The 133,893-nt window shown below is 57.7% G+C and overlaps 9 protein-coding genes and 1 non-coding gene across 18 annotated transcripts in view; 5 read left to right on the top strand and 5 right to left on the bottom strand.

The window, feature by feature from the left end:
* Positions 1–1,984: 1,984 nt before the first annotated feature.
* PLXNB2 (plexin B2) lies at positions 1,985–26,713 on the bottom strand. Its single transcript, XM_049771536.1, has 40 exons — positions 26,642–26,713; positions 19,753–19,805; positions 19,176–19,411; positions 15,638–16,734; positions 15,304–15,486; positions 15,090–15,215; positions 13,767–13,867; positions 13,567–13,693; positions 13,301–13,454; positions 12,734–12,848; positions 12,332–12,440; positions 12,156–12,257; positions 11,881–11,973; positions 11,532–11,613; positions 11,298–11,458; positions 11,055–11,203; positions 10,838–10,946; positions 10,615–10,751; positions 10,333–10,503; positions 10,078–10,204; positions 9,109–9,336; positions 8,847–9,023; positions 8,243–8,382; positions 8,057–8,157; positions 7,746–7,975; positions 7,069–7,250; positions 6,852–6,918; positions 6,594–6,740; positions 6,299–6,455; positions 6,093–6,193; positions 5,472–5,556; positions 5,212–5,366; positions 4,711–4,871; positions 4,475–4,622; positions 3,433–3,497; positions 3,263–3,338; positions 3,004–3,078; positions 2,770–2,910; positions 2,386–2,659; positions 1,985–2,352 (listed from the first exon to the last, which is right to left on the bottom strand). Exons 4-38 carry the CDS (start codon positions 16,718–16,720, stop codon positions 2,806–2,808), a joined length of 5,529 nt encoding a protein of 1,842 aa, XP_049627493.1. The 5' UTR covers positions 16,721–16,734; positions 19,176–19,411; positions 19,753–19,805; positions 26,642–26,713; the 3' UTR covers positions 1,985–2,352; positions 2,386–2,659; positions 2,770–2,805.
* On the bottom strand, positions 9,793–9,896 carry LOC126008467 (U6 spliceosomal RNA). Its single transcript, XR_007495796.1, has one exon. It is a non-coding gene; the product is annotated as a U6 spliceosomal RNA (small nuclear RNA).
* On the top strand, positions 19,811–21,824 carry LOC126006168 (proline-rich proteoglycan 2-like). Its single transcript, XM_049771499.1, has 3 exons — positions 19,811–20,003; positions 20,077–20,191; positions 21,002–21,824. The coding sequence occupies exons 1-3, from the start codon at positions 19,811–19,813 to the stop codon at positions 21,822–21,824; spliced, it is 1,131 nt and encodes a 376-aa protein (XP_049627456.1).
* A 601-nt stretch (positions 26,714–27,314) lies between the features above and the next one.
* On the bottom strand, positions 27,315–37,613 carry DENND6B (DENN domain containing 6B). The gene is made up of 20 exons (XM_049771648.1): positions 37,452–37,613; positions 33,666–33,704; positions 33,547–33,589; positions 32,951–33,063; positions 32,533–32,613; positions 31,467–31,572; positions 31,306–31,385; positions 31,159–31,221; positions 30,609–30,664; positions 30,394–30,516; positions 30,220–30,315; positions 30,021–30,115; positions 29,758–29,823; positions 29,603–29,667; positions 29,431–29,520; positions 29,303–29,356; positions 29,114–29,223; positions 28,926–29,028; positions 28,759–28,833; positions 27,315–28,443 (listed from the first exon to the last, which is right to left on the bottom strand). The coding sequence occupies exons 1-20, from the start codon at positions 37,611–37,613 to the stop codon at positions 28,321–28,323; spliced, it is 1,743 nt and encodes a 580-aa protein (XP_049627605.1). The 3' UTR covers positions 27,315–28,320.
* Positions 37,614–48,173: 10,560 nt separating this feature from the next.
* On the top strand, positions 48,174–80,780 carry PPP6R2 (protein phosphatase 6 regulatory subunit 2). 6 transcript variants are annotated; one of them, XM_049771547.1, is made up of 24 exons: positions 48,174–48,221; positions 53,808–53,933; positions 61,590–61,835; positions 65,162–65,348; positions 66,670–66,807; positions 67,412–67,477; positions 69,606–69,718; positions 69,915–70,028; positions 70,669–70,798; positions 71,321–71,473; positions 75,251–75,445; positions 76,117–76,181; positions 76,681–76,796; positions 77,261–77,346; positions 77,497–77,577; positions 77,743–77,840; positions 78,180–78,237; positions 78,362–78,483; positions 78,580–78,719; positions 78,837–78,999; positions 79,077–79,165; positions 79,362–79,521; positions 80,304–80,519; positions 80,620–80,780. In XM_049771547.1, exons 3-24 carry the CDS (start codon positions 61,609–61,611, stop codon positions 80,669–80,671), a joined length of 2,769 nt encoding a protein of 922 aa, XP_049627504.1. In that variant the 5' UTR covers positions 48,174–48,221; positions 53,808–53,933; positions 61,590–61,608; the 3' UTR covers positions 80,672–80,780. The 6 variants fall into 6 exon arrangements, with proteins under 6 accessions (XP_049627504.1, XP_049627506.1, XP_049627505.1 ...); XM_049771549.1 differs by having other exon boundaries at positions 48,180–48,221; positions 79,410–79,521; XM_049771548.1 differs by having other exon boundaries at positions 48,180–48,221; positions 53,808–53,936.
* Positions 80,718–96,429, bottom strand: SBF1 (SET binding factor 1). Of its 4 annotated transcripts, XM_049771531.1 has the most exons (42): positions 96,270–96,429; positions 93,907–93,992; positions 93,624–93,761; positions 93,369–93,521; positions 93,172–93,282; positions 93,012–93,035; positions 92,748–92,853; positions 92,014–92,146; positions 91,818–91,926; positions 91,619–91,732; positions 91,453–91,530; positions 91,207–91,320; positions 90,956–91,084; positions 90,771–90,869; positions 90,464–90,668; positions 90,128–90,240; positions 89,554–89,703; positions 89,206–89,274; positions 88,967–89,125; positions 88,632–88,894; positions 88,123–88,295; positions 87,962–88,035; positions 87,676–87,871; positions 87,468–87,595; positions 87,194–87,372; positions 86,958–87,094; positions 86,659–86,866; positions 86,372–86,568; positions 86,150–86,287; positions 84,976–85,053; positions 84,629–84,810; positions 84,372–84,551; positions 84,170–84,271; positions 83,881–84,066; positions 83,670–83,796; positions 83,433–83,563; positions 83,127–83,357; positions 82,722–82,829; positions 82,419–82,630; positions 82,244–82,331; positions 82,050–82,181; positions 80,718–81,962 (listed from the first exon to the last, which is right to left on the bottom strand). In XM_049771531.1, exons 1-42 carry the CDS (start codon positions 96,322–96,324, stop codon positions 81,864–81,866), a joined length of 5,694 nt encoding a protein of 1,897 aa, XP_049627488.1. In that variant the 5' UTR covers positions 96,325–96,429; the 3' UTR covers positions 80,718–81,863. The 4 variants fall into 4 exon arrangements, with proteins under 4 accessions (XP_049627488.1, XP_049627490.1, XP_049627489.1 ...); XM_049771533.1 differs by lacking the exon at positions 84,976–85,053; XM_049771532.1 differs by lacking the exon at positions 93,012–93,035.
* Positions 96,430–101,718: 5,289 nt separating this feature from the next.
* On the top strand, positions 101,719–111,166 carry ADM2 (adrenomedullin 2). Its single transcript, XM_049771724.1, has 2 exons — positions 101,719–101,819; positions 110,656–111,166. Exons 1-2 carry the CDS (start codon positions 101,719–101,721, stop codon positions 110,981–110,983), a joined length of 429 nt encoding a protein of 142 aa, XP_049627681.1. The 3' UTR covers positions 110,984–111,166.
* A 5,447-nt stretch (positions 111,167–116,613) lies between these two features.
* On the top strand, positions 116,614–118,719 carry MIOX (myo-inositol oxygenase). The gene is made up of 10 exons (XM_049771700.1): positions 116,614–116,628; positions 117,049–117,129; positions 117,246–117,326; positions 117,421–117,583; positions 117,697–117,764; positions 117,862–117,971; positions 118,055–118,122; positions 118,196–118,245; positions 118,348–118,460; positions 118,611–118,719. Exons 1-10 carry the CDS (start codon positions 116,614–116,616, stop codon positions 118,717–118,719), a joined length of 858 nt encoding a protein of 285 aa, XP_049627657.1.
* A 3,355-nt stretch (positions 118,720–122,074) lies between these two features.
* LMF2 (lipase maturation factor 2) lies at positions 122,075–126,198 on the bottom strand. Its single transcript, XM_049771567.1, has 14 exons — positions 126,105–126,198; positions 125,747–126,000; positions 125,638–125,666; positions 125,333–125,541; positions 125,069–125,247; positions 124,686–124,818; positions 124,226–124,360; positions 124,050–124,155; positions 123,890–123,986; positions 123,621–123,803; positions 123,376–123,544; positions 122,949–123,060; positions 122,765–122,861; positions 122,075–122,679 (listed from the first exon to the last, which is right to left on the bottom strand). Exons 1-14 carry the CDS (start codon positions 126,196–126,198, stop codon positions 122,374–122,376), a joined length of 2,103 nt encoding a protein of 700 aa, XP_049627524.1. The 3' UTR covers positions 122,075–122,373.
* A 691-nt stretch (positions 126,199–126,889) lies between these two features.
* The window catches only part of NCAPH2 (non-SMC condensin II complex subunit H2), a 7,635-nt gene continuing 631 nt past the window's right edge, over positions 126,890–133,893 (top strand). Inside the window, exons 1-16 of the mRNA XM_049771763.1 lie at positions 126,890–127,011; positions 130,013–130,114; positions 131,101–131,156; positions 131,243–131,324; positions 131,453–131,521; positions 131,609–131,688; positions 131,762–132,024; positions 132,124–132,254; positions 132,560–132,628; positions 132,777–132,840; positions 132,967–133,074; positions 133,196–133,249; positions 133,335–133,405; positions 133,484–133,580; positions 133,667–133,732; positions 133,804–133,859. Coding sequence (XP_049627720.1) covers positions 126,904–127,011; positions 130,013–130,114; positions 131,101–131,156; positions 131,243–131,324; positions 131,453–131,521; positions 131,609–131,688; positions 131,762–132,024; positions 132,124–132,254; positions 132,560–132,628; positions 132,777–132,840; positions 132,967–133,074; positions 133,196–133,249; positions 133,335–133,405; positions 133,484–133,580; positions 133,667–133,732; positions 133,804–133,859 — 1,476 coding nt within the window. The 5' untranslated portion in view covers positions 126,890–126,903. The remainder of the gene's footprint in view (positions 127,012–130,012; positions 130,115–131,100; positions 131,157–131,242; positions 131,325–131,452; positions 131,522–131,608; positions 131,689–131,761; positions 132,025–132,123; positions 132,255–132,559; positions 132,629–132,776; positions 132,841–132,966; positions 133,075–133,195; positions 133,250–133,334; positions 133,406–133,483; positions 133,581–133,666; positions 133,733–133,803; positions 133,860–133,893) is intronic.

Here is a 133,893-nt window from a genome sequence, read left to right as displayed (position 1 = left end):
GCACTGATCCCGGCGCTCCTCAAGCCTGGAACACTGGATTGGTTGGACAATGGCCAAGCATCCCCTGGACTGAGGAGAGTCCTGAGCACCACTTGGGAGGCCCCAAAACACACATGAAACACAGAAGCTCCGAGGCCATCGCAGTGTGTGGGCATGGGCCGGGAACCGCACCCAGGATCCTTGTCTGTGAGGGGTGGGCCCTAGATCCCCTGGCGACAGGCTCCACCCCCAGACCGTATCCCCATGACAACAGGCCATGCCCACCCCTCATCCCCATGGACACAGACCACGCCCACTCAGACTGCAGCTGACAGACCACGCCCCCAGGCTGCGTCGCCATGGCAACAGACCCTGTTTTTGTGCGAAGCCCTTACCCTGGGGCCTGTGTTCTTTGCACCCTGGCAGCGGTGCCCAATGGGCTGGGCGGTAGGAGGTTGGGCAGATGCCAGACGCGCTGGGGCAGCCCCCAGGTCTGGCAGGCTATGAAGGGAGTGCCGCAGGGCCCTTTCTTCTGAGCAGAAGGCACAGGGGGTGCCCGCAGGGAACAGGGAGCAGTGCTCGCAGCCATCCCTGTGCCGTGGGGCTGAGCAGAGGGCGGGGTGGGGCACCTCCCCCCAGAAATTGTCTGCCCCTTCCTCACCCTCTACTGCAGATCATTCACCCAGAATATTACCCAACCCAACCCCCAGTCTCCCCTTTAGCCAGTTAGGGGCACCTGCCTTTATTGAGAAGAGGGTGCCTGGAAACAGCTGGGAGGTGCTACGGCTGCTCCAGCCTCAGAACTCCCCTTCTCCCAGAAGTTTGGGAGGGGCTGGAGCAATGGCACAGCCGGGAGGGCTTTGTTGACGCGGTTTGATCCCCAGCATCACATATGGTCCACCGAACACTGCCAGGAGTGATCTCAGAGCGCCACTGGGTGTGCCCCACACACACGAAAAAGAAGTTTGGGGAGAAAAGGGGGAAGCAGAAGCAGAGACAGCGGAACGGGCGGGCACCCTTGGTCCATCAGCACCCGGCCACTCCTTTCACTCCAATACCATTGCTCATTTCCTTTTTTCTTTGGGTCACACCCAGGGGTGCTCAGGGGTCACTGCTGACAGTGCTCAGGGACTGTATGTGGAGCCGGGGATTAAAAGTTGGGTTTCTGGGCCGGGCGGTGGCGCTAAAGGTAAGGTGCCTGCCTTGCCTGCGCTAGCCTTGGACGGACCGCGGTTCGATCCCCCCGGTGTCCCATAGGGTCCCCCGAGCCAGGAGCGACTTCTGAGCACATAGCCAGGAGTAACCCCTGAGCGTTACCGGGTGTGGCCCCAAAACCAAAACAAACAAACAAACAAACAAAAAAAAAAAAAGTTGGGTTTCTGGGGCCGGGCGGTGGCGCTGGAGGTAAGGTGCCTGCCTTGCCTGCGCTAGCCTAGGACGGACCGCGGTTCGATCCCCCGGCGTCCCATAGGGTCCCCCGAGCCAGGAGCGACTTCTGAGCGCATAGCCAGGAGTAACCCCTGAGCGTCACCGGGTGTGGCCCAAAAACCAAAAAAAAAAAAAAAAAAAAAGTTGGGTCTGTACAAGGCAAGTGCCTGAACCCCTGTACTATCTCCCCGCACTCTAACTCCTACTTTTTAACCTACCCATAGAAGAAAAACTCCCAAAGCCCACTATGGGGGGATCAAATCACAAGCCTGGGGGTGTCGGCCAGCTTTCATGGGGTCTTCCTGCCCGTGGGGAAACGCCACTGGGCGTTCTCAGCATGCCCAGCAGGTGGCGCCCAAACACCTGGTTCGCCGGACAAAGCCCGAGAGGGGCGGGGCGGAGAAGGTTGGCACCAGGCTGGCTGATCCCGAAGGCTGTGGTGCCTGCTGCCTCCCCACCCATCTCCATCCACCAACCGTCCGAGGCCACAGAGCGGGATGCAGGTAAAGCCACCTGGGCGTGGGGCCCGGGCAGGGTGAGCGGCGGAGCAACGCAGGAGGAGCACTGCACAGGCCGGTAGCAGAGTGAAAAAGACAGCTGTATTTGATTCACGTTAAAACTTACAAAAGGGAGGGAGGGACGGACGGACGGACGGACGGGGATGGATCCTGGAGCTGTGCGAGGCTCCCCAGACCTGGCAGGGGCCTCGGAGCGCCTGTTTGACAGGCCGGGAGGGGGCTCCCCCAGTCTGGCCGCTCGGGCCTCGACGTCTGACGTCTAGCTGGACCTTGGAGGTGGGGCCCGGGGCCAGGAGTGAGCGGGGCGGCGAGGCGGTGCCCGGCGAGGCGGGCCAGGCGAGGTGGGGAGGCTTCGTACCGCATTTTCTCCGCCTTGCCTTCGCGGAGGGGGCAGGCCGGACCATCGGACCCCGGGGGGCTGTGGGCACTGACTGACCACCCCCCCCACCCCCCGACAGACACACACACACACACACACACACACACACACACAAAGTGGCAAACCCAGGCCTGTGAGATGGCTGCTGGTGCTGGGAGGGGCTTCGGCCCCCAGGACCCGCCTAAGGCACATCTGCGAACGAGGGGCTCGCGCTGGAGACTGACTGGACAAGACGCCGCTGCCGCCGGACGGACGCTGGTTCTGCAGGAGGGAGTTGGTGCTGGTGTAGTCCTTGAACGGGTTCTCCCTGCTGGGTGCACACTCAGACGCCTGCCCACCAGGGGCTATTCCTCTACTGGGAGAGAGAATGAGAGAATGAGAGAGAGACAGAGAGAGACTGAACCTAGCAAGCCCAACTTCGTCCCATGAATCACCCCAAGCAAATAGCCCCGGGCCACCACACACCTGTGTCCACAACCATCCATGGGGACAAGGTGAGGGTCAGAGGTCTGTGACCTTGTTCTCAAGGGCAGCCGCGATCTGGTGGAGGCGGAAGGCCAGCTGCATCTTCTGGGCCGCAGGGTCCGCCTCCAGGGCACTGATGATCTGAGGAGGGGTGAGTCACATCAGAGCACCAGCTGGGGGCGGGCGGCACCTAGCCCCATCCCCAGAGCCAGGTATCGAGTGGCAAGTACCTACCTCGTCATAGTACTTCTGTGTGTACTGGTAGAGCTGGTGCAGAGCCACAAGGGTGTTCAGGGAGTCCGTGTGGGCCTGGGGAAGGGAGGGGGCAGGGTGAGCTACAGACAGGAGAGACAGGGAGGGGGGCAAACACAGAGGGACAGAGGCGCACCCCCCGAGTCCCAGCACATCCTTGACTCTCCCCTGGCCTACCCGCTGGCATCTCCCTACTCAATCTTAGGAAGGGGCAGAGGTCACGCACCCCCCGCCCCCTTACCCGAGAAATCTCTGCCAAGTGCGTGTTCATGTCCTGGTCGCTGACCTGCACCATCTGTCGGACCCCTTTGTAGTAGCTGCGGGGACAGGCGTGGAGTGAGGGGGGGTCACACAGGGTGGGCGGGGGGGGGGCAGGGGGCAGTGTGGAGGTCTAGGGGCGTCATCACTCACTCCTCCACCATCTTCTTGTAGGTGGAAATCTCCTTGGCGTAGAGAAGTTTGTTGCTGGGGGAGTCCTGAGGATGAGAGTGCAGATTAGAGTGAGGTGGAGGCCCCCATGCCAACCTGGATGCCCACTAATGGCCACTAATGGCCCCTTTCCCTGTCCATAGGGGGAAAGGGTTGTAGACTTTCTTTTTTTTATTTATACATACATGTTTGTTTAGAACATTTTACAAATTATTTTGTTTTTCATAAAGGACAGAGAATTTTATGTTCCCTCCAAAAGTATTAAAGGGTTTCTTTTCTTCACACAATTATAAGCACTTGTTTCTTGCCTTGATGTAGATCATTCCCATAGGCATGAGGTCATTTTGATTTGCTTTTATCATATAAGTGTAATGAGATTTTTTTCATTTAATTTAATATATTGGAAGTATATAAATGTATTTCCAATATTAGTCAACATATTAATATATTCAAAATCAAACATGTTTAAATTTCAATATACTCAAAATATTAATGTCATATTTGCATATATAACTTGAATAACTTTCATTATTATCCAATTAAATATATTTAAAATTTTAACATATTCCACTTATTTAAATATTTAAATTTAAGTAAGTTTTGAGGGTTGTAGACTTTCTGCAAGTACCAGATTCAATTTTAGGCATCTTGGAAGCCCTGCCTACCTGCCTCCCCTACCCCCAGGGCTATCTATGTCAAAGGCCAGCTCTATCACTCTGGAGATACCCACCCAAGATGCCCCACCCAAACAGACCCATCCCAGAATGTCACACCTATACTCGTCCACCTAGGCATGCTCACCCAGGATGTTACACCCATACAGACCCAGCCAGGATGCCCCACTCACCCAGGATACACCACTATAGAGACCCACCCACCCAGGATGCCAGGATGTCCCACCCATAGAACTGCCCACCTGGGATGCCCCACCCACCCAGGATGATGCCCCACCCAGACAGACCCACTCAGAAATCCACATCCACAAGGTCCCACCCTCGACCCTGTCCCCAGGCCCCCCACTCACCCTGCTCAGCTTGTGCTCGGTGCGCGTGCAGGCGTCCATGAAGGTCTGCGCGATGACCGACAGGGAGGCGTCCACCACCTCGTGCACGTGCACGTCGAAGATGAAGTGCGGGTTCTTGAGGATGTTCACCCAGAACCGCAGCGGTAAACTGAGGCAGAATGACAGGGAAGTGAGGGGAGGGGGAGGCTGAACGGGGTGGGCTGGGGGCGCAGCGGCCTGCGCGCGGTCAGTCCCACCTGTTGGTCTTCCAGATGTGGATCGTGTCCTCGTCCCGCATGTCGTGCTTCTCCGCTTGCTCGTCCAAGAAATCGAAGAAGTACTTGACGGCGGGCGGCACAGCGTGACCCGGTGCCAGCACGCTCTGGAAGAAGTTGTCCACGAACTGCTGCAGTGTGCCCTGGGGATGGAAGGGGTTAGAGCCTGGGGGGAAGGGTCTTAGGGGAGGACTCGGCCTGAGGGGAGGGGTCTTGGGGGCAAGGGGAGAGAAAAGGGCCAAGGAGATGGGAGAGGGTTGTGGCTAGGGGAGGGGTCCTAGAGGAAGACTCAGAGGTTGGGAAGGGGCCCTAAAAGAAGACTCAGAGGCTGGCAGAGGAGGAGTCCTAGGGAGGACTCAAGCTGGGAGTGGGTCCTGGGGGAGGGATCGTAGCCTCGGACAAAGGGAGGGGTCCTGAGGAGCAGGGGGAAGGCTCAGATCCTGGGGACAGAGGGCCCAGCACCCTGCCGGCCCCCAAGGCCACCTTGACGGAGAGCAGCCGCGTCAGGTAGATCTCCGTGATGGCCTTGGTGCGCTCCTTCTCCTTCATGCTGCCCCGCTTGGACTTGCCCTCGTCCACCTCATCCGTGGGCCGCACCAGGTGCCACACGCGGTTCTCGTCCTCCAGAAGGGCGTGACCTGTGGGATCGGAGAAACTAAGGACCGAGGGCGGGGCAAAGCAGGGGGCTCCCCCACCCTACCCTGGTCTAGCACCAGAGTCCAGGGCAAGAGGAGGCGACTCACGCTCCCCGGGCAGGTCCTGCTGGCTGTCTTCAGGCTGCTGCGAGACCCCCACTTTGGAGAGGATGAGGGTGGCTCCATCCCTGACCTGGGGAGCGCGCACGGAGGTGAGCTTAGGCTGGGAAGGGATCGGGTACAGCCCAGGACTGGGCGGGGCCTGTTCGGGGGAGTGGCCAGAGAGCAGGCGGGGCTTATGGTTGGGGCGTGTCTCTGAACTGGGCGGGGCTTAAGGTAGGGCAGGGCTCCGTAGGTTGGGATGGGGCTGAGGGCCAGGCAGGGCCTGGGCCTAGCTCAGGACTGGGCGGGGCCTGCATTGGGGCGTGGCCGACTAACAAGTCGGGTTCCGGACTGGGGCGTGGCTAATGATTGGGGTGTGGTCCTGAAGTGGGCAGAGCTCAGGGTAGGCAGGCCTGACCCGCAGCGCAGTGCTAGGGAGTTTGCCTTGCACTTGGCTGACCGTGACAGACCTGGGTTTGATCCCCAACGTCCCATATGGTCCCCCAAGCCAGGAGCCATTTCTGAGCCCTACTGGATAGGGCCCCCAAAACGAAACAGAACAAAGCAAGACTGGGTGGAGCCTGGGTTGGGGCAGGGCTGGGGATCCGGGGCAGGGCAGGGTCTCACATTGTAGTGCATCAGCGTGTTGATGCGTCTCCAGCGGCCCTCCCGTTGAGAGGTTAAGTCCAGGTCCGACAGGATCTGCGCAGTGGAGCCTGGACGCCACTCTAGGAGGACACAGCCCAACTGCCTTCACTGTAGCCGCGCCCCACCCGGCCCCGGGACAGGAAGCCCCCACCCCACATCAGGCAGAGCGCTGTCCCGGATCTCACCTAGAACCACACTGTCTACCTTGGGCCAGCGGGAACAGGGCTGAGTGCGGTACACCTGGTCAATGATCTTCTCCTTGACCTGGGAGATGGTGTCACAGTTCAGGACCTTGACCGGGATGGCGTCGAGTCCTTCGTCCTGGACGATGACGCTCACTGTCTGTGGAAGGGGCGATGCTCTTGAGCACCCCCAGTGCCGCTGCCTCTGCCTCACCAACTCAGTTGACATGCTCTCCACGTGCCACGAGCTCAGCAGACAAGCCCGGGGCCCCGCACGCACTCGGGGCACAGTGCTCACCAGAGGCGCGTACTCCACATCGTCCCCCAGCAGCCCCGTGTCATTGAGCGTGTACTTGGCTTTCTTCTGCACGGCGTCCACTGGGCCCTTCTCTACCTGGTGCTTGATGGCCTTGAAGAGTTTGTATAGGGGCTCCCCAGCACTGTCCTGGAAGGAAGAGGGACCCAGCCTCAGACACTGCACCGAGGTGGCGGTGGGGACCACCGAGTGGGTGCACTGCCGGCCTCTCCTCCCCCAGTCACCGGCAGAGGGGCCCACCTTGAGGTACTGGTATAGGCAGACAGACATCCAGTTGGACAGCATCCGCTCCACCACCGTCTCAGACCTGGGGGCGCAGAGGTCTCACCCATGTGTGACTCTCCATCCCTCCTCACCCAGCCCCCAGCCCGAAAGATGCCTCTGCAGGGAGACCCCGTGGGCATCGACCGACCTAACGCCCGGTCCCCACCTGTCGTCCCCCCACGCCCCCACATACCTTCTCAGCATCAGTTTGGGGTTCTTGGACTCCACATACTGCTCCATGAGCTCGAGGAAGAGGGTGCGCATGATGTCCGTGTAGTACTCAAGCTTGCCGTGCAGGGCCACGGTCAGCAGCGACGCGAAGTAGACCTTGGCGCGGGCTGAGAACTCGCGCTGGTTCTCCAGGGTGTGAATGAACTGTGGGGTGGGCGGGGTCAGCCGGAAAGGACACGCCCCACCCGCCCACAGGTCCCAGCTACCACGTAAGCCCTGTCTACCGGCCAACTCGTCCCCTAGGAGCAGCCCCAGCCACCTTGCAGGCCACGCCCCACACCCCCAAGGTGCCAGCTACCATGTAAGCCCCACGCACCGACCATCTATCCCTTGCAGGACACGCCCACATGCTCAGGCCTCTTCCCCACCCCAAAGGTGCCAGCTACCATGTAAGCTCTGCCCACCGATCACATTTTCCCTGCAGGACATGCCCACATATTCAGGCCCTGCACTCCATGCCCATACGTGCCCCGCCCATCTGCAGATCATACCCACTTGCCTAAACAGGCCCCGCCCACGCACCTGCACACCACGCCCACCATCCCTACCTGCCTACCCTACAGACCATGCCCGCCATTTAGACATCCCTACACCCACCCGTCTTATAGGTCCAGCCCCATCCACCCCTGAGGCGCTCACGTTGATCAGGAAGGACTTGCTGTTGAGCAGGTTGGAGAACTGGTACAGCGCCTGCTCCACAGCTGGTCGCCGAGACTCAGGGATGTCCAGCTTGCCCGTGATCATCACGTCCTTGTCGCCGTCCTTGGAGGGCAGGAAGAAGACGCGGTCGGTGTAGGTCTTATAGTCTAGCACTGGGATGCCAGCCTCGTGCACGTCGTTGGTGTGGTCCTCCATCTCGATCATCAGGTCTGTGGGTCGGCAGGTGTGAGGCCCGGAACCCTCACTGCCGGCTCGCCCTCGTGCCCCCGTGGCCGGGCTCCCAGACTCACCCGTGAACTCCTTCTTGCAGCGGTCCCGCACGCTCTCCTCCAGGCCTTCCAGCTGGGACTTGATTTTCTCATATTCGCGTTCTGCCTGCTGGCTCTTTCTCCTGGGGGACACAGGGAGGGGTTTGCTGGGACCTGGCCAGAGGGGCTGGCCCTGGGGCTGGGCCTCTGCCTGGTGGGGGCACTCACCAGTAGCAATAGACGGACACTGCAATGACCAGCACCATAGGCACGATGACCAGAGGCAAGATGAGGCTGAGAGGCACGTCACTGACCCGAGCGTCATATTCCACGCGGCCCAGCACCCACTCCCGAGAGCCAAACTTCACCTGTGTGTAGGGCAAAGTGGGCTTAGCATGGACGGGTGTGCCCAGGAGAGCCAATCGCCCGCTTCTAACCCCAGGTGGACAGTCCCAGGTCCTACAGCCAGAGGGCAGTGGCTCAGTTCCCGGCCTGGAATCAGCCACCTAGACCCGCCCTCCAATCTACTCAGCTAACAGTACTTTTTTGTTTTTTCAGGGGTTACTCCTGGCAGGATCGGGGGACCATATGAGATGCCAGGCAGAGCAAATGCTTTACCGCTCTGCTATCTCTCCAGCGCCATCAGCTAATAGTCTTGACTCCAGTATAATGTCACTTAGTTTTGCCCCCACTATGATCAGCTAGCTTCCAAGTCCTGTTTCTAGCTCATAGCCGAACCCCAACACACTGGGCTCCCAGGGCCTGCCCCACCCAGCACTCAGGTCCCCAATCAGCCCTCCTTAGCCCTCCAAAGCAGGCCTGTCCCACGCACAATGAATTCCGGCAGGTTGTGGGCAGTGTCCCGCTTCTGCCGCCGCTTGGGCGGGGGCTGCACCTCGGGGGGCTCGCAGTACAGGTCCGTCTCTGTCAGCGTCTTCATGATGCAGCGTTCGGCACCCACGAAGGCCTCGGCCTCCTCCAGCGTCATGGCCTTGTTCAGGTTGGTGCCCTGGAAAGGAGGTGGGTGGGCTGTGCCCATGCCTGCCCAACCCCCACAGCCCACAGGGAGACACCCTGACCCCACGGGGCCTCACCCGAGCGTGGATGAGCTTCTTGACCTGCTTCTTGACGCCGCCTGTGAAGTTCTCGAAGGTAGGGTCGGCCACATACTCGAAGGTGCCCGCCTCGCTCCGGAGCAGGGCCTGATGCCCATCCATCTGGACAAGGGCGGTGAGGTTGTAGGCCTCGGGCTCCTCGGGCACCGCAGGGGACAGGAACACGACCTTGGAGTCATTGTAGAACACGTACTCTGTGCCCGTCACCTGTGGGGGAGGCTAGTGAGAACCTGCACCCTACCCGTGCCACCGAGGGCCAGACCCCCACTGTGGGCAGCACCAGGACTGACCACGGCATCCGTGGGTGTCCGGCCCCCGCAGTGACCCCAGTATGATCCTGTGGGTTGCAGGGTCCCTAGACTGAGTGACCCCAGCACTGACTATGGTGGGTGGGTTACAGGGGTTCCCCCCAATGATTCTAGCACTGATCCTGGTGTTTTAATTTTTTTTCCTAAAAATATGGAACGCTAGGGGCCGGGCGGTGGCGCTGGAGGTAAGGTGCCTGCCTTGCCTGCGGTAGCCTAGGACGGACCGCGGTTCGATCCCCCGGCATCCCATATGGTCCCCCCAAGAAGCCAGGAGCAACTTCTGAGCGCATAGCCAGGAGTAACCCCTGAGCATCACAGGGTGTGGCCCAAAAACCAAAAAAAAAAACAAACAAAAAAAAATATGGAACGCTTCACGAATTTGCGTGTCATCCTTGTGCAGGGGCTATGCTAATCTCTGTATCGTTCCAATTTTAGTATATGTGCTGCGGAAGCGAGCACGACCCTGGTGGTTTTAAGGGATCCCCCCACACTGACCCTGGTGGGACATAGGGGTCGGTCTCGAACTCTGAGGAACCCCAGGACTGACCCGGTGGTTCAAAGGGGTCCCCACTCTGAGTGACCCAGAACTAACCCTGGTTGGATACAGGGATCCCCTCCTCTGAACGATTCCAGCACTGACCGTGGTCTGCTGGGGTCCAGCCTCCCGCCGCTGCCGCCAGGTTTGCAGGGGGTCCACCAAGACCACCATGGCGAACTTCTGAATGAGGGCGAAGCCCTGCCCGGTCACAGTGATGTTCCGGCCGCCACTGGGAGCAGGAACAGGGTCTGAGTGGGCCTGCTCCCACGGGCCCCTCAGCCACCCCCGGGCGAGGCTCCATGGGAAGCTCTGGGCCCCTTGCCAGTAGGTGGGAGGCAGCGGGGATGCAGGGCACACCTCACAAAGCTCTGTAGGGGCTTAAAGGCCCACAGCACGGGGTTCTCGCGGTAGGTGAAGGTGACGTTGGGGTTGGACACCAGGCTGCCCCCGTAGGAGATTTCCAGGGGCATCTCCCCCAGGGTGGTCTGCGGGCCGGTGACGCACTGCAGCTCAGGCCCAAACTGTGTCCTGTAGGGCAGGGGCACGTGTCAGGGGGCCTAGGCCTCTTTCCCCAGGTCCCGCCGTCCCCAGACAACACCTCTGTCCCCCGCCATTCCCTGCAGGGTGGGCGGCACCTACACTTTGCAGGGGATGCCTCTGATGGCCACGTCCACATCCTCTTGAGAGCCCGTGTCCAGGTCGATGCCAGTGATGGTCAGTGTGGTGCCCCCCGCCTGTGGGCCTTGTTTAGGCTCCACGCTGAGGGGCTGCGGCTGCTGTTGGAAGAGGGACAACAATGGGTCAGGCCAAGGCCAGAGGGTCCCCCTGCCCCCTCCACCCCTACCCATGGCCAAGCACTAACTTGGTACGTGAACTGGACGTGTGGCGGCGAGTGGCCAAGTTTCCCATTGACGTCTACCTCGACGCCCCCCGTGAGGGATGTTTCTATGGCCTCGACGACGCATACAATGCTGAAAATAAGAAGGCACAGTTCTGAGATGCTCCATGGAATGCCAAAACCGTGCTCCCCGCCACCCCCACCCCCGCCCAGCCCCTGCCCGCCTCGCACAGCCGCTCACCGGGTAGACACGGAATAATGTTCGGGTTCAAAGGCACAGCTGCGGCCGGCCACGGTCACCCTCTGCACATCGTCCGCCGTCACACCCAGGTTGGACCCGAAGATGGTGACCCGAATGCCCCCGCCCAGTGGGCCCGTCTTGGGCTCGATCTGCAAAGGCAGAGTCCAGCTAGCTCAGTGACGTGTTCTGGTGGGGACCCAAGTCCTCTCGAGGTCTGGGCAGCTCGGTGGGGGACAAGCTCACCCTGGTGATGACAGGCGGCGGGCACTCGGAGGTGGCGTTGTTGCACTGGGCTTCGTACAGGCATCGGTTCTGCCCGCCGCACCACACACAGTGGTAGGCGGGATCCGCCGCCAGACACAGGCTGCAGTCGCTTCGGTTGAAGGAGCAGTTGTAGAGCGTGACTGCAGAGAGAGCACGGTCAGATCTGGGCCTGTGACACTGGCCCCGCCACAGGCCATCCGGGCCGACGCCTACCTTGGAGTTTGCTGTCGATGTTCTTGCCATGGGATTTGACGTACAGGTGCAAGGCTAGTGTCTCATTAGTGTCGTAGGACAGCTGGGGACACAGGGGACAGACAGGCTGTATCTGCTGTTTCCCCCCAAGTCCCCGAAAGCAACCCCAGAGTCCATGGGACTCAGGAACACTCAGTCACATGTTCGTGGAGTGCACAGATCACAGGACAGTCACTCACGTACAGATATAAACACATATTCACTCATGAGACACACAAACACACACACACACACACACACACACACACACACACACACCCCTCTTCAAGCTGTGAAGGTCACAGCAGTGCCCACCCCAGGTGGTAGGTACCTTTGGGGTCCTGAAGGAGAAGACTCCGGGCTCCTGCATGCTCACTGGGACCTCGAACCCGAGCAGCTCGCTGCCCACATACAGGGAGGAGCCCTATAGACAGCCAGTTAGGGCCCTTGCGGGCTGGCCTACCAATAGCCCCCACCACCACCCGCAGCACCCACAGGGACCTCGCCCGTTTCCTCCCCCCCTCCACGGCATGGACAGCTCTGGTGGGCGACTGATCCAGGTGGGGGGACCCGAGCAGAACCTCAGCCTGAGCCCGCAGCCCCCACCTTTATGCTGTCCAGGTTTTGGCCCTGGAAGGTCACGTCCGTCTCGTGGTTCATGGGGATGACCAGCGGGCTGGGGTCCAGAAACTGGGGGCAGTCGTGTTCCTGGAGGGGAAGACCAGTCAGTGGCAAAGCCCTCGGGAACCTGGCCCGGGGTGCTGTGGAGGACGTGCCCTCACCATGTGGGCACGGATGACACCTTCCTCAGGGTTGAGGGAGGCCTCCCGGCACTCGTGGTAGCGCAGGTCCCACTGGCAAGTCCACTGGTTGCTGGCACAGGAGATGCACCTGAAGGAGAGGGCGAGGGGCCAGAGAGATAGCATGGAGGTAAGGCATTTGCCTTGCATGCAGAAGGACGGTGGTTCAAATCCCGGCATCCCATTTGGTCCCCTGAGCATGCCAGGAGCCTTTTCTGAGCGTAGAGCCAGGAGGAACCCCTGAGCGCTGCCTGGTGTGACCCCCAAAAAACAGACAAAAAGGGCAAGAGGTGCATAGGGGAGTGGGTGTGGCCTGTCCGATGGGCGTGGCCAGCGGAGCGTGGTCAAGAAGTATGGACACGGCTACACTCCATGCACACTCACGGCAGGTTCTTCTCCAGGCTCATGGCCTCCCGGCAGTCGTAGAAGGGGTACAGGTGGGAAGTGAGGAAGACGTTGCCGTTCTTGAAGAGGAGCTGGATGCTCACGTCCACGTGGTCTGTGGAGTGCAGGTGGGGACGTGTCACCCAGAGGCGGGGAAGGAAGCCTGGCATCGCTACCCCCCCCAACAGAGCCCTAACCCTCTGGCCCAGGGCGTCCCCATGGCCTGCAGAGGCTGGAGGTGGAAAGGCTGCTCAGGACCGGGCAGGGAGGGCATGAGGGCTTAGGAGCTGGTCCTGGCTAAACTGTGGCCTCACACCGGCAGCCACCAAGGTCATGCTTCCTCAGCATGGGGCACCATGGCTGCCAGGTGCCTGGCGCACGAGCGCGCTTCCTCCACCGGCCTCAGTGCACCACAGGCGGGGCACCCGCAGACTCGCCCCGCCCCGTGTGTCCCATGGCACAGGGCAGGGGTGGGGGCAGGGCTACCGCCTGGCACCCGAAAGGTGCTGAGCGGAAAGGAACGAAGCAGCAGGAAGGAAGGTGCCACAGGAGGAGGGTGGGGCTCACCCTGGCCGGGAGGTGTGGCTGGAATGCTGTTTGGGGAGTAGCAGGCCACTGTGTCCCCCTCCACGTGGGCAGCCTGCAGCGGCGAGTCCCCAAAGTGGCAGAGGAGCGCATCGTCCTCACTCAGGGCCGGAAGGGGGCTGATGGTCAGCAGCACCTGGGTGGGTGAGGCAGGAGGCTGTCCTGGCCTGTGTGTGCCCAGACCAGAGGCGCCCCGCCCCCCCGCCCCCCCCCCCCCCCGCCCGGCCGGCCCCCTGCAGAGGGCGCACCTCGCCCTGAGCTCGCCTGCTCATGTTCTGTGGCTGCGCTCTGGTGATGGCCACGCAGGACTCCTCACGGCTCCAGAGCCAGTGTCCAGGCTCGGCGGCCCGCGGGCACTCAGCCCTCCTGGTGCATCTATAGGGCAGGGGGGGCTTCAGCGTGGGCATCATCAACTCGGGCAGCTGTCCTGGTCCCGCCCGGCACTCACCGTCCATCAGCGACACACCAGCCGCAGTAGGGGTCCTGTGAGCTGTGGCACTGAGCGCAGGTGACGTAGCTCAGGCACTCCTGCACGGGGAGCCGGAACACCTGGGGACAGGCAGCTGTCAGTCGGCACCTTCCCGACGAGCCACCGAGACCAGCTGGGAAGCTGCAAGGGCAGGACCCCTGGGCCCAGCCCACGATCGCATGGGCGGGTGGTCACGGCTGAAACTGGGCAAACAGCAGCCCCCGGGTTCCCAAGCATGTCTTGGGGGTAGGGCTGAGGGGTGAGAGCAGCCCTCAAAAGAGGCTCCGAGGGGCTGGAATTGTAGCCCCGTGGGGAAGGCCGACCTGGGTTCAATCCCCGGCATCCTATAGGAATAGCCCCTGAAAGCAGAGCCAGGAGTAACTCCTGAGCACCACCAGGTGTGGCCCTCCCAAAACACACACACACACACACACACACACACACACACACACACACACACACACACACAAATAAAAACAAAACATCCGGCCAGAGAGAAAGCACAGCAGTAGGGCGTTTGCCTTGCAAGCAGCCGACCTGGAGGGACCCAGTTTGATTCCTGGCATCCCATAGGAGCTCCCAACCTGTGGGGGAAGATTACTGAGCACAGAGCCAGGAGTAACCAATGGGCAAAAAACCAATCCATCAATAAAGTTTAAAAATAATATGGGCAGAGAGATAGCATGGAGGTAAGGCATTTGCCTTTCATGCAGAAGGTTATTGGTTCAAATCCTGGCATCCCATAGGGTCCCCCGAGCCTGCCAGGAGTGATTTCTGAGCAAAGAACCAGGAGGAACCCCTGAGCACTGCTGGGTGTGACCCAAAAACCAAAATTAATTAATTAATTAAGACATCCTGGGCCAGGCGGTGGCGCTGAAGGTAAGGTGCCTGCCTTGCCTGCGCTAGCCTAGGACGGACCGCGGTTCGATCCCCCGGCGTCCCATATGGTCCCCCAAGAAGCCAGGAGCAACTTCTGAGCGCATAGCCAGGAGTAACCCCTGAGCGTCACAGGGTGTGGCCCAAAAACCAAAAAAAAAAAAAAAAAAAAGACATCCTCAGACATGAACAGGCTGCCAGCCCCCACCTGTAGGGCGAAATCCATGGTGTCAGGCTGGCTTCGTTCTCTCCAATACTGCCCCATCACCACCACAAGATTCTGGGTACTGCTCTGGCCCCTTGAGGGGCTCCAGAACCAGCTCCCACAAGCCATGTCAAGCTGGCTCATGGAGCCCTGGAGACCCGATGCGTGTAGGGCATACAGAGGAGGCATGCCCATCCCTACTGCTCCCCAGAGCTGCCCACCTTGTCCTGGCTCATGGCGTACAGGCTGGCACCATCCGCAGACAGCACCAGGTCCTGCTTGATCCGTTTGTTCATCACCAGGATAGAGCCATACTGGGTGGCATTGCCATCGGGAGCCATGTACACCTGCAGGCAGGCAGGCATAAGAGCTGGTCCAAAGGGGGCACTCGGCCTCCTCCCCCCCAGGCTTCCCATGAGTGCCCGCCTGCCTCACCTTGAGGATCCGCCCATCCGACGTGCCCAAGAAAGCCACAGCATGGCCGTTTTCCTCGGTCACCATCACCGCCGTCAGGTTGAGGCTTCCGCGCTCCAGCACGGATGTGGAGGTGAGTCCTTCCCGGCTCCCCAGTGGGTAGGGTAGGTGCTCCGAGCCGCATGGGAAGTTCTCACTGGCCTCCTGGGGACCAAGAGGTCAGCAGGTGCCAATGCCCAGACCCCTGAGCCAGTGCCCCATGCCCGTGTGCATCTGTATCCTCACACCTGGGACCACAGGTGCCCCACCTGCCCACACCACCCCCGGCCTGTGCCTGGAACCCTACGAGCCCCACCTGCCCATGGCCGCCGCACTGAATGTCGCCGTGGAAAGGCTTATAGAAGACGTCCCGGGCGGCCTCCCGCTGGTTCGTGTAGCAGTAGTTGCGGCTGAACTCCATCTTCTGGTGAACTTCTTTCAGCGGGAACAAGCAGAGGCCGGCCCGGGGCCCTCCGCCATTACGGCCCTCACGAGTGAAGAGCGCGTACAGCACCGGCTCGGCTCCGGCGGCAGCCACGGAGGCGGCCAGGCAGGTGGAGAAGGCGGCGTCAGGGCCGGGGCCAGAACCGGCATCCAGGCAGCGCAGGTCCATCTCCAGGTAGGAGTAGTAGAAGGGGTCGTGCTTGCACATCCGTGCCAGGAGCGTCCGGTTGCGCGGCGGGTGCTTGTCCTGCTGGTTGAAGACGAAGAAGACGTAGTCGTGGTCCTCGAAGGCCGCGACGAAGTGCTGCGTGTTGCTGGACATGTAGCCGGCCTTGAAGGTGGCGTGGTCCGTGTAGGCCTCGAAGGCCTCCCGGCCATCCGCCCGGTCGAGCAGGCGGGTGCTCACGATGATGCCATTGTCGTGCGGGCCATTGCCCTTGCCCACGAACAGCACGCGCCTGTTGCCGTCCTCCTTCATGGTGGCCACCAGCCCCACGGTGGCCACGGTCTCGTCGTTGCTGGCCACGAAGGATTTCTCTCCGCTGCCATCCTCGTAGAAGAGGCGCGTGGAGATGTTGCTGAGCGCCCGCAGGGCACAGATGCCCTTGAAGAGGCTGCCGCACTCCACCAGCCGCTGCCCGTCCGGGTCGAGCAGGAGCAGCTGGTTGACGTTGTCCGTCTCCACCGCCTCGTGGCACTGGCTGGGCTCGATAGGGGGCGTGCACTTCTTATTGTCCCTCTTGGGGCCCGTGCTGACGCGCTGCTCCAGCTGCAGGTCGGCGCTCAGCTGGTACAGCGCGTTCACGGCACCCAGGTACACCACGCCCGTGTCACGGTCCACCGCCAGGTGGTTCAGCTCCGTCTCGCTGCGGAAGAACAGCGGCTTCCGGGACCGCAGGCCCGCACCAGGGCATGCCAGGCCCAGGAGCATCAGGGTCCAGAGCAGCAGAGCCATGGCCCCCTGGGACCCTGTGGGGATGGGGGCGGAGAGGGCGGAAGAAGCATCAGAGAACAGAACCTTGTTTAAACCCCCTCAGCCAGAACACAACCACCCAGCTCAAAGCACATCTCCCTGGCTGGCATGGCATGGCAATGCCCATCCTGGCAAGCTCTGGGTTCTGGGGTAAGGGAAGAGTTCCCCAGCCCTCAGTCCAGGCTGTCTGACAACCCTGCTTTAATCAATTTTTTTTGTTGTTTTTTGTTTTTTTGGGGGCCACACCGTTTGATGCTCAGGGGTTACTCCTGGCTAAGCGCTCAGAAATTGCCCCTGGCTTGGGAGGACCCTATGGGACGCCGGGGGATCGAACCACAGTCCTTCCTTGGCTAGCGCTTGCAAGGCAGACACCTTACCTCTAGCGCCACCTCACCGGCCCCTGCTTTAATCAATTTTTAAGGGGGGGGGTCACACCCATCGGTGCTCAGGGGTTACTCCTGGCTCTGCACTCAGAAATTGCACCTGGCAGGCTCAGGGGACCCTATGGGATGCTCGGGTTCGAACCACCATCCATCCGTCCTGGGTTGGCTGTGTGCAAGGCAAATGCCCTACTGCCATGCTATCTCTCAGTCTATCTCTCCCAGTCTGACAACCCTGGGACATACAAACAGCAGGATCCCAGGGCTACAGGAGAAAGAGGGCTAAGAGCTGCAGGCTGCTGGCTACAGGCGCCTGGGTACTATTAATAGCCTTCGCACGCCCTTCGGGGACCCTCCCTGGAGGATGACAGAAGAGGCCCGCTGCCCCCAGGCACGAAGGAGTGAGGACAGACAGACAGATGGACAGACTGGAGGGGGCTTGGCTTGTCACCCTCGGGGCTGAGCTGGGCTCCAGCAGCACACACTGAGCTGAGCTGTGGGGCAGGGCCGGGTGAGAGGGACTCAGAACATGATCCTGGAGGGTTGTTTGCAGGAAGCGGTTCTTTGCCCTCTCCTGGCCCTTGCTCCAAGGACCTTGATCCCTCTGGCTCGAGTCCCTGTCCCCACCCCGGATGCTGTGTGGGTGACTCTGAGGACAGCACTGGCCCTGCCTGCTGCAAGCCCACCCCTAGCGAGTCCTCCCTGGGGTGTGCTGGGTAGCAGAAGTTGCGGCTGAACTCCATCTTCTGGTGAACTTCTTTCAGCGGGAACAAGCAGAGACCCCCACACAGCTGGCTACCGCCACTGGGCAAAGAATTCCCCAAGAGCCCTCATCTGTCTGTCTGTCATTCTTGGTCCTCTAGGCTTTGTACTGGCGTGGCCCCTCGGCCCCGAGCCCGCCTCCGGCTGCATCACCACCCACAGGGAACAGCAGTGGCAAAAAAGAATTCCAGGTGTCCAGCCTGGGCAAAGACGGTGCTTCTCTCAGAGGCAGGGAGAGGCCGCAAGCCCCCTCGTGGATGGGCAGAGTCTGGGCAACACAGGAGGCTGTGTTGTGGGGGGCCAGGACCCAGAGGAGTGAGGGACCCAGTCCAGGTGGACTGGGACTCCCACACAGCTAGCTCAGCAGAGGGCCCGCCCCTGGGCCTCCCCATCGGACCCTTCCAAGGCCCAAAGTCCACAGCACAGAGTTGCCGGAGTGGGGAGGGGCCCTGGCCACCGAGATCAGCTCTGCTCACCATTATCCATCCAGTGCCGCCTGCCTGCCTGCCTGCCTGCCTGCTTGCTCGCTCTGGCCCAGCTTGGAGTCAAGCTGCGGCCACCGAGGGACCCGGGAATGAATGGAATGTTCCCAGAGCAGGGAGGGAGGGAGGCAGGCAGCAGGGCGGTGCAGAGGAGGGGCTCGGGGGTGGCAAGGGGGGTACGGTCAGGGCAGGGCGGGGGAGTCGGTCCCAGGTGACCATGAGCTGGAACTTGAGGCGAGCGAGTGTGTGTGTGGGTAACTGTACAGGAAATGTGCACCCCCCCCATGCCTGGCTTTTGCCAAGACCAGCCCGAGAAATCCCTCTGCGCCTCTTCCGGCTTGAGGGGGCCTCAGGATCCCTCAAATTCGGGAGGACTACGGGCCCGAGCCAAGCTTCCTGGACCGGCCTGCCCCGACCAGGAGCACTGACTGGATCCCCCACCTGACCCGCGTGGCGCCTGGTACGGTCACAAAGGGTCATGAAGTTTCCTGCCCTAACAGTTCCTGGAACGGAGCTTCCTGTTTTGAAGGCAGCCAGGGACCCCCCTTGCTCATTGCAGGGGATTTCCTCAAGGGCATCAGCCAGCTTCTTCCTGGCTCAAGCCAGGAGCACACTTCCAAGAAGTTACCCGGAGCGCAGACACTCAGGCGGGCTGGGAAAGTGCACGGGCACCCGCCCTCTCCCGCCCACCCCAGCAAACTGACTTCCCTGGCACGGGCCAGGGCCGGGTCGAGAGCATGTCAGTGAGGGGCGCACCAACACTGATGGAGTGTGTCCACTGTCTCTTCCCCAGGGGACCGGGTCCCCACTCACCGAGGCTCCAGGTGTGTGGCTTAGTCTCTGCTCTGGGCCCGCATGGAGGTCCTCGAGGAAACAGGCCAGACGCTATCACGCTGCCCGTGACCCCCCACGTAGCTGTAGCCCGTGCCGCCACTCAGCCAGACCCTCAGAGGCAGGTACTTCACTGCGGTGGCCAGAGCAGAGGAGCAGCTGTTTCCGTTTTCGAAGTGGACCGAAGCACCTGCTGCTTTGAAAGCCAGGTTAGCTTCCTTAAAGGAAAAAGGAAGAAGTGCACCGCTGAGAGGAGGGAGCTTGGCACAAAAAGCACAATGCAGGGGTTGAGGGATAGCGCAGCGGGAGGAGGAATGTTTGCCCTGCACACAGCTGACCTGACCCGGGTTCTACGTCCAGTATCTGCCATAGGATCTCTCCAGCCAGCCAGGAGTAACCTGAGTGCTGCTGGGTGTGGCACCAAAACAAACACCAACTACCACACACACACACACACACACACACACACACATGCAATGCAGGAGGCCCTGCCCACCCCCTTCCGCAGCCCAGGTAAAACTCCTCTGAACCCATGATGACCCACCCGGGTGCTACTTACTAGCTGTGTGACCTTGGGCGAGTTACTGAACTGCGCGGAGCCTCATTCCCGAACTGAAATGGAAATCAGGTGGAGTGAGCTGCCCGCCTCGGGAAGGACCATCATATCCCTGGGACCCGTGGCTGGGACCCGGGGCTGGAGCCGCGGCTACACTGTCGTGTTGGGGACCCTGGACACTGTAGCTCGTTCAGGGAAGCGAGGCAGGAGCCGCTACATTTTATATCTGGGGACCGGGCAGGGGCTGCTACATGGTAGCGAGAAGACCTGCCGGCCAGCTACAAGGTATCCGCTCACCCCACAACGCCCCAGGCCCTCCTCTGCCAGTTCCGGTCAAGGGGACTCGGCAGCCCACCCCGGCCTTGGGGAGTCACCCCGGAGTCGCCGAGAGGGCAGCCCAGGAGAGGGACCAGAATGACCGGGGCACAGGCCTCCGTCGTGGGTGTGTGTGTGCGCGTGCGGAGGCACTTTAATTGCTGATTTCCTCCTAATCTGCCAGGATTCGGCGGGGGCGGCATAAAAACTGCGTTGGTGGGGGCCTGAGCGATAGCCCAGGGAGGAGTGTTTGCCTTGCACGCACAGGGTCCCCGGAGCTTGCCTGGGGTGACTTCTGAGCGTGGAGCCAGGAGCGCCACCGGATGTGACCCAAAAAGCAAAAGAAAAACAAAAACTGGGGCCCGGAGAGAGAGCACAGTGGCGTTTATCTTGCAAGCAGCCGATCCAGGACCTAAGGTGGTTGGTTCGAATCCCGGTGTCCCATAGGGTCCCCCGTGCCTGCCAGGAGCTATTTCTGAGCAGACAGCCAGGAGTAACCCCTGAGCGCCGCCGGGTGTGGCCCAAAAACCAAAAAGAAAAAGAAAACAAAACTCCAAAAACTTTGCTCATTAAAACAACACAAAACCAGAGCACCCCTCATCACAGGCTGAACACCAGTAATGAGAGAGTCCGGTGCCACTCTGCCTCGACGACCGTGAGTCGCCTCTCCTGGTCTACCCGGCTCCTCCCACGGCCTGGCTGTGCCCTCCAGCCCCGCACCCCTGCAAAAACTGGGGGTGAAACCCAGGGTCCTCCCAAGGGGCACCAGGGTCTCACACCTGGTGGAGAGGAAGTGCCAGGAAGGGTTAACCCGAGAGAGACCTGCTGGCCGGGTGCATCAAGGCGGCCTTTGTGGAGGGGGCAAAGGTCAGTCCACAGGCAGACTCAGGGCCAGGCCCAAGTGCCCATGAGAAAGTGGGGACCCTCCTGCCTCCAGGCCCCAGCGGCACAAGGGGGGGCCTGATGCAGACCCACGCCCCGAGGACCCCTCTCACATGCCCCAGGACCCTTCGCACGCCTCCGGCGCCCTCACTCCGCAGCCCTGCCATCACACGCGTGCGAGCACTGTCCCTCAGACACTTCCTGAGCTCACAGCCCAGACCCCCCCCCCCCGCCAGGGAACTCGCTGTCCTGCCCACCCGCCCACCCTCCATGCTCAGAAGACCTGCGGCACCCCAAGCTGTGGGGCCACACCCGGCCACCCTCTAGCTAGCCATGCCATGCCATGCGGCTGTACTCGGGGCACCCGTGACTCAGTTCCTCCACTGACATGCCAGCAGGAGGGCAGGAGTCACAGGGTCTCAGGTGCCCCAAGCCCTGGAGAAGTCCTTATCCCTGCCAGCCTGCCTGGAGCGCCGCAGGAGCAGCTTCAGACACCGACTCCAAAGAGGAGGGTCCCCGCCAAGCCAGCCACCGCGGGAACAGAGTGGGTGGGAGAATCCGGCGCGGTGTGGGGCGCAGGTGACCGCTCCCCAACCTTCCCTGCCCCAGGGCAGCGGAAGATGCCAAGGTGCAATTTGTGGGCCCTCGGCGTGGCCGGCGACGGGGCTGGCCGGGCCAGCGAGCGCCAGGGAGGGGCGGATGGGGCGAGGGGCGGTTACCTGGGACCCCGGGGCTCCTGGCTGCCCGGCCCGGCCCGGCCCGTCCGCCGACGGCAGCTGCCCCGTGCCCCGCCCGCGGCTCGGACCGGGCGTCCCCGCGCCTCACCTGGCCCGACTCACCTGGAAGGCGCCGCGCAGGGGCGGGGCGGGACACTCTGACGCGGGGGCCTTGCGTCAGCGCCTCCCCGGGGACCGCCCGCCTCCCGGTGCCGCCGCCCCCATCCGAGGCCTGGCCCGTCTCAGGGCCGCCCCAGACACCGGGGGCTCCCGAGGCGCCCCGGCCGGGCAGCCCCGCTTCCCCGCGCCCAGGTCAGCCGGCCCCTCCTCCGCCCCCCAGGCCGCTCGCTCTGGCCAGTTGCCCCTGTCCCTCCCCAGCACGGCCTGCACAGGCACCCGAGGGCAGTTTGGGTGGCCCACGAGGGGCCCAGGGCAAGGTAGGGCAGGGCACCGCCAACCACCACACGCATACACGAACACACACACCCACGCACAGACTCACGCCCGCACAAGCAGGCATACACGAGCACAGAGACAACTCACACGCAGCCCCTCAGCTCCCTCTCCCACAGGTCCCAGGAGCCCTGGGCCACCCCATCAGCCCCCACCGTGAAGCAGGGAGCAGCTGGTGCTGTGGCGGGCCCCTCTTTTGGGGTGGGAGGTCGGGGCTCCTCAGCCTGGGGACCCCTGGGAGGGGCCAGCGCAACCTCTGTCCCCTGGGCCCCCCTCCGAGGGAACCCCTGAGAGCCCCCCAGCTGGTCCAGGCAGCCAGAGGCAGGGGTTGGGGTGGGGAGCCCTGGAGATGAGGAGCGAAGCCTGTAATCGCCCCATCACTGTCACCCCGGCCTGCCTCCTCCCGGGGAAGAACCCCACAATTATCGAGGGGCGCCCTGCCAGCTGCAGCGCACACATGTGACCACACATGTGTAGGGACACGTGTGGCACATGAGCAGACACCATGACAGCAGCACATGTACGAGCATGCGTGGCTGCAGAGTGCAGCAATCACATGCACACAAAACTGTAATGTGAGGGTGCATGACAACACATGTGTGGACACATGGTGACGTGTGTGAGCACAGTAGAACACGATTGCATGTGCTCATACAAAACACGTGCGACCATATCCTGAGGACGCATGACAGCATGTGTGTGAACATATGACATATGACATAGCACACATGCACAGGGTCACAAGTGCTAACACACAACACATGCGACCGTATCAGGAGGGTGCATGACAGCACACATGTGAATGCATGCAAGAGCATGTGTGTGGTGATCGCACACGCTAACATGTAACATATGCACGCTGCCACAGGGTGACGATGCTTGGAAACCAACCCACATGATTCACTACACACGGCAGCACGTGTGTGGGTGTGGGTGTGCCGGTACACAGGTACACACATATTACACCACACATGTCAGCACATGTACAGAATCACAGGACATGTGAGCGATGCTGATGGATCCTGACGCAGCGTGAGCATCTCTACCACGTGGGTGCATAACTCCAGCACTCGGGCAGTGGGCAGCAGGAGAGACCCCAGCCAGAGTGCCAGTGCGTGCAGAGCAGGGAGGGCTGCAGGAAGGAGGCAGCCCATGAGTGGGCACAGCAGGGTGGGGTGGGGCGGGGAGATCTGATCAGAGGCTGCAGTGGGTGTGACCGAGACTGGAGAGGGGCGTGGGGTACTGGGCAGAGAAGGGAGGCCAGGCAGAGTGAAACTGGGGGGGGGGAGGGCAGAGAGCCAGGGAGGTGCAGTGAGTGTGGCCAGACCTCGCCCTTGTCCTGCTTGGTCAGGGGCCTCTGTCTGGGCCCTGATGGGTCTGTTTTTGTTTTTGTTTTTGGGCCACACCCAGCGGTACTCAGGGCTTCCTCCTGCTCTGCACTCAGAAGTGGCTCCTGGCAGGTTCAGGGACTCTCAGGGATGCTGGGATTGAACCTGGGTCCCTCCTGGGTGGACTGCATGCAAGGCAAACACTCTGCTGCAGTGCTCTCTCTCCGGGCCCCCTGAGGGGTCTTAGAGTGGCCCCTGGGTGGCCCATCTGCCCACCCAAGGCTCCTGTATTCCTGCCCAAGGATGGCGGATGGATGGATGAACAGCACAGCCAGGGGTCCGGGTCTCAGGCAGGCCGGAAGTGTCCCAGCCGTCCAGGCCAGGCCGTGTTGACACAGGTGCCCATGGGAGGCCAGAGCGAACTGGCCTCCTTCCTGCTGCCCAGAGAGCCCTGCCCAGCCCTGGGGCTGCATTCTGGCACATCAGGGTTTCTCCAGGCTCCACCCGGGAACTGCAGGCAGTGTGGCAAGGGTCCTCCCACCCCGCCCCGGGGGCAGCCATCTCCGGAAGTGTCAGGTCCAGGGCAGAACCTGGACAGGCTGGAGGACCCAGGTGGGCTCCCCACACCCGGCCTCAGCCCAGGGTTCACAGGAGCGGAGCTCCTGGGGAAGTGGCACTTTTGGAATATGTGGCTCTAGGCCCAGCACGGGCATATGCTTCCTTGCGCCAGGGGCACAGGGGGCTCTGAGCCCGAGGGCCACAAACGGAATAGGGAAGGCTTTAAAGGGGCCTCTATCTCTGCATGGTCGTCCCCCCCCCACACCATCCCAAGGCCTGGGAGAGGTGGCAGAAGCCCCACCGCAGAGCCAGGCATGCTCAGCAGGGCCAAGCTGGTGAGGGGAAGGATGGGAGCAGAAAGCAGAAAGGGGAAGCAAGGAGCAGCGGGTACCCCAGCGGGCAGCAGCCCCACCCAAAGAGCCGCGAGCCTGCCCCCACCCCCCAAGTTCTTCCTCACCCGCACCCAGTCTCCCTCTCCTCCCTGTCTACCCCCAAGGCAGAAAGTGCCCCCCCACCACCCTGTGCCTGCAGGGTGAGAAGGGACAGCGTGACTGCCTGTGGGGGCCGACAGGACGTTAGAGAAGGACAGAAGGAAGGACGGGGAGCTGAGCTCGGGCCCCCAAGAGCCCCTGCAGGTTGGGCAGGGGGGGTTGCCATATGGCCCCTACCCGGCGCCTTCCAGGACAATCTCTTCCGCTCCACTCCCCTGGGCCAGGGCCAGGCCCCGGGGCATCCTGGGCAGAGACAGCTGCCAGCCCCGGGGCAGGGGGCCCTTCAGGGGTTTGGGGCTCCTGCCACCCAAGCCGGAGCCTGTGGCTGTGCAGAGGCTAAGAAGGATGGTGGGATGTGGGAGGACGCTGGGTGGACGCTGGGGTGGGTAGTGGGGATGGGGGTTGAGGTGGACAGTGAGATGGAGACTGGGTGGAGGCTGGCGTGGAGGTTGGGATGGAGGCTAGAACAGAGGCTGGGATGGAAGCTGGAGGCTTGGCAGTCAGGCAGAGGCTCAGGCTGGGCCCTCTCTGGCACTCTCACTCCGGGGCAATGCTGCGTGGCCAAAGTCAAGGGGGACGGGGTTGGGCTGCCGAGGGGCATGTGTCTGGGCAGCCGAGCCCCGGGGACAGGCGGGCAGCATGAGGTCCACCTGGATGGCATCCCCTGTCCCACCCTGGGCAGTGCCAGCCACCTGTCGGCTCACAGGACTTCATGAAGCCGCAGTGAGTCACAGGGGTGCGCCTCCGTGAGAGGCTGGGCGAGCTGGGTGTGCAAGCTCCGGGGTACGCGGGGGTCCCCTGCCGATCCCGTGGCCCCCCCCCCCCGGCTGTGGCCGTGTGCCATCTCTGAGCAGAGCCACCACTCGCAGGACACCCCCCATCTCCCGGCGGTGCCCACTGGGGCCAAGTCAGGCTCAGCACAGGGTGCCCAGCGCCTGGCAGACCGGTGGAGCAGGAGCGAGGGGGAAGGAGCAGCAGCCTTGCCCGGACTTGTCCGCCCCCCAGCTCCCCACCCACGGCCCCGGAAGTGGATCCTTCCCACGCCGCGGCCCCCCTTCGGTAGCTGGACATGGCTGGATAATCCAAAATAATTCCTCCTGGCAGGCGGCCGGCGGGAGGGACTCACATTCCTCACCCTGTTTTTCTCAGACGCCCCTCGCCCTCGGCCCCTGCTCCTCCCTCTGCTCGGGTCCTTCGGTCCTTCTCCCGGCCCCTCACCCTCTCTGGGGCCAGTTGCAGCGGCGAGGGAGGGGAGCCCACCTGCAGCTGCCCTCGGGACCCTGCACGGAGCCACCGCGCCCCCACAATGGAGAGGGGGCTCTCGGTTCGAGCCAGCTGCTGGAGGGTCCCGGGCAAGGAGTGAGCCGCGGCGGGGGCTCATGCCGTGGAGGAAGCAGGCACTGCGCGAGAGCCCCCGGCGCCCAAAACATCCTGCTAGCTAGCTTGGGGTCCAGATTCACCCCCAGGTCGTTGTGACTCCAACTCAGCCTCGGCGGGTCCTTCCTCTCCCAAGTTGCTGGGAGACATGGGGGTGGGGAACCCATCGACGTGGCAGGAAACTTCGGGGCCCTGGAGCTCGGCAGACCCCCCAACCTGTCCAGGACCCCTGAGTCTAGCCGAGAAGGCCCGCTCGGGAGGGCTTCCTGCAGGAGGAGACGTTCGGGGGTGCGGAGCCAGAGGGTGCGGGGCAGAGCCCAAGCGCTGGGCGCTCAGTCCGGCTCCGGGACTTCCGGGGACTCGGGCTGAACCCCCAAACGCACTCGCACGCCAACACGAGCAGAACAGCCTCGCTCCGGCGGCGGCAGGCCCGGCCGGCCCACCGGGGGAGCAGGCCGGGCCGCGGGGCGTCGGGGCCCCCTCCAAGCGCAGCGAGCGTGCGCCCACCTCCGGGGCCGGGGGAGCGGCCGGGCTCAGGCCCGCCCCGCAGGGACCCCGAGGCTCGCGGGGCGCCCGTGCCCGCCCCGAGCGCGCCTGGGCCGCGGGGGCACCGGGAGGCGCGAGCGCGGAGGGCCCGAGCGCGCAGAGCGAGCGCCGCGCGCCCCGGTTCCCCGCGGGGCCCCGGCCGGCCGCGCCCCGGCCCCGCGGCCCCGCCACGACACGCCACGCCACGACACGGCGGCCCCGGGCCCCCGCGCCCCCCCCGCGGTACCTGCACGTCCGCCGCCGAGGCTCGATGGCGCCCGGGCCGCGATCGGCGCTGCGCTCCGGCCCGCGCCGCTGCCATGGAGACCGGCCTTTGTGTGGCCGAGGAGGGGCCGGAGCGCGCGGGAGCAGCCGGCCCCGCCCCCGCCGGCGGGGGAGAGGGGGGCGAGGCGAGGGGAGGGGAGGGGGCCCGCGGGGGCGGGGCGCGGGGAGGAGGGAGGGGACAGGGGCGAGGCCCGTCCCGGCTGGGCTGTGGGCGCGGGGCCCTGTTCCCGCAGTGCTGGGACCGGACCGGGCGAGCCCCGCCAGGTGCCCCTCGGCCACCCAAGCGCGGCTCCTCCCGGGCGTCTAGACCCCCCAGATGCGGAAAGGAGGATGCTGGGGCCCCTTTGCCACGGCATCTGGAGAGCAGTGGGTTAGTGGGCCCGGGCTGGGCCTTCAGGGACGTAGGCCCAGAAAGACCCCAACATGCCCAAGCCCAACCGGCAGCTCCGTGCTGGGTCCCCTCTCGGCCCCTGCCCTTGCTGCGTCTCTCCCCTGCCCCTGGCACCCCCCAAACCAACCTCCCACCGACACCTCGGCCCCCAACCACGGCCACATCCATCCGCCCTCATACACCCCAGGATGCGCCTCGGATGCACCCCGCCACTGGCTATCGGAAAGGAAGTGCAGAGACAGCGGAGGCCCACGGAGTGTTTAATGCGCGGCTGTGGAAAGGTCCGTCCATCCGTCCAGCTGAGGCGTCTCGGCTCAGCACAGGAAGCCTGGGCCGGGTTGTCCTTCCTGTCCCCCGAATCTCCCCGCTCCAGCTGTCCCTGCATGTCCAGCTGCCCCCCACAGGCCGCAAGGTCCCTCCCGGCGTGCCCACGGGGTCGGGAATTAGAAGGGACTCTCAGCAGCTCCTTCTTGGTTAAAGTGCCAGGCCCGAGCTCGCCCCCAGCACAAGGAACAGGTGGTGGGAAGGACCCCCCAAATTGGCGAGGGGTCCTTCCAGGCTGTCCTGCAGGTACTTCTTGGAGACCCTCCACTGCCCCTCCCAGCAGTGCTGCGCTCACAGATGGGGCCCCCGAAAGCTAGCGGGTGGCCCTGAATCCCGCGCATAGGGGCATCTGGTTCCTCAGTCCCTGTGACACTGGCCTGGCAGGGAGGCCGCCTCCCACCCCACAGCCCAGACCAGACGCAGGGCAGGCTGCCAGGGGGCACGCAGTCCAGGATCAGGCGCCACCATCGGCCCTCCCAGTTCTGTGGTGGGAAGACGGACAGTGCATGGGAGGGACCCTCCGCCAGGTGGGGACCAGCAGGCCAAGGCGGGCACTGCCCAATGGGGGAGACACCTGGGTGCCCTCCGGCAGAGCAGCAGCAGAGACAGAACTGTCCTGCCCAGAAACCAGTGGGTGGGGTGGCAGGAGTGGACTTCAAGGCTGGGCTCACGCCGCCCCCTAGTGGCCCCGGACACACCAGCAGGGAGTGGCTGTGGCCAGGTGGGTAGGAGGTGCAGGGGCAGCCGCTGGGTGAGTCCAACTGGGACCTACTAGGCCCGCTGAGGCGGGCAGGAGGGATGAAGCTCAGGGTAGCACATCGGCCTGATGCCACCTTTATGCTGAGACGATGTCAGGCTGGGGTGGTGAGACATCTGGGGATGGTTCAGCCTGAGCTGCCCAGAGGGAAGCCACGGGAACCAGGGACCTAGGTGGGGCACAGGACGGCCTGCAGGTCCTTGGGCAGAGATCTGACTGCCGTCTCGATGTACAGCCTTGCCCGCTGCAGTGTGGCCGCCTTCACGGGGACCTGGTGGCCTTGTGCACGCACCTGTGGGACGGTGGTGGAGGTGGGGCAGAGACCCCGGACAGGAGGGCACAGGGACAGGAAGGGGGGCCGGAGAGATAGCACAGCGGTAAGGCGTTTGCCTTGCACATGACAGATTTGGGATGGACCCAGGTTTGATTCCTGGCATTCCATATGGTTCTCTGAGCTTGCCAGGATTGATTTGAGTGCAGAGCCAGGAGGAACCCTGAGCATCGCCAGATGTGGCCCAAAAACCAATCAATTAGTAAATAAATTAATTAACTGTTTTTAAAAAATGGAAAGACAGGGAAGGGAGGGGCCGGAGACGCCGACACTCACCAGCTTCTCTCGAAGCTTCAGCACCAAGTCGACAATCTCTACCTCGGACTTGTCCTTCATCCAGCTCTCCAGATTCTGCTGGGACAAGCGCTGTGGGTGGACCCTTGTCCACAGACCTTCCCCATGCCCCACAGTGTCCCAGGCCCTGTGCCCTGCTGTGCCCTCACTGCCTCGCAGATGGCTTCCAGGTGCCAGGCTTCCAGCTTCTGGGCCATTTCCTTGTGCCGCTGCCGGAACCAGCCGTCAAAGTGGGGGGACTTGAAGAAGCGCCTGGGGGACGGGGCAGGGGGCGGCAGCTGGGAGCAGATCCCTCTGGGAAAGACAGCCTTCCCTAGCCCCACGCCCCATCACCCACCTGTAGAGGCCCCGCCAGTCGCCCCTGAGGACGCAGCTGAGCCGGGGCCCCGCCTGCTCCAGGCTGCACAGAAAGTGGTCCTGGCGGAAGGGCCCAACCTGTGGGGGCGTCTGGGGCGAAGGGTGCGGGGTGAGTGGGTGAGGGGGGACAGGGCGGGCAGTACCCCACCGGTGCCCCTCCATGGCCCACCTTCCAGGGCAGGACACTCTTCTGCAGGGGCATGAGGCTGGCCATGTAGTGCTCCTGGGAAGGAGGGCACGGGAGTCAGCCCGGAGAAGCCCCCACGTCCCCTGCCCGGCAGCCCCCTAGGACCTCACCAGAGGGACGATAAAATTCTGCGTGAGCTCCAGCAGGTGGCGCCGCAGCAGTGCCGACAGCATCTCCGAAGGCCTCTTTTTCTGCACGCCCTGCAGCAGGGGCGATGCTGAGCCCAAGGCCCACCCTGCCCACAGGCCCACCTGCCCACCTTTGCTCCCATCACTGCCCTACCTTGAGCAGCCGCCGCAGCAGCGCTTTGTCGCGGTGCAGATGTGCGGTGTGTGCCGTGTACAGGCCTGCAGGAGGGCAGAACTGATGGGGCTACCACCCCGAGCCCCCCTCTGGAACCCCCTACCTCGGGTGGGTGGCGTCCGGGACACACCAACCTGGCTTAGTGTCCAGGGCCTTCAGCCTTGACGGCTTCTTCAGCTTAACCTGCTTGGGAAGGTCCCCTAGGAGGTGCGAGGCAGGACCCGGAAGGCTGACCCCAAGTGTCCTCCCTGCAGGGCCGGGGGCACTCACAAACCCTCGGGGGATCCTTCAAGCTCCGCTCCCTGGCCTTCCCAAGCCCCTCCATATCTCTCCCTTTTCACTCCCTCTCTACTCCTCAACCCTCTCCAACCTCCTGCCCCTCTCTGGCCCATCTCACCTGACATCTTGGGTTCCCCAATACGGAGAATGTGAGGCCAGTGCTGGAGTGTTTTGATAAAGAAAGGGTTTGTGACCCCCAGGACCACGTTTGGTCTAGAGAGAGAGAGAGCGATGGAGGGCAGGAGGGAGGGAGGGAGGGAGGGAGAGGAGGCCAGGGCGGGCCGGGGTGGACGGCAGGTGGGCACAGGGCAGCGTACGGGGCCTGAGTGCGCGTGGCGAACTCCTTGAACTCGCTGTCGTGGATGGTGAAGTAGGGCCTGAAGTCGCAGCAGAACTTGAGCGGCTGCAGGCAGCTGAGGGGAGCATGGGCAGGGCGCATGAGGGAGCAGGGCTGGCCGCAGCCCCGCGCCCCCACCCTGTGACTCTCCTACCTGGTGAGGGCCAGCACCATCTCGGAGGACGCGGCAGGGGATGGCGCCAACACCAGCAGGGGCTCCCCGAGCAGCAGAAGCTCCCACAGGGTCTGTACATGGGTCAGCACCGGCTGGAAGCACCTGGGTGTACGCGGGCAGGGCATCTGGTGGGCAGGTCCTGCCACACACCTACCCCATGCTTCCTCCAGCTTCCTCCCTCCCGCATGGCTCACCTGAACAGGTCCAGCTCGTGGACGCTGGCAAGGATCACTGGGGCGGGCAGCAGGCTCTGAGGAGGGGGACGGCGGGGGGGGGGGTCAGCCTGAGGACAAGGCTAGTGCTCAGGAAGCCCCAGGAGCGCCCCAAGGTCACAGAAGGATAAGGGCCTCCCTTCCCCCAGCCCTGCACAGAGACCAGGCCCCTTCCCAGCAGGCAGGAGGGAGGGAGGGGTGAGGCCAAAAGAGCCAGTAGAGAGCAAGGAGGAGTGAGATTGCCAGAACCCAGCAGGCAGGAGGAGGGTGAGGCCTGGAAGAGGGGTGAGATAATGAGAACCTAGTGGGCAGCAGAAGGGGTGAGGCTGGGAGAGCCCAGCAGGCAGGAGAGAAGGGTGGGATGAGGCCAGAGAGCTCAACAGACTGGAGAAAGGGGTGAGGCCCTAAGAGCTCAGCAGGCAGGAGGAGGGGTGAGATTGTGAGAATGCAGTAGGCAGGGGGAGGGGGGAGGCTGGGAGAGCCCAGCAGGCAGGGGGAGGGGCGAGGCTCCTAGCACCTAGCTGCTGCTCACCTCCTGGTCCTGCTGCTCCCCTGGGCTGCAGTCAGGCTTGTCCACCCTGGCTGGGATGTGAACCTGCGAGGCCAAGGATGTGCTGAGGCGAGTGAGGGTCGGCCAGCCGTCACTGGGACCTGCGGCCACCATCCGCCAGCACCTCACCTGCAGCACCACTCCCAGCACCGGCAGGTTCAGTGTCTGCCCGGGAACGGGCGCCGGCCACTGGTCGATCTCATTGCACACTGCGGACAGGGGCAGGCGGTCAGGCCCAGGGAGGCAACGGGTTGGCCACAACGAAGGCCCCCCAGGCCTAGGCCCCTCACCTGCTTCCAGGCAGGGCACCAGCTTGTCGAAGTACTCGGGGGCCATGAGGCCCAGCAGTGCCTGGAACAGCCGCACCAGGGGCAGGCGGGAGAGCAGCACCAGAGACTGTGGGCGCGGGCAGTGAGACGCTGCGGGCCTTGGGCGCCGACAGGGGCAGGGACGCCCCACAGTGGAGGAGGTCGGTCCGGCACAGGACAGGGACAGTGCCCGGGTGGGGGGCCAGGGAACAACAAACCCCCAGCTATAGGAACCGGACGTGAGACAGCTGGATCCTGGGCTCCCGAGGGAAATATAGTGGCCAAGCTTCTGGCAGTGACCCCACCCCAACCCAGGGCCAAGCACTCTGTCATACTTCTACTTTAATTTTTCTTTTTTTGGTATTTGGGTTACACCCAGCAGTGTGTTACTCCTGGCTCTGCACTTAGGGGTCATTCCAGCAGGGCTTTTTTCGGGGATGGGGGTCACACCCAGCAGCGGTGGCGGCACTGAGCTCAGAAATCACCCCTGGCAGGCTCGAGGGGACCTTATGGAATGCCAGGAATTGAACCACCGTCTCCTGGGTTGGCTGTGTGCAAGGCAAACATCTTGCCCCTGTGCTATCTCTCTGGCCCCTTGAAGGACCCTATGGGATGCTGGGGATTGACCTGGGTCAGCACATGCAGACAAATGCCCCACCCGTTGTGCTATCTCTCAGGCCCCTCATTACTTTTGTTTTGGGTCACACCCAGCAGTGCTCTGGGTTTATCCTGGCTCTGAACACTCAGGGATCTACACTCCCAGCAAAGTTCAGAGGACCCTACGTGGTGCTGGGGAACAGACCAGGGAGGACTGCGGGTGCGGGAGCCGCCCTCCTGCTGTACTGGGGCTCTGGCTGATTCTGGACTGCAGTGAGAGTGTGACCAAAGAGGGGAGTGACCGGGCCAGCAATGTATGGGTCAGCAGAGGGGTGGGCCCTATTTTCTACAAAGCAGGACACATGTACCCCCCCCACAGGCCAGGCCTTGTTCCTAGAGAGGGAGCTCCACTTGGTGCTGAGCGGTTGGGGGTGTCTGGCCCGGTCCCTACCTTTTGGAAGTAGCCCCTTTGCACGGAGCTGTCCCGCACCTGCCGGAAGTACACATAGCCGAAATAGTGCGCTGGCTCCCTCTAGGGGAAGGTACAGGTGAGGTGCTGGTCCCTTCTCCCTACGTCCTGTCCCCCACTCCTCTTCCCTCCTGACAGGGCCAGGTGCCACAGAAGCGAGACAGGGTGCCGGGACCAGGAGAGCCCAGGAGGTCCCATAGCGACTGACTATGGGCCTTGGTGTGGACGTCAGCAGGTGCTGGGTCGGGCGAGCTATTCTGTCTGCAGGGGCTGAGCCAGGCCCACTGGGGACCGGAGTGTCCCTGGGGGAGCCCCCTCCACCCTCCGTGTCCGTCTAAGGAACCCTCCAGCTCACAGCTGTGGGCGTCCAGCTGTTGTCCTCTGGCTGGGAAATACTCACCTGCAACCACGGGGGGACCCCGCTGTCATAGAGCCGGTCCTCACTGTGCCATGCGGTCCTGGGCCCTCCACACTGGCGAATGCGGAAGCTGAACTGGGTGTCCCCAAGGCAGCCTGGGGTAAAGCGGACGACTCCTAGCGTCATGGCTGGGGCCACCCCTGACAGCATTTAGGGGCCTAGCAGTGAGCTGGGACGAGTGGCAAGGCCTAGGGAAAGGCCCAGCCCTTGGCCGCCTCTACTTGGTGCCCACTCCTGGCACCTGGCAGCCTCTCCTGGTGCCCACTGGTCTCAGGACCAACCATACACCCAGCTCAGTGGTAGCAGTGGACTCTGGTCTTGGCCACAGGCCCCACCCGCACCTTCCCATCAGGTCCGGCCTCACCTCCTCCAGCCCCACTGCCTCCAGGCTACACTTCTGCCAGGCCCTGCCCATCACATTCAGACCCCACTTCAGCATCTCCTCCAGGCCCTGCCCACCCACTCCAGGCCACGCCCGCTTCCTTCAGGTCCCACCCCTCGTCCTAATAAGACATGCCCACTCCCCAGGCCACTCCCACCTCCAGTCATTCAGGCCCCGCCCACCCAGTGGCCCCTACCTGAGTGGGAGTCCGGGAAGGACAGGTAGCAGATGCTGCTCTTCTGAAATACACGCAAGGCAGTGAGAGCCGGCCCACCCCTGGGGTACGCCTGCTCCTGAGGGGGGCCGGAGACTCACCTCCTTGTCCGTCAGGCGGCAGTTGCTGGGGTACACGAGCTGCAGGACAGACGAGAGCACAGGCTGAGAGGGCAGCCCACAGGGAGGGCATCTGGAGGCTTCAAGTCTGCCCCCGCCCTGGCGCTGGCTTGTGGTGTGTGTCCAGGGCAGGACTTAGCCCGTCCCTGCTCGCCCCCAGCCGTGTGATGTTTGCAGGGAGGGAAAGGCTGCCTCAGGGGCCATAGCACGCTCCTAGAACGGGGCCAATCACCTAGCGCGGAACCAAACAGACATGGCTGTTTTCTGGGGCCTGAGTTTGTACCCAAATAAGTCGGGCTTGGAGCAAGATGGGGTGACCCTGGCTGTGGCCAGCTCCTGGACGGCCTAGCGGTGGCAGGCTGGGGGGAAGGGACTCTGACCAGTCAGTCGTCAGCCTAGGTCCCAGATAGGCTGGGATTTGGGGGGGCCCCAGCAGCTGAGATGGGGAAGCCAGAACCCTCCCTAGCCCCCTTCAGCCTGGTTTCTGCCTGACACGCAGGCTTCCAAGTGCCTTCCGCAGAGATCCCCAATCCCTTCTTCGTGGGGTCCCCATGGAGCAGAGGGCAAGCTACATGCAAAGGTCTGATCCCCGTCATGCTGGGAAGGGGCCAGGAATTGTCGCCTCTTGGGAGGAGCGAGGGTCAGCAGCAGGGCTCCTGCTCTATGCCCTAGGAGGGCTCTGTGACACAGTGCTCTCTCCCATTGTTTTTGTGTCATACCTAGTGGTGCTCAGGGGTTACTCCTGGCTCTGCGCTCAGAAGTCGCTCCTGAAGGATCAGGGGACCATATGGGATGCCGGGATTGGAACCACCATCTGTCCTGGATCAGCTGCGTGCAAAGCAAATGCCCTACCACTGGGCTATCACTGTGATCCTTATCAGCACTTTCTTTTAGGGGGGATTGTGCGGGTGACGCACAAGGACCATGCAGGGCCAAAAATCAACTCAGGTTTGGCTTCGTGGAAGGACTCCTAGACTATCTGGGCCAACCCCCCCTTTTTTTTCATATCTAGTGAAATTCTGGAACAACACCTAACTCCACTAAGGTACCAGCGGTCACTCCCAGGAAGCATACGGGTGAAGGGAGGTGGCAAAAATGAAGATTAAACCCAGGACTGAAGAATGCAAAGCGGAAACCTCAACCCTCAACTTTTAGCATCTTATCAAACTGCCTTTCTTCCTCTGCATTTGACTATGATGTCTCTGTTACTCATAAGCTCTGGCTCTGGGGTTCCCCCAACAAGCCCCTACATAAGCTGCCAAGTCTCAGCAAAGACTTAGACATCCACACACACAGAGATTCTTTTTTTTTTTTTTTTGGTTTTTGGGTCACACCCGGCGATGCTCAGGGGTTACTCCTGGCTGTCTGCTCAGAAATAGCTCCTGGCAGGCACGGGGGACCATATGGGACACCGGGATTCGAACCAACCACCTTTGGTCCTGGATCGGCTGCTTGCAAGGCAAACGCCGCTGTGCTATCTCACCGGGCCCACACACAGAGATTCTTAACAGGCTTGCTTAGAATTCACTTTCTGGGGGCCCAGAGAGATAGCACAGCGGCGGTTGCCTTGCAAGCAGCCGATCCAGGACCAAAGGTGGTTGGTTCGAATCCCGGTGTCCCATATGGTCCCCCGTGCTTGCCAGGAGCTATTTCTGAGCAGACAGCCAGGAGTAACCCCTGAGCACCGCTGGGTGTGACCCCCCCCCAAGAAAAAGTGATCTAAAAAAATACATTCTTTCTGAATGGTTGTATCATTCAGAAAATTACATATGTGAATGAATTCCTTAAGAAACAACTTTTTCTTTTCTTTCTTTTTTGTTGGGTTTTGGGCCATATTCAGTGGAGCTCAGGGGTTACTCCTGACTCTGCTCACAAATCACTCCTAGCAGGCTCGGGGGACCAGATGGGATGCCAGGGATCAAACCCGGGTCTGTCCCGGATTGGCTGCATGCAACACAATTGCCCTACTGCTGTGCTATCTCTCTGGCCCCCAAGAAACAACTTTTTGAGATAGTACTTGCCTTGCACGACATGGCTCACCTCCCCCTCACCATCTCGATTTTTGTTTTGTTTTGTTTTGTTTTGTTTTTTTGGGTCACACCCGGCTATGCTCAGGGGTTACTCCTGACTCTACGCTCAGTACAGAAATCGTTCCTGGCAGGCTCAAGGGACCATATGGAATGCCAGGATTCAAACCAGGGTCGATCCCAGTTGACAGCTTGCTAGGCAAACGCTCTACTGCTCTGGCCCCAGCATCTCTTGATGGAGCCAGAAAGGTAGTATAGTGACTTGTCCTGCATACAATTGACCTAGGTTTGATCCCCAGCATCATCTTTGGTTCCCCAGTACTCACAGGAGTGACCCCTGAGAACAGAAGCAAATGCCTTACCTCCTGTCCTAATCCCTCTAGTCCACCGACCCTGGTTTGATTCTCAGCACTGCATGGGCCCCGAGCACAAACACTGCTGGGTGTTGAGGAATGACCAAGCACCACCTGGTGTGAGCTCCCCAAATAAAATATGTAAAGAAAAGAATCTCCTAACCTTTTGAGACTGAATGACGAAAAAGTTGGGTAACAGTAACAATGTCAGCTCTGTCACCAGAGCAAGCCTGTGGGACTGCTGCAGGGCAGAGGACCCCCAAGAGCCAAGTCGCCTCCAACCAGCCTGTGGGTCCGGGGCTCACGAGGCACACCGGCAACCCCAGGGGTTCGCGAACGTGCTGACGCCCATTCCAGCCCCTGGTCAGCCCAGGTCCCTCAGGACAGACTCCCTCTCAGCCTCTTCTATACCTGGTGCTAGGGGAACAGGTATTGGACGCACCCCAGGTGGGATCGTCAATGAACAACAGGGTCCCGGTGAGGTAGCTGGGGGCACGGACAGGAAAGAGATGGTTTGCAAACTTGAGGTGCCACTTGGTTCTCGCTGCTCTGTGCTGGGGGAGTGGTTCCCAGTTGGCTGCATGCGAGGCCGGTGCCTTCCTCCGTACCCACTATCGCCTCAAAACCTTAGCATCACTTCCCGTTGCGCGGTGTGTTTGGGGCTCTCCGTGGCAGCGCCGGGGATCACGCCTGGCTGGGCTCCGCGGGGGAACGGTCTGTGCCGGGGACTGAACCCATCCCGGGGAGGTGGGCCCGCGAAAGACAGCCACCGAAGCCCTGCGAGCTCCTTCCAGCCAATGGAGAATCAAAGTGCTCTCCCCCGCCCTCCCCGTGGGAAGCCATGGCAACCTTCCCTACTGCTGGCGAGGGACACGCGAGGGCACAGACTGAGCCCTGGGAAGCCCGCGCGGGCTCCGGACCGCCCCTTGGCTCCGCCGCCCCCGCCGGACCCGCCCCTCTCTCGGCCTCCGGGCTCGGCCCGCCCACCGCAGACCGCACGCGACTTCCGGTTCCGCCCACACAGAGCAGCGGCCTCACCTTGCCCTTCGCCGGGCCCCGCCCCGACTTCCGGTCCCGCCCACGCTGGGGCCCGCCCCTCGGTCGCACGCCCCGCCCCTCGAGGCCCCGCCCCTCTATTGACCTCCTGGCTCGGCCCGCCCACCGCAGGCCGCACGCGACTTCCGGTCCCGCCCACACGCAGCGGCCGGCCTCACCGGGTCCTTCGCCGGGCCCCGCCCAGACTTCCGGTCCCGCCCCATTTGCATCAGTTTCGCCCTACCTATTGCAGCTGCGCCCTGGCTTCCGGTCTCGCCCACGCCGGGGCCCGCCCCTCGGCCTGCCCCGCCCACCGCACGCCCCGCCCCTCGAGGCCCCGCCCCGTCCCTCACCTCCAGCGCTTGGCCCAGCTCCAGGTCGAAGGTGACGACGCACACGCACTCCAGCCAGGCCGAGAAGCGCGCCCAGGGCGCCGCCGGGTCCCGCGCCTCCGCGGAGGCCGTGTCGACCCGGCCGCGGGCCCGCGGAGGCTCGGCGCCGCACGGCGCGTCCATGGCAGCCGCGCAGAGGCCGGCAGTCCGTTGCCGCGGGAGACGGCCTGGGCGAGCGCGGCCCCAGCGCCGCGAGCAGTCGAGTGCCGGCCGGGCGGGCCAGAGCGGCCGCGGAGCAGCACCCCTGGCGGCCGGAGGAGCGCGCTGCGCCACTCGCCGCGCTCTGCTCGGCTCGGCTCGTCTCGGCTCACCACCGGGGGACCTCCGCGGGCTAGAGCGGCCCGGCGGGGCGGGACTTCCGGGGCGGTGGGCGCCGGCGTGCAGGTGCGCGCAGGTGCCGGCGCGGGAGGCGCAGCTCCTCTGCGATCGGGGACCTCGGGGCCGCCCCCACTTCAAGAACCTGGCTGCGACTCGAGTCACATGGACGGCGGCCCTGGTTCCCGGTGTAGCTTCTGCTGAGTCCCCTCCAGTGTCGCAGAGCAGAAATGATAATGCAGTGCCTATGGAGGGTTTGGGGGTTTTTTGTTTGTTTTGGGGTCACACCGGCCAGCGCTTAGGGGTTCCTCCTGGCACAGGGTACCATATAAGATGCTGGGGATTGAATCCAGGTTTATCCTGGGCAGCTGTGTGCAAGGCAAACACTCCACCACTGTGTTATCACTCCAGCCCAAAGGACTCCCATTAATTTAATTAATTCTACATACTGGCGCCCATCTACAAGTTTTAAGATGCATTCTGATTTGTGAAGTTAAATTGTGAAGGAAAGAAAAAGTGCACCTTGGGTTCACAGAGTTAGTACAGAGGATAGGGCATTTGCCTAGCATTTGGCCAACCTGGGTTATCCCTGTCCCCTCAGCTCAGTCCCTGGTCATCCATGTGTACGTGGAGGAGATTTTGGCATTCCTGGAGAGGGACCAAGGAGAGGGCCTCGCCTGTCTAAGGGCCACTGTTGTGTATGTAAACATTTTATGGGATTATTATGTTACTGACCCTACCCTGATCGGTGATTTTGCCCTACCCTAGGGTGTGACCTGGCATTCTGCCCCCACCCTAGGGTCATACCTGATTCTGCTCCCACCATTGGGTGGTACCTGATTCTGGGGGATAAAAACAAGGGTCTGTGGAAGGCAGGGGGCTTTTGCCTGGAACTGATGCTGAGGCTTTGGGTTTCAGCCTTGTCCACCGAATAAAGCTAATATTTCCACAAGCCTCACTGTCTGCGAGCTGTTTACCTGCCATTTCACCTCAGAACCATCGGCTAGACAGGGTGGCAGACGCGTGCTTCGAGCTGAAGGGGAAAGACCTCATCCTCCATCCCTCCATCAGTCAACCTATATAATTTGGCTTTTTATGCCTTCTGACTAGTACATTTCCCATTCAGTTTGCTGTTTAGACGACAGGCATATTTCAGCGAGTCTTTTAAAATCATACAAAGTCCAAGATGAGGGCCCGGAGAGATAGCACAGCGGTGTTTGCCTTGCAAGCAGCCGATCCAGGACCAAAGGTGGCTGGTTCGAATCCCAGTGTCCCATATGGTCCCCCGTGCCTGCCAGGAGCTATTTCTGAGCAGACAGCCAGGAGTAAGCCCTGAGCATAGCCGGGTGTGACCTCAAAACAAACGGATTTGCTATCTTTGACTCTTATCACACTAAATTACTTAAACTTACCCCAAGGGGAAAGTTACACTGCAGCGGAAAGACTTTTTAAAGAAGATATTCAGAGACAAGAAACAACCCATAAACCTATTTGGATCAAGGAGGATGAAAAATGGATAGCTGGATATCTTCTCCTAAGAGGAAGGGGTTATGCCTACGTTTCTACAAATGACAACCCTCCCAAGAAATTTTGGGTTCCATTACGCCTTGTTAGAAATCGGGCTAGCACAAATGATCAGGTTCAGACTATAAACTCCCCTTCAGAGCAAAAACAGAATGCTCCGGACACTAACAGCAGTATTGCTGAGGTCTCTGGGGCAGAGAACAAGGATTTAGCTGTCACACACCATACAATGAGTGAGACTGATGGTAGTGATAAACCCTTACACTCCGAGATGCAAAAGGAAAGACAGGAACCTGTCTTAACTGGGCTCCAAAATATAGGAAACTCTTGCTACATAAACTCAATATTGCAATGCTTGTATAATATTTCAGACTTAACTCATTATTTTCATCAAGATCATTAAAAAAGGATATTAACAAGAAAAATCCGATGGGGCATGAAGGTAAATTAGCCGAAGAATTTGGTCGGCTCATCAAAACCATGGGAAATGGATTTCATAGATATATTAACCCTGAAAGCTTCAAAGTAACAATTGGTTTACTTAATGACCAGTTTGCTGGACACAATCAGCAAGATCCACACGAACTACTGATGTTCCTAATAGAGGGACTACATCAGGACTTGCTTACTGTAAATCTAATGACAGACAAAACTACACATCTTATGGAAAATGAAAATTATGAACAATTTAGTTCAGAACAATTCAAATCTATACTACAGTGTCTCACATGCCACAAAAAGTCTGAGGTTTATGAGACATTTGTTCATTTGTCTCTGGCTGTTACATCTACAGATAAATGTACATTACAGGAATGCCTCTCTGAATATTTTTTTTTTTTGAGCCACAACTGGCGGTGATCAGGGATTACTCCTCGCTGTCTGCTCAGAAATAGCTCCTGGCAGGCACGGGGGACCATATGGGACACCGGGATTCGAACCAACCACCTTTGGTCCTGGATCGGCTGCTTGCAAGGCAAATGCCGCTGTGCTATCTCTCCGGGCCCCTCTCTGAATTTTTTAAAGAAGAGTTAAGGGATGACAACAAAGTTCTGTGCAACAGCTGCAAAACTAGAAGGAATTTTTTAAAGAAAACCTACTTATGGAAACTGCCACCAGTACTTATAATACACTTGAAACGTTTTGCTTTTGATGGCAAATAAAAAAAAATTGCACACTTACGTAAATTTTCCTTTAGAAGACCTCAATTTAGTAGAATTTACTTCAGAGAATAAAAGCAAGACTAAGAAATACAACTTATCAGCAGTGTCAAACCATTATGGTAAAGTTCACTATGGACACTGTACTTCATACTGTAAAATTGCTGCAAAACAACACTGGATCAATTTTGATGACAAGAAGATCAAAAAAGTCCCTAATACATTGGTGAAATCCACAGCAGCATACATTCTGTTTTATACTTCTTAAAGATCTACAATGAGGGGCCGGAGAAATAGCATGGAGGTAAGGCGTTTGCCTTTCATGCAGGAGGTCATCAGTTCTAATCCCAGCGCCCCATATGGTCCCCTGTGCCTGCCAGGAGCAATTTCTGAGCCTGGAGCCAGGAATAACCCCTGAGCATTGCCGGGTGTGACCCAAAAACCAAAAAAAAAAAAAAAAAAAAAGATCTACAATGAACACCAGATAATCATTTCACTTCCTTATCGGTTGCAATTAATGCTCTAGGATTCTTTCCACAGGCATGATCAATGAATATGGATTGAAAATCATGGACCCCCTTGGGGCTGCAGAGATAGCATGGAGGTAAGGCATTTGCCTTTCATGCAGGAGGTCATCCGTTCGAATCCCGGAGTCCCATATGGTCCCCCCATGCCTGCCAGGAGCAATTTCTGAGCCTGGAGCCAGGAATAACCCCTGAGCACTGCCGGGTGTGACCCAAAACCGCAAAAAAAAAAAAAAAAAAAAAAAAAGAAAATATGTACCCCCAATGTATTTCCTTGTATGATGGATTTCTGTTTTAATTTCATTATTGCTCTAGGTCTCAGTTAATCATGAAATCTTTTTTTTTCTTTTTTTTTTTTTTTTTTTTTTTTGGTTTTTCGGGCCACACCCATTTGATGCTCAGGGGTTACTCCTGGCTATGCGCTCAGAAATTGCCCCTGGCTTGGGGGGACCATATGGGACACCGGGGATTGAACTGCGGTCCTTCCTCGGCTAGCGTTTGCAAGGCAGATACCTTACCTCTAGCGCCACCTCACCTGCCCCGTAATCATGAAATCTTACAATTTAATTTAGTCAAGGTTCACCTGAAAGAAAAATTTCTCATCATATTAATGTTGTTTTTCTTTCTAGGTATACTCATTTAACGACTTTCACTCTTTTTATTTTAACATCATTGCTTTATTTACCTCAATTTAGGTTTTGTTTTTTTGTGTTTTTTTTTTTTTTTCGGTTTTTGGGCCACACCCGGCAGTGCTCAGGGGTCACTCCTGGCTGTCTGCTCAGAAATAGCTCCTGGCAGGCACAGGGGACCATATGGGATGCCGGGATTCAAACCAACCACCTTTGGTCCTGGATTGGCTGCTTGCAAGGCAAACACCGCTGTGCTATCTCTCCGGCCCCGTCAATTTAGGTTTTCAGACGCTGACATAATGATAATTTTTAGGTGGACTTTCTTCACAGTGCTTCTCGCCTATGATTGACTATCATAGAGTTACTGTTACACAATAACTTTGTATATATACTGTTATACACTTATAGTAGAGTTTTCCATGTTTGTATTATGCATGAAATTCTCTTTCAGATCTGCTCTGCTCTGCCATAAAATTTTTTTTTGAATTTGAAATGATTCATCTAAACAGTTGCTGGCTATTACATTTTAAAGCGCTTTTATTTTTATTTATTTATTTATTTTTGGTTTTTGGGCCACACCCAGTAACGCTCAGGGGTTACTCCTGGCTATGCACTCAGAAGTTGCTCCTGGCTTGGGGGACCATATGGGACACCGGGGGATCGAACCGCGGTCCGTCCAAGGCTAGCGCAGGCAAGGCAGGCACCTTACCTTTAGCGCCACCGCCCGGCCCCATTAAAGCACTTTTAATAATTCAGCTGAATTATTTTTTCTTTTGCTCTATTTTGGATCCTTTCCAACAGATATTTTTTGGTATGAGTGTGTGTTATGGCCATATTTTTTGTGAGGTCTGTATGTGTCTGTCTTGTTCAGTGTCTGTCTGTTTTGCATATTTTGTATATAGTTCCCTTTTCCCTAACTTTATCTTCCCCAATTTAGTCTTTCTTATCCTTCCTTTTTTCTTCCTATTCCTTAACATTTAATTTTCCGGATTCCCTTCACATGTGCAACTCATCTTTTTCACCCACAACTACAAGCCTCCTGATCTCGGCCTGAGGAAGAAATCCATAACTGTTGGAGTTTTGTACCATGTTTGATGCAAATTTGTTGGAAATGAAGCCATCTGGAATTTGTGTCACAATATAACCCCAGAGAAAAGATCCGTGGATAAGACCCACTGTCTCTGAATCCCAGTTAAACTGTGCTATCTAAATTTCTGGTTTTCCATCCACATACACAGTGCTATTGTTGACCATTTCTACAATGACTACCCCAAGATTGCACTGATCCCAAAGGAAATGGAGAAGCCCAACCAACTCATGATGGTAATGATGTAACGCTTGGGGATACCCCAACACATGGATGACTGTACTGGCCTTCCTTCTTCATTCAGCTTGATGTTATCTCCTGTACAAGGCTTTAACCCACTTTTCCAGACCCATCAAGTGTCTTTTGCCGGTCTTTTTGGAGTTCCAGACCCCTCATTTTTACAGATTGGTATTGGATTCTGTAGAAATTTCACCTTTTGTATTTTTCTTTTCTTTTTTTTTTTTTTTTTTTTGGTTTTTGGGTCATACCCGGCGATGCTCAGGGGTTACTCCTGGCTGTCTGCTCAGAAATAGCTCCTGGCAGGCACGGGGGACCGTATGGGACACCGGGATTCGAACCAACTACCTTTGGTCCTGGATCAGCTGCTTGCAAGGCAAACACCGCTGTGCTATCTCTCTGGGCCCATTGTATTTTTCTTATAATTGTTATCCTTTGAATTTATATTTGGTACTACACCTCTTTTGACTATTGTAATTAATGTTTTTCTATTTTAGTTTTTAATCTTAGGAATTGATGTTGTATTACGTTAGGGTTTTGCTTTCTTGACTATAGATTAGTGGGTTAGATATTGTTGTCTATAATTTCCTAAATGTTATTTTTGTCTGTTCTCAGGGATTTTTGCGTGGGCGCATCATAGGCAAAATACTAGGTTTATAGGAGGTCCCATCCATTTTGGATGGATCCTCAAGTTGTTTATTTACACAGGGAGGGTCTCTGTCTTAAATATTTTGTTTGGTTTGTGACTTAAGCTCCCATCTATAAATAATCGACCGTATTGGTACATCAATTTCGTGCATCATATGGACTTCAGCCTGGATTAAGAACTTGGATTAAGTTCAGAAGCCTATTGATCATCATTGCAGTGGCCAGGGGGTAGGTATATGCTTCTTCCTCCAAAATAGGGCCTAATTCAATGACTTCAAAGATGGGCTTTCTGGTCTACCTGGACTTGAATGAAAATGGGTTCGGAGAGATAGCATGAAGATAAGGCGTTTGCCTTTCATGCAGAAGGTCATTGGTTAGAATCCCAGTATCTGTCAGGAGCGATTTCTGAGCGTGGAGTCAGGAGTAACTCCTGAGTGCTGCCAGGTGTGACCCAAAAACCAAATACCAAAATCAACAACAACAAATAAAGAAAAGGTGCTGCTTCTCGCCTGCTACACAACCTTTCTGGTGTCTCTACGAAGGATCTATGTACATCTTAGATTTATTTTCTCAGGAGCTTGTAGTTGATTCCTTGATACATGTTTCTGGTTTTAGACACCCTGTGTTTAGGTTAGAAGTTTTTCTTTACATTTTCCTGTGGTGCCCTTATGCAAACAGCTGCTCTTTTATTATTGACTAGTTTTTCCTTTAATAATTGTAGACAATTTGTTTACTAAAAACAAACTTGTGAATTGTTGTGTATGTAAACATTTTATGGGATTATTATGTTACTGACCCTTCCCTGATCGGTGATTGTGCCCTACCCTAGGATGTGACCTGGCATTCTGCCCCTACCCTCGTGTGGTAACTTATTCTGCTTCCACCATTGGGTGGTATCTGATCCCACCATTGGGTGGTACCTGATTCTGGGGGATAAAAACAAGGGTCTCTGGTGCCGGAGAGATAGCATGGAGGTAAGGCGTTTGCCTTTCATGCAGGAGGTCATCGGTTCGAATCCCAGCGTCCCATATGGTCTCCCGTGCCTGCCAGGAGCAATTTCTGAGCCTGGAGCCAGGAATAACCCCTGAGCACTGCCGGGTGTGACCCAAAAACCAAAAACAAACAAACAAACAAAAAAAAAAACAAGGGTCTGTGGAAGGTGATGAGCTTTTTGGCTGGAACTGATGCTGAGGCTTTGGATTTCAGTCTTGCCCACCGAATAAAACTAATATTTCCACAAGCCTGAATGTCTGTGAGCTGTTTACCCGACGCTTCACCTCAGAACCGCGGGCTGAACAGGGTGGCAGATGCGTGCTCCAAGCTGGAGGGGAAAGACCTCATCCTCCATCCCTCTATCAGTCAACCTCTTCAGGGGCTGACTTGCAACAGGCCACGTTTTACCTGTTTTACCTGTTGTCACCTTCCACCCCTATACTGACTGGAGATCTTTTATGAGGGTGGGTTTGGATTGGTTTTTGGTTTGTTTTGAGGCCACAGCCAGCAGTACTCAGGGCTTTCTCCTGACTGCACTCAGGAATTACTCCTAGGTGACTCCAAGGACCATATGGGATGCCAGGGATCAAAAGTGGGCTGGCCACAGGCAAGCAAATTCCCTGCCAGCTGTACCACCCCTCTAACTTCTGGGGTGAGATTTCTTTTTAGTTTTGGTTTTTGGGTCACACCCAGCAGCGCTCAGGGGTTACTCCTGGCTCTGCACTTAGAAATTGCTCATGGCTCATGGCTCATGGCTCAGGGGACCCTATGGGATGCCAGATTCGAACCATCTGTCCGCCCAGAGTCTGCTGCTCTCGCTGGGCCCCTGGGGTGAGATTTTTAAATGGCCAATTAAAACTAACTAGCTCACCCGGTACTCCACCATTCTACTCCACCCTTTCTATCCGAGTGCATTATAATCCCACTAGGAATTATTCCTGCGCTCAGCCAGAAATATCCCTGAGCACTACAGGGTGTGAGCACCCCCTCCCCCCTAAAAGAGACGGAACATGTGTCCCATTCGTGGTAGCTATTGCCTTTCACCTCCAAATTCAATGAGGTTATTTTGGCAGCATGAATCTGGTTCCCTGTCGGGGCTCCACAGGGTCAGCTCTGCGATTCTGCATTCCAGCTCCTATTTGCCTATAACCCAGGCTCTGCAGTGTCCTCTCAAGGGCCTTTATGGAAGAATGCCTCCGAGGGTGTCTCTAGAGCAGACGGCTCTCTTCTCAGAAGAAAGCCTCTTTGTACAATTGTATTTTTGGTTTTGAGGCCACAGCCAGCTGTGCTCGGGGCTTACTCCTGGCTCTGTGCTCTGAGCTCCTGGAGATCTCTAGGACTAATGTTAGTCTTTGAGATGCTCATGGGATAAGAAAGCGCAGGTTCGGCCTCAGAATCGAACCTAAGTCTGCCACCCACCGCAAGGCAAGGCAAGCCCCCCACCCGCTGTGCTAGCTAGCACTCACGCACACCTCTCTTTCTAGTAGGCATCAAAGCAGTCTAGCATAATTCGCCTAAAAAGATGCCTGTGACAGGCTGAGACCATGTCCACTAACACCCTCAGCAGAGTTCAGGAGACTGTCGCCCATTCTGTTGTTCAGAGTCTGGAAGTGGCCCAACCACGCTCTTCCTGGGCTGAGCAGGATTATTTTAATAGAAAAATTTGCTAACAGTCCTAGAGACCGAGGAGCTCGGAGCACAGAGCCAGGAGTAACACAGAGCCCGAGCACAGCTGGCTGGGGCCTCAAAACCAAACCACAATTTTTTTTTTTTTTTTTTTTTTTTTTTTTTTTTTTTGGTTTTTGGGCCACACCCAGTAACGCTCAGGGGTTACTCCTGGCTATGTGCTCAGAAGTTGCTCCTGGCTTGGGGGACCATATGGGACACCGGGGGATCGAACCGCGGTCCGTCCAAGGTTAGCGCAGGCAAGGCAGGCACCTTACCTTTAGCGCCACCACCCGGGCCTCAAACCACAATTTTTACGAAGAGGTGTTCTGCTGTGAAGAGAGCCGTCTGCTCTGAGGCATCCTTGGAGGCGTTCTTCCATAGAGCCCCTGAGAGGGGGCTGTCCAGCCACACTGGTCATAGAGCAGCAAGCCAAGGGGCCCCAGGGGGTGGACATGAGGCAAGAACCTTGGCCCTTGGGCTGTCTCCAGAGCCCAGCGTTAGGTTTCTTTTCCAACACTTTCCCCTGGCTCACGTTGATCGGCACAGGAAACCACTTGGCACCTGCTCCAACGAATGTCGAAGGACAAACTCTGTTGGAACTTGGAAAAGCAGCGAGTCTCTTGGCTTTAAGAAACAGGGCCGGGGCCGGAGCGGTCGCAGAGTGGGCAGGGCAGGGCGTCTGCCTCGCACAAGGCCGACCCGGTTTGATCCAAGGAATCCCACAGGGCCTCCTAGGCCTGCCGGAGCGACTTCTGAGCGCCGGGACTACCTGAACGCTGCCAGCTAGGGCCCCAAGTCTCTTCCCCCACCAAAGAGAAGCAGGACCAGGGGCCGGCGCGATAGCACCGTGGGCAGGGGTTTGCCTCGCACGCGGCCGACCCGGGCTCAATCCCCGGCGTCCCATAGGGCCCGCCGAGCCGAGCCGAGCCGAGCCTGGCGGGGGCGGTGAGCACGGAGCCAGGAGTAGCGCCGCGGGTGCCCCGAAACATCAACCACGGCGAAATCGGCAACAGGACCGGGTGGGGCGCTGACTTTGTCTGAGTCCATCCCGAGGCGCGGAGAAGGGCCCGCGGCACCCCTGCTCTGTGTGCAAGGGCCACAGGTCCATCCCGTGCTGGCACGGCATCAGAAGCCTCATCGCCTCACAGTAAGTGGCTCCCGCTTAATTCAGCCGGACGCTGGGCTAAGACCTTTGTCTCTCCTAGGACGCGGCCCAGTCTGCGCCGCAGCTCGAGCTCAGACCCGGGGCACCTCCGCACCCCGGCCCCGAACGCCAGCCACGCCCACCGACCGCGTCACTGGCTCCAGACCACGCCCACTCCGAGCCCCGCGGCTCTGGGCCCCGCCCCGGCCCGGCCGCCCCAACTTTGAGCCCCGCCCGTCCCTTCCGAGCAGACCCTCTAGATCACGCCCCTCGCCCGCCCCTCAGCTCCAGGCCACGCCTCCCTCCCCTCGGGTCACCGCAGCGCTAGGCCCCGCCCCACCCTCCCGCCGCAGCTCCAGGCCACGCCCCAACCCCTCTCGCAGCTCCAGAAGCTCTAGGCCCCGCCCTCCGCGGCCTTAGACCACGCCCTCTCCGGCGCTCTCAGCCCAGGCCCCGCCCTCGCCCGCTCAGCGCAGCTCCAGGCCCCGCCCGCCGCGGCGCCGCCCACCGCCCTGCGCCCCGCCCTCCGCTCCCCGCCCCCGGCGCGCGTGCGCGCGGCCCCGCCGCCGCCATTTTGGAGCGACCCGAGCGAGCGCCGCCGCGGCCCGGTCGGGGCCCGAGCCGGAGCCTGCAGGTCCGAGCCGGTGCCCGCCGGCCCGCGCCCCCGGCCGGCCCGCGCGTGTCCCGGACGCCGCGCCCGGCCGGCCCATGTGCGTGCGCCCGGCCCCGCCGCCCGGCCCCCGCCCGGCCGCCGACCCGCCCGCGCGCCCGCGCCGCCGCCGCCGCCGCCCGGCCCCGGGGCCAGGTGAGTGGGGTGCGGCGGGGCGCCGGCCGCCCGCCCTCCGCGCCCGTCGCCGGCCCCGCTCCGGCCTGCCCGCGCCTCCCCTCGCCGCTCGCCCTCCCGCCGGCGTCGGCGGCCCGGCCTTCCTGTCAGCACCTCGGCCCTGGCCCTCCTGTCGGCCTCGCGTCCGTCTCGGCCCTGCCTGTCACTGCCCCGGCTCCGGCCCTCCTGTCAGCGCCGCGCGGCTCCAGTGTCAGTCGCCCCAGCACTGTCCCGCTCGTCGGCGTCCCCGTCCTCCTGCCCCCAGCACTGTCCCGCTCGTCGGCGTCCCCGTCCTCCTGCCCCCAGCACTGTCCCGCTCGTCGGCGTCCCCGTCCTCCTGCCCCCAGCACTGTCCCGCTCGTCGGCGTCCCCGTCCTCCTGCCCCCAGCACTGTCCCGCTCGTCGGCGTCCCCGTCCTCCTGCCCCCAGCACTGTCCCGCTCGTCGGCGTCCCCGTCCCTCCTGCCCCCCCCCAGCCCCCGTCACTGCCTGCCTGTCACGGACCCCAGGTCCTCCCATCATTGTCCCCCACGTCCGTGTCCACATCCCTGTCACTCTCCCCTGGATCAGTCCATGTCACTGCCTGCCCGTCGCCGACCCGGGGTCAGTCTCCCCTTCGTCGTCTGCTGCAGCAAAGTCCCATGTCAGAGTCACTCACTGTCCACCATGCCGGGGCCCTCGTCCCTGTGTCAGTGTCCTTGTCTCACTGTTCATGTCATCTCCCTCATGTCGGCGTCCCATCACTTCCTGTCTCATGTCAGTGTCCCCTGTCACTGCCCCCTTGTTATGGTCCCCCTGTACCACCATCTCTAGCGACACTCCCCAGAGTCCCCCGTGTTCTATATTCTGGTTCCCTGAGTCACTGTCCCCTCATCGTCACTCATGTCGCTCACAGTTCCTTATGTCAGTCATTCTCCACAGGTCACTGCTTGGCAGCATCCTCATTCGTGCCCACATGTTGATGTCTCAGGCAGTGTCCCTCCACCTTGTGGTGGCCATCTGGTGCCCAGTGCTTGATGGCCCTGCTGTCAGGGCCCCTGTCTTGTCCAGCCAGTGGTGTTCCCTCCTGCCCTTTCTCTGAGCCACCCCCTTTCAGCTCTTACCCCACTGTGCCTCTCTTGACCTCATCTCCTCCCTAGCACCTTTCTGTCCCCTCTATTCACTCAGCCCCCCTTCTGTCCCCAATCTGAACTGAGGGCCTAGGAGTGGGCCAGTGGCCGGTTGTTGCCTCTGGAAGCAGGATCCCAGGACTGAGATGACAGGAGGTTGCCAGGGACAGAGAGCAGTGCCCAGTGATGTCTCCTGGCTACATCGAGCCCAGCTCGCGGAGACAGAGATTGAGCCGGGGACCCAACACAGCTGGATGTGGGGAGCTGGTCCTCCCCATCCCGACATGGTTGTGGAAGGGGGTGACCGTCCAGGTGGTGAGAAGGAGCTGAGGAAGGTCGGGGGTGTCTGCCTGCTGTGCTGATTTTGGAGCTTCTCGGGCCGAGGCATTGGACGCCAGTCATTTTTCCTGTCCGGTCACACTTGACTGTCGTGTTATTGAGGTGGTAGAGTACCTTCAGGGATCCCAGGCCTTCCCTCCTGCATGCTTGTGCTGCAGTCCCTGCTCTGGCCACTTCTGCCTTTCATGACTTCGGGTTTGTTTGTTTGTTTGGGGCCACACCAGTGATGCTTAGGGCTTACTCCTGATCTTGCTGGGGAACCATATGCAATATCAGGGATCGAACCCAGATCACTCTTCCAGTTCCAACTTTGGGTTGTTGTTTTGTTTTTGTTTTTGGACCACCACTTAGTGGTGCTCAGGGCTTCCCCTTTTTTTTTGGGGGGGGGGGTCATACCCGGCAGCGCTCAGGGGTTACTCCTGGCTCTATGCTCAGAAATCGCCCCTGGCAGGCACAGGGGACCATATGGGATGCTGGGATTCAAACCACTGTCCTTCTGCAAACGCCTTACCTCCATGCTATCTCTCCGGCCCCAGGGCTTACTCCTGCCAGGCTTGGGGAACCATATGGGATGCTGGGGATTGAACCTGGGTCAACACACGCACGCACGGCAGTCGCCCTCCCGCTGTGTTGTCTTTCCAGTCCTCCAGCTTGGTGCTTTAGAGGCCATGCAGGGATGGCATCTGACACAAATGTGCTCTACTCATCAAGCTTTCTCTCAGCCCAAGAGTAGTTTCCTTTCCTTGTCCCATTCCCTTTTCATTTCCCTTTACTTTCCCTTTGTCTTTGGACCACATGTGGTATTGGGAGGGGGCTAGGGGTGTGTGCTTCCAGTGGTGCTGAGGATCCAAACTAGTATTCCAACCCATTGAGTCTCCTCTTTTTTTTTTTTTTTTTTTTTGGTTTTTGGTTTTTGGTTTCTGGGTCACACCCAGCAGTGCTCAAGGGTTACTCCTGGCTCTATGCTCAGAAATTGCCCCTGGCAGGCACAGGGGACCATATGGCATGCCGGCATTCGAACCACTGTCCTTCTGCATGAAAGGCATGCTATCTCTCCGGCCCGTGAGTCTCCTCTTACAGTCCTCCTACAGTGGTCCTCCCTCTTTTTACCATCGCTCCACCTCTCCCTCTCCCTGCGTCCTCCCAACTTCCACCTCCTCCTACTTCATTCCTTTTACCTTCATTCTCCACATTCTTAGAGCCACACACCTCTGGCCCCCTATTTATTTATTTTTTTTTTTATTTTATTTTTTATTTTTTTATTTTTAGGGTTTGGGGCCACAATCTGGCATTGCTCAAAATGAACTCCTGACTATGTGCTCAGGAATCACTCTTGGCAGCCTCAGGGAACCGTATGGGATGCTGGGGATTGAACCCTAGACGGCCATGTGCAAGGCAAACACCCTACCCGCTCGCTGTACCATCGCTCTGGCCCTGGCCCCCTATTTTAAAATAATTTTATTTCTTTGGTTTGGGGGTCCACACAGAGTAGTGCTCAGAGGTTACTTCTGGCTCTACACTTGGGATCACTTCTGGCAGCGTTTGGGGGGGATCAGTGGAGCAGGGTGGAATGTTTGGCCCAGCCCCCAGAGTGCTGCAGGCACTCCCTTCTTCTCTGCCTCCCTGTGGATTCAGCCTGCTCTGCAGTGCTGTTGGGTCTCTGTCTCATTGTCTCCACTCAGCGCATCTAATACTGTTAGGTTTTGTTTGTGGCCTAACCCAATGGTCCAGGCGCTTTTTTTTTTTTTTTTTTTTTTTTTTTGTTTTTGGGTCACACCTGGCAGTGCTCAGGGGTTATTCCTGGCTCCAGGCTCAGAAATTGCTCCTGGCAGGCACAGGGGACCATATGGGGCGCCGGGATTCGAACCGATGACCTCCTGCATGAAAGGCAAACGCCTTACCTCCATGCTATCTCTCCGGCCCCGGTCCAGGCGCTTTTTGTGGCTGGGGGTTACCGCCCGAAGGGTTTGTGCTGTGCCTGGGGTCAAGCCTGTTCCCCCCCCCCCCCAGCCCTTGCACGCAGCACGTGCTTAGTGTAGTACTGTGCTGTCTCTTGGCCTCTTAACAGGCTGAATCTTTATTTTAAGTCTGAAAATGTCGAGTGCAATTGTGAACAACTGTTTAAATCGCCCTTCCTGCTGATTTAATCATTTGTCATGTCTGGAATAGTTTTGCTTGATTTTTCTCATCGCTCTGGTGCATACTTTCTTGATTGCAAGCACGCCTGGTAATTTTTGATTGGATGCCAAGACATTGTGAGTTTTATCTCGTTGGATGTTGGCTATCTTTGTGTTGCTATAAATAGGTTTAACCTTTGTTCAGGGATGGGTTCCATTACTTGGAAGTAGTCTGACTCTGGTAGATCTTCAAGCCCCAGTACGTTGAGTCTTGGGCTGCTTTGTTTCTGGACTACACCTGGCAGCAGTGCTCAGGGTTTACTCCTGGCTCAGCAGCCAAGGATCACTCTTTTTTTTTTTTTTTTTTTTCTTTTTTTGTGATTTTTGGGTCACCCGGCAGTGCTCAGGGTTTACTCCTGGCTCCATGCTCAGAAATCGCTCCTGGCAGGCACAGGAACCATATGGTACACTGGGATTCCAACCGATGACCTTCTGCATGAAAGGCAAAATGCCTTACCTCCATGCTATCTCTCCGGCCCCTCAAGGAACACTCTTGTTAAAACAATAAAAATTGGGCCGGAGAGATAGCATGGAGGTAAGGCGTTTGCCTTTCATGCAGAAGGTCATCGGTTCGAATCCTGGGTTCCCATATGGTCCCCTGTGCCTGCCAGGAGCGATTTCTGAGCATGGAGCCAGGAGTAACCCCTGAGCACTGCCGGGTGTGACCCAAAAACCACACACACACAGAAAAAAACAATAAAAATTATTTTGGCCACATCCAACTATGTCCAGATTTAACTCCTGGCTCTGCACTCAGGAATCACTCCTGGTGGGCTTGGACCACGTGGGGTTCCAGGGATGAAACCTAGGTTGGCTGCATGCAAGGCAAATGCCCTCCCCACTAGACTTGACTCTGTATCTCTAACCATTCAGAATCATTTTGTCTCTCTAAAGTCTTGAGCACTGTGCTCAGAGCTACGAGGCTTCGAGGTGGTTCTTTCATTTCAGGTGATGCCTGTCCACACACCACCACCACCGCCCCTCTCCGCACTCAGACACCCGTTTCCAGCTGCCCCGGGACAACACACTCTGTGGCTGAGTGCCTGGGTCTAATGCAAACAGAGCCTTTGAGCTGCTCCCTGGTATCTGTCCCCGCCGTCATGCCATCATGTGTTTATCTCTCTCGGCTGTCTGGGGCTGGATGTGTGGGGCAGGGCTCCGCACCTGAGCCACCTCCCTGGCCCCCACTTGAACGTTCTGGTCCTTGCTGCAAGAAACCCATCGTCTTGTTGAAACTGGTCTGTAGAGGTCACTGTCCTTATGGGAATCGCCATGGATTAAATGAAAAGCGCAAGCCTTTCATGTTGGTGATAGTGAGGACAACACAGAGACCCTTCTATCTGCTTTCCCATTCATGGGCCAGAGAGCCAGTTACAGAATGCTATCAGTCTCTCGGGAACAAACCGAGATAGGGGTTTTCAGTCCTTTAAACTGGAAACTCTCAGGTAATTTGAATACTAAGCAGAGCTACTGGTTTTTTTGTTTGTTTGTTTGTTTGTTTTTGTTTTTATTTTTTGACTCATGCTGGCTCTGCTCTCAAAGATCATTCCTGATAGGGGTGGGGAGGGATTGTATGCGGTTTCAGGTCCACTATGTGCAAGGCAAATGCCCTGATCCTGACACTATCTCTCCAGCTCCAGCTCCAGCTATTGCTTTCTGTTGTTGTTGTTTTCTTTTTCCCTACTACTTTGGTAAATTAATTTTATAAAGACAACATTTTGGGCTGGAGAGAGAGCATGGAGGTAAGGCATTTGCCTTGCATGCAGAAGGATGGTGGTTCGAATCCCGGCATCCCACATGGTCCCCCGAGCCTGCCGGGGGCAATTTCTGAGTATAGAGCTAGGAGTAGCCCTGAGCACTGCCAGGTGTGACCCAAAAACCCAAAAATAAATAAATAAAAAGACAGCATTTTAAATTAGAATTTCTTCTTTTTTTTTTTTTTAGGTGAAGAGACTCCAAATCTTCAACTGAATGAAAATAACTTTTTCCAAGTTGCATTTATCCAAGAAGGAGCCCCAAATGTGCTATTTTGCCTGAATCCAAAGTTTCAACAAGAAGTTGCCATAGAAGGTGGTGAGAAGCTTTCCTCTGTGTCTGCTCTGTCATGTGTTTGTGTGAATGTGCTGTGTCAGTGGGCGTGTGAAGATGGACCAGAGTAGAGCACTTGGCTTTCAGGATGGACCTTCTATCTCTTGTCTTATGGTGGATTTTTGGGTCTGGTTTTGAGGTGCTGTGTGGTAGACAAGTCACTTGGTCTGTCCCAGACAGTGCAGATTCCAAAGCAGCGAGGGACAGCCACCTGGTGGCTGTGAGGTGGAGGGACGAGGCCACACTTGCCTGCAGGAGCTGCTCCTGCGTGTGCTGTATGTCCTGCTCCGTGTATGCGGTGCTGTGACCGTGACACTGTGTGCTCCTGTCAGAGGAAGGGACATCCATACTCTGAGCAGTGACAGGTTCTCCTCAAGTCAGTGAGACATGCTGGAAAATACCAGTGTTTGTGGGGCCAGTGCTCAGGGGCCTCCAGGATTGTACCTGTAGGAGATAATACCTGTGTGGTGTGCAGTGTGCATATGGTTATGTGGTGTGTGGTGTGTATGCAGGGTGTGCGGCACACATGTGGTTGTGTGAGGTGTGTGGGGTGTGTGTCTGCAGTACTCTGTGTGTGGAGGGTGTGCAGTGATGCGTGTGGTTGTGTGGTGTGTATGGTACGTGACGTGGGAGGGGTATGGCGTCATTCTCCCAACTACACTGTTCAGGACTAAGGGATGCCATGACTGATGGTAGAGTGTCTCTTCTCTCTTGGGTATTGTCAGGAAGGTGTTGCAGGGGTCACAGAGTGATAGTGCAGTGGTAGGGCATTCGGCTTGCATACAGCCAACCTGGGTTTGATCCCAGGTATCTCATAGTATCCCCCAAACACCTGACAGGAATAATTCCTGAGCTCACAGCCAGGAGTAACCCTGAGCATTGCCACATATTGCCCCAACACAAGAGAAAAAGGGAAGGTGTTGTAGGTGGCTGAGGGGGTAACCGTTGCAGGACTGCCTGAGAGGACTGGATTTGGGCCATACCAGCAGCGCTCAGAGGCTGTGTCTGGCTCTGTGCTCAGGAGTGACACCTAACGTCCCCGGATGGACCCAGGGACGGTAGGGTACAACATAAGCACCGTCCTTCCCCTCTGTGCTCTCTCTACTGCCTTACTCTTGCTTTGTTCCGAAGGGGCTTCAGGAGAGACCAGAAGTCTCAGCTGCTCAGTGTTAGGGTGCGGGGTCTAGGGCAACACTTGGTGATCGTGTATCTTGACCCTGTGCTCTCCCAGCCACCCTTGTGAGGCTCTGAACCACGCAGACCACCGAGTTTCTCATGGTTGGCAAGTGGAGGTTGTCTCTCTTTTTATACTTTATTGATTGATTGATTGGTTTTGGGGCCAAGCCCAGCGGCACTCAGGGGTTATCTAGCTCTGTGCTCAGAAATCGCCTCTGCCAGGCTGGGGGACCATATGGGATGCCAGGAATCGAATCAGTCCCTCTGGGGTCGGCTGCATGCAAGCTACCGCTGTGCTCTCTCTCCAGCTCCGAGGTCGTCTCTCTCTCTTTTTTTTTTTTTTTTTGGTTTTTGGGCCACACCCAGCAGTGCTCAGGGGTTACTCCTGGCTGTCTGCTCAGAAATAGCTCCTGGCAGGCACGGGGGACCATATGGGAGGTCGTCTCTCTTAATCTCTAAGCACTGGCCACCTGCTTGGGCTTTACTCGTTGCCCAGTGACTCCATGAGGAAGCCACGGTCACATGGGAGAGGTTAGCCAGCGAGTCCGGTACTGATGATGCCTAGAAGAGCCCACCCACTGGGAGAGGAAGCACCTCGGATTCTGGATTTCTCCTGGCAACAGAACAGAACGTGCCTTTCTGCAGGGCTCTCTGTTCACGGAACTCTGAACATTTGCCATTCTCTGGCCCACTGGAGGTTCTGTTAACCCAAGACCATAAATAAAGAAGCCGTTTCAAGCGTGTGCCAAACTTTCCTTTGGCTGTTGAATAAGACCTAGAAGATGTTGGGAATACTTGGCTTGCTGCCCACCACCAGGTGGCAGTAGAGACAGTGGAGGGCCGAGGGGTCCTTGAGCTGTTGGGTCAGAACTCCAGGTAATCCCAGAGGTGGCTCAGTTAAAGGTCAGCTCATGCGCTGGGGATCTTTTGTGAAGACGCTGTCAGCCACAGGCCACTGGTCATTGGGAAGGGATAGCACGGCCTTCGCCTGTGCAGCTGGGCAGATGTTTGCACAGCAGTGGGGGCCAGCGTCTGGTTGTTGGGTGTGAGCAGTGACTGGAAAAGAAATCTGAGCCAACTCCAGAGTCGGTGCCTCCCACCACACTTTTAATAATGGCATTAGCTGCAGCTAGGCTAGTGCCAGTGTGGCATTTCCTGAGGTGCCCATGCACCCTTCAGGAGGGGTCAAATTTATGGCAAAGTCAAATGTACAGGGGCCAGGGAAGCAAATGGTTCATATAAAATAAAGATTTTAGAGAGTAACCTTGTTTTATTTCAAATATCAGTCGTGAATTGAGATGTGAATTGAGATTCTCAACAGCTGTTCAGTAATGGTGAAAAGAACAAAATAAGTGTGATGAGGTGAGTTTTTCTTAGAAGTGTTTCTCTTTTTTTTTTTTTTTTCACTTGGGACTGGGGAGATGGTTCAAGGGAGTACATACAGGATGAGAGAGAGAGCGCTTGGCTTGCACACAGTTGACCTAGGTTTGATCCCCAATATCACACAGGATTCTCTCAAGCCCCTCTAGGAGTAATCCTTGAGCACAGCCAGGAATAAGCCCTGAGCACCACTGTATGGCTCACAAACAAAAACACAGGGAACAAAAAAGGCTGTGAAATTCCAGGACACTGAACCAGCCACTGGAGTTGATTCTGTGCTTTAGTTTGTATGTTGATTCTGTAGATCATTTTCTTTTCTTTTCTTTTCTTTTCTTTTCTTTTCTTTTCTTTTCTTTTCTTTTCTTTTCTTTTCTTTTCTTTTCTTTTCTTTTTTTTTTTGGTTTGGTTTTTAGGTCACACTCACAGCGCTCAGGGGTTCCTCCTGGCTCTATGCTCAGAAATCACTCCTGGCAGGCTCAGGGGACCATATGGGATGCCGGGAATTGAACCGCCGACTTTTTTTTTTTTTGGTTTTTCGGGCCACACCCATTTGATGCTCAGGGGTTACTCCTGGCTAAGCGCTCAGAAATTGTCCCTGGCTTGGGGGGGACACTATGGGACGTCAGGGGATCGAACCACGGTCCTTCCTTGGCTAGCGCTTGCAAGGCAGACACTTTACCTCTAGCACCACCTCGCCGGCCCCTAACCGACTTTCTGCATGCAAGGTAAACACCTTACCTCTATGCTATGTCTCCGGCCCCAGATGAGCATTTTCAGTATCAGTCGAGATATCCTTACTGAGCTCTCTCCTAACTCGGGAGAGAGCTCAATGGTAACCTACTTGACTGACTGTAGGCTCCTGGTAGCTGGAGGCTTTCAAAGAGAAGTCCTTGCTTGGACGTTCATCCATTTCTCTTGGGGCATATCTGGGAGTTGAATTGCTGGTCATGTGGGCAAGTGTGTGCCGAACTGGTAAGAAACTGGCAACGTTTTCCAACGTGAATGGACCACTTATATCCTTTCACAGTATATGAGGCTTTTCAGCTCCATGCATATCAGTCCTAGGGCAGATAGTTTTTATTTATTTTAATCTGGGACACTTTGAGGACCACTCCTGGCTCTGTGTTTAGGGGTGACCCCTGGCAGTGCTGAAGAGACCGTATGCTGTGGGTAGAATCTGGGCCTCCTGGTGTACATCTTGTGCCCAGCCTACGTGGTGTCCAGCCTGCTCTTCTTTGCTCAGTGGGGGCTCCTAGGTGGGGCTGAGAAGTCTTAGGGAATCCCCAGAGTTTCTCAGAGAGTCAAATCTGACAGCACCCTACTGCTTGAGCCTTTCAGTACTGGTGTCATAGGACCACCCCATGTTTTTTCCCAGCCTCCATTTGGCCCTTTGCTGGCAGGTCCTTGAGCATGACTGAAATGTGCTGTTCCATGGGACGTCTGTCTGGATCCTTGCCCACTCTGTTGCTATACAGAGCTGGGCCTGAGCTTAGGGCCTGAGACACAGTCTTCTCGTTCTTTTGCCCATTTTCAACTTTTTCTTTTTCCTTTTTCTGGTTTTTGGGTCACACCCAGCAGTGCTCAGGGGTTATTTCTGGCTCTACACTTAGAAACTGCTCCTGGCAGGCTCGGGGGACCATATGAAATGCTGGGATTCGAACCACTGTCCTTCTGCATGCAAGGCAAACACCCTACCGCCATGCTATCTCTCCGGCCCCATTTTCAACTTTTATATTTAAGATTTGTTTGGGGTTGGGAGCCAGAGCGATAGCACATCGGTAGGGTGTTTGCCTTTTACGTGGCCAACACAGGACTGACGGTGGTTCAAATCCCGGCATCCCATATGGTCTCCTGAGTCTGCTAGGAGCAATTTTTGAGCACAGAGCCTGGAGTAACCCCTGAGCACCGCCAGGTGTGACTCAAAAACAAAAACAAAACAAAAAAAGATTTGTTTTGGGGGGGCCATACCCACTGGTGTTCAAGGGCTATTCTGGGCTACTCCAAGGTCACTCCTGCTGGTGCTCAGGGGACCAGGTGGTGCTGGGGATCAAACTGACCTATGACCTCCTCCATGCAGAGCAGGTGCCAACAAACTATGCTCCCTCTTGGTCTTCTCTTGCCCACTTCGTTCTTTTGTGATCAGGTGGCTCGGGGGCCATTGCCAGTGACTCTGGGCCAGAGGGCGTGGTGCTGCTCAGGCCCTGCACATGGTCCAGGGGCCTCCAGAACCACACTCAGACGTGCGGGAGACCAGGTGGTGCTGGGGATTGGGCCAGAGTTTCCCACATGGAAGACCGGCACCCCGACTCCTGTACTTCCTTCCTAACCCCTTCAAAGTCTCTGTGCTTGGATCAGCCGGGTTCTGTATTTTAAGTAGTTTTCTTTTGCACATACTTGATTAAATTATCTTTACGTATTTGGATTTTGAGATGTTATTGAAAGCTTTTTGAATTTTCATTTTCCTTTTTTTTTTTTTTTTTTTTTTTGGTTTTTGGGTCACACCTGGCAGCGCTCAGGGGTTACTCTTGGGTCTGTACTCAGAAATCGCTCTGGCAAGCTCAGGGGACCATATGGGATGCCAGGAATTGAACCACCGTCCGTCCTGGATCGGCTGTGTACAAGGCAAATGCCCTATTGCTGAGCTATCTGGCCCTTGAATTTTCATTTTCCAATTTTCATCACAAATATGTAGAAGTGCAGTCAATTTTTGTTTATTGACATAGCAAGGTTGCCACATCTGCTCTAGAGATTTCATAGTCATTTGTTTGCACAATTATGTCACCTGCAAGCAAAGACAGTCTTACTTACTCCTTTCTAATCTGTTTCATTTTCTTTTCTCACCCTATGGTATCCCCTAGGAATTTCTCTGCAACCTTGAGTAGAGGTGGCTAGACGTCTCTTGTTCCAGTCCCGAAAGGAAAGCACTCGTTGTGTCATCATTAGTGTATACAGAGAGCACTAGGATTTTTGCAAGATGCCTTTCACCAGGTTCAGAAGTTCTATTTTCCACTTTATTGAGTGTTTTTCTCATGAAAAGGGTGTTGAATTTTTTTTCAAGTTTCTTAAACTCAAGTGTATTAAATTGTAAATTATCTCAATGCTTCATTTAAAAACAAAGGATAACAGACCCAATAACAGATCAAGGCTCCATTAGTCATTCACTGTTTACAAAAAAAGAAAGGAAACTGAGGATAACTGCAGAGCTTCTGCAACATGTTTTATTTGTTGCTGAGAGAGAGAGAGGAGAGAGAGAGAGAGAGGAGAGAGAGAGAGAGAGGGGAGAGAGAGAGAGAGGGAGGAGAGAGAGAGAGGGGAGAGAGAGAGGGAGGAGAGAGAGAGAGAGAGAGAGAGGGGAGAGAGAGGGGGAGAGGGAGAGGGAGAGAGAGAGGGAGAGAGAGAGAGAGAGAGAGAGAGAGAGAGAGAGAGAGAGAGAGAGAGAGAGAGAATGTGTAGGGCCACACATGTGTGGGCATGCTCAGGACTTCCTCCTGACTCTGCATTCAGGGAGTCCTCCTAGCAGGACTCTATGGGACGTTGGAGCTCAAGCATCCTACCCACGGTACTACTTGTCCAGTCCAGTTTTTGTAACTGCAAGTCAGAGCCTCTAACACTGAGTGTGGCCAGGCTGGTGTGCTCAGCTGTGTCTGCAGGTTATGTGTGCAGGTGTGTGGTTGTGTGTGTGTGTGTGTGTTGATATGCAGGAGGGTGCACGTCCTTGTCCCTGTGCCTGTGTGTGGTGTGTGTGTGTGTGCAGGGTAGGGTTGTACACTCCAAGGCTGTGTATGGTACAGGTGTGTGACGCTGTGCGTCATCCCAGGAAGCCTCACCACCGCACACTTTGGGGTCCCTGATGAGGGAGGACAGGGAGCATGAAGAACAGTAGAGGTGTGTTTGCCCTTGTAACCTGGCTGGGGAGTGCAGGGAACAGTGGGCAGTGCCTGAGGGGTCTTGCACAGAGGAGCCTGGTGAGTGGTGGGAGCTGGAGTCAGTGGGTGTTGGTGACAGTGACAGAGAGAGGCAGGGGCAAGAGGCAGATTTGGAAAGTAATCTTGGTTCAGCAGCTCTCAAGGGTGACTGGCCCTGAGGACTCTGAGGCCCCGGCACACAGACCGAGGCGTGCCACTTGATGTCCTAGAAAAGACAGATCCTGGCTGTTTCCATCCTCTTGCAAGTAATGGTCCCTGTAAGGTCGAAAGCAGAGGTTTTGCTTTGTGAAAGAAGCAGGCGCTGTGCTGCTCGTTCTGCAGAAGGAAGGGGCTGGGTGGCAGAGAAGAGGCTGATCGAACCCATGTCCTGGCTGGTGCCCAGAGTGGGGAGGTGACTGAACTCGGTGTTTTCTAGGTGGAGGCCCGATAGGGGTGTCAGAGCTTCAGGGTCTCGCTTGCAACCCTCTCGGGAGGGTTCGTCGTGGCCTCTAGTGAGACAGGAGAAAAAGAAGTGTGAGGTGTGCTCCAGGCTGAGAACAGGGCCCCGGGCGCAGCCTCAGAGGGCCCTGCCTGTGAGCTGCTAGCAGGGTCAGAGGGCCCTGCCTGTGAGCTGCTAGCAGGGATGACCCTGGCAGTGGGCAGCAGGTAGGAGGGGTCTTGACAGTGAACGGGCAGATGGGTGTGGGCTGCGCTTGGCCGAGGGCTCATCAGTGAAACACGGCTGCTGCTCGGGTTAGTGCTCTGACATCCTTTTGGGTCGTGGCTGTCGCTGCCTGCCTGGCCCCAGCCCTGGGGTGCGGAACCCCTGAGGAGGGTGTTCCTGGGGCCCCTTGTTTTCAGGACTGGCGAGCCCGAGGCAGTCCTCCTGCTAGCCTGGGATTCAGTGAGTAAGCGGAGTCTGGGAGGGTTGCCCAGACCTGGACTAGGGTGTGACCTGTGAGTCACTAACCTACTAGGGATGAGGCTGCCCCCACTGCTGACTTGTGGGGGACGTGTTGGCCGAGAGGAGACTTTTGGGCCACACAGACGCTGGCCCGGGTCTGCCCAGGGCTACCTCGAGGGCGGCAGAGGCCCTGGGAGGTGCCCATTGACGGGGACGCTCTCTGGCCGCTTGGGTGCGCCGTCACAAGACATGTGACTCTGTCTTTGCCTGCAGTTGCTCCGCGGTCACCACCATGTTCTGGAAGTTCGACCTGAATGCCACGTCCCATGTGGACAAGCTGCTGGAGAAGGAGGATGTGACCCTGCATGAGCTGATGGACGAGGACGACGTCCTGCAGGAGTGCAAGGCTCAGAACCGGAAGCTGCTGGACTTCCTGTGCCGGCCGCAGTGTATGGAGGAGCTGGTGAGCCTCGTCACGCGTGACCCGCCCCTGGACATGGACGAGAAGGTCCGCTTCAAGTATGTACTGAGGTGGTACTGGCCAGCAGTGCTGGAGCTCAGCCAGGGCTGGGGCTTGAGCCTGGTGCCCGCCCCAAGAAATGCACGGGGCTGATGGAAATGCCGGAGCTGTGAGCCTTGTCCTAGGCTCGGAAGCCGAGGCTGCATGTGGGTCCCAGAAAGGCCGGTCCCAGCAGCACGAGGGTGCCAGGGGCACTCTGCCAGCAGGAGGGTTGGGCCGCTGCCCCTGGGCCGGGCCGGAGGGGTGTGTGTGCTGCTAGTACAGCGGCCAGGGGGATGGAGGAGAGCCAGTGGCCAGCTCTGGGATGGGCCTGTGGGTGCTGGAGAGAAGGAGGCTCCCTCCCCGGGGAGCCCTCAGCCTGTGGGACTGAGTCACGACCAAGAGAGGGACAGTCCACTGTAGCCCCCAAGGCTCTCAGGTGAGGTGAGGCTTTGCCTCTGGGTGAGGCCAGGCTCACATTCTGACCCAAGTTGGTACTGCTGGGCCGCAGCAGTCTGCTACAGAGAGACAAGCAGGGCAGCACTAGCCGACAGGTCTGCTGTCCACCCTTCTCTGAAGGCCTCTCATCCTTGGTCCCAGGGAGCTTTGCTGGAGGGGGATAGATGCACCCTGGCTCCAGCAGCACCTCTGCTTATAGCCCCCAGAAATAGGTAAGGCTTGCCTCACATGAGGCTGACACAGGCTGGCTGTCTTCATTCTGAGAATGGTGGTAATGCGGTAGTTTTAAAGCCAGAGGTAGGGGGAATTTAGGGGTGAGTGAACATAGAGCTGAGCTGAGAGCAGGACCAGACTGAAGCAAAATTTCCCGGGGGAGACGGGTTTCGACCTTGTGGGTTGGGGCTGGAGAGATGAAACAGTGAAGAGGGCACTTGCCTTGCATGCCACTGACCTGGGTTCAATTCCCGGAACCCCGTGTGATCCCCATAGCCCTGCCAGGAGTGAGCCCTGAGTGTCATGGGGGATGACTAAAAACCAAAGCCAAACACACCAAAAAAATCCTGTGAACTGACACCTCACTGAATTTGGGGGGTTGTGGAACATTAGACATTAAGGAAAAGTTTCTGAATGTGCTGCGAGCAAAAATGCAAGATCAGCTGTATGATGAATCCCAATAGTGTGTGTGACCAGACTCAGTTGCTTACATTTCCATGTGGAATATCTACATGACTGTCGTTTTTCCAGAGGCTTTTCTGCCAGTGCTCACCCGTGCGAAATTCCTCAGGCAAAAGTGGATGTGGGGGGCCCGGAGAGATAGCACAGCGGTGTTTGCCTTGCAAGCAGCCGATCCAGGACCAAAGGTGGTTGGTTCGAATCCTGGTGTTCCATATGGTCCCCCGTGCCTGCCAGGAGCTATTTCTGAGCAGACAGCCAGGAGTAACACCAAAAAAAAAGTGGATGTAGGGGGCCAGAGTGATGGCACAGTGGTAAGACCTTTCATGTGGCTGATCCAGGATGAACCTTCATTCGATCCCTGGTGTCCCATATGGTCCCCTAAGCCAGGAGCAATTTCTAAGCACATAGCCTGGAGCAACCCCTGAGTGTCACTGGGTGTGGCCCAAAAAGCAAAAAAAAAAAAAAAAAAATATATATATATATATATATATATATATATATATATATATATATAGTGGATATGGGGGGCCAGAGTGATAGCACAGCGGTAAGGCATTTGCCTTGCACGTGACCGACTGGGGATGGACCTGGATTAAACCCCCGGCATCCCATATGGTCCCCCAAGCTGCCAGGATAAATTTCTGAGTGCAGAGCCAGGAGTAACTCCTGACTGTTGCCGGGTGTGGCCCCAAAATGAAACAAAAAGTGGATATGGGTAGAAAAGGTTTAGGAAGCCCTGTTGAGGGAGGCTAGAGAGAGAGTACAGGAAGGACTGTTCCAGCCTTGCATGTAGTCAGTTCTAGTTTGATCCTCGGTACCCGTGTTGTGGTCTGAGCCCTGCCAGGAGCGATCCCTAAACACAGCCAAGAAAAATAGCCCTTGTATGCCACCCAGTAGGGCCCCCAAATCCCAAACTCATGAAGAAAAGAAAAATGAGGCCTTTCAAAGCATCAACTGGATCACACAGTCTCTCTTGTTCCCTTTGAGTTCTGCATGGACAGAGCTGATGGCTGTGTGTGTTTTGTGGAGAGACAGGGAAGAGGCCATGAGAATCAGCCATCAGCATCGCAGGAAATGGATGAGGATGCGTATAGTGACATACTCGGGGCTGGGAGTGTGGCTTTGGGAGGGGAAAGGGCGCTGGGGACCACTTTGCCCAGTGACCTCAGCTTCACTTAAGCCCAGTGCCTGGACCCTTTGGTGGCTTCCTGGAGTAGTAGCTGCACTTGGCGCAGACCGACTGTGTGCCGGACCCTGTTCTAATTCGTAGCTGCTTGCTTCCCGAGACAATGGGTGGGTGAGCCTGGATGCCCAGGCACACACAGATTCTGCCATGTGCAGGACTGCCGCTGTCCCATGGAGAGCAGGATGTCCCGGGAGAGCACTCTTCTCCAGGATGAACCACAGGCCTTGCAGGGCCTAGAGGCCCTGAGCCTTTTGCTGTCCAAAGTCAGGCTAGGAGCAGTTTTGTATCTACCAGCACTACTTCGGTCTAGGAGGAGCCTTCTCTGTCTGGTTCATTGTGGGGACAGGCAGGCCCCGGGAGGAAAGTGGAGGCAGGGACCAGCTTCTGTGGAGAAGGGAAGTGAGTGTGGTGGAATGCCAGTGAGTGTCTCCTCACTCACTGTGTCCGCAGGAGGTGAGCCTGTGTTGGGCGTGGCCAAGGCCACAGGCAGAGAGATGGATGGAGAAAGCCTCTGGCGAGCAGAGAGCCTGCCGCAGAGAGGAGAGGCAAAGAGCTTCTGAACCTCCACTGATTAAAACCCACAGCAAGTGGGGTCAGAGAGAGAGCAGAGGCAGGGCGCTTGCCTTGCATGCAGCTGATCCAGGATGGATGGTGGTTCGATTCCTGGCATCCCGTATGGTCTGCTGAGAGCCTTGCCAGGAGAGTGCAGAGCCAGGAGTAATTCCTGAGTGTTGCTGGGTGTGGCCCAAAAACAAACAAACAAACAAAAAACCCACAGCTAGTCACAGAATCACATTTTCCCCTTGAGATCTTTAGATCTATTGGTGGTGTGTGTATAGGTGTGTGTGCGCGTGCACACCGGTTGCTCTAGGGGCCCCGCCCCGCCATACTGGGGCCCAAGGATCCCGGAGCCAGTTCTGCTACCGCAGAAGCAATGACCTGCTTCCTCAGAGCCGGGTCCTTGAAGCTGTTCTCGGACGTCACAGGAGTCTCACTTCACCTCCAGTTGCTTGGCTGCTCTTGCAGATACCCAAACACCGCCTGCGAGCTGCTGACCTGCGATGTGCCACAGATCAACGACCGGCTGGGAGGCGACGAGGCCCTGCTGGGCCTTCTCTATGACTTCCTGGACCACGAGCCGCCTCTCAACCCTCTGCTGGCCAGTTTCTTTAGCAAGACCATCGGCAATCTCATCGCCAGGAAGACAGACCAAGTGAGTGTCTGCTCTGCCCTAGGGCGGGTATTGCTGTGTGTCCCACCGAGTCGTTCTGGGGAGCTCATGTGGAGCACGTGGTGTGACTGACTTCCGGGCCAGAGAAAAAAAAAAAAAAAAAGAATTTAATTGGGGGCAGTTGTTTTTTTTTGTTTTTTTTTTTTTTGTTTGTTTTTGGGCCACACCCGGTGATGCTCAGAGGTTACTCCTGGCTATGCGCTCAGATGTCGCTCCTGGCTTGGGGGACCAGATGGGACGCCGGGGGATCGAACCGCGGTCTGTCCTAGGCTAGCGCAGGCAAGGCAGGCACCTTACCTCTAGCGCCACCGCCCAGCCCCTAATTGGGGGCAGTTGTAAGAGGAACTCAGGGAATTGGAGAGGGCTGACTTACTCCTGGCTCTGAGGTCAGGGATCACTCCTGGTGGTCTTAGAACCATATGGAATGCCAGGGATCAAACTGAGTCTTTCTAGTGCAAAGCAAGAGCCATCCCCACTGTACTGTCAACTCCAGCCACTTAAGGAACTCTTTTGTTTGTTTGTTTCTGGCCCACACCCAGCAGCATTCAGGGGTTACTCCTGGCTATGCACTCAGAAATTCCTCCTGGCAGGCACCAGGGACCTTATGGGATGCTGGGATTTGAACCACCATTTGTCCTGAATCAGCTACATGCAAGGCAAATGCCCTACCACTGTGCTATCTCTCTTACCCCAGGAACTCCATTTTTTTTTTCCTTTGGTTTTTGGGTCACACCCGGCAGTGCTCGGGGGTCACTCCTGGCTCTCTGCTCAGAAAGCGTTCCTGGCAGGCTCGGGGGACCCTATGGGATGCGGGATTCGAACCACTGTCTTTCTGCATGCAAGGCAAACGCCTTACCTCCTTTTCACTTTGTCACGCCCAGCACTTTCCAGGGCTTACTTCTTTTTTTTTGTTTTTGTTTTTGGTTTTTGGGCCACACCCAGCAATGCTCTGGGGTCACTCCTGGCTGTGTGCTCAGAAATAGCTCCTGGCAGGCATATATGGGACACCGGGATTCAAACCAACCACCTTTGGTCCTGGATAGGCTGCTTGCAAGGCAAACGCTGCTGTGCTATCTCTCCAGGCCCCCAGGGCTTGCTTCTGGCTCTGTCAGTTTTCCCACCCAGCTAACTACTACAACAAGCTACTAGCTTTTAGCTTGTTTCTGCTGGGAAAACAGGCGCCTGGCAGTGTCAGCAAGCCTCACACCCTCTTCCCTTCAGCCTGGTGTTCTGCCTTCTCTCCTCATCTCAGTGCCATCACCAGTGCTCCCTCTGCGGCTGCTAATCCTGTGCTTGTTTCCAGGTACTGGTGTTCCTGAAGAAGAAGGAACAGTTTATCAGCCTGGTGCTGAAGCACCTCGGCACCTCGGCCCTCATGGACCTGCTGCTGCGGCTCGTCAGTTGCGTGGAGCCGGCCACACTGCGGCAGGGCGTCCTGCATGTGAGTGTCCCCTGGTACACTGGGTACCAGGCCGAGAAGCTGGGCCTAGATGTGGCAGGGAGAGGGCAGGAGGCTGGTCCTCAGCCCAATGAGGTGACACTTACGGGGCAGCCCAGGACAGATATTGCCCAATCACTTAGAGCAGCAGCCACGGCCAACAGCGGGAGGTAGCAAGCTGGGATCCCGTCCTGCAGGCTCCTGGGGTTGGGCCAGGTCACAGTCGGGCTCATCTCTGCTCAGCCCCCTTCACTGGGAACTAATTCTCACTGCTGCTCCACAACAGCTGTGCTGACACTCAGGGGAGCCTCTGGCCCCACCTGTGGGCACCGAGCACCCTGGAACTGGAGCCCTGAGTCCTCCCAGTGCCCCTGTACCCAGGGAGAAAAGCTGAGTCTGCTGAGCCTGGGCCTGTCCTAGGCTGCAGGCAACAGAGGCTCCTCTCAGACACTTATCCCAGACCCTCCTTTATCAGCGGGTCACACCTGAGCCCGGTCCCTTGTTCCTCAGAGTCAGGGGCACGTATGGCGTGGAGCCCCCTGTGGCCCGAGCCTGGCCTGGTCCCTGCAGGCAGGAGCAGAGTCAGGGACGGGCCTCTCCCTTCCAGTGGCTGAATGAAGAGAGGATCATCCAGAGGCTGGTGGGGCTGATCCATCCGAGCCAGGACGAAGACGTGAGTCCTCCCCCCGGCCGCTTCCTGGCCTCCTGCCTTCTTGCGGGCACACGGAGGATTGTCTGCTCTGTGACTGAGTCAGACCGCCCTGAGACCTGGTGGCTTTCATGAACTATTTCCATCTCCGTTGTTGTGGGCTGGGGGCTGGTGGGAGACGTCTGGAGTCTCAAACTCAGTCTTTGTCCGGGATCCCTAGTGACCACTTTAAATTGTTTTAGTGTTTTAAATTGTTGGCCCCTCGGTTTTAAATTGTGGGGCCCCCTGTGGTTGCTGGCTTCTCTGTACTCTTTCTCATGCCTGCTCAAGAGAGATAGAGAGACAGGGATAGGACAGAGATCAGAGTGACAGTGAGGGACCAGAGAGATAGCACAGTGGTAGGGCATTTGCATGCGGCTGGCCCAGGACAAATGTGAGTTTGATTCCCAGCATCCCATATGGTCCCCCGAGCCTGCCAGGAGTAATTTCTGAGCACAGAGCCAGGAGTAACTCCTGAGTGCTGCTGGGTGTGACCCAAAAGCCAAAAAAAAAATGAGAGAGAGAGAGAGAGAGAAGCAGACAGACAGAGTCAAAATGAGAAAGACAGAGAATGCCAGATAGTGTAAGAAAGAGTTAGAGAGAATAAGAGAGATACAGACAGAGAGATAGCATCAGAGAGAATGCAAGGGACAGACAAGAGTGAGAGAGGCAGTGGCCAACAGAATGAGAGACAAACAGTTTGAGAGAGAGAGAGAATGAGATGAGACAGACACAGAAACAGGTTGAGAGACAGAATGAGAGAGCAGAGTAAGAATGAAAGAGACTAAGGGAGGAGAGAAGGAAGGAAAGTAGGGAGGGAGGGAAGAAAGAAAAGTGAAAGAAAGAAGGGAGGAAGGAAGAAAGAAGGGAAGTGAGGAAGAGGAAAGGAAAGAAAGAAAAGAAAGAAGGGACTGAATGTGGGAAGTAGAAAGCCTGTCTAGAGTACAGGCCAATGTGGGGTGGAGAGGAGGTACAATTGGAACATTGGTGATGGGAATGTTGCACTGGTGAAGGGTCTTTTTTTAAAAGAGAGAGAGAGAAAGGAAGGAAGGAAGAAGGAAGGAAGGAAGGAAGGAAGGAAGGAAGGAAGGAAGGAAGGAAGGAAGGAAGGAAGGAAGGAAGGAAGGAAGGAAGGAGAAAGGAGAAAGAAAGGAAGGAAGGAAGGAAGGAAGGAAGGAAGGAAGGAAGGAAGGAAGGAAGGAAGGAAGGAAGGAAGGAAGGAAGGAAGGAAAAGAAAGAAAAGGGGGCCGGGAAGGTGGCGCTAGAGGTAAGGTGTCTGCCTTACAAGCGCTAGCCAAGGAACGGACCCCTGAGCGTCAAACGGGTGTGGCCCAAAAAAAAACCAAAAAAAAAAAAAAGAAAAGAAAAGAAAGAAAAGAAGAGGAAGAAAGAAAGGGAGAGAGGAAGGAAGGAAAGGAAGGAAGGAGAGAAGGAAGATGGAAGGAAAAGGAAAGGGAGGGAGGGAGGGAGGGAAAGGAAAGGAAAGGAAGAAAAGAAAAAGAAAGAAGGCCAGCCTCTGGTCCCTGTAAGCATGGCTGAGTAATGGGTTGAACTCCGTGGGCCCAAGTCCTGATTCTGGCTGCTGCCCCCACCCTAGCCCTATTCCCCTATTCCCGTCATCCTTAACCCCAGGCTGCTGCTCCAGGTGTGTGTAGTGCAGAGTGAAGGCAGACCCAACCCCAAGCTGCTGCACCGCAGTCCTGCTCCAGGCCATATCCCGCCTCTCCCGCACTGAGACACAGCTGCCTGGGGCTCAGCTTCCCGTTGTGCCCAGGGCTGACTTCCTCTGCCATGGCCCTCAGCCCGCAGAGCACCACCATTGCTGCCTCATGCCCCAAGTTGGGAGAGAAGAAAAAAGTTGTTGTTTTCTGTGTCACTGGTCCACTTGACCCTGCTGCTCACCAGCAGCAGTTGGGTGGGATCTGTGAAGTGCCATGTCTGGGACGCAACCACATGGGCGGCTTTTCTCAGAATGGACCCCTTGTGGAGAGCTGAGTCTGCCCTCTCGAACCCGTAGCAGTCCTGGGATACAGCCCCATGCCCCCTCCCCTCAAGACTAAGATGAGATCTCTCTGTGAGCCAGGCCTCAGGTGTCCTTTCCCTGTCCTTGCAGAGGCAGTCCAATGCGTCCCAGACTCTCTGTGACATCATTCGGCTGGGCAGAGAGCAGGGTGGCCAGCTGCCAGAGGCTCCCGAGCCGGACCCCCTCCTCACAGTGCTGGAGTCGTGAGTGCTGGGCCTACAATGAGCTGGGCAGGCCGGGCCACAGGGCCTTCTGAGCCCTGCTCAGAGCCAGACAGCTGTCAGCCCGCTCTGCCAGTCCTGTGGGGACGAGCCAGCTGTGCCGTGTGCCCAGTGTCAGGGCTCGGGGAGGGAGGCTCCACGCCATCGGCTCCACGGTGAGTCCCCCGTGTGTGCACAGGCAGGACTGCGTGGAGCAGCTTCTGAAGAACATGTTCGACGGCGAGCAGACAGAGAGCTGCCTGGTCTGTGGCACACAGGTGCTGCTGAGCCTGTTGGACACCCGGCGGGCCGGGTGAGGCCTCTGCACGCTCCCTGCACGTGTGTCCCCATACACGAGTGTAATGTGTGTGAGTGTGTGTGCTGTGCTGTACACCTGGGCTGCATATCTGTCTGCATACATCTTCATGGGTATGTCAGTATGCGTGTGCCATGTGTGTGTGTGTGTGTGTGTGTGTGTCTGTCTGTCTGTCTGTCTGTCTGTCTGTCTTTATTTTGGGAGCACCTCCTGTGGATGTGCGTTTTCATCCTGATGGTCCTGCCCGAGATGAGAGGAACAGACCGAGAAGGTTGAGGAGCCACTCAGCCTTCCTTGTAGCTTTTCTGTTCTTTATTTCTTTCCTTTTTGGGGAACACATCGCAGTGCTCAGAGGTTACTCTTGACTCTGTGCTCAGGGGCCATATGGATTCTGGGGATCAAATCCGGGTTGACCACATGCCAGGCAAATGCCCTCCCTGCTGTGTTATCACTCTGGCTGCTCTTCTAGCTTTTCTTTGTTTAAATGTTTCTACCACTCACATCTGACTTGTAGACTGGGGGCCTTTCATGACCCCTCTATGGGGTTCCAGGGTTGGGGTTGTCCCAAAATGAGCGTTGGTGGGGAGCGGGTGTGGGTACCGGTACCCTGGCGTCACCTGTCTGCCCTCTCCCACAGGGCAGACGGCCTGCTGGACTGCTTTTCTCAGGGACTGGAGCGGCCGTCAGGCACCGTCAGCAGGGGCGTGCTGCATGGCATTGAGCCGAGGCTGAAGGACTTCCACCAGCTGCTGCTCAGCCCGCCAAAGGTATGGGTCTGGCCACTGGGTTGGGGGACTGTCCTCCAGGCCCTCCCTCAGGGCTGGCTGGTCCCAGCCCAGTGACTCTGGCCTCACGCGGGGAAGGGTAGGGACGACTCTTCGGCCCCACCAGTTACCGCCCCACCTGCCTCCTGGCTAGCTCCACAGAAAGCTCCATGAAGGGAGGGTTCTGGAATGTCCCTCAGCGAAAAGGAGCGAGTGTGGGAGCACAGTGCTCTGCGCTGGGTCCCAGCAGCTGCCACTCAGGGCTCTGGAAGCCCATCCTCGGGGCACTGCCCTTGACAGTCCTGCATCCTATGCTTTCCTCTGTTTTCCTTGGCTCTGGGTTCACACAGGCAGGTGCTCAGGGCTATACAGCTTGCTCCTTGGGGGGTAGGAGTGTTCATCCAGAGCTTGGGACAGACGGAGCCTAGCCTTCCCCCGCCGTCCGTCCGCCGAGCCCGTGCTCTTGCCCTTTGAACTCCCAGCTGCTTCCAAGGCCCCTGGCAGTGCCTCCTCCTCTGCTTGCAGAAGTCAGCCATCCTGACTACCATCGGGGTGCTGGAGGAGCCGTTGGGGAGTGCCCGTCTGCACGGCGCCCGTCTCATGGCTGCGCTGCTGCACACAGACACACCCAGCATCCACCGGGAGCTCTGCCGGCTCAACACCATGGGGCTTCTGCTGGTGAGTGCCTCCTGCTGGTGGTGAGTGCTCCTGCTGGTGAATGCCTCTTGCTGCTGACTACCTTCTGCTGCTGAGTGCCCATTCCCGCACTGCATGTGGGACAGGGCCGGTGGCAGCTGTGTGTGGCAGCAGGAAGGTGTGTCTGTCGGGAGGCTCCCTGTGAGCTCTGGGTAGCACGTCTACTGAGCAGATGAGCCCTTCTTGGGTCCGTCTGGACACACAGATCCAGGAGGCAGAGGAGCTCAGCATGGCCACTGAGGCACTGGGCTGCCAAAGAAGTGCCTGCACAAAGACAAGGCTCTGGCCTGGTCGAAGGGTAGGGGTGAGATTCCGTCTCATCCTGACAATCTGCCTCCAGGGCCATACCCAGGCAGGCTGCAGGGCCCAGTGCACTGAAGGCAGTGTTGGCCAGACCCTTCGTGTGCACTGGGGGTTCGCACAAGCCCCCCAGAAGCTTCCCGAGGCAGAAAGAATTTCTGACCCCCATGTTGGCACTCGATCTGGCATTTAGCTGCATTTAAAGCTCTTCAGGAGGGTCCAGAGTGATAACACAGCAGTAGGGCATTTGCCTTGCATGCTGCCGATCCGGAATGGACCCAGGTTCGATCCCTGGCATCCCATATAGTCTCCCGGGCCTGCCAGGAGTAACCCCTGAGTGCCACCAGGTGTGGCCCCCAAAAAACAAACTAAAAAAAAAAGAAAATAGTTCTGCAGTGCTGGGGATGTAGCACTGAGGCCCTGGGTTCATCCCTGACACTGCAAAAACCATTTGAAACAAGTGGGAAGCTTTGCTAAAGGGCTCAGAGCGACTGTGTGGGGCCTTGTGGGATCAGCCTCGTGTCTTCACACTTCTGGGAAGGCCGCCGTCAGGAACAGAACATTTTAAGGAACGGAGATGGAACACTGTATGGTTGAAACTCAACCATGAACTATTCTGTGACTGTCTCTCTCATTGTGATCTAATAAGAAACAAAAGGATGGGGCTGGGGCCGAAGAGATAGAATGGAGGGATGGTGTTTGCCTTGCACACAGAAGGATAGTGGTTCAAATCCCGGCATCCCATATGGTCCCCTGATTCTGCCAGGAGCAATTTCTAAGTGTAGAGCCAGGAGTAACCCTTGAGTGCCGCCGGGTGTGACCCTAAAACCAAAATAAAAAGGATGGGGCTGGAGTGACAGTACATCAGGGAGGGCATTTGCCTTGCATGTGGCCAACCAGGATTTGATCCCTGGAATCCCATATGGTCTCCTGATCCTGATAGGAGCGATTTCTGAGTTCAGAGCCAGGAGTAACCCCTGACACCACCAGGTTTGGCCAAAAAGAAAGAATTTAAAAGGACTTGAACAGTCTCTCCACTACCTTGAAATGTTCTGTTTAAGTTTATATAGTTTATATAGTGTCCAGTTCTTTACACCACACACTGTGCTGCCAAGAGGCTCCTCCTGGTTCTGGGCTAGGAGTCACTCCCAGCAGTGCTTGTGGGGGAAGGGTCAAACCTGGCCTGCCACACTCTTTCACCAACTCAGATCTCATGGAGTTAAACTGCATTTTCATAAGCGTGGTCATCTTGATCACTTGTCAGCTGATTTTAATTCAGCGACATTATTGTATGACTGTCACCAGTTTTTCCTTTTCTTTTTTTTTTTTTTTTTTTTTTTGGTTTTTGGGCCACACCCATTTGACGCTCAGGGGTTACTCCTGGCTATGCGCTCAGAAGTCGCTCCTGGCTTGGGGGACCATATGGGACACCGGGGGATCGAACCGCGGTCCGTCCTAGGCTAGTGCTGGCAAGGCAGACACCTTTACCTTTAGCGCCACCGCCCGGCCCCTTTTTTTTTTTTTTTTTTTTTTTTTTTTTTTTTTTAAATTTTATTTATTGATTGGTTGGTTTCTGGGCTACACCCAACAGCACACCAGGAATTACTCCTCCTGGCTCTGCACTCAGAAATCACCCCTGGCGATGGGGGTCGGCTGCATGCTAGGCCCTACCGCTGTGCTCTTTCTCCAGCTCCTCCTTTGCTATTTTTAAACCACACCCCCACTCTTTGCCCAAGGTTCACTCCTGGTGGGACTCAGGACCATGTCGGATGCTGGGGATTGAACCTGGGTTGGCCAGAACAGCTCTACCCACTATCCTGCCTCTCCCTTCCTGACCAGATGTTCCAGTAGGGCTCCAGCCTCTATCACCAGCTTGTCTAGAACTTCTTTGTTTTCTCAGACCCTGGCCATCGCAGGCCACCTTCCCCCCGCCCCCCACCAGCCCACACCATGTCTGAGTCTGTTGTGCAGCACCTTCCTGCTCTGAATCTGCCACATTCTTCTAGCTGGTTCCAGCCACCACACAGGTTCCCTTGGGTGCTTTCATGCAGTGTCAGCTAAGGGTTTCTTCTGGCTGGTTTTCGTTCACGATGACACTGTCCTAGCACAGCGCTCAGACACCCAGGATCTGGCATGCAAAGGCTGCACTCAGACATGTAAGGTGTCTCTCCATCTCTCCAGCTTTTTGTTGTTGTTGTCTTTGGCTTTTGAGCCACACCTGCCAGTGCTTAAGAGTTAGTACTGGGGGCTGGTGAGATGGCGCTAGAGGTAAGGTGTCTGCCTTGCAAGCGCTAGCCAAGGAAGGACTGCGGTTCGATCCCCCGGCGTCCCATATGGTCCCCCAAGCCAGGGGCAATTTCTGAGTGCTTAGCCAGGAGTAATTCCTGAGCATCAAACGGGTGTGGCCCCAAAAACCAAAAAAAAAAAAAAAAAGTTATTACTGGTTCTGCACTCAGGAATCACTCTTTTTTCTTTCTTTTTTTTTTTTTTTTTTGGGGGGGGGGGTCCACACCCGGTGGCACTCGGGTTGCTCTTGGTTCCGTGTTCAGAAGTTGCTCCTGGCAGGTTGGGGGCGGGGAGGGGGAACGACCATATGGGATGCCAGGTTTTGAACCTGGATCTGTCCTGTATTTGGCCGCGTGCAAGGCAAACGCCTTATCGCTCTGCTATTGCTCTGGCCCCAGGAATCACTCTTGATGGGCTTGGGGAACCATATGGGATGCCAGTGATGAAACCCGGGGCCAGCCATGTACAAAGCAAGCACCCTCCACACCGTGTTATCGCTCTAGCCCCATTTCTTTTTTTGTTGTTTGTTTTTTTTTGTTTTTGTTTTTGTTTTTTTGTTTTTGGGTTACACCTGGCAGGCTCAGGGGACCATATGGGATGCTGAGATTTGAACCACCGTCCACCATGCTATCTCTCCGGCTCCCTCTAGCCCCATTTCTAAAGGGGAGCAAGGAGGGGGGAGCTCAGGGGCTTAGCTTGTTCAGCACATGCTCCGTCTCCATGTGCAGAAGGGTGCTCCCACCTCCTTGCAACAGAGTTGCAGGCATCACTGCAGCTAGACACCGCATGTGTGGCCTAGATGTGCTGTTTTTCCTTTGTGTTTTTGGGGGCCACACCTGGCAGTGCTCGGGGATACTCTGATTCTGCACTCATGTCATTCCGTAAGAGGTGCTGGGGATTGAACCCGGGTTGTCCACCTGCAGGATCAGCACAGTGCCCTCCTTGCTTCCCTGTCTCTGGCACGTGTCCCTGGCACGTTCGTTCTGCTCAACCAACTGTTGGTCCAGTTGTGGCTGCGTAGATGCCTGTTTGCAGACCCGTGTCCCTGCTAGGATGGAGGGGTCCCCCTGCCACCCCTTGAGCGCTGTGGCCATGCGGCACTGCCCAGTTCATGTTCATGGCCTGGGCTGCTCTGGGGCCGGGCAGGCATGTGATGGGCGGCTTCCTGTCCAGGACCTGTTCTTCAAGTACAGCTGGAACAATTTCCTGCACTTTCAAGTGGAGCTCTGTGTTGCCGCCATCCTCTCGCGCACGGCCCCCGAGAACAGGGCCGAAGCTGCTGGCCCTGACGGCAATGGCGTGGCCGAGCCGCCAGAGACCCCCCAGCCTGCTGCCGGTCACCCCGAGGAGCACACAATGGTGACACATGTAAGCCCCCCTCCCCAGCTTTTCTCATCTCATAGGGTGGGGGCTGCTCAGTCTGGAACCAGCTATTCCTGCTATTGTGGGTGTGTGACTGTCCTCCCTCGCAACCATGGGTGGGGTGTGTGACTGTTATCCTTTCAGGTATGGGTGTGCATGACTGTCCTCGCTCCCAACTGTGAGTGTGTGTGACTGTCTTCTTCTTGGCCATGGGTATGGACTGTTTTCCCTCCTGGCATGGGTGTATTGACTGTCCTTCCTCCCAGCTGTGGGTGTGTGACTGTTCCCCCTCCCGACTGTGAGTGTGTTGACTGTCCTCCCTCCTGGGACAGACCACAGACTACCTGCTTGCAAACTCGAAGCCAGAAGCCCACGAGGCGCAGCTCCTTTCACCCACATCCACAGCCGGGGTGGCAGGAGGGGCCCCTCAGGAGAGCCCTGGACCCTGGGGCCTTAGCTGGGGCAGTCAGACCACAGGAAGGGCCAGCGCTGATACCCTCAGTGAACACACAAATCTAGGCAGCCTCGGGGTTGTGGCCTGAGATGGGGGCTGCTGGGGGTGGAGGCCCAAAGGCACAGTGGCCCAGCCCTGAGCATGCTGAGTGCAGGCCACTGGGCCCGGGGACTCCTTTGCCCTATCCGGGGTCCTGCAGACACTCCTCCCCTCCTCCCTGCAGCTGTTCGAGCAGTGCTGTCTGGTGCAGCGGATCCTGGAGGCCTGGGAAGCCAACGATCACACACAGTAAGAGCCATGTTGTGTGGGGCTCCACTCAACCCAGGGACGCGACAGGAGCTGTGGACACTGCCAGGGCAGCTCCCTCCTCAGCTCATGGGGACCGGGCATCCCTTCCGTTAGTTTCTGTATGACATTCTGTGGACCTTTGTGAGCACTTGAGCCATCCAGAGGGCACCTGGGTGGGTTCGAGGAGACGGCTCAGTCCCTCGGCAGACAAGGGCCTCGGTGGGAGACCCGCACTGCCTCAGTTTTCCTGTGTTCTCAGCTCTGGTATCAGGGTCCCTAACCTGAGCGGCTGTCCCCTTTGGGACTCGAATGGGTTCTCTGTCTGACTCCCAAGGGTGCTGTGAGGGCATCAGGGAGCACCTTTCCCCCACCCCTGCCTTCCCATGTGGGGTCACCCCAGCTCCTGGGCCCACCAGCTGGACTGCGGCGTGTACCTGAGGTGGTCTGCGCCTGGTTGGTGACTGCAGAGCCTGGTGACGCCCCCTACCCTTCCTTCCAGGGCCGCAGGGGGACGGAGGTTTGGGAACATGGGTCACCTGACACGTATCGCCAACGCCGTGGCACAGAGCCTGGAGAGGGGCCCTGTACAGGGCCACGTCAGCGAGGCCATCCGAGGTGAGTCCGAGCCCCGTGCCGGGCTACCAGGGCTCCCTGTGCTCAGACCCCTTGCCCCATCCAGCTTCCCTCTGCCTCAGACTCTGCAGGCCTCTGGCAGGCCCTGTTCCCTATTTCTGGGGCTCACCTGATTCCAGGGTCCACCCTGAGCGCCAGCCCCTGCCTGGCCTGCCTCATCTCCCCCCCTTCAGGCCTGGGCACTAACCGGGTATGCAGAGCTGGGCAGACAGAGAGGGTCCGGGTTCACTGTGGAGAGAAGCTCAGAGTCTGGAGCACTCAGGTGCAGGAGTGGGCTGAGGAACAATGAAAGGGTGTTGGAGCCCCAGGGAAGAGAGGTGCCTTTGTACCAGGGTCGCTACAGCACTGCCGGCTCCAGTCTTGCCCGTTTCTGGCCACGTACACCAGGTCAGCCATGCTTAGCCTGAGACCTGGTGCCTGCCCAGGGCTCACCCTGACCCCTGCAGGGCTCCCCGAGGACTGCCGTGGGCGCTGGGAGAGCTTTGTGGAGGAGACACTGACGGAGACGAACCGCCGGAACGCGGTGGACCTGGTGAGTGTGAGGGGCCCCGCAGCAGGGACACTGGCCCTGCAGAGAGAGCATCCCGCCCCGCCCCACCCCACTCCCATCCCATCTCTGCAGGAGCCCGGTCTGCTCCGGGCAGGGGCGCTAGGCTCATGCCCACCGCTGTGGCCTTTCCAGGTCAGCACCCACCACCTGCACCCCTCGAGTGAGGATGAGGACATGGAGGGCGCGTTCCCTAACGAGCTGTCTCTGCAGCAGGTGCGTGCGCTGCACCCCGAGCCCGGCCCTCCGGCCCCTGCAGCGCAGAGACCAGCTCTGGGACCTGCCGCAGGGGCAGCCCCACACGCAGAGGCCCCGCTTGAGGCAGCCAGCACGGGGGCGCCCAGGGGTCTGGGCTGAGTGTGCCACCTGCCTTGCCTGCAGGCCTTCTCTGAGTACCAGCTGCAGCAGATGACCGCCACCTTCGTGGACCAGTTTGGCTTCAATGACGAGGAGTTCGCTGACCACGACGACAGTGTCAAGTGAGCTCAGAAGACAGCTTGGCTCATGGCCTCTGTTGCTCGGGCACCCCCAGTCCATGGAGCAGCCAGATCCTCCCCTTCAGTCCCGAGAAAGAAGCGGTGCCAGGTCATGGCTGTTCCCAGCGGCATTGCTCAGCTGGCAGCCCCCTCACGCCCCCCAGTAAACGGGACTTCCCAGATGGGAGTGCTCAGGGGCTGACACTGGGCTGCTTGCCCACAGGCCCTGGCCCTCCAGGGAGGCAGCCACAGGTCCTTGGTGGTAAGGGGGACTAGGGCCCCCTCCACTGAGACCCGGAGCCTGGTGGTGTGGGTAGGCCCTCAGGACTCCTGTTCTTGTAGCGCCCCTTTTGACAGGATCGCTGAGATCAACTTCCACATCGATGCTGACGAGGACAGTGTGAGTGGCCTCAACTCTGGGCTGTCAGGGGCACAGAAAGTGGGATGGGATGGTCAGTCGGTGTTGGCTAGAGGTGCAGTCCTGACTGGGGACTACCCAGAAATTGTGCACTCTTTCTCTCTAGCCCAGTGCTGCTCTCTTCGAGGCCTGCTGTGGTGATCATATCCAGCCCTTTGATGATGACGAGGATGACATCTGGGAGGATAAAGATGCACACTGTGCCACCCGAGTGACTGCCAGAGCCAGGTGGGGGCCCGCCACGTCTGCCTCTGGCACCAAGCACTCTCACGCAGAGACCCCCGGCCCCGGGGACTTGCTCTGAGTCTCGTGCATGTCCCCCAGGTTTGGGGCTCCTCGTGCCTCCGAGAGCTGCCCCAGGAACGGCCTGGAGCACAGCAGCCGTGACAGAAAGGCAGGCGCAGAAGCAGGCACTCCTACGATCCCTGGGCAGGAGGTCCCCCGTGTACAGACTGGCACTGAAGGTAGGAGGACGCTGGTGATGGGTGGGATGGAGCATGGTGGGAACATGGGATGGGTTGGTGCCCACCCGGGAGCACTGGGTTCGGTCCAGGGTCTCAGCTGGTGCCTCCAACCTGCAGATGCCGTGTGGGGGTTGTCGGAGGAGCCGGTGAACACGGCAGTGCCAGCCCCAGGGGTGGTGATGGACGTGGGCTCCAGCGTGTGGGCAGCTGGCACCCCCAGCGCCTCGGCTCCAGAGGAGAAAGGCTGGGCCACATTCACCGACTTCCAGCCTTTCTGCTGGTGAGCACAGCCACGGGGCACGGAGCAGAAGTTTCTGGCCCGGCCCCATGGTTTACCGTCTCCCATCTTGTCTGCAGCTCGGAGGCGGGGCCAAGGTGCAGCTCCCCGGTGGGCTCGGGCAGTGCAGACGTCCAGGGGGGCCCGAAGCAAGACCCCGAGAGCACCTGTGAGTAGCGAGAACAGGCCCCGTCCCCCTGACCCCTGACTCATATCCATGAGCCCCCAGTCACTCAGGGCCCCTGGGATGCTAGAGTGCACCTTGGCCACACCTCGTGTGTGCACCTGCCGAGCAGCGGTGGGACCTGTGCAGAGCGAGGCTTCTGCACTCACGGGGTCTGGGCTGCCCCCAACCCCGCTTGCAGCTGGCCCTGCCGCCCCCTGTGCCTGGAACGCCTGTACCACCATGACAGCCCCCCCAGTGGCGCCTGCCAGTGACCAGAGTGAGCAAGCAGCCGGTGCGTCAGAGACTGTCAGTGTCGGGCCCAGTCGGGAGGCCTCCCTCCTGCCCCCAACCCTGCCCAGGTGCGTGGGGCGGGGGCCCAGGCATGTGAGTGGCTGTCCCCCAAATCCTGTGCTCCCCAGAGGGACCCATGACCCCAGGACCATTTGGCTTGATCCAGGACTGAGGAAACACGATGGTGATGAGGCTCCCAGCTCTCCAGACCACTTGTGGGGGTGGGGGACAGCCTTGGCTTCTTCACCCATGTGGGGTCCCACCCTGTCCAACGTTGGTCAGAGATTAGAAGTGGGGCTGGGGAATCCCCAGGCCAGACCCCCCTTTGGAGACATGGAGCACCTAGGTGATGGTGGCAGCACATGTGGGCTCCCTCCTTGAAAGGCCTCATGCCCAGCTCTGTCCCCTGGCCTCAGCTTGGTAACACTGTTGGGGCCACCTATGGTTCCCAGGATCCTGATGACAGGAAAGGAACAGAAGCATGTGGCCGGGAACCATGGCAGGGGGTGAGGGGCAGGCTCTGAGTGGGTACACTTGGGTTATCAGCGCAGACCTCACAGGTTTGGAGCTCAGCCAGTTTCCTGGTGGCCTTTTCCAGGCTGCTCAGCTCTGCAGGGCAATGCTGCCCACGTCCATGGCCCCTGCGGGCCAGACCTGCTGTCACAGCAGCAGCTGCCAGGCTTAGCGCAGGGGCTGGGCCACTGACCCAAGCTCTGGCAGAGCAGAGTTGGGAGCTCAGCAGCCTGAGGGTGGCATGTCTGGAGCATGTTCAGAATCTGGTGCCACAGCTGTTTGGGTGGGTGATGTGCAAAAGCAGCCTCCCTGACCACAGCCTGTACCCTCCAAACAGGACCGAGGGTGCCACCAGCAGACCACCGGACCCCACCTCACCGGCACCTGAAGAACCCGCCTCCACACCTGTAGTGGCTGCCTCCCCTGAGCCCCCCACAGTGGCCGCAGCGCTGAGCAAGGCCGACCTCGGCTCAACCCAGCCAACCATGTCTCCTACATCCGTGTCGCCAGCCACCTCCCGGGGAGCCGCCCTGGGGACAGTGACAAAGGATGGGTGAGCGGGCCAGGCCAGGCCAGGCCAGAGTGGGAGGCTGGAAGGAGCCCTGGGTCCTGAGCAACTCCAACCCGGCGCACCCCCCTCTCCCTCTCTGCAGGAAGCTGGACCGGCCACTGCCTGCAGGATCTACCTTAAAGGGTCCCGTTTGATGCTGCTGACGCCAGCCCAGCCCCGAACCGAGAAACTACCTGGTGATGCGATTTGTCGTTTTAATTTAACTTAATTTAATTTAAAAATAAATGCTGCATTGGTAAAGCTGCCAGTTGGAACCAGTGGGACAACCCAGCTTGCGTCTCCTGCTCCTGCCTGCCCGGTGGGCCTCGGGGCCCTAGGCCCCCCGCAGCAATAGGCCCGAGCTGTGTGCGCTGCTGCGGGTCCAGGCGGCAAGACGCCGAGGACTAGCAGGTGGGACACCATGGCTCCAGCCTGTTTTTACCCTTTTTTTTTTTTTTTTATCAAACACAGGAGAAACCACATGTCTGCACTTTGTCCAGCCCCAGGGATGGCCTTCGGCTCTGGGAACAGATGTGGGTCGGGAGCCACATGGCCAGAAAGGGCCCTTACTACCCAGTGGCCCTGGGATTGGCCTCCAGGGAGGCCGCAAAACTCAACTGCCTTAAAAAGGACCCTCAGCCTGTTGGGCCTCCCTCCCCCGCTGCTGGACTCAGGAGGGGGATGGGAGGGGTGGTGAGGGCCCCAGCAGTGCTGGGGCTGGGGGTCCTGGCAGGTGCATGAGCCTATTTCCGATGTTCTGATCATCAGTGGGACAGGGCCTCGCCTCCAATAAAGCTGTGTTCCCCTCACTCCACCGTGTGCTGGTCTGGAGCCAGGTGTTCCTGGGCTGGCCTGCCGCTGGGCGCCCCAGACCTGCTCTCTGTGGAAGTAGCTGATCTGGAGCTCCTGAGTCTGACAGTGACCTAACAAGCCTGCCTGTCCCCAAGGACCCTCAGGCATCTGTCCTGGCCTCCCCTGCCCCCAGGCCTCTCTCTCAGGCAGACCAAAGTGGCCTGCAGGGGGCAGGCGGGTGGTGGCGGTGGAGAGCGAGGCAGGCGCATGATTTGTTCTCTTTATAGACTGGTTCTAGGAGCGGGCCCTGGGGCTGGCCGGCCAGGGCCAGCGTGCAGAGGTCAGGCGGAAGTGGGCTATTTACAGACCCACCACGAGGGCTGTACCGTGGCTGGCCCTCGGCCAGGACTCTAAAGTAGGTCCGAGCGGGCGGGTGGGGTTCTCTGTACACGTGTGGGGGCAGGCGGGACCTCAATACTGTCAAGGGGGTCTGTAAACATGGCCGGGGGGCCCTGCCCACCCCTAGTGGTCTAGACCAACAACACAGCAGAGTGGTCAGGCATCGGACAGGCAGCCCTGGATCTGGTCCACCCACTGCTGGGCCGTCGGCACATCCTGGGCACAGAAGTAGTAGATGCGACGCGTGGTCTTGACCTGGGGACAAAGGGGAGCTGACACGGGCACACACCGGCTACACACACACACACACACACACACACCCCCGCACCCGCGGGCACTCACATCAAAGAAGGCCTTTTCGTCCACAGTCTTGGGGGCTCCCATGGTGGGCGTGCCTGGCACCACTGCCTCCACTTCAGCCAGGTCAATGACGCCTTTGGACTCGGTGTCCACTCGGTGGTCATAGTAGCGCAGCTGTGGGGACAGGGGTTAGAAGGGCCTCTGTCCCCAGCTGCCCCCCAATCCCTGCCACTCACCTGGTGCTTGGTCTTATCCAGCACGAACCAGCGGGCCTTCCAAGGTTTCATGAAGGCCCCCTTCTTGTAGAGGGTGCCCTCATAGGACCTGCGAGGAGAGGCATGGCCACTGTGAATCCTGACCCCGCCACTACCGCCCTGCACCACACCACTCTAGCCTGAGTAGGCCCCGCACCTGTTCTCACTCTCGGCCGTCTGGAACTGGCTGTACAAGGTGCTGGTACTGCGGCGGGCGGCCTGGCGGGAGCCAGATGCCGTGGAGCCGCTGCTCTGGTCACTGTCCAGGCTGAGGCTCAAGGTGGAGCCCACGGGCCCCTCCTGCAGGTACACACCCAGCGAGCGGCGGTGCTGGGGCACACTGGACACCAGCAAGGAGCTGAGGGTTCCCTGGGGTGCGGCAGGAGAGACGTGTCAGGGTGAGACATCCTCGCCCGGCCACCACCGATCCACCCAGCCCCACACCCTGAGTCTCACTCACTCGGCCTTTGGGCCGGCCCTCGAGGCGCTGTGAGGCCTTCACCCTGTCCCACGTGTCTTTCCAGCGCTCGGCAGGCCGGCCCAGCTCTGTCTCCAGCCTCTGCAGCTCCTGAGAGGGAGAGAGACTGGTTAGGGATGGCCAAGCCGGGGAGGGACACTGCAGCTTCACCCCACCAGGAGGTGCCAAAGGCTCAGGAAGTGCTAGGGAGCAGCGAGGGCACCTGGGCCCGGCTTGGGCCTGACAGTCTTCTCTAAGCACTGCCAGGAGACCCAAAACCTCAAGCCAGGAAGCCTCCACCTCAGGTGGATGTGTCGCTGCGTGGAAACCATCAGTGAGGCACTGGCTTGCCCTGTCAGTGGCCGTCCTGTCAACCAGCTGCACACATGCTGTCTGAGGCACACGCACCTCCAGCAGGCGGGAGATGGCGTCAGGCTGGGCCCGGGGAAGGCTGTCGTAGCAGGGCCACACCACACGGCGCCGGCTCTGGGGGGCACCCCCGTCTGGCCGCTCTTCCTCAGGGGGCTCGGGGGGCCCCTGTGCCAGCTCCCAGTCGTAGGGGGGGCCCTCGGCCAGCGTCTCCTCCGTGTAGAAGTCCCACACCTTCAGGTTGGACACGTTGCTGTAGGGCCGCAGGACCTGGGGGGGGGGGCACGGTAGGCATGAGGCAGGCACAGGACACTGAGACCCAGGCTCACCGTTGCGGGGACTTACCTCCGTGTCCTCGGGCGCGTACAGGTAGTTGTAGAACATGGGCGTCTTCTTGCTCAGCCGTTCCACGTACTCCCACACGGACCGGCACGCCTGCTGGGCCCTGCGCTCCCCTTTCTCCTCGTAGAGCAGCCCTGAAGAGCCCGAGATGAGCAGCTGCCAGCCCGGCTCTACCCTGCCCAGATCCACCCCCCCACCCCCACCCAGATCCCAGCCCGCCCTGCCCACCCGCCCACCCACCCAGCTCTATGCGCTCGTAGTCCGAGTCAAGCAGGAAAGTCCGGAAGCGGCGGGACACGTGGTGGTAGCCGAGGAACTTGAGGTAGAACAGGCTGAACTCAAACTCCATGGGGAACTGTAGGTGCACCTGAAGGGTCAAGGGTCAGGGGTCAGGGGCTGGTCAAGAGAGGCCCCTCCATCGCCCCTCAGCCAGCACCCACCCCCTGGCCACCTGGTGCACGCAGTCCAGGAACTGCAGGAAGACGGGTGTGAAGCCACTGCCCTGCCCTGCCAGGGTGTGTGCGCCACGGTGGCTGAAACGGTGGCCAAAGGACAGCCACTCCTTCTCCACCAGTAGCCGGAAGCCTTCCAGGGTGCGGTAGTAGGGGTCGGACAGCAGCTGCACCAATGACACCACCTGCCGGCACCAGTAACATCATGGCTCAGGCCCTCTTTACCCCACCCCTGCATGCACCTGGCGGTGATGTCCCAGGCCCTCCTCACTGCATGCCTGCACAAACCTGCGTGGTGATGTCCCAGCCGTCTTCCAAGCTCACTAGCACAGATGAGCCGGAATCCAGGAGCTCAACCACTAGCACCGACACCTGCAGCAGCTTGTGGATCTGTGGGAGCACAGCCCTCAGCTCCTCATGCCAGCCCTCTGCTCCCCAAAGGTCAGCACCAGCAGGAGGGTCAGGCAGGGGCCCCAGGGCGAAGCTGTACCTGCACCAGCCACTCCGAGTCCTCGAGCGCTCGCAGGAAGGAGGCCGGGGCGAGGTCGGTGTTGGAGCAGCCGGGGACACAGGCCTTCAGCAGCTTCTTGAAGCTCGTCTTCACCTGCCGCGCCTCGAACACCTCGATGGGCACCAGCTCCCACTGCTGCAGGGGGTCTGGCCGCACGCCCTGCAGGCCCACAAGGTCAGCCCAGCCCAGCCCAGGTGCCCCTTCTGCCCCATCCCACCCCCCGCAAAACCACTCACCTTCAGCTGCGCCTTGTCCCCAATGATGTACAGGGCCGCTCGCTGGGGCCGCAGGAAGCCGGGGTCGGGTGGAGCCCCATTGACCTGAGGAGGTGCCAGCATGTCCCTGCCTGCCAGCCGCGAGCCCACGTCCACGCCGAGACCTGCGCTGCGCCCACTGGCCCGGACGCTGCCCCATTTGCCTGCAGAGAGAAGCCAGGGAAGGTGGCGACAGGGCCAGGCTCACATGCCTGGGTGGTGCCCATCAGTGCCGGGGGGCGGGACTCGGGGCTCAGGCTGTTAGTGCCAGGCAGGGGGCGTTAGTGCCCGCGCACTTGGGGGGCTGTCCCGGGCGGTCAGTACAGTACCTCGGGACGCAGTCCATCTAGAGGCCGAGGCCGCCATGGGGTGGGACAGCGTGGTGACCCTGGCTTGGGGACTGAGCACTGGGAACAGCAGAGAACAGGCTCAGACCTGGCCCGGCCTGCAGGGTGCCTAGCACTGGGTGAAGGGCAGGAGGAAGAAGAGGAGGAAGAGCAGGAGGTACACCATCCTCCAGGCCCAGAGCAGCTCCCAGCCTGGTGATGGGCTAGGAAAGGCCAAAGGAAGCAGCCCTGGGTCCTGAGGTCTCAGACAAGCATGGTTGCCCCCACCCAGGACACAACCCCAGGACTGGCCATCCAGTCCCTCTTGTCCCATCCACGAGTGAGAGGGACGCCCCTCCAGGTCCCAGGTGCCCAAGTGACAGGAGCAGATGCAGGGACCAATGAGCACCCACAGGGGTATCTCTGGGCACAAAGGCAGCATCAGGAGAGCCAGGAGCCTGGCAGAGCTGAAGACAGGTCTGTGCCAGGAGGGAGCAAGGGCACAGGGACAGGTTATACCTCGAAGGAGGAAGAGAAGAGGAATAGGGGGAGGAGGAGCAGGAAGAGGAGCAGGAGGGGTGGGGGAGGAAGAAGAGGGGAGGGAGGGAGAGAGAGAATACGAGCGCAAAGGAGCAGGGGCTCAGGAAGGGCAGTGAGGGTACCGTGAGCAGAGGCCAGACCAGCTCGGTGGTCAGCCAAGGAGTCGTTTTGGGCCACGTCAAACTCCTCCATCCCCTCCCCATCACCCACAGGACACAGGTGCAAGTGCAGCCTGCCCCACCCAAGAAGAGCCACCAGGGCAAAACACAAGTTTAAGCCCACCGGAGGTCTGGGTATAGAGGAAGCAAGATGGTGGACAGGCACGAGATGCGGCACATAGGCCAGGATGGGGGCCAGCGGCTGGGACTGCCCGGGAAGAGCAGGTCTGCAGGGTGGGAGCTGCAGCATGGTGGGTAGAAGAGGAAGGCGCATGCATGCACCCTTTGCCCAGTCACGAAGCACCCTCCCACCCAGGGCCCCTCGTGTCCCGAGGCGAGATCAGCTCTCCATGTCCTTGCAGTGACCCAACAGCCAGCCAGGCTGGCAAGGAGTGAGACAGTTCGAGACAGCAGTGATTGAGGATGGGGAGGGGACGGCACAGGCACAACCCAGGGCACTTGCCCGCCGCTGCTCTCACCGTGGCTGCCCATGTGGGCCGAGGAAAAGCCACTGAGCGTGCTGCGTCCGGAGGCGTCGGCAAAGCGCGGCATGGAGCCCACCACGGCCTGCAGGTACTTCTCCTGTTCCAGGCTGCTCGAGTCGGCTTGGGACTGTCCTGGGAGAAGAGGCAGTTGGGACGGGCGCCAGGCGCAGGGATGGGGGAGCGAGGCGAGCTCGTGGGCAGGCGTGGAGGCGGTACCTGGGGAAGGAGCATTCTGCGCCTTGAAGAGCCCCACCACGCCCTTGCTGTGCAGGCCTCCTGAGCGCAGCAGCACGGCCCTGGAGCGCCCGCTGCGCCAGCACACCACGGGGAAGCGGTTTTGCCGGTAGCAGCGTGACACTCGCTGCAGGGCGTTGTCCTGCACACTCTGTGGCACGATCAGCAGCCCCGGGTAGCTGGGAGAGGGCAGGGAGGCAGAGGCAGAGGTGTGAGGCGTGAGGGCCGGGGGCCACACCGAGGCTCCCGCCCGGCCTGATGGCACTCACCTGCGGCAGATGGCGTACATGCGGTTCACCGGGGAGATGCGGAAGGGCTCGGACTTGGCGCGGCTCAGGCTACTGCTGAGCGTGCCCAGCCCCAGGCGCTGGTAGTCCCGGCAGCAGGCACGCTCCACGAGGCTGCTCATGGTCATGCGGTCCGAGGGCTTGAGTGCCGAGGCCGGGGTCAGCGTGCTGGGCTCCAGCTCCTCCGACACTGGCGAAGGTGGCACTGGCCTGTCACCTGGGCCGCCCCAGTCGGCACGAACAGTCCCACGTCTCACGTCCCAGGCAGCCCTGGCACCCACCTGAGATCTCATCCTCGAGGTCTTCAGGCGGCGGCTGGCCCCGCTGCTCCCAGCCCGGGGGACTGTACTTCTTGCGGTTGCCATAGTGACGCCCCATGGTCTTCTTGGCATTTTTCATGAGGTTCCGGGAGAAGGTCCTAGGCATGGGCAGAAGGTGAGTGGATGGGTAGCCTGGGACGTGGAGCTGGGACAGGAGGGAAGTGGTCAGGGGCGGGGCCAGTGGCGGATGAGCGCACCTGAGCGAAGGCCCCTTGTCCTTGGCCATGCGGGATGACCGGCCTGGCGTGTGGGCAGAGCCAAGTGTGAGCGCAAACGTGCCCCGCACATCAGCCGGGTAACGTAGTTTATGCAGCTGCTTGCGGAAGAGCTCCGCGCTGTCTGAGCCCACCTCCTCGTCGAAGGCCATCCGCAGCAGCTGTGCAAAAGGGGCTTCAGGCACCACTCACTGCGCTGGGAAGTCCCGTGCCTGCCCCTGCGTCAGAGGCACCCATAACCCCGCCAGGGCCTTACCTGGAAGGTGCAGGAACGCAACTGGAGTCCGTCCTGCAGGAGCTGGTCCATGGGGGTCTGGACGCTGATGCGCTTCTCCTTGGTCAGCGCAGCCACGGGGAAGGAGCGGACCACCACCTGCTCCCCAACTTGGGGTGGGGTGAGGTGGTCAGGGGACAGCAGAGACTGGGCCAGGGCCAGGGCTGTGGGGACGTGGGGCAGGGCTCACCCAGAGGGTCGGTGGGCATCCCCGTGAAGATGACACGGTAGGTAGTGAGGAACACGGCCCCCTCGGCGGGCAGCAAGGCAGGGCCCCCGCCACTGCCCCCAGTGGCCTGCTCCCGCCCGTCCGGCAGCAGACAGACACGCAGGCCATCCAGCACACACTCCTCCCCGGGCAGCAGGCGGGGCCGCAGCAGCTTGGGCTGTGGGGACCAAGCAAATCAGACTACGTGGGGCCAGGCAAGGTCTGACCTCGAGGGACCAACCCGCCCACAGCGCTGACGGCCCCTGACCTTCTGGATGGGCGGCAGCCGCCTACTCTCTCGGTAGACAGCCTCCAGCGTCTCGATGTGCATCTGCACGATGTCTGGGACGAGACAGGTAGGCGGTCCTTATAACCGAGCCCGCCAGCCTGAGAGCGAGGGGTCTCCTCTGCCCAGCCCAGACCCCCTACCTGGCACCATGACATGCAGCCCCTTGAGGTGGTCGCTGGTGACGCCACTCTCCGTGCAGACCTTGTCCACGAAGCGGTTGATGAAACGAACCACAGTGCCTGCCACGTCACAGGCCTCTGCATCCTCGAAGCCGCTCTCTGTGTCGTAGCTGTCGGCAACGCTGCCCGCCATGCTGGGTGGGAGGGGGGAGTGGGCACAGGCCCGTGGCCCGGGACCCCCCCAAGTCTGCCCGACCCACTGGTGACCAGGTCCAGGCCCACCACCTCTTGGAGACCAGGCTCACACTCACACTCACTCACACACACACACACACAACCTGTTAACCTGTCAGTCACTAGGTTCCCACCTGTTGGTGACCAGCTGTCCCATCTTTCAGTGACTGTCTCACACCTGTTGATCCCCCACGTGTTGATGACCACCCACCTGTGACGACCTCCCCACTTGCTGGTGTCCGTCCTCCCCACCTGTCAGGGACTGTCCCACCTGTGACGACCGATTCAACCCCCACCTGTTGGTGACCAGGCTGTTGCTGGCACTCTCCAGCTCGCCCAGGCCGGCACGCTCACGCAGCAGGCGGCTCTTGCTGCTGTCCAGGGGCAGCAGCAGGTAGCTCATGCGGTTGGCATAATGGATGGCCTGGCTGAAAACGGTGCTCTCCTCCTTCTGCACCAGCTCCTGCTGCTTCTCCCGGCTCAGCGTTGGCCACAGGCGCCGCTGCTCCGACGCCACATCCAGGGCCGAGCGGCCCTCCTCCGGCGGCGCCTCCCCGCCCTGGAGAGCCCAGGGTCAGCGCGGCCAAGACCCCCCTCGGGCTCCTGGCCCCGGCTGTCCTCCCACACACACCTGGGATGGCTCTTGGTCCTCGGCGGGCTCCAGGTAGAGGGCCCGGATGTAAGTCTGCACGTCTCCATAGAACATGGCCTCCCAGAACTGCGGCGTGCTCCACACCACGTGCTCCTGCACGCAGCTGTATGCAAACTGCGTCACACCGGGGCTCAGCTTCTGCAAGGCCGGGGTGGCAGGAGAGGGTCACCGGGTGGTCGGCCAGGATAGGGGGGCCCCCTCAGGCTACGGGCACTCACCCGGCAGAAGGCGGTGACCAGGGGCAGCAGTGCTGCCGCAATGCCATGTTCGTCCAGTGAGGTGCAGTCCTGTGGGGGTCAGTGCTGCTCAGAGCACTGGTGTGTGCGCTCCACGTGGGCTCACACCCAGGCATGTTCATGTCCACACGTGCACACTGCCCACGCTACACGTAAATCTCTCCCCAAGACACAAGCACACATGCCACGTACTCACAAACTCACAAGTGTGCACGCAGCCTCCATCCCACTTCCATCCTAGGATGCACTCGCACGCAACACACCCCACCGTAGACGGGATCCCTCGGGGACGTGGCGGCCCCCACTCCCGGGTCCAGCACACAAGCCCACCTGCAAGCAGCAGTTCATCATGCGAACCACGAAGTCAAATTGCTGGTGGTCCAGCACGGCCCGGTTCTGCTGAACATGGAGGTGCAGCTCCTGGGTCAGGCAGCGGCGGGCGGCACGCCCCTTCAGGGCTCGCAGCACAGCTGGGAGCAGCTGAGGACGGAGACCGAGACACGGGCTGAAGCTGCAGCTTCCACCAGGACACACTGCCCAGAGGCTCACACTCTAGCAGTGGTCCCGAGGGCCACATCATTGTGTTTATTCCCGTTTTGTTTCTTCGCTTCAAAATAAAAGATATATGCAGTGTGCATAGGAATTTATTCATAGTTCTTTTTTTTTTTTTTACTATAGTCCAGCCCTCCAGTGGTCTGAGGAACAATGAACTGGCCCCCTATTTAAGAAGTCTGAGGACCACTGCTCTGGAGGGGCGGCGGCTGGCCCAAAGCAGGAGGTGCTCATTGTGAGACGGGCCACAGGGATCCAGGCACAGAGCAAAGGGGCCCCAGGGGGTCCGAGCTTCCCCTCCAGGGAGGAGCACGGGCACCCCACCCTGAGCTGGCCCTGGTGCTGTGCCCACCTTTTTGGCCTCCAGCATCTTCCCCTCGAACACGTAGGAGATGCAGTTGCGAACCACCTCCAGCCGGCGGGCACTATTGCCGTGGAGGCCGCTGCTCCGCTCCAGGATGGCAGCTGGGGAGCAGAGAGCGTGCTCACTTCCGCACATTCGCCTCTGCACTCCCCTCCAAAGGATCGCCTGATCCTGCTCACCCCAAACACTCACTTCTTGAAGCTCCCCTCCACACCCACTTCCATAACCTCACCACACGTTTGTTCGCCTCCCTCCCACCTCACCTCTACACGGCCCGGGGATGCCCAGGCGCCCGCCCACCTACTGCCCACTCCCACCACACACTCATGGGGGGTCCAGACGGCACAGTGGTCCTCTTCTCAGCCCTCACAGCGGGGGGCGCGCCTTGCATCTTGGCTGCGGCCTGGTCCACGATCCACTGAACGGTGCCTTCGTCCAGGCGGGGGAACGGCCGGGGCGTACGCCGCAGGTGGCTGGCCTCACCCGGCCGCTGCACCTTGTGCATAGCCACGGCAGGGTACGGGTTCTCCTGCAGGCAGAGGGCAATTGGGTTAGCCGAGTGTGGTCAGGCGGACGGGTAGGCAGGCAAGCGGCGAGGGCACAACTCAGGGCAAGCCCAGGCCCCACGTACGTTCTTGTACAGCTGCTCTGCCAGCTCCCGGACATGGCGCAGGACGCGCTGCGGGTGCTGCTCATCCGCCCTCATCCGGGCCACCTCGTGGGCCACCAGCTGTGCAGGAGAGTCAGGAGGATGGGAGGATGGCAGGAGGGGAGCGAGGGGAGGCCCAGGCCACCCACAGGACAGCCCACCCATACCTCATCGAACAGGTCCGTGGGGCGGTAGGGGACCCCACGCTCTGAGACAAAGCCGGCGAAGGCCATGCCCTCCAGCACCTTCATCAGGAAGTCGTCCTCCACCAGCCCGCGCTGGCCCAGGAAGGCTGCCTGGGGGAATGGGGTCAACCCCAAAGCCGGGCCCCACCCCCCCCACCCCCCCACCCCACCCCCCCCCCACCCCCCCCACCCCCGCTCACTCACCCACCCACCTACCCGGGCCACCCAGGCACCTTGTGGAAGCGGATGACGGGCTCAGGATGGATCCGCACCATGTGCAGGCACCAACGGTAACCCTGCAGCAGTTGTGCAAAGAGCCGCAGAAAGACGGCACGCAACTCCTTGTCCTGAGGCAGAGGCCACAGCCAGGGCGGGTGAGCGCAGGCGCGCCAGGCTCTGCCCGCTCACAGGCGCCTGTCCCCGCCCCAACAGGCTCCCAGCTCCACCCGCCTTGGGCTCTGTGGCCCCAGGAGCATCACCTGCATCTTCAGGGAGGATGTAGTGGTGGAGGGTGGAGGGAAGGCCAGGTCAGCCAGCTCCAGCTCAGGGTCCAGGACCTGTGTGTGGAAGCCGGGAGCAGGTAAGCCGCACGTGACCTGGGCTCAGGGCTGCACACTGCGCCACCCCTCAGCCCCGCCCACGCACCATGCTCAGGATGTTGTGTGTCTGGCTCTGCAGCGGCTCTGGCAGCGGTGGTACGTGCACGCACTCGGGGACAGTCACTGTGCCCCCATCAAGATCAGCCACGATCACGTCCAGCTGCATGTGACAGACAGGGGAGCTCGGGTCGGCCCAGGCACGGTGGCGCAAGCTAGACCACGGGGAGCCTGGCCTGGCCCCTCACCAGCTCCTGGGTCTCCGCCTGGAAGGCGGCATTGACGCCAATGATGAAGGGGGTGGGTGTGCTGAGGACCTCCAGGAGCTGCGCGGGCAGGATGGGCACGTAGGTGAAGCTGTAACAGAAGAGACAGGGCCCTGAGCAGGGGCCCGGGCCGGAGGGCACCGGCATCTGGGCAGGGAGGCAGGGATTGGGGAGGCACCTGTATCTGAGCGGGAAGAGCAGGGCCAGCAGGCCTCGGCAGGCATCTGAAAGACGCTGGTAGCTCCGAGACAAGAAGAGCACCTTATGCTCCGTGAGGGCAGCGCAGAACAGAGACAGCACATTGGTGATGCCTGTGGGGAGCACAGGGTTGGGAGCCAGAAGCACAGGTCCCCTGTGAGGTTATCCCTCCCCCAATACCCTCCATTAACATCGCCTGGAAGGGGTCTTCGTTTTGGAATGAAGAATAAAGGTGTTGGCTGGGGGGGAAGGCAAGGCAGCTAGGAAGCACGGAGCAGCTGAAAGGGAGACAGAGAGCTCCTGAGAGAAAGAGGCAGAGAGCCAGAGAAGAAGCAGAGAAGTGGATGCTTGGAAAAGGCTTAGCATAAAAGCCATAGGAGCAAATGCACATGGCAGTTAGGGCTGTGAAATAAAACTGGCTGACTCCTGAAAAAAATGTTTTTGGTGTTTTTCTTTGGGGGGGGTCACACCAGCAGTGCTCAGGGGTCACTCCTGACTCTGCACTTAGAAATCACTTCTGGCTGGCTTGGGGGATCTTATGGGATTCTGGGAGATCGAACCAAGATCTGTGCTAGATCGGCCACGTGCAAGGCTAACACCCTAAGACTGTATATTTTATATTAATACAACTGTCCCCCAGCACCAGGCCAGAGGGTCCCGGGAGCTCAGGCCTTCCTTCCCACAAGGACCCTTCTGGGGTCAACCAGGCCTCACCCAGCTGGTGGAAGAGCAGGGCGACGCTGCAGCGGCTGACGGGCAGTGAATCGACCAGGGGCGTCTGGATGACCTGGCGGTCCCCGGCGCCCAGGGAGATGGTCCTCTGCGGGGAGAGAAGGACAGTGCTCACAGAGCTGGCTCCCGCGGGTGCAGAGCTGGGGACCTGAGGTGGGCCTGCAGGGCTGCCCTGCAGAGAATGCAGCCTTCAGAGGGGCGGGGGCAGCGCAGGGTGGGGGAGCAGAAGAAACAAAGAATCCGTACCGCGCCGTCCTCAACAGACGTCGGCTGCACAGGACAGACGCAGAGAGACAGGTTAGACACGGCACGGACACGCACATACACGCGCACACGAACACACGCAGGACACCACAGAGCAGGCGGAACATGGGAGGGCGCGGGAGCCGCTGGCCCCGAGACCCACCTGTGAGCCGCCTGCCAGCGGGATGGTGCAGGTGAGCAGGTTCCCGACCACATTCTCCAGACCCACACTCAGGCCCTCCACGTGGATGGTGTAGATGAGGCCCAGGCTGTTCTGTAGGGACAAAGACTGGGCCATGGACACAGGCTCATGCCTGCCGGCCTCCACCTGGCCTGGCCCAGCCTGGCCATCCACCTCACCCTGAACACTTCCGTGTGGTCCAGTCGGGACACCAGCACCAGTGTCTTCGGGGCGAACAGCTGGCTGGGTGAGCCCAGGGCCGGGGGTGAGGGCTGTGATGGGGCCCCCTCGTCCTCGTCCCTCTCGGCAGCATTCACAGGTGACCCTGTTTCCTGCGGACAGAGCCCAGTGCCCATCTCACATGTGCTCAGCGGCCAGGCAGGGCTGGGGCAGGTCGGGCAGCACAGAGAGCCCCACTGACCAGCCCCACTGACCAGCGTGAGCTCTGCAGGCTCCCAGAAGGTCAGGCAGGCGCAGTAGTGACGCTCCGAGTTGATGTCGGTAAGGACGGCCACGAAGAAGGTTGGTGGGTTCTTCTCAGAGCAGAGCTGCCACCCGCTGGGCTGGCAGAACTACTCGGAGGGGAGGGCGGAGAGGACAGCCCAGACTCAGTGCTAGGGATCCGCCCGGCAGGGAGAGAGGAAAGGGCAGCAGGCCGGATCCTGTCCCCCACACCTGCACCCAGCACGCCACCCAGGTACCTGGTGTCCCACTCACCAGCTCGATGCCCTGGGGAAAGGGGTTGTCCTCCCAGTCCTTCTCCGGGAAGCGCTGCAGGATCTGCCCCTGGCCTTCCCCGCTCCCTGGGGACAGGCAGAGTCAGGACAGGGACCCAGGGCAGAGACAAACGACCAGGGACATGGTCCCTTCTTGTGCAGAGCCAGACCGAAGGGTCCCTCCGTGTGTGCGGCACTAGGGGATGGGGGCCCTGAGGGAGCAGTGTCCACCTGTCACTGGGCAGAGGCACCGCAGGGTCCATGTAGCTCAGGCCAGACACGGTGCCAAGCACAGATCTGTGCGCCCTAGAGATCCCTCCAAGGCCCCTTGGGCCCTGTCAGGATCAGGCGGAGAGCCAAGTCATGACACCCACTCAGGGCAGTGCCAGGGTGTGGGTCTTGCCTGCTCCCTCCCACACGGCAGGACCCGGAAGCTGCCTCAGCCCAGTATCACGTGAGCATAGCATCCATCACCCAGGATGCGTGGTCCACTGGACACCACACATGTGCCACAGGGGATACATCCCCCAGGACACACCGCAACACACACATACCATGCAGGACATGTACCCCACACACATCACATGGGATATGCACCATGGGACACGCACCATAGGACATGTATCACATGGGACACGTACATGACACATGCATCAGACATGGAACATGTATCACATACAGAACAGGCACCACACACAGGATCACACCATACATGGGATGCACACCACACACCAGCACACAGAGAACATGCACCACACAGAGGGTGCACGCACATTATGCACAACACACACTCCACACACGTGCTAACTGCACATGGGAAGAGCAAGACATAGCAGGGGCCCTTCTGGACGACTCGATGCCACCCCCGTGTAGCCAGCCCAGTGCCCCTGTGCCCGGAAAGCGCCAGGTTCTGGCTGGGGCACCCAGTCCAACCTCGGCTTCCTGTCCCACACGGGGCACAGGTGGGCGCCACGCGACAGAGCCACGCAGAGCCCTGCGCGCCCCCAGAGGCCCCCCGGGATGCTCGATTCAGGCCCCGAGCAGGGCTCCTCTGCTCTCCAGTGGGCTGAAGGGAGGCAGGAGGGGGCCCTGTTCCACGGGCAACGTCCACAGGAAGCAACAGTCTGCACGGGGACCCCGGCCCATCCCACCGGCCATGCGCCCAGCTCCAGGCTGCCACCTCCACTGCCCACTCACACCCTGGCAGCCAACTGGCTCTTCCACAGAAGCCCAGGCAGCTTCCGGCCCTCGCTGGGGCGACCACGGGCGGGCGCCCCTCCCCCAGGGGCAGCCGGGCCCTGACACTCCGGGGACGGCTTCCTCTCGCAGCCACAGCCCGCAGCAGCCGGCAGTGTGGGCTGCTCCAGAGCACACAGCGCCTTCTGTCAGCTGCGCGGTGACGCTTCGTCACCGTGCCACCGTGCCAGGCTCCGAGGCAAGGAGGGCAGCCCGGCCAGAGGCACCGGGGGCCTCGCCCGCCCACCTGCCCGCACCACCTCAGACCAGATCGATGCCCGGCCCCCTCCCCACGGCCTGGACTCCCGGGGTGGGGCGGGAGCCTGCTGAGGTCACCCCAACAGCCCCAACCTGCTTCGGGGAAGGCGGCAGCATCCTGGGTGGGGAGCGGAGCCGGGCCCAGGAATGTGGCTGTTCAGCAGGCCGCACCGGAGGGGAGGGAGCCGCCCCGCGACAGGGGTCCCCGGGACACTGGACGGCCCGGCAGGACCCGCAATGTCTCTCTCCTCCCTCCCTCGAGGAGGAGAGGGGGCAGCTGAGCGCCCTCGGACCGGCAGTGGGCACGTGGACACGGGGCCCCAAAGTCCCCGAGCAAAGGAGACTCCCACGGCGCCCTCGGGCCCAAGGGGGTCGCCCAGCCGAGAGCTCGGCCAGGCAGTGGCCAGACAAGACGTGCCACCTCCCCGCCTCTCCAGACTCCAGGGCCCGTCGCCCTGCTGTCACCCCGGGCTTGGGCACCCCGGGCCCTCCTCCCAGCTGAGGAGGACAAGACCCCCTTCCCGCCGGCCCCGGGAGCAGGGAACAGCGAGGCCCCCGAGGGTCCAGGCCCGCGCGCACCTCGGCACCCCTGCCCCGTCCGCCGCGCCCTCCGCCCGCGGCGGGCCCCCAGCCCGATCCCCCTTGTCGGGGCGGCGACGGCGGGCTCCGAGGGGCACACGGGGCGCCCCGCGAACGGGGGAGCCCGGCCCGGACGCGGCGACGCGTCGCCCCAGCGGGGCCGGCCGGGGCCAGGCTCGGGCCGGCGGGCCAGCGGGAGGCCCAGCGCGCCGGGCAGCGCCACGCCGCCCCGGCCCCGGCCCCGGCGCCGGCGCCCCGACCTGCCCGGCCCGCCCGCCGGCCGCCACTCACCGCGCGGGTGCGGCCCGAACGCCACCAGCACGAAGTAGTCCGCGAGCCGCGCCATGGCGAGAGGCGCGGGGCCCGGCGAGGACGCGGGCGGGCTCGGCGGCGCGGGGACGCGAGGGCGGCTCGCTCATGGCCCGGCCCCCGCCCCGGCCCGCGCCGCACCGACTGCCCGGGCCCGACCCGCCGCGGCCGCCACGGCCCACGCCGCCATCTTCCCAGCCAGCCGGCCCGCCCGCCGCGCGCCCGCCGCGCGCCTGCGCACGCTCGCCCCGCCCGGCGGGGCGGGGCCGGGGGCGGGCCTCCGATTGGGCGGCGGGCGCGGGCGCGGCTCGGGGGCGGGGCCGCGGCGCCTGCGCCTGCGCGGCGCGCTCGCCGGGGCCCCGCCCCCGAGGGAAATGACAGCGACGGCGGCCGCGGTGGGACAGCGGCAGGCGCGGCCGGGCCCGGCCGGGCCGGGCGGGGCGGTGGCCTCGCGGCATCGCGGGCCCCGGGGGTCTCGAGCGCGGGTTCCGGCTCGGAGTCTGGAGTCGCCTCGCCGGGAGCACCGGCCCTCCTCCCCAGAGGCTTCCACACCCAGCGCGGGCCTGGCCCGGCTTCCTAGGCTGAGGACAGACCTTGTCGGGGGGCTGACACCCGGCTGCTGACCCGAGCCCACCCGAGCTGGGCTCCCCAGGCACAGGGGGACCTCCCCTGGGCGCCCACCCCCAGCGCTGGGTGGCAATGGGACCGTCCCCCAGTTCAGACTGGGGCAGCTCAGACAGGACCTGGAGGGACGCGGAATGCACAGGCGACCTGGTGGGGCGGCAGGAGCTGGGGCGGCTGCAAAAACCTGCCCAGGAAGGACCCCCCCCCCCCCGAGTGCTTCTGGGGAGAGTTGGAGTCTGGACCCACTCTCCAGCCAGGAGCACACCAGGTCCCACTCTCCCTGCGCGCCTATCAGGGGGATGCATCTCAGTGGGAGAGGGCCTGTGAGGCCCTGGGTTCCATCCCCGGCTCTATCCAAAAAAAATAATACGGGGGAACCTGAGCGTTGGCACACAGCTGATCCAGATTCGATCTCTGTCATCCCACATGGTCCCCTGAACACTGCCAAGAGTGACCCGAGCACAGCGCCAGGAGTGATTCCTGAGTGCAGAGGCGGGACTGACCCTTGAATAATGCCAGGTGTGGCACACACAAAAAAGGAGGGTGTGGGGCTGGAATCATTGCACGGTGGGAAAGATGTTTGCCTTGCACAAGGCCGACCTGGGTTCCATCTCCAGCATCCCATAGGGTCCCCCTGAGCACCACCGGATGTGGCATAAAAACAAAATCAATGGGTGTGGGTTACCCCCTGACTCCTGACTCGTCCCTGCCTTTTGCTGTGGTGGGATAGTGGCTAGCTAGACTGTAATGGGGACAATGACAAAATGCACTGCTGATGTTCTGGTACCATCCTGCCAATGACTCAGACTTTTTTTTTTTTTTTTTTTTTTTTTGGTTTTTCAGGCCACACCCGTTAGATGCTCAGTGGTTACTCCTGGCTATGCGCTCAGAAATTGCCCCTGGCTTGGGGGGACCCTATGGGACGCCGGGGGATCGAACCGTGGTCCTTTCCTTGGCTAGCGCTTGCAAGGCAGACACCTTACCTCTAGCGCCACCTCGCCGCCCCCTGACTCAGACTTTTGTCATTGTCCCCACCACAGTTAGCTAGCCAGCTCCTCCTGGCCTGCACCAGGAATGCAGAATGCCCTCTGGGACTCAGGACCCAGTCCCAGGTGACATGCCCATGGCCAGCCCAGGTATGTGAGCATTTCTGATTTTCTGTCCCCCACTGTGGAGCCTCCACAGATCATGCAGGAGCTGGACCAGGATCCACCACCTAGGCTGCTCCCTTATACACCCACCACCTCCTTCCACACAGCACAAGCTCTGTCTGTCACCCTCCCCACCTGCTGCTCAGCCTCTGTGTCCTCCACAGACAGACACAACCTTTGCCTCTCAACGTTTAGAGCCTCACCAACACCTCCCACCTTGAACATGCAAATAGGACCCTTGAAAGCTTTTGTCCAGCCAGTTCCTCTCTGTTTTTTCTGGCCCTGCAGAGGCTTGTTTAAAATCTCCCCAGGGGAGCCTGCACCAACCCTTGCAGCCTGGGTCAGTGCACAGAGGGACACTCTAATCCACTTTGGGGTCATTCTTTTGTGATTGTTTTCATTTGGGGGCTGCCCCAAGGGGTGTTAGTAATCAAATCTGGACCTCCCATACACAAAACAGTCCATTCCTGGCATTTTCATTTATTTTTTGTTTTGTTTTGTTTTTTTATCACACATGGTTCATGTGTGTCAGGGGTTACTCCTGACTCTGCTCTCAGGAATCACTACTAGCAGATTCAAGAGACTAGATGTGATGCCGGTGATCGAACCTGGGTCGGCCGCGTGCAATGGCCTTGCATGCTGTACTCTCTCTGCAGCCCCCATTCTCAGTATTTCTGTCAAATCTGCCATTGCTGCCAATCAACGGCTCCCTGATGAAATGAGATGAGCATGGACTGTGGACAGTCACGTGAAGGGCACCTCTGGTGTCTGAGACAAGGGCTGTGTCTGCATGCTGGGGTCTTGCCCAACAGGGTCTAGCACTATCTACCTTCATGCCATCTGGAAAGGGACCACAGGCTGGAGGCACAATTTGCTTTTTTTTTTTTTTTTTTTTTTGCGGGAGGGTTGAGGTCACACCTAGCAGTGCTCAGGGCTCACACCTGGCTCTGTGCTTGGGGGTCATTTCTTTCCTTTTCTTTTTTCTTTTCTATTTTTTTTGGGGGGTTACCCCCAGTGGCACTCAAGGGTTATTCCTCGCTCTGTGCTCAGAAATCACTCCTGGCAGGCTCAGGGGACCATATGGGATGCCAGGATTCAAACTACCATTTGTCCTGGGTCAGCTGTGTGCAAGCCTAATGCCCTACCGCTGTGCCATCTCTTCAGCCCCTTGGGGGTCATTTCTAATCCCCAGCAGTGCTTAGCAGACCACATGCCTTGCACCCAGGACCATGTTTCTTGTCCTATAGTGCAATGTTTTTGGGGGGTTTTTTTGGGGGGGGGTCACACCCAGTAGTGCTCAGGGGTTACTTCTGGCTCTGTACTCAGAAATCGCTTCTGGCAGGCTCGGGGACCATATGGGATGCTGGGATTCAAACCACCATACGTCCTGTGTTGGCCATGTGCAAGGCAAATACCTTACTGTTGTGCTATTGATCTGTACCCCCTCCCCAGTGCAATGTTGTGGAGAAGTGCAAGGGGCCTTTGTGGATGCCCCAATGCAGATAGGCTGGGTCCCAACAACAGGCTGGTCATTCATGCCAGCACACTTGTTCTTGGAAAGATGGTGCTGGCAGTCATGTGTGAGACAGATTGCAGGGAGATGTGGGGAGCCTAAGAGAAGCAGCTGAAAAATCCAGCCTCCCTGTGGCCCTCTGCCTGCCCCCTTCCCTGCCTGTTCTTGCAGAAGTTCCAAGTGGGTGTCATGTTCTCCCAGTACCCCACACCACTTGTTCGCCAAAGCCCCCAACTTCTCCTCTGGGAGAGTTGAAGCTGGTGGCCCACCAGCGCCTTGGCCAGGCTCCCTTCTAGCTCTATGCACAATGAGAAGAGCAGATCCCTTCACATACACACCCTGGGGGGTGTCCCCTCCTCCAACCCCCTGTCCAGCTCAGTCTCCTGCTTTGACACTCCATGGTCCCCCACCCGCACTTGCCCCCTAATTCCACCTCCTGCCGTGGAAACACTTATGGGCTTATTCATCCAGCTGGGGTTCAGGCAGGAGGGCCAGCGGGCCAGGACTCCTGAGGAGGGAACAGGACAGAGAAAATGAGCAAGAGGCAGAGGACAGAGATGCTCAGAGCAGCCAGTCAGCGCTGGTCAAGGCTGGTGACTGGTGGCATCTGTCTCTCAGACACACAGGACAGCATGACACTGCTGATGTCATCAGCCGACTGTGACTGTTTAAGGGGTGTCCCGCAGGGATCTCCAGGCACTGCAGAGACCAAGTCCACCTCGGCCAGAATTTCCACTTCTCAGGAAGTCCCTCAGGGCACAGCTATGAGCACAGGTGGAAAGACCTGGGCTCCTGGTAAGACTGACCCACAAGTCCGTGCACCACGTGTCACCTGCCCCCCACACACACTGCACACAGCCCAGGAGGGGAAAGGTATGCCACCAGCCAGATCTGTGCTGTGAAGGGGTCTGTCTCCATTTCCACCGGGCCCTTCTCTAATCGGAAAGTTGAATTTTTCTTTTTGGGGGGCCCACACCCGACGATGCTCAGGCTCAGGACTTACTAGGGTTTCTGCACTCTGGGATTACTCCTGGCAGAGCTGGGGACCATAAGGGATGTTGGGAATCAAACCCACTTAGCAGGTTGCAAGAACAGGACCTCCCCAATGTACTATCATTCCAGCCCCCACCCAGGACTTGAGATTTTAGGGACACAGCTGCCAGGGGATCTTGCCAACAGGGAGATGGTGCTGGAAATCCCCGCAGGAAGCTGAGTGGCCAAGTCCCTCTGCCAGACATTGGGGGTGAGTTCTAAGTCAGACGCCCCACCTACCCAGCCTAGCCCGCTGTACCCGCAGCATCCTCTCCGCTAGGACGAAGGCCCAAAAGGTTCCGGGGTGCCCAGAGGAGTTGAGGGGTCCTAGTAGGGACAATCCACCCCTCCCGGACTGGGGGCTCGGGCGGTGCCTCTCTAGCCACGCCCCAGGAAGACTCCGCCCCGCTCAAGCGCTGCTGAGAGGCTCCGCCCATGGCCCGCCCATCATGGGGCCACGCCTTGGTCCCCCGTCCCCAACACCCAATCTAGGCTCGGACCTCACAGAGGCCCCGCCCCTTTTGCTCGAATTGTCCAGGGGATCCGCCTTGGCCACGCCCACACGATCTGGATCCGCCCCCTAGACCCCGCTCGAATCGCAGGAGGCCCCGCCCCTAGCCACGCCCCTTCCGATCCCGAGCCCGATCGGCTACGCCCTGACCCCGCCCACAAGACCCAGCCCGACTCGGGTCTCGCAGAGGTCCCGCCCCTTGCCCCGCCCCTAACGAGGACCCTCCCTGGCCACGCCCATACGGGTGGGACTCCGCCCACTAGACCCGGATCCGCCACTCCCGGCTCGAGCCGCGGGGAGGCTCCGCCCCTTGCCCCGCCCAGCCCCAACCAGTAGGAGCGCCGGGCTACGCCCACACCTCAGCCACGCCCCCTCGCGGCTACTTATCAGGGCAGGTGCCATCTGCGTCCCAGCACCGAAGTCGCTGCCTGCTCGTCGCCCCGCTGCGCTCCCGGACCCCCGAACCCCGACCTGCTCCGGGGAGGACGGGACAGACTCCCGCCCCGGTGCCGCCCGCTGACGCCCAGCGCAGGGTCGCGCACGGCTCCTGGAGCATCAAGGCCGGGACGACCTCCGCGCTCACTCTCGGTTCCGCCCGCCATGGCCCGGCTCCCGGTCGCGCTCGCTTGCATCAGCCTCCTCTGCCTGCAGCTCCCGGGAGCTCTGGCCCGGGCTCGGACCCGTGCACCCGCCAAAGGCAGGTGAGAAAGCTCGTCCGGGCCCCCCCAGCGCTGACCCCGGAGCCCCCAAACTTTCTCCCCAAGTCAAGGCTAGCCCCCTGCTTGCAGCCAATCTTTGGGGGTCCCACCTCTTCACCGCCCTGCTGCCCCCTCTCAGAACCCAGGAAAGAGCTGGGGGTCATTGGGGTCTGGGTGCCCGTGTTCAGGGAGGTGAGGGAGAGGGAGACGTGGCCGCACAGATGGCCAGTAGCCGGCCCAACAGTTCCAGCAGGGTGCTGGGTCGGTGCAGCGAGGGGAGCTTTGAGGTGGGGGCACGGTCTGGCAATGCAGGGCACCCGCAGAAGTACCGCCCCGGCACTGAGCCAGCAGTCGCCTCAAAACAGATGAACAGAGGACTCTGGAGATGAGGCGGTGGCAGGACACATGCACGACGAAGTGTATCGTCAGCAGTGGATCCAGGCGTGGATCCAGGCTCCTCAGTAGAAGTGCTGCAAATAAATAAAAAGTCGGGGTCCTGGGCTTCCCCTGGCAGGGCTCCAGGCTGTGGGGGGGCAGTTCTGCCGAGCCCAGACTGTGTGCAGAGCAGGTAGGCTCAAGGCTCCTTGAGAGGGTATGTGGGGGGAGGTCAAACCCCTTGTTGATGGTCTCCAAGTCAAAGAATGATTCCCAAAAAGATAAATTGAATCCCATCCTTCCGTCCCCCCTTTTGGGGAGACTTTGATAATAATGTCCGGAGTAAATAATCAACGAATGCAAAAGATCAGGGGACCAAAGGTTTAGCAAGGAAAGTCTTTTGTCAGTTGCAGCCAGCTCCAAAAAGCAAACTGAACCAGCCGTCAGTTCTGGCAAAAGAGCTCCCTATGCCTCCCCAACAAGCTTTTTATTTCATTCCTTAATCACCCCCACCTGGAAAATCCAGGTGGGATGACAGGCAAAAACAATATTACAACAATTATTCAACAATTCCCCCTTTTTTGTAAGCAAACAATAATAGTATACAATACAATACAATAATAATATACAATACAATACAACACTACATAATTACAAATACAAAACTTTAATGAAATATTAAATACTATAAAATTAAAAACATTAATTTCAATTAATTAAAAACATTTAGTTACACTAATCATAAATTAAATATACTTTAAAAGATTTTAGTCATAAAAAAATACAAATATATAAGTTAAATTTTTTTTACTAGGTTCAAAGTTACTCTCAAAAAATAAGGAGTATAGAACTCCTAAAAGTCCAATCAAAGACATTTGATGAATCAGGAAAGACGAGTTGTAACTTGATATAGAACACAGCACTGGAACAGTTAATGATGTATTCCTCAGTTCGATATCAGGAGGCTTGCAATTGTGATGAGATTCCTACAAATAAAACGTTAAGAACTAGGAAGAAAAGGGGAATTATGAGAAATAATAAATTAAGGCATAAAGTGTCAGGAAAAGAAAACTATAAACAAAAATTAGAAAACTGATAAATATGCAAATACATACTATACAAAATTATGGGAATAACACTCATTTATAATCACCAAAAATATCTATTAGACAGGAATCAAAATAAAGCCAAAGAAAAATTTGAATTAAATCAAAAAAAGAAAAAAAGAAAAAACACTTTGAAAATATAATAATGAAAAAACTGTTTAAATGAATATTTCAAAATAACAAAAAATTATAGTAACAAAAAAAATTTTAAATCAAAGTCAAGTGAATCTAGATGATCAAGAATTTCATATACACCATAACCATAACATTCTATAATGCAAATATGAAACAATAAATATATTATAATCAGTCATCAATAATGAGCACTGTGAACAGAGTCTACTCAAAATTATGATTATATCAAAACTATAATTATACCTTCCTCTCAAAATCTATGTTGAGAGCAATAAAACACTGATGTTACAATGAAAAGTCAAAAGTTGCCAAATGAACATATATCAATACACAATCATAAAGCAACATTAAAATGATTAAGAATCTTTCTTTCATATAGGTCTTAAGTAACATCAATATATTGCAAAATCTTCTAATTAATAGTGACCTAAAACAATACTGAAATTAAGGCATAAATACATCATACAAACAACCACAATGGGGATTCATCGTATTCATTCCTATTAAGCAATCATACCTAAAAAATGACCAGTAAAACATCAATGATAATCAACAAATAAAGGAAATGATCATTAAGTATTCATAGTAGATCTCTGAGAAATATAAAACAAAATATATGCTGCTGTAGATTTTACCGATGCAATAGGGATTTTCTTGATCTTCTTATCATCAAAATTGATCCAATACTGTTCTGTGGCAATTTTACAATATGAAGTACAATGTCCATAATGAACTTGACCAAAATGATTTGATACTGATGATAAATTATATTTTTCAATCTTGTTATTATCTTCTTGAGTGAATTCTGCTAAATTGAGGTCTTCCAAAGGAAAATCCACATAAGTGTATAATTTTTTAATCTGTTTTCCATCAAAAGCAAAACGTTTCAAATGAATTATCAATACGGGAGGTATTTTCCATAAATAGGTTTTCTTTGAAAAATCTCTTTTAGTATTGCAATTATTACAGTGAATTCTATTGTTATCTCTCAAATCTTCTTCTTTAAAAAATTCAACAAGGCATTCCTGTAAAGTACATTTATCTGCAGATTTGACAGCCAGGGACAACTGAACAAATGTTTCATAAACCTCAGACTTTTGGTAACATGTAAGACACTGTAGTATAGATTTAAACTGTCCTTGAAAGGTATCATAGATAATAGATTTGCAAACTCTAAATTGTTCATATTTATCATTGTCTATAAAGTGTACAGTTTTATCTGTTATTGAATTTTTAAGCAAATCTTGATGTAGTCCTTCTATAAGAAACATTAATAATTCGTGAGGATCCTGTTGGTTGTGTCCAGCAAATTGGTCATTGAGTAAACTTACTGTTGCTTTGAAACTTTCAGGATTGAAATACTTATGGCATCCATTTCCCATGATTTTGATAAGATGACCAAATTCATCTGCTAATTTACCTTTATGTCCCTTTGGATTTTCTCTGTTAATATCTTTTTTATAATAATCTTGATAAAAATACTGAGTCAAGTCTGTAATATTATACAAGCATTGCAATATTGAATTCATGTAACATGAGTTACCCAAATTTTGTAATCCAGTGAAAACAGGTTTCCGTTTTTCTGTTTGTAGTCCAGACTGTAAGGATTTTTCACTTTTGTCAGATTCACTGAGAATATGAGGTATGAAAGTTGATCCTTCACTTACTTTCCCAGTCACCTCAGCAGCACCACAACTGTCAATATCTTGAGCACTCTGTACTTGATGTGGGGAGGAGTCTATAGTCCCAGCAACCTGACCTTGATCATCAGTGCCAGTCCGATTTCTAACGAGACGCAAGGGGACCCAAAATTTCTTAGGAGGGTTGTCATTTGTAGAAACATAAGCATAACCCCTCCCTCTCAAGAGGAGATAACCAGCAATCCATTTTTTATCCTCTTTTATCCAAATTGGAATATTTGTTGTTTCTTGTCTCTGATTATCTTCTTTAAAATGCTTTTCCCCTGCTGTATAGCTCTCTCCCTGAGGTAAATTTAAATAATTTAGTGTAATGAGAGTCAAAGATAACAGCTCCATTGGCATCAAACCTCTTTTTCTATTCTTTTGCAATTGAGTTTTCAGAGTTCTATGGGCTCTTTCCACAATTGCCTGTCCTTGACAATTGTGGGGAATTCCTTTAAGATGTTTTATCTGCCATTCATTACAAAAAAATTCAAAAGTTTTACTTATATAAGAAGGTCCATTATCAGTCTTAATAGAATACGGAATACCCATAACAGAAAAACATTGTAAAAGAAAACTGCAAACTGCCTTAGATTTTTGAGAAGACATAGGAATTGCCCAAATAAATCGAGAATATGTATCCACTACCACATGAAGGTATGGTTTTTTGGGAAATAAGTCTGTTTGAGTTACATCCATTTGCCACAATTCGTTAGACTGCAAGCCTCTTGGATTTGCTCCTGCTATATGAGTCTTTTGTGCTAGCGGGGCACATATGTTACATCTTTTTATAATTTCTCTCGCTTGCCTCCATGGAATTTGATAATTTACATGTAAACGACGAGCATTTGTGTGTAAGGCTGAATGTTCCTCTACAGGTGATTTAAATATAGGCATTGCCAACAAATCAGCAGTTTTATTTCCTTGAGCCATTGGCCCTGGAAGGCCTGAATGAGCTCTAATATGTGTGATGAAAATAGGTTCAGTTCTTTTTTGAATAATGTGTTGTAACTTTTTTAATAAATTCTGTATAATAGGACTATGAGAATTGAGGGAGGCAGTGGCTATCACCGGGCATAAATTTACAACATATAAAGAATCAGAAACGACATTCATGGCTTCAGATACATTTTCTAATAGATAAATTAACGTTGCTAATTCAACTTTCTGTGCAGACTTATATTTGGTTTCTATTGTTATGTTCATATTTTCTCCGGTTATTCCGCCTCGTCCCCCACTTGATCCATCTACATAAAAAACTTTTGCATTGGGAATAGGAGAATCCCTCACAATTGAAGAGATAACAAACTGAGTCTTTTTCAAAAAGTCCCAGGTCTTTCCTTTTGGATAATGAGAAGAAATCTCTCCTGTAAAATCTGAGAGAGCCCTTTGTAGAGATTCATTAAGAGGCAATATTGACTCAATTTCCTTTTTTGGTATTGGCAATACTATTATATCTGGATCAAAACCTAACAAAGATATTGATCTGAGTCTTGCTTTGATAATCAATTCTGAGATTAGTTGCAGGTAAGATATCACAGACTGAGGCTGTTTGTTATGTAAATACACCCATTCCAAAGGACCAGCCTGTTGCATTAAAGCCGCAGTAGGTGTTTCTTTTGTAGGGAAAATTAATAAAAATACCTTCTCTCCAGGGATAAATCTTAAGAGAAATGATTTTTGCAGTCTGTTCAAAAAAATGTCCAATTCATTTTTAGCAGCTTGTGTTAAATTTCTGGGACTATCTAATGCAGGATTACCTTCCAAAGTTTTAAACAAATTAAACAGCTCTGCATTTGAGATTCCTAATGCTGGGCGGAGCCAATTTACATCACCCAAAAGTTTCTGAAAGTCATTAAGCGTTTTAAGGTTTTCTTTTTTTATGGAAATTTTTTGAGGACGTATTGATGTTCTGTCCAAAATAAAGCCCAAGTATTGATATGGTGGCATGGTCTGTATTTTTTCTAAAGCTATTTTCAGTCCTGCCATTTGCAAACAATTGATCACATAAGCATATAATTTCTGTAAATCTGTTTCATTATTCATTGTAATTAAAATATCATCGGTGTAATGATAAATTATAGCTTGGGGAAATCTTTCACGAGCAGGGCTCAAAATTTTGTCCACAAAATATTGACACATAGTTGGTGAATTTAGCATGCCCTAAGGGAGAACAGTCCACTGAAAACGCCTGCAAGGGTGAGTATTATTAATAGAAGGAACTGAGAATGCAAAACGGTGTTTATCATCTGGGTGAATAGGAATATGATAGAAGCAGTCTTTTAGGTCAATTATAATTAGTGGCCATTCCTTAGGGATTACTACAGGTGATGGTAAACCTGTCTGTAATTTTCCCATAGGTACCATAGATAAATTCACAGCTCTCAGATCCATTAACAATCTCCATTTACCAGATTTCTTTTTTATGGTAAATACAGGTGAATTCCATTGAGAAAACGAAGGCTCAATATGTCCTAATTTTAGCTGTTCTTCCACTAATTCTGTCAGCACCTTTAATTTATCAGTTTTAAGGGGCCACTGGCCTATCCAAATTGGTTCATCAGATTTCCATTTTATTTTTATTGGTGCTGGGGTTTTACTAGCAGTGGCCCCTACCAAAAATTTTGGGTTTTTAATTCAGAAGAAGGTTCAGGCTCACCTTGAGCTAATGGAATATGGAATTCTGCCTTCCATTGTTTATGCAAATCACGGCCCCACAGGGATGGTGAGAATGGGCCCACATGAGGTCTGATTATAGCCTTTTGATTTTCTGGGCCATAAAATACCATGGTTCTTGTGCTTAACAAGCAAGAACTCAGGCCTCCTATTCCTTTTAACGAATATGGAATTTCTTGCAGAGACCAATTTTTTGGCCATTCTTTATCAGAAATTACAGTGACCTGAGCACCTGTGTCTATCATGCCATTAAAGACTTGCCCTTCTATATTAAGTTTAATCATTGGATTTTCATCTTTACATTTAGTAATCAAAGCCACTAATGGGTTTTTGGCAGCCCCTGGATCTGTGCTTCCAAAACCTCCAGTTCTTATCTTATCTGAAGTCCCAAATTTAACATAAGGTATTATTACTATTTGGGCAATTGTCTCCCCTTTTTTGAAAGTCCAAGTAACAGGCACATTGATAACTACAATAATTTCTCCCTTTGAGTCTGAATCAATAACACCTGTGATTACTGATATACCTTTTACATTAAGGGAACTTCTGCCCAGAATCAAACCCATTGTATCTGGGGGTGGTGGTCCCACTATGCCTGTGTGTAGCATGTAAGGGCATTCTCCTGGATAAATTGTAATGTCCACTGGGCAAGTTATATCAAGCCCAGCACTGCCCACAGTGGCATGTGTTAATTCACTGATTGAAATTAATCTTCTTGGGCTGGGCTGGGGAGAATTATGGTTTGATGACTTTGCCCCTGATTTGTAAGGGCCTGGGGATGGGCCCTGTAGGAGTTTCCCTGTTTTTTAATTGTAGATCCTGGAGGAACTGAATTTAACAAAAGATGGCAATTCCTTTTAATATGTCCTTGTTTTCCACAATGGTAACAGGCAAATTGTCTCCTAGGGTTTGTATTAAAAGTTCTTCCTATGTTATTACTATGGGGATTTCCAGATCTACAGTCTTTTGCCCAGTGGTAACCCTTATTACATTTTGGGCAGAGACCTGGTTTTCGGGCAAGTTTTTGTCCCCTTTGGTAAAGAGGTATATTTCCTTTAGTAATTGCAAAGGTTTGCACCTGATCTGAATTTGCTAATGAATGGGGTATATCATAAACATTCCTACAGGCATATAAAAATTCATTTAAATCAGCTTTTTCCTGCAACGGAGCCAATACCAATTTGCAAGCTGAATTAGCATTATGATAAGCCAAACATTTTTCTAGAAATTTCCTCACCTCATCATTTTTAACTTGTATTTTTAAAGCATCTTTGAGTTTAGCCACAAATTCTACATAAGGCTCTTGGGGACCTTGGATGATTCTTAAAAAGGTTCCCTCACCAGTACTGTTAGTATCAATTCTTTCCCATGCAGATAATGCAATGTCTTTAATTATTTTTGAGATTTCCTTTGGTAAAGCTGCTTGTGTCTGTATATCTGAATATTGATTTTCTCCCATTAATAATTCATATGAGAGATTAACCCCTGCCACTCGTTTTTTGGTTCCATCTGGACTATATAGTTTGGATTTCACACCCTCTGCATATAACATTTCCCATTCAGTTCGCTGTTTAGATGGCAGGCATATTTCAGCAAGTTTTTTAAAGTCATGCAGAGTCCAAATTGATTTTCGACACCACATGCTTAGCACCTCCTGACAATATGGAGAGGTAGCCCCATATTCTTTACATGCTTTCTTAAACCGTTCTACATCCTCCATTTCAAGAGGTTCATAATTTGAAACATATACTGTTTGAAATGGAGTTGAGGCTGGATTAGCAGAAGTACCTTGCACAGGACTCTGATGTCTGAGGTGTGGAATACTAGAATGTGGTTCATTGTCTGAGTTGGCATTAACATGTGAGTCCATACTGTGAACAGAATCAGGACTCTCTTGTGGACTTAGCACTGGAGGCTGATCATCAGTGTCAAGATCTTGATTTGGATTATGAGTATCTAAATTACGTGTCCGAGTTGATTTTTTACCGGCAAAAATACCTATACTTTTGCTGCCAGTGTTAGATTTATCAGCCTGTATCTTAGTCTGAATTTTCGTAGGAAAAATTTTTTTATTGTCCATACTGGTCATCACTTTACAATTTCCACATTGTCTATTTCCTAACCACCAGCCAATGACTATGCATATGGTAGTCATATTAGCCAACACAGAAATTCCACAAACTATGACTAATGGAGACCACTCAAGCAATGCAAATATTGGAGTAGAAATATTTGATTGAATTGTAAGCAGCAACCATCCAACGACAATGATATTTACTAGTATCAAACCAAATGGTTTATATCCAAGCAGAGTAATGCACTTGAGTAATGCCAAACCGATGTATTTAATAACAGATGGCATAGTGAGCGTGAGTATCCATAATAACCAGCCAAGGATCTCCAGAGGTGATTTCCAATAAAACATGTCACTTACAGTTCCAGAGGGTCCAGATTCACCTGTTCCGGGCGCCAAATGTGGGGGGAGGTCAAACCCCTTGTTGATGGTCTCCAAGTCAAAGAATGATTCCCAAAAAGATAAATTGAATCCCATCCTTCCGTCCCCCCTTTTGGGGAGACTTTGATAATAATGTCCGGAGTAAATAATCAACGAATGCAAAAGATCAGGGGACCAAAGGTTTAGCAAGGAAAGTCTTTTGTCAGTTGCAGCCAGCTCCAAAAAGCAAACTGAACCAGCCGTCAGTTCTGGCAAAAGAGCTCCCTATGCCTCCCCAACAAGCTTTTTATTTCATTCCTTAATCACCCCCACCTGGAAAATCCAGGTGGGATGACAGGCAAAAACAATATTACAACAATTATTCAACAAGGGTACACCTCACATTTTGCTTTCTCCATCTCCCCCTGCAGACCCCGGGCCCAGACTCCTCTCGGTGATCCTCACCCCCAGCGGCCTGCACCTCGCCCTGCAGTCTGGAAACGTTGGAAGGTCCATCCGCAGCGGAGTGCCAGCCTGGCCCCCCGCAGTGGTCACCGTGCCTGGAGCGGCCCCCACCGCCGCCGCCACCGTGGCTCCTCGGGCCCCTACCGCACCCGAGCCCAGCTCCTGCGGGTGGGCTGTGTGCTGGGCACCTGCCAAGTGCAGAACCTGAGTCACCGCCTGTGGCAACTGTTGGGGCCGCCCGGGCCTCGAGACGTAGCCCCCGTGGACCCCAGCAGCCCCTACAGCTATGGCTGACACGCAGCCATATCCCCCCCCCCCCATATGCTGCCGCTGCTCCCCAGACCCAACACTGCAGACAGCAGAAACTCCCACAGAGGGCAGCCCAGGCCTAACACCTCCTGCCCCCCGAGACAGCTGTGGACACTTGACCCACGCTCACCAGTGGACACGTGCAGAACCCACACTCCCTACTGACCTCCTTGGATATGGGCAAGTCCTAAGAGGCAGAGCAATCACACGGCGGTAGGGCATTTGCCTTGCACGTAGCCAACCCAGGACTCGGCCTCAATCTGCGGCATCCCATATGGTACCCCGAGCCTGCCAGGAGCAACTTCTAAGCACAGAGCCAGGAATAACTCCTGAGTGCTGCTGAATGTGACCCAAAAACCCCAAAAGAAGGAAAAAAAAAAAAAGAGAGAAGAGCTCTGAGGAGCTCCTGAGGCACCAACAACAGGGTGGTCTTTTGCCTTGCACACGGCCAACACTTTTCAATCCCCAGCATTCCATAGGACCCTTCCTCACCCCGAGCCCGCCAGGAATGATTCCTGAGTGCAGAGCCAGGAGTAACCCTGAGCACCACCAGGCATGACCCCAAAACCAAAACCCCCCAAAAAGGAAAAGAAAAGGGCTTTGGAAGAAGCACTCTGCACAGGGCTCTGCACTCAGGACCACTCTGGGCAGTCAGGACCTACCAGTCTCCTGTGCCCTGGAACCAGCTGTGCGGAGCCCTGAGAGACAGAAACTCCCAGCTCAGTACACCTGAGAACCCTGTCTGCCCACCCTGTGTATGTTCTGGGATAGGTAGAGTGTGTCTGAGCACCCCAGGGCAGCCGGCACAGAATGGGGTCCTGAGGAGCTCAGACTCCGACCCTGCTCTGCCCAGACTCGACAGGGCCAGCATGGGAACCCAGAAGACTGAAAGGCTGTCGGCTGAGGGGCACGGAAGCCCAGCTGGTGTGGGGCGCGAGGGAGGGTGGACAGCACACAGGTGAGCCCACGGCTCTCTCCCTCAGTAAACACGTGTTCGCAGCAAAATCTGTGGTCTGTGTGCTGTGTCGCCCGGTGCCGCCAGCAGGGGACGAGGGCACCCTCCCGGTGCGGGCAGAAACTGCATCTCAGGGAACCCTTGGGTGCCTCCCACTCTCCTCCTTCTGGTCACTTGTCCTCTCGAGGCACCTTCCACCAGCTCTTGTCCTGCTGGAGACACAGGAGGTGGAGGCAGTCAGAGGAGGCTCCTGGAGGAGGCTGCAAGAAGGTGGCAGGCAGGTTCCTGGGGAGGAAGCTGAGTGCCAGGGGCCAGAATGAACTTGTGGGGGCCGGAGCGATAGCACAGCATTTGGGCATTTGCCTGGCACGTGGCTGACCCAGAACAAGCCCGGACCTGAGTTCGATTCCCGGCGTCCCATATGCTCCCTCGAGCCAGGAGTGATTTCTGAGCACAAAGCCAGGAGTAACCCCTGAGCACTGCCAGGTGTGGCCCCAAAACAAAAACAAACAGAGTGGACCAGTGCTGTGAGGGTATGCTCAGTCAGAACATTTGAATGAACCTGTGTTCATGTGGCCCCGGGAGGGCTGTGGACTCTGTCAGCAGGTGTGGGGTGGGAGAGGCAGGCACACGGACGGGCAGCTGGGGTCAACTCAGGAGTTCGGCTGGCTGAGACCTGAGACCTTGCGGGTGGGGGCAAAGTTCCCAGCCAGGGTGAGAGCTGCATGTTGGCACAGCACGGTCATGCTGTTCCCCAAACACCCATCGGTTGAATAACAGCCCTGGATGGGGCTGGGTGGAGGTGGATGATGGAGGGATGGATGGTGATGGAGGGCGAGGCCTTTCTCTGCCGGCCCAGGCCATGTGTCTGCAACTCCCTCCAGCCGGCGGTTCTGAGGGTTCAGGGTGGCAGCGAGGAAGACTCACATCAGTCAGGTTTCAGGAGACATCAGCTTTATTCAAGGCCCTGGCCAATATGTGCGGCCTATCATAACCTTTTACGCTGGATCCTTATTCAGCCCTGCATTTTAAACCTTGTCTTTCAGCCATCTCCTCTCCTGCTGCTTCCTCCATCCTGTCAGCTCTCCCTTCTTCCCTCCCCATCTCTCCTCCAAAAATCCCACCTTTTCCTGCCCCTCAGGCAAACCTATTAATACCTCCCAAAGACCCCTCTCAGAAATGGTCCCCACCCCCAGCACCTTCTCTGCTCACTCACCGATCATCATATCACATCACATCACATCACCAGACAGTGTTGGGAGGGAGGGCAGCCACCCCCACCCAGCATGCTGGCCAACCTGCCTGGGGGACCAGTGCATACAGCATAGGGAACCAAGGCTGCTCCTCCGTGAGAAATAGCCTGGCCTTCCTGTGTGATCCCCAGCACAGCTGAACAACAAAACTGAAAGCTAGTGAGGGAGCAAGTTGGGAACCAGAGTGCAGAGGGCAGGATACTTTTTTGGTTTTGTTTTGTTTTGGGGCCACATCAGGCGGCACGCAGAAATTATTTCTACCAGGCTGAGGATCATATGGGATGCTAAAGATCAAACCGAGGTCGCTCACATGCAAAGCAAATGTCCTCCCCTCTGTGTGTGTGTGTGTGTGTGTTTTTTTTTGTTTTGTTTTGTTTTGTTTTGTTTTTTGGTTTTTTGGGCCACACCCGGCGTTGCTCAGGGGTTCCTCCTGGCTGTCTGCTCAGAAATAGCTCCTGGCAGGCACGGGGGACCATATGGGACACCGGGATTCGAACCAACCACCTTAGGTCCTGGATCAGCTGCTTGCAAGGCAAACACCGCTGTGCTATCTGTCCGGCCCGCCCCCCTCTGTGTTTTTATTGCTCGGCTCAGGACACTTTATTTACATTCGGAACACAGGGGTTCGGTCCCAGCACCTCATATGCCCCCTGTGCCTTCTAGGAGTGATTCCTAAGTGCAGGGCCAAGCATAAGCCTGAGTATCACCAGAAGTGATCCCAAAACAATAGCACACTTTAAAAAAATATTATGTGTTTATTTTGGGTTTGGAGCCACATCCGGTGATGCTCAGGATTTATTTCTAGTTCTGCACTCAGGAAGGAATCATTCTTTTTTTTTTTTTTTTTTTTTTTGGTTTTTGGGCCACACCCGTTTGATGCTCAGGGGTTACTCCTGGCTATGTGCTCAGAAATCGCCCCTGGCTTGGGGGGACCATATGGGATGCCGGGGGATCGAACCGCGGTCCGTTCCTTGGCTAGCGCTTGTAAGGCAGACACCTTACCTCTAGCGCCACCTTCCCGGCCCGAAGGAATCATTCTTGGTAGGTTTGGTGGATCACTTGGAGAGTGGGGACTTGAACGTGGGTCAGCCACATGGAAAGCAAGTGCTCGGTCTACTATCTCTCAGGCCCAATCTAAAGATTTTAGAAATACTCAGCATTGAATATGGTGCCCCAAATACCGCCAGAGATGGCCTCTGAGCACAGGGCCAGGAGTAGACCCTGAGAATCACTGGGTGTGGCCCCAAAGCCATAAATAAAAACAAATGCGAATAATACAATGAGACGAAGCCCTGGTCCTGCCTGAGGGACAATGCAGCGTCCCGAGAGGAGGGAAGAAGAGCTTCTGGGAGAGCCAGTGGGAAGCTCCACAGAAGACAGGGCTGAGCGGTAGCCAACCACTACTGGGCTTAGGATCATGAAGGGCATTTGTTAGCCTGGAGCAAAAGTTTTGGGGGTGGTTTGGGGCCACATCCTGAGGTGCTCAGAGGTTATTCCTGGCTCTGAGCTCAAAATCACTCCTGGCAGGGCTCTGGGCACCATATGGAATGCCGGCGATTGAACCTGGGTCAGCCATGTGCAAGACAAATGCCCTCCCCTCTGTGCTATCACTCTTGCCCTGATTTATTGATTTTTTTTTAAAGGGCCTCAAACTTAACAGTGCTCAGCTCTTCTACCTGCCTCTGTGTTCAGAAGCATCACTCAGGGGGCCCTAGGCAGTGTCAGGGTGGCCACACGAAAGGCCAGGGCCTCACACCTCTGCTCTCTTTCCCTCTCTCTGGTCCACTTGTTATTTTATTCTATTTTAACTTAATTTAATTAATTATTTTATTTTTTGCGTTTTGGGCCATATCCGGTGGCACTAAGGACTTACTCCTGGCTCTGCACTCAGAAATCACTTGTGGCAGGACTGGGGGACCATATAGAATGCCGAGAATCAAACCCAGGTCGGCAGTGTGCAAGGTAAACATCCTATAGCTCCAGTCCTATTTTACTGTATTTATTTTTTGGGGGGGGGCACACCCAGCCGTGCTTAGGGGTTACTCCTGGCTTTGCACTCAGAAATTGCTCCTGGCGGGGCCAGAGAGATAGCACAGCGGCATTTGCCTTGCAAGCAGCCAGGACCTAAGGTGATTCAAATCCCGGCATCCCATATGGTCCCCCGTGCCTGCCAGGAGCTATTCCTGAGCAGATAGCCAGGAGTAACCCCTGAGAGCAGCCAGGTATGGCCCAAAAAAACAAAAAAAGAAAAAAGAAAAAAAAATTGCTTCTGGCTTGGGAGACCATATGGGCTGCTGGGGATCACACTCACGTCCGTCCTGGGTCAGCTGCGTGCAAGGCAAATGCCCTACTATCACTCAGGCCCCAACCCTGTTTTATTTTATTGTTTGATTTGTTTTGAGACCACATCTGCCAGTGCTCAGGACTTACTCCTGGCTCGGTACTCAGGTCACTCCTAGCTGAGCTCTGGGACCAGATGGGGTGCTGGGGTGGGTGATGAAATCTGATTCCACCACAGGTAAGAGAAACGCCCTCCATGCCATGCTCCAGCACCTACTTAGCCAATCTCTGCCCAATCTAACATGCTAAGTATCTCCTGGCCACTGCCTACTGGGTAGGAAGCACAAGCAGGCCTAGCCATGCCACACATGATCTGAGTGGTGTGAGGAGAGAGACCTTGGCCAAACCCATCAGCTTCTCAGCCTTCCCACCCTGCCACACCCAGAAGGGAAGAATCCTGGGAATTTCATCTCCTGAACACCCCCACCCCTGATATCGGATGACACAGATCTGGCACACAGGTCAGCCGGCACGATGACCAAGGTGCTCCTGGCCTGAATCACCCTCCACGCTTTTCCATCCCCACCACCACTGTCCCTTGTCTGTGGACCCCAGCAGGCTTCGCTGGATCAGGTGGACTCAGCCACCACCATTGCAGATTGTCACTAACAGACGCTGTTTCCTTGGGCCTGAGTTCAGAGCACGTGCTTTGCATGCAGGAGGCCTGTGCTTGATCCCTGGTACTATATGGTCCACTGAGCACTGCTAGGAGTGACCCCTGGCCCCACCATGTGACCCCCACACCCTACAAACCAACATCTTATTTTGTAGGCGCTCACTCTGCAGGATTCCAGGGTCTGCAGGAGCCCTGGGCCACCTTCTGTGTCCTGGGGGCGGTTAAAGCCCCTGAGGCCAGAGGGGAGGCTGGGACAGGGCAGGGACTAGGCCACATGGGGCTGAGTGACACTGACACATTAACTCGCAGAGGGAGGAGGAGGAGGAATGGTCACTCATTAGCGGGAACCAAGGCCAAGGGGCTGGGAGGCTCCAGCACTTATGTAAGGGGCAGCCCTATATAGGGTCCGAGCCGGCCAGCCACCTCCACACTCCAGCTCTGTCCCGTGAAGATGAAGGTGGATGCGGTGAGTCCCCGACCACCCAGAGGAGCCTCCACTGACCACGAATATGGACAGCTGACTGCTACCAGCCCTTCCTTGGGCCAGAGGACTCTCTCCTCTGTTGTGGTCAGCTAGGCAAAGGCAGCCCCAGCTCCTGAGCCCAATGCTGGGAGGATACGGGGTGATAGGAGATGACGGGGTGCAGGAGGAGATGAGGGGCTAGGAGATGTGTCCCTGCTTGCTGCGTCCTAGCTTTGCTTTCGGGGATCAGGCATGCAGTGGTCATCAGCTCCCAGATAAGACCCCTGACGCCAGGTGCTACTGACCAGTGAGCCGTGAACTTCCAGTAGCCTTCAGCATAGCCTGACCCCTGCTTGCAGCCTGTCCTGGAAGTTCTTGTTGCGTCATGGTGGGCATATGGCAAAAGCTTCTGTCCCCAACCAGGGCCCCGACTCTTCCCTGGTCTACCAACCTGATGTGGACCAGGACTCGATCAAAGACAAGGGCAGTTTCCGGAACTACACGGTGAGGCCCAACTGTCCCTGACCCTGTGGAGGAGGGAGGGCTGACTGGGTTCGGGAAGGCTGGGCCTGGGTGAAGGGCCGGGCTGACTGCTGCCCCACTGACCCTCTGACCTGCAGTCCGGGCCTCTCCTGGACCGTGTCTTTGCCACCTACAAGCTCATGCACACACACCAGACAGTGGACTTCGTCCGCAAGAAGGTATCGTGCGTGCTGCCTACTCTGCCACCGGGGGTCTCAGGGATGGGCTGGCTGCCCTGGACCCCATCAGCCTGATACCTCCCTTCCTGGCCAGCACATCCAGTTTGGGGGCTTCTCCTACAAACGGATGACTGTGCTGGATGCTGTGGACATGCTGGATGAGCTAGTGGACGAGTCAGACCCCGATGTGGACTTTCCAAACTCCTTCCACGCCTTCCAGACGGCAGAGGGCATTCGCAAGGCCCACCCAGACAAAGGTGCAGTCAGGGCCTTGCTGGCGGAGGAGGGGGCCACCGGGGAGGGAGGGAGGGAAGGAGGGAGGGGCTGTTCCCCATCGGCCCCACCCTGAGCAGGGCTCTCTTCCTCCCAGATTGGTTCCATCTCGTGGGCCTCCTTCATGACCTGGGAAAGGTTTTGGCGCTGGCAGGGGAGCCCCAGGTGAGAACAGGGTCTGTCTGTCTGCCTGCTTGGGGTGGGATCTGCCTCAGAGTCAGGTCAGGTCAGGTCACGCAGCCCCCGTCCTGTCCTATCCCAGTGGGCCGTGGTTGGAGACACTTTCCCGGTCGGCTGCCGGCCCCAGGCCTCGGTGGTCTTCTGCGACTCCACCTTCCAGGACAACCCGGACCTTCAGGACCCTCGATACAGGTGAGGTGCCCTTCCCCTGCTGCCGAGACCCCCTCCCCAGATCCCCATGCCCCCTGCCCTCTCACCCCCGTCTTTCCTCACAGCACGGAGCTGGGCATTTACCAACCGCACTGTGGGCTGGAGAACGTCCTCATGTCATGGGGCCACGACGGTGAGGCCAGCTCGGGAGGGGTTCGGCGGGGACTCCCTCGGGGCTCCTGGTGGTGACCGTGTCCTCCCCACAGAATACATGTACCGGATGATGAAGTTCAACAAGTTCTCGCTCCCACCTGAGGTAGGTCCGGGAGGGACCGGGCAGCTGGAGCCCAGCCCAGCCCAGCTGCAGACAGACCAGACGGGGCCCCTGGTCATCCAGCCTGACCCCGCGTGCCCACAGGCCTTCTACATGATCCGCTTCCACTCCTTCTACCCCTGGCACACTGGCGGCGACTATCGGCAGCTCTGCAACGAGCAGGACATGGCTATGCTGCCCTGGGTGCAGGAGTTCAAGTGCGTGACCCCCAGGCTGGGCTGGGGGAGCGGGGCCTCCGGAGACTGGAGACTGGATGGCGGGGCCTCTGACTTGGGGGGACCGCTGGGAGGGCGTGGCCTCCTTAGTTTTGAGGCGTGGCTTCTCACCTTGCATCTTGGCCTCTGCAGCAAGTTTGACCTCTACACTAAGTCCCCAGACCTGCCGGAAGTGGACAAGCTGCGGCCCTACTACCAGGGGCTCATTGACAAGTACTGCCCCGGCGTCCTGTGCTGGTGACCGGCCCGACAGCCCCCCACTTATCCCAGGCCCCCTCGTGTGCACCGCCCAGCATCAATTCCCTACCCTTTCCCAGGGTGGCTCTGCCCAGTGATAATAAATTCTGCAGCATCTTCTGAGTGTGACCCTGGCTGGGGCAGGTGCAGGGGGTGGGGACAACCACCGGGCACCTCTGAGCATCAGAATCCGGTTGTTCTCAGGCCTGTGAGGTAGCACATGGGAAGAGACACAGCAGATCCCTGCTGGGTGCGGTCCCTCCTCTCCTCCTGTTCTTCTTTCCTGTTTTTTTTTTTTTTTGGGGGGGGTCCACACCCAGCAGTGCTGAGACCACGTGGTGCCAGGAAACAAACTGGCGCTCCTACATGCAAAGCCTGAGCTCAGCCCTGGGCATCAAGCCCGGCCCTTCCTTTTCCTGTGGCATATGTTCACGCGTGTCATCCCCACTGCAGGGCACTGTGAGCCATTTCCTTGTGTTTCCTGTTGAGAAACAACCAGACCATGTGTTCAGTGAGGTTCAGGTGCCACCTCCTGGGAGAAGTATGTGACGTCAGAGGGGGTGAATTCACTGGTGGTGGCATCACAAGTGGTGTTCGAGATAGTGTTGTCGGGGCCCAAGAGATGACACGGGGTTAAGGCGTTTGCCTTCCATGCAGAAGGACGGTGGTTCGAGTTCCGGCATCCCATATGGTCCCCTGTGCCTGCCAGGGGTGATTTCTGAGCAGAGCCAGGAGGAACCCCCGAGCGATGCCGGATGTGACCCAAAAACCAAAACCAAAACCAAAACCATACCAAACCAAACCAAATCCAAAAAACAAGAGGTAGTGTTGTCATATGAGGCTCTTATGTGATGCGGAGTTATGGGTGATGATGTCACGTGCGGTGGCATCACAGGTGACGTCACAAGCGTCAAAGGCAGTGTCACAGATGTGTCAAGGTGCTATCACGGATGGTGTTGGGTGGTCACAGGTGGTGTTACTCGGTGGTATCACATAGGTATTCTCACAGGTAGTATCACACACGTGATCTCATAAGGTGGCATCATAGGTGGTCTCTCATAAAGTGGCATCAAACAGGTGTCACAGGTATTGTCATGGTTTTTTTTCACAGGTGGTATCACTGGTGTTGTCACAGGTGGCCACAGGTGGTACCACACAGGTGTCGCAGGCATTGTCTTGGGTGGTATCACAGGCGGAACCACAGGTATCGCTGGTGATGGCACGGTGTGCACATGTGTGGCCAGAGCTCTTTGCAGACTTGTCCTTCAACACCCAACCAATCACTTTCCTGACTATGGGGATTGCAGGGACTGCTCGTGCCTGGATGTGGTTGCTGGGGCTCCCCAATTCTGTTGGGGGTGTCCAGAGTGCTTGCTCACACACTATGGAGGACTCATGCACCCAGAGAGAAGCACCTCCGGAGAGATCATAGCATGGGGCACAGATCACCCTTGATCCGCCACCCCCTTCTTCTTGCCCTTCTTCTGCAGTGAGGAAGTGTTCTGGGGAGTGAGCTGAGGCACTTCCATTCCTCAGTGTCCCCATTTCTGGCAGAAAGGTCCAGAACAGGGGCCGAAGAGATAGTATGGAGGTAGGGTGTTTGCTTTGCATGCAGGCCAGTGGTTTGAATCCCAGCATCCCATAGGGTCCTCCGAGCCTGCCAGGAGTGATTTCTGAGCGTAGAGCCAGGAGCAACACCTGAGCGTTGCCGGGTTTGACACCCCCCACACCAAAAAAAAAGAAAGGTCCAGAACAGAGGTCAGCACACTGTCCTCACTTCACATACCTTTGTTTTTGGACAGTGGTACCAGGGATGGAACCCCGTGTTCCTGGGGCAAAGCCTTGCTCAGTCTTTTGAGCAGCCTCTGACCCTTTATTGACTCATTATTAGCATTATTTTGGTTTGGGGGGCTGCATGAATCTGGTCAGTGCATACAGTATGGTGAACAGGTGCAGGAGAAACATGCTCTGTCCTTCCCCTCCCCTCAGGCAGTTCCAAACCCACCACCAAATATACTTTGCAGCCAACAGGGTGGTGTCATGGAATGAGGTGAAACCAGGGCTCGTAGGCTCGTGTGCTATGTGGGGAGGAACAGAACATGGTAGTTGGCATTTCCTGAAATTAGTGACCCACTGAAAGGCCACTGGCCACCTGTGGGCTCTAAGGGTCCCGAAGAGAAAGCAGTGAGCCCCAGGGTGCTCTTGTTGGTAGATGACCCCCAGAAGCAAGACAGGAATCCCAGGCCAATGCAGAAGCAGGTTCTGATGTGGAACAGATGTCAGGCAGGGGGTTCAAGTGTGAATCCCCCCAGACCTCACAGCACCCCCACATCAAAAGACATGGGTGTGGTAAGAAGTTGAAAGCTTATGATTCGTGCTCAGGAGGCAGGATAGAGCCTGGAATGCACACTCAGGGGAAGTGGAACTCTGGGCTGACCCTGAGGGGCTCTGTTTCTGAAGCAGAGACCAGATGACATGATCACAGGAGTGTTCACATTTGATGTTGCCTTGCAAAGTCACTGCGGCCCCCCAACATAACCAAGTCCACGAGATACTGTTCCCACTGGCCCTTTTCAGAACCTGGGGCTCTGAATCCAGACCTGGCTCCAGCCCCAAGTGACGCTGAGCCTGGAAGTGAATTCATGGTTGCATCACGCCTCAGAAACATCTGAGGACAGGCTAAGCCTGGAGCTCTGTCTGCCTGGGGCTGTTGGAGTATGTCCATGGGGTGGGGACTGAGGAGAGCTAGAGTGTGTGTGGAGTAGCTATGTGCAAAATCCCATGAATAGCTGTGACTTTTTTTTTGAGGGGGGATCACTTTTTTTTTTTTTTTTTTTTTGTACTCAGGTGTTCCTCCTGGCTCTGCCCTCAGAAATCACTCCTGGCAGGCCTGGGGGACCATATGGGATGCCGGGAATCGAACCGGGACCTGTCCATGGTTGGTTGTATGCAAGGCAAATGCCCTACCACTGTGCTATTGCTCCGGCCCCTGGCTGTGACTCTTCATTGAAAACCAAGCACCCAAAGGAAAACCGGTCAAGTCCCAACCAGACTGCCCGACAGTGACATCAGACATGCCTTCTCTCTTCCCACATTCAGGGCACACAGGTGCCCCACTGAGCTGCTCAAGCAAGGCCTGTGGTCTGTACCCCTGGGTCTGTCCCGACAAGCAGAAGGGAGCAGGAGGGGCCTATTCTGTTGAGTTCTTGGCTCCCAGGGGCTCCAGGTCACTGTGTCCTCTCTGGCCCCTGATGCATGACCAGGTAGTGAGTGGGCCAGGGAAGTGGCCAGCTGGAGTCACTGTGGGCTATGTCCACTAGAGACAGACAGGCCTGGCCAGGGGAAGGATACATAGGTAGTTAAATATAAAGATCCCTTTATTAGTGTGTGGGCCCGAGAGCAGGCCTGGGAGGGCCCCTCAGCTCTGTGCTGAGAACTGGGGTTCCAGATTGCTGGAGAAGGCGGAGGGAATAGGTCCACACAGTCCTGCCGATCTAGCCACCAGCTCTGCACCACCATTGGGTTGGAAATGGAGAGTCCAGGGATGCCCAGGAAGGGGCAGCCACTGGGTAGAGCAGCATTAGCTGCCTAAGGCACTGTGGTTCGGGGTGAACATTGGGCTTCGGGCTTGGCCCTGGGTCAGGCGGTGGACTCAGGGCTACTTCCTCCGCCGGGAAGCCCCAGAGCGGGGGCTGGAGCTCTGGGGTGAGGGGGTTGCCTGCTTGCGGGCACTTCCAGAATCCTTCTTGGGAGACAGCTGGGGCTTCTCTTCCCGGGGAGCAAGTTGGGATGGCCGGGCTGGGCGGTGGCCCCAGAGGGCCTGGAAGATCTTGATGACCACAACAGCAGCAAGGAGCCCCCAGAGCAGCGTGGGGGGATCCAGGGGCAATAGCTGCTCCCGCACCCAATGGAGACTTTGGGCCAGACTGTTAGTGGAGTTGCGGGCCCGGGGTGGGCTCTTGTCCTGCATGGGTGGGATTGCAGGTGACCACTAGACAGGGACAGCCATCTACCCGCCACCCCGAACCCTGCTAATCAATCCCCACTACCTGGAGGCCAAACTGCCAGAGCAGCGAGTCCAGCGTAGGGTCCCCGAGGCTCACGGATGGAAAGAACTCCTCCACCCACTGCCTGCGCCACCACCTCCTGCCACACGTAGGTCAGGGAGGTCAGGCTGCAATGGGGTCCTGCCCAGGGGAACCCCAGTCCCCAGCCTCAGCCCCCAGGCCTCACCGCTGCTCCCCAGGCTGTGAGAACCAGTATTTGTAGCGCTGGGCCCGCAGGTAGGTAGGGGGATGCTGGTGGAACGGGTACCTGGCTGGCTCGTTTTGGATGAGGCGGATCACTGGAGACAGGGGAGAGGGGTCAAAGTGGACCTTTCTTGCAGCCCACTGGGGGCAGTGTTGGGGCTCTGTGAGGCCCTCCCCAAAGACCATGCCATGTGATCCAAGCCAGGAGAACCCTCCCACAGGACCAAAACCCTGGGGTCTCGCCTCTCCCAGGAGGCCATGCCCCAAAGTAGATGCCCTCCCTGGCCCACTGCTTCAGGCTCCTCCCACAAGCCCACACCCATGGCTCCACCCTCCCGCACGACCACGCCCCGTGACATGACCCTCCCACAAAGCATCGCCCTTCACTGGAAGCCCACCCGGGGCCACACCTGGCTCCTTGCCCTGCAGCAGGCGGTGAACCAGGCTGGTGAACCAGGGGCTCTGGGTGTGTGGGCCCAGGGCTGCAAACCACATCTGCCAGTCCAGGCGCGGTTGGTGCGGCGTCACGATGGGGGGCGGCCGGCTCATATTTCCAGGCTTGTACATGAACTCCACCTCCTGGTGTTCGGAGGCCATCAGCACCAGCGGGACCTGGTACTCCTTCCCCTCATCACCACCCCTCTAGGGGAATCACCGTCCACTGCCGCCCATCGTAGCTGCCCTCCAGCACCACTTCGGGCCGCCCGCCCACGCCGGTCATGCGGCGGAAGAGGCCATAGGAGCTGGTGAGCTGCAGGTGGCCAACTGTGTCAAACAGGCGGTGGGCACCTGTCCAGAGGCGGCTGTGGCTCTCGGGCTCCACGTAGGAGTACGGCACCTGGAAGCGGCAGACAGGGGCTCAGCTCGGCTGCTCTGGTCCGCTACCCCTCGCTCCCTTCCAGGCCTGCTGGAAGAACGACCTACCAGGCTGACGATGAACATGGCCACCGTGGTGGTGCCCACAATGCACAGTTCAGAGGCAGCAATCAGCTTCGGAAAACATCCTCGGACCTGTGTCCACCTGCGGGACCATGCGTGGTGAGGCCCGCCCCGCCCTTGTCCCCGTCCACCCCCATCCACCTACCTCCAGAGGGCCGTCAGCAGCTCCCAGGCGAGGGAGGCCGCACCCAGCCACATGGTGGGCAGGGTAACCGTCTTCAGCCACTGTGAGAATTGGTGGAAGGTGAAGGCTGTGGAGAAACAGGAGTGAGGGGTGGTCCTGCCATTCCCCCACCATTCCCCGCAACCCCTGGCACTCACTGGTCCTGGACTCCACACTGTGCTTCTCCCAGTCCACCTCCAGGCCGAAGAGGCACACAGTGCCGTAGGCCAGCAAGCCATAGACACCCAGTTCCAACATCAGCGCCAGCGAGTCCAGCAGCGTTTTGGAGCAGGCTGAGGGTGAGAGTGGCAGCCTTTGGCAGCGGGGTCAGAGGAACGTGTGTGTGTGTGTGTGTGTGTGTGTGTGTGTGTGTGTGTGTGTGTGTGTGTGTGTGTGTGTGTGTGTGTGTGTGTGTGTGTGTGTGTGTGTGTGTGTGTGTGTGTGTGTGTGTGTGTGTGTGTGCGCGCGCGCGCGTGCGTGCATGTGGCTGGGTGGGAGAAGGGGCAGGTCAGAGGAATGTGTGTGTGTGTGTGTGTGTGTGTGTGTGTGTGCGCGCGCGCGTGCGTGCATGTGGCTGGGTGGGAGAAGGGGCATGTGGCCAGCTGAGCAGGCACTCACAGGCAGGCGTCCTCCGGCGACGACTGTGGCCAGCTAGGTGGGCATCGTCCAGGAGGGCCGTGCTGAGCACCAGCGTGAGCAGGTTGAAGAAGTTGTAGTTGCCGGTGATGATGATCAGCATTTGGAGCAGGACCTGGCAGGGGTTGGCATTGGTGCTCAGAGTTTTGGCCCCTTCCAGGCTCTCTCCCACCTCCCCCTCTGCTTGACCCCATCCCGACCGCCCTCCGTCCGTGTGCAGGCTGACCTGGATTTCTGCCCCACCTGCCTGGTCCCAGGCTCAGCCTTACGCCCACATTTGCTTCCTCGCCCTCCTGCCCCCGGCTCTCCTTCAGCAGGACCCGGTGGCCATGCTGTGGGCCGCTCCGGCCTGTTCCCCGGCCCACCTGGGAGTAGAAGGCGGCCAGGCGCAGGCGGCGGATGGGGGCGAAGAACAGTGGGGGCACGGCCACCTCGATGAGGAAGGTGGCGACCACGCTGAGTCTGTGCAGCCATAAGGGCAGGTGGTGGGCATACCAGGCGGCGGGCGTGGGCAGGCACTGCGTCTCGTAGTGATAGGTGAGCGCTGCGGGCGGGCACGCACCAGGGTCAGCTGGGGGGGCGACCCCTGGACCCCCACAGCCGGCCCTGTGTCTCCAGGGGACCCTCACCGGTGAGCCCCCACCACGTGGGGCAGCGGCTGGTCAGCTTGACCACGCCCGAGGCGAACATGAGCCGGAAGAAGAGCCAGCGCACCAGCCAGAAGGGGAGGTCCTCATGGGGCAGACCCCAGGCCGCCTTGGCCTGCTTGCGGTGGGGGGGCCGCCACAGGGGGGCCACCAGCACGGCCAGGAAGCCGCTTTCCAGCAGGAGGGAGTCCCTGTGGGGAGGAAGGGCGGCAGCCTTCAAGGTCGGCCCTGGGGACCGCAGAGGCGGGCGGGCGGGCGCTCCTTGCCCTAGCGTGCCCATCACTCACCACTGGAAGTAAAGGAACACTTGGCCCACCTGCGGAGAGAAGGAAGAGCGAGCGGTCGGGTCGGGTCGGGTGGGCCAGGCCGGGGCGCGGGCAGCGGGGCCCCACTTGCCTGGCAGGCGGACCGGTAGGCGGCCCAGAGCAGCAGGAAGGCGAGGAGGTGGCGCAGCGGGCGCAGCAGCAGCGCGCCCAGGGCCAGCAGCGCGCCCAGCAGGCTCAGGAGCTCCAGGCCCTGCGCGGTGTCCAGCCCCAGCAGCGGCGCCTCCCACAGCAGCGTCGGGGCCTCCCACAGCTGCCGCCAGCGGCCCTGGCCCCGCGGGCGCAGCGTCCTCCGGGCGGGCAGCACGCCCTCGGCGCCGTAGAGGCCTGCGGGAGGGCCGGTCAGGGCGCCGCCGAGGGAGCGGCGGAGGGGACCCCCGCGGGCCCCCGCCCCGCCCCGCCCCGCCGCCGTGGAGCCCCTCGCCCCTCACCGGGGATCTGCGTGTAGAGGGAGGCGAAGGCGAACAGGAACGCGGCGGCCACGCCCTGCAGGAAGAGCTGCTGCGGGAGCCGGGAGCCCGCCATGCCCGCCCGCTGCCGGCGCTGCGCCGATGCTGCGCGGATGCAGGGCTGCAGGACCCCGCCGGCCCGGCCCGGCCCGGCCCGGCCCGGCCACGCCCGCCCGGCGGCACGCTCCGCCCACCAACTCCCGGCCCGTCCCATTGGCCACCCGCCGCGTCCTTCAGCCGAGGCGAGCTCCGCCCTCCTCTCTGGGGCCACGCCCACCCGCCCAAAATACCCCGCCCTCCGGTCTCACGTCCCGCCCCCACGGCTGGCGCCCCGCTCATTGGCCGTCCGGCCCGTCTCATTGGCCACCCGCCGCGTCCTTCAGCCGAGGCGAGCCCCGCCCTCCTCCCTGTGGCCCCGCCCTCCGGTCTCACGTCCCGCCCCCACGGCTGGCGCCCCGCTCCTCTGGCCGTCCGGCCCGTCTCATTGGCCACCCGCCTCGTCCTTCAGCCTGGAACCCCGCCCACCCGCCCAAATACCCGCCCTCCCGCTCCGGCTCCCGCTCGGACGCCAGTCTCCGCCCCCTCGACAGCCAGGCCGTCCCGCCCCCGGAAACGCCGCGGCGGTCGAGGCGCGCTGGCGTCATCAGCGTGCGCGGCCGCCCCCGGGCGGGAACGGAGAAATGGCGCCAGCGGCCGCGGCGAGCTGAGCAGGAAGCTGGCTCCGGCTCCGGCTCCGGCTCCGGCTCCGGCTCCCGGGACCGCCGCCGCCGCCCGCCCGGACATGGAGGACGCGGAGGCGCGCTTCACCCACCTGCTGCAGCCCATCCGCGACCTCACCAAGAACTGGGAGGTGGACGTGGCGGCGCATCTGGGCGAGTACCTGGAGGAGGTGCGTGGGCGCGGGCCGGGCGGCGCCTTGCTCTGCGGAGCTTCGTCTTCAGGCTCCCCCCACCCACCCTAGCCTGTCGGACGCCTGTCGACCGGCTCCTCCTGCCCGGTCCCCGTCGGCGGGGTTAGGGTCGCCCTGTCAGCCCCTCGGGCGCGCCTCGCTCGCATCCATCAAGTAGGGCGAAGTGGGGCTTCCGTTCCCCTGCGTGTGCTGCCTTTTCTTGCGCGGACCCGGGTCGGGTCGTCTTACAGTTCTCCAGAACCTGCTGTTGTAAGCTGCTCCCCTCGCTCAGACATTTCCTGCTACTCTGCGAAAAAGTTACGGGAAAAGTCGTAGTGGTCTTACACACGCCTCTGGGTCTGTAAATAGAGTGCTTGTCTTGCAGCTCGAAGTCCTGGGCTCTGGGTTGTTTGATCTCTCTCTCTCTCTCTCTCTCTCTCTCTCTCTCTCTCTCTCTCTCTCTCTCTCTCTCTCTCTCTCCTCTCTCTCTCTCTCAACCCTGCCTCCCACTTTAATTATTGATTAATTCATTCATTTTTTGTGGCCATACCCTGTCATGTCCTGCCATAATCAGGATTCCTAGTTCTGCCATGCCTATAGTCCTGTCATGCGCAGAACTAACTCCTGGCTATGTGCTCAAGGATGATTTCTGGCCGTGCTTGGGGAACCATAGGTGGTGCCAGGGACCCATTCTTAAGTTGATTACATGCAAGGCAAGAAAACACTTTATACTGCTGCACTTCGTTTTTTGGGGAGCAGTGGAGGGCCACACCTAGTGGTGTTTAGTTTACTCCTGGCTGTGAGCTCAGGGATCACTCCTTCCCCACTGTGTTATTGCTCCAGTCCCCCCACCACCACACTTTTGTTTTGGCTCACTTTTAAGTTTTGCTTTTGCAGTCTGCAAATTATATCTCTAATTCTCACTAGCTGGCAAGCAGTGAAAACTACTGTCAGTTCTGACATTCTTTTTTTTTTTTTTTTTTGGTTTTTCGGGCCACACTCGTTTGATGCTCAGGGGTTTACTCCAGGCTAAGCGCTCAGAAATTGCCCCTGGCTTGGGGGGGACCATATGGGACGCCTGGGGATCGAACCGTGGTCCTTCCTTGGCTAGCGCTTGCAAGGCAGACACCTTACCTCTAGTGCCACCTCGCCGGCCCCAGTTCTGACATTCTGTGCTTCTAATTTTCTGTTGGGGCCACACTCGGGTACTCAGGGACCACTCCAAGTAAGCCTTGCGGTGCTTATACGGTGGGGGAGCGTCTGTGGTGCCAGGGATGGAAACTGGGTGCCTTTCCTTCTCTGCCATCATTCTGTTATCTTAATCTAGCACCTGTTTACCATGTTATACATAGGCAACCTTTAGAACCCAGCTCCAGATGTTCCATTTGGTTTGCTTGTGTGTGGACAGGAGCTCACTTGATACTCTGCTGAAATTTTACATGACCATCTAAGACTTAGTATGTTTAAAGTGAGTTCTTAGCTGTTCTTCTCGGCTTCCCGCCTTCCTGATTTTAACTAATGTCCCTGCTCCCCCAAGGTAGAAGCTAAGGGCTGTCCCATGAAACCCCTTACCCACGCGATCGCCTGTGGTCATTTATACTCCATCTTCTTCAGTTGTGGGTTTTATGATTTTAGACATATTCATTTTTAATTTATGATTGACCATTAGTAAATGTTTGTTTAGTTTTGGGCCACACCCAGCGATGCTCAGGTATTACTCCTGCCTTTGGGTCTGGGATTTGCATTCAGGGATTACTCCTGAAGCTTCTTGGGGATCAGATGGGATGCCAGGGGCCAAACCTGAGTCTGCCATGTACAAGCCAAGAGTCCTCCCCACTGTGTGACTGCTCCAGCCCCAGTAGATGTCTGTACACTTGCCTCCTGTACCTTTATCAGGCAAAAAAAATGTTGCAGGTAGAAAATGTGTGAGACCCTGAGTCGCTAGCAGATGTCTTCCAGGCTTCCCCAATTCTCCATTTTTCTGCTCAGGTCCCTGTGATCCTGACGTGCCCCACGTTCTTTGGCCTCCTGGTTCCTTTTCAGAAAAGTGTAGTGTACTCCCCTTTACCAGCCAAGGCATAAAAGAACATTCCAGGCAGAGAACATGGGGCTAGATGTTATGGGACAGGGTAGGGCCTGGTAAAGTGCGGTAGGGGCTGGTGGCCCGTGTGCTCCCCTGAGCAGGAGACTGACTGGTGCAGGGCGTGAGGGTGATGCCCATGTGCAGAGGTGAGTCAGGTGGAACAGGGACACCGTGTGGGAGGAGGAGACAGGTCGGTGCACATGAGTGGGGTGAGTGGCGGGAAGGAGCTGAGATCCTTGCTAGCCTGTGGCTACCTCAACCTCTTTTCTGCATCAGCCCGGCCTGGTCTTTACCTCCCATTCCAGCTGGGCACCGAACCGAGCTGAGAGCTTCCCTCCCGGTTGGGGCATAACTGGGCCAGTGGCAGGCAGGACGCTGGGTACATGGAGCTTCTATGCTCCCTCTGGAGAAGCTGGTAAGAGGCTTACAGAGGGGCCGGGCAGTGGCGCTAGAGGTAAGGTGCCTGCCTTGCCTGTGCTAGCCTTGGACGGATCGCGGTTCGATCCCCCGGCATCCCATATGGTCCCCCAAGCCAGGAGCAACTTCTGAGCGCATAGCCAGGAGTAACCCCTGAGCATCACTGGGTGTGGCCCCAAAACAAAAACAAAAACAAAAACAAAAAAGAGGCTTCCAGAGCTGCTGGCCTATGCCAGAGACTCAGGTTCCAGGAGCTGCAGGGCTGTGGAAGCACCAGAAAGCACCCTCTGAGGCTCTTTGAGCTTTTGCGATTTTGCTGGGAGCCTCTTCCTGCTGGGTTCCAAGCTGTCAGACTGGGGAGGGCTGTGTGGCACCTCTTGCTGAGGCCTGGCACTGCGGCCTGTCGGGTCATAGGAAGAAGTTGGCATCCCACTTCCGCCTATCAGAGGAAGAGTGGAGGGGCCCAGACCCACTCAGCCACCCCTGCTTGGTGTCTTGTAGCTGGACCAGATCTGCATTTCCTTTGACGAAGGCAAGACCACAATGAACTTCATTGAGGCCGCGCTCCTGATCCAGGGCTCTGCCTGTGTTTACAGCAAGAAGGTGGGTGTCTCCCTAGTGCTGTACCTGTTTCCTGGCAGCTCAGCTCCCCTTCTCTATCACATTGGTCCCACGGAGGACGCTCCTAAGGGGGCAGGGGCAGAGCTGGCAGCACTGACCAGGCTGGCACCAGGGGCAAGAACCTAGGGGAAGCAAGGCTGTGCCTAAGAAGATGGGCCCCCCTAGATGCCAGGCCTGCCTTGGTGTTTTGGGGGGGGGGGGCCCGTAGCTATCTCATGAGAGTTCATAGGCTGTAGCTGGAGCTGTGTGGCCTCGGACTGTTAGAGTTCGAGTTGACACTCGGCGCTGAGAGTCAAAGACCACCTCCGATTTTCAAGGTGCGAAAGGGAGTTTATTCGGTTAACCGAGGTCCGAGCGAGCCTCATCCCACTAGGGGGCCTTGGCAAGGACCCTGAGTCAAATCTTCAAGCATTTTATGTAGAAATTACAAGCATTAACAGAACATTAACAGAACAATCATTTCATTGTGTAGTTGTCTTAATTGGTCACTGATTTTTCTGGCTCTAGGGATACAACAATTCGAACCCTGGTTGTGTGTGTGTGGGATCTCTGATTCAGACCTTGGTCATTAAGGCATCTTCTCATTCAAACTTTTGGTTTTCCAAGCTCAACCCTAGTTCCTTATTCCTGGAGGTCACCAACTTGGGTTTTATTTCTGAGTTCATTCTTTCTCTTCTTTCAGCCAGGAGTGGAAAAGCACCATTTACTATCATTTGGGCTTGTCTTAGTCTAGAGTTCCTTATAATGGACTTATGGGGAGAATCTTGTTCCTTACAGGACTCACACGGGCTCTGGAATTGGGGTGTAGTGGCTGGTCCTGAGGGGAGAGAGAGGGTGCCAGGAAACAGCCAGGTGGAAGTGTGTGGGAGGTACTTGGGTGCTCAGGGCCAGTGCGTGTGGAGCTGCGTCTGGTGTGGAGCCCCGAGGGTGCCCTACTTGCATCTTCAGTGCTCGCCTCCCCTTTCCAGGTGGAGTACTTGTACTCACTGGTCTACCAGGCTCTTGACTTCATCTCCGGGAAGAGGTGAGGACGGGGCGGGCCCACGGTGGTGGTGACCACGTCTGCACCTTGGGCTCCTGCCCTGATGCCTGGCATGGGCTCTTTTGCAGGTCGTCCAAGCAGCTCCCCTCAGAGCAGGGTCAAGCAACCAGTTGCGACCTCTCCTCAGGAGCCTCCCAGGTGCAGGATGAGGTAAGGGTTCTCTCATGTGGGCTCAGCTTGGTGCCAGAGGAAAGTCCCTCAAAGGCCGCTGACCACGGGTTCTAGGGGAGGTTCCTGCTTGCCGGTGGCCCTGTCCTTGAGCCACGTGTTCCCCACAGTTCCTGTCACTGGACAAACTGCCCTACTCCCAGACCAACTCGTACCCGCGGGCCAGCCAGGAGCCCAGCGTGAGTGCCTGAGGGGGCGGAGGGCAGGATGGCACTCCCGGGGCCCAGGGCGGTGTGACAGCTCATCCCAGGTGTCCCCCTCCCCAGGAGGTGCTCATCATTCCACTCCTGCCCATGAGCCTGGTAGCCCCTGATGAGCTGGAGAAGAAACAGCACCCACTGTACAGGTATGGCTGAGCCCAGGAGGGCCTGGGGCCAGCAGGGAAGCCTCTCTGAGCCTGGCTGTCTTTGCCAGCGCAGCTGTAAGGGGGAGATCCTGGCCAGCCGGAAGGACTACCGGATGAACACCAGCACCCCACACCTGCAAGGCACCTTTATGCTGGAGCCCCAGGGCCTGTTGCCCATGGAAACCCCGAGAGAGACACAGGGTGAGACGCGGCAGGAACCAGGGACATCCCAGCTGCCCCTTCAGTCCCTTCCTGCTCCCGAGGAGCTGCCCATGGACGTCTCTGTGTGTGCGAGTCCTGACCCCGGCCCTGCGCCCAGCTGCCCCCAGGACCCAGGTAAGGAGAGTCCATCCAGCCTGCCCGCCTTCCCTCCCCACTCCCGAGACTGAGGGCTGTTTAGTCTCAGGCTGACCCTTCTCTTGCTCCCCCGCCTAGGTCCCTCCCTGGATGTTCAGATGCCTGGAGAGGGGGGTGAGGATGATGATGTGGGCTGGGGGGAAGAGGCCCCATCCTCCGTGCCTCTCCCGGAAACACAGGAGCCCGGGAACCCGCAGCAGATGGGGCAGGTGGGACAGGCAGGCCCCCAGGGTGCAGCCCCAGGTGGTAGTGGGTGGGGCATGAGGGGCCTCCTCTCCTTCCTGTCCTGTGTGTTGCGTTGTGGCTACACACAACTGGGCCTTTGCCCACTGGAGAAGACACTGAGGTGGGATGGGACGGGATGGCTGACCAGCAAGAATCTGCCACACTTGTCCTTTCTGGAGTCTCCTGAGAACAGAAGGTTCTGTCATCTATTCTTGGCTCCTCCCAGTCTGCCTGAGCTTGTGGGGTGCCCAGAGCCTTGGGTGGGATCCCGAGGCAGCATTCCTTGCAGGACATGCAGCCCCGGAAGTACCTGCTGCGCGAAAGGAACAGGGCACTGGAGCCTGCGTCTCAGCTGAAGGTGAGGGGCCCAGGACTCTCAGCCTGCACTGCATTACCCCAGAGAGGACCCTTGCTTGCCAGAAACAGGTTCCTCACTTGCAGTCCCAGGGTTTTGGGGGTGGCAGGGGGCCATCCCACACCAGCGTCTGCTTTGTTCTGTGCAGAAGATTCCAGACCCCTGGCAGAGCCTGGATCCCTTTGATTCCACGGACTCAAAGCCCTTCAAGAAAGGTAACAGGATGGCGGAGAGGCCTCGGCTGGTTCGAGGACTCTGTGTGTGTGTGTGTGTGTGTAGGTGTGTAGGGAGGGTACATGCGGGTATGTGTGTGTTCAGTTACCAACAGTCGCTGCCCGTAGGCCGGCCCTTCTCTGTGCCCCCCTATTTGGAAGAGGTTCCAGGGCAGAAGCGGAAGAAAAAAGGTGCCCCCAAGCTGCAGAATTTCCACCAGTGGTACCTGGCAGTCTGTAAGTGAGGTACAGGGGTATAGGATGTTTCCATAAGTGGTTCCTGTGAGGGGTGGTGTCACTGGGTGGGTGTTTCCGCCCATGGGGTAGAAGAGGCTCAGCCCCACACTGCATCTCGCAGATGCCAACAATGCCGACAACAAGAAGTCCCAGAGGAAGGGCCTGTCCTTTGTAGGTAAGTCCACAGCTGGGCTGTGGGTGAGTGGGGCCTGCTGGCCTTCCTGCCCACAGCCTGCGAGTGCTCACGGGTCTGCTTGCAGACATGGAGGTGCTGTACTGGAAGCATGTAAAGGAGCAGCTGGATACCCTCCGCAGGGTGAAGAGGCAGCAGGTAAGCACCAGCCCTAGCCACGACGGCCCCTCCTGGCCCTTGAACAGCGGTCAGCTCCTCATACACATTTCATGGCAGGCGGCTTCACCGTGGCTGCCAGGGGCAGAGGACGAGGGGCTGGAGCCAGTAGAGGAGGACCGGGGAGAAGACCCCCCAGAGGACCTGGGGGATGCCGGTGGGTGCTATGGGCCTGGTGGGGGAACAGGATGGGTGAGAGCCTATGCCACTGACCCATGCTCCTGTCGGGCTGTCTCCCAACAGACTTCTTAGAGGCTGAGGAATGTGCAGAGTTTGAGGGGACAAATCCTGAGGATGCTGAAGGCTTGGGTGAGTTTGGGGCCTGGGTGTGGGCTGTGGGCTCTGCCTTGTTGGGCTGTGGTTCTAATTGTTTTTTCCAGAAGCAGACGCCATGCCTACACAGCTGAGTTATGAGGAGCTGGTGCGCAAGAACGTGGTAGGTGAGGGGAAGCGAGTGGGCGGGCGGGCAT

This window comes from Suncus etruscus, chromosome 4 (assembly GCF_024139225.1).
Source record: "Suncus etruscus isolate mSunEtr1 chromosome 4, mSunEtr1.pri.cur, whole genome shotgun sequence".
Lineage (NCBI taxonomy): Eukaryota > Metazoa > Chordata > Mammalia > Eulipotyphla > Soricidae > Suncus > Suncus etruscus.
Note: the sequence above shows the minus strand (reverse complement) of the source record. Positions and strands in the feature narration are given on the sequence as shown.

Bases quoted from the DNA above. Each gene is read 5' to 3' on its own strand.
- LOC126006168 (XM_049771499.1), top strand. From the start codon at position 19,811: ATGGAAATCAGGTGGAGTGAGCTGCCCGCCTCGGGAAGGACCATCATA. The intron at 20,004-20,076 runs GTAGCGAGAAGA...CTCCTCTGCCAG, and splicing joins CGGGCAGGGGCTGCTACATG to TTCCGGTCAAGGGGACTCGG. The intron at 20,192-21,001 runs GTGTGTGTGTGC...TCCTGCCTCCAG, and splicing joins GGCACAGGCCTCCGTCGTGG to GCCCCAGCGGCACAAGGGGG.
- DENND6B (XM_049771648.1), bottom strand. From the start codon at position 37,613: ATGGACGCGCCGTGCGGCGCCGAGCCTCCGCGGGCCCGCGGCCGGGTC. The intron at 33,590-33,665 runs GTGAGTCTCCGG...CGTGTATTTCAG, and splicing joins GCCGCCTGACGGACAAGGAG to AAGAGCAGCATCTGCTACCT. The intron at 31,573-32,532 runs GTAGGGACCGGG...CCGCGCCCACAG, and splicing joins AAAGGGGCTACTTCCAAAAG to TCTCTGGTGCTGCTCTCCCG.
- ADM2 (XM_049771724.1), top strand. From the start codon at position 101,719: ATGGCCCGGCTCCCGGTCGCGCTCGCTTGCATCAGCCTCCTCTGCCTG. The intron at 101,820-110,655 runs GTGAGAAAGCTC...CTCCCCCTGCAG, and splicing joins CGTGCACCCGCCAAAGGCAG to ACCCCGGGCCCAGACTCCTC.
- MIOX (XM_049771700.1), top strand. The intron at 118,123-118,195 runs GTGAGGCCAGCT...TCCTCCCCACAG, and splicing joins CATGTCATGGGGCCACGACG to AATACATGTACCGGATGATG. The intron at 118,461-118,610 runs GTGCGTGACCCC...TGGCCTCTGCAG, and splicing joins CCCTGGGTGCAGGAGTTCAA to CAAGTTTGACCTCTACACTA.
- PLXNB2 (XM_049771536.1), bottom strand. From the start codon at position 16,720: ATGGCTCTGCTGCTCTGGACCCTGATGCTCCTGGGCCTGGCATGCCCT. The intron at 6,456-6,593 runs GTGAGCACTGTG...CCCCTTCCACAG, and splicing joins ATGTGGAGTACGCGCCTCTG to ACAGTGAGCGTCATCGTCCA. The intron at 5,367-5,471 runs GTGAGTCGCCTC...CCGATCCCACAG, and splicing joins GCAGGACCTGCCCGGGGAGC to GTCACGCCCTTCTGGAGGAC.
- SBF1 (XM_049771531.1), bottom strand. From the start codon at position 96,324: ATGGCGCGGCTCGCGGACTACTTCGTGCTGGTGGCGTTCGGGCCGCAC. The intron at 93,762-93,906 runs GTGAGTGGGACA...CCCTCCGAGTAG, and splicing joins TTCCCCAGGGCATCGAGCTG to TTCTGCCAGCCCAGCGGGTG. The intron at 84,811-84,975 runs GTACTGTACTGA...TTCTCTCTGCAG, and splicing joins TAGATGGACTGCGTCCCGAG to GCAAATGGGGCAGCGTCCGG.
- LMF2 (XM_049771567.1), bottom strand. From the start codon at position 126,198: ATGGCGGGCTCCCGGCTCCCGCAGCAGCTCTTCCTGCAGGGCGTGGCC. The intron at 125,542-125,637 runs GTGAGTGATGGG...TCCTCCCCACAG, and splicing joins GTGTTCCTTTACTTCCAGTG to GGACTCCCTCCTGCTGGAAA. The intron at 123,061-123,375 runs GTGTGGCCCCGG...CCCTGTCTCCAG, and splicing joins GCTGCAGGGCAAGGAGCCAG to TGATCCGCCTCATCCAAAAC.
- PPP6R2 (XM_049771547.1), top strand. From the start codon at position 61,609: ATGTTCTGGAAGTTCGACCTGAATGCCACGTCCCATGTGGACAAGCTG. The intron at 65,349-66,669 runs GTGAGTGTCTGC...GCTTGTTTCCAG, and splicing joins TCGCCAGGAAGACAGACCAA to GTACTGGTGTTCCTGAAGAA. The intron at 70,799-71,320 runs GTATGGGTCTGG...CTCTGCTTGCAG, and splicing joins TGCTGCTCAGCCCGCCAAAG to AAGTCAGCCATCCTGACTAC.